Source organism: Coffea arabica, chromosome 3e (assembly GCF_036785885.1).
Source record: "Coffea arabica cultivar ET-39 chromosome 3e, Coffea Arabica ET-39 HiFi, whole genome shotgun sequence".
Classification (NCBI taxonomy): domain Eukaryota; kingdom Viridiplantae; phylum Streptophyta; class Magnoliopsida; order Gentianales; family Rubiaceae; genus Coffea; species Coffea arabica.
Window position 1 is genome coordinate 11,898,921 of NC_092315.1, and position 144,179 is coordinate 12,043,099.

Below are 144,179 nucleotides of genomic sequence, written 5' to 3' on the forward strand. Positions count from 1 at the left end.
AGTTTGTTTCCCTCCGGATATAAATAAGCTTGGAAAATCTAAATGCATTAAATGTGGTAAATTTATAGTAACAGCAACTTACATTGAATAAGGGTATTTTAGAAAAATTAAAATACAACTACATTCTTCAATTGGAAAGTGGATTACAATTTGGGACAAATGAAAAAGGAAAACAAGACTATCAAAGTGGGACGGACGGAGTAGGTTTTTTCTTTTGTCTTTTGAAAAAAAAATATAATTGTAAGATAAAAAAAAATAGTTGAAAAACTAATTTAGAGTTTTATTAGAAATTTATCAGGAGAGCAGTAATCCCTCATGAGCCATCCCCTCATTCTTCCATGTATATTTTTCATGAATTGGGTTGATCTATTTGGCGTTCTGAGAGCACATTTAAAAAGTTTTTTTGCGAAAGCATTATAATTCAGAATATGGATGTAATTTTAAAACTTTAGTAATGCACCTACCTTCCATATTTTCGTATGACTATTGAGTGCTCTTGGAGTATTAATGGGAAAAAAAACCTTGTAAATTTTATATTCGAGCGTACCCCCTTTTTGAAGAGCAGAAAAAAAACACCACATAACTTCAAGTCCAAAATTTTATTTTTTTGAACAAACTTCAAGCCCAATTTTTTTTTTTTTTTTGCTACTAAAAAGTTTAGATAGATTTGACTCCAGTCATCATTAAGGGTTAAAAAATGCCCTCTAAATTATAAGTTACTTACAAAGGTTCTTACATATTGCACAATAGCATAATGTTAAACAAAGGGTATAACAATCCTTTCCTTGTAGCTCCTTTTTTTTTTTTTTTTTTTTTTCTGTTCTTGATAGGATAACATACTCAGGAGAGTCTATTTAGTCTTATTTCTATACTCTTTATAGCCTTCCTTTGGTCGTATATTCCCAATGCCTTGTGGTTGTATGCTAATGTAGGGCTCCTGCTCACTCACTGAGGGGTTGCTTGATTAAAGGGTTTGGGAATCACGGAAAAGAATGTACTCCGTATTTATTGCTTGAGTTAAGTCTATTGGAATGCAAATTTTAGAATTATTTCTAAAAATTCGGAGTTATCCCATTCGCAAGTAAATTGGGAGGTTTTGGACAAAACTCTCAATTTATTTCCTCAGACAACATTTATGACGGACCTATCCTCTCTTTCTCTCTATCACACGCCGCACCTTCTGTTCTTCTTCTTCGTCAAATTTCCTATCTCTTCTTCTTCATCACATAATCTTCATCTGTAATCCAAAATGTCTTGAAACAAAAAGATTTAAAGTAGATCTAAATGGATTAATAGTGGGCAAATATCTTCAGTGGGCAAATTGTTCAACAAGATCTCCACCAGAAAGATCTCTAAAAAAAATTGAAGAAAACTCACAACCCAAATCCAAGGGATTTGTGATTTTCGCTTCAGGGGTCTTGTTCAGTGCAAGAAGGATGACTTGCTGTGAATTAATTGTGAGATTTTAGTACGAATTGTTCTTTGTATATTAAGAACCTGCTCAGTATATTAAGAACCTCAACCCAAAGATCTTCGCTTCAGGAGTCTTGTTCAGTGCAGGAAGGATGACTTGCTGCAAATTAATTGTGAGATTTTAGTACGAATTGTTTTTTTGTATATTAAGAACCTACTCAGTATAGCATTTGAACATAGTTGCGGTTGGCATATTAATAAAGCTTTATAGTTGATCATTTCATGCAAGATTTGATCTTTTGTGAAATCTTTTTCGTTCTGGTGTTGGGTGGGATGGAAGAAGTAGGGAATCAAAAGTTGATAGTGATAGAGACAGCGACATTGTAACCCTTCATTCTAAAGCCATAAAGAGCTGGTGTTTTATTTGAGAACGAGTTTATTTTTATTTTATCCGATAAATAAATTTGTTTATGGGAAAATGAGTACTCTGTTCTTATAATGGAGGAAAGCTATAAAAAACTAGTGTTTTATTGGAAAACGGGTTTATTTTTATTTTATCCTATAAATAAATTTATTTATGGAAAAATGAGTACTCTGTTCTTATAATGGAGGAAAGCCATAAAGAGCTGGTCTTATATGGGAAAATATGACTTTTGTGAAAGTGACCGCGATTTGGTTTATGAAATTATCCCAAAAAAAAAATTTAGAATGAATTTGTTTGTTTTGAAAGTTGTATAACGGTCATTAAACTTCAAATATCCCTTCCTTAAACTTCAAAATCTACAAAGCCTCATATTTTTGTTAAATACAAAACCTATCAGTTTCTGCAATTATCCCTTTGTTTTATAAGAATTGTTATATCAGGGGTAATTTTGGAATTTAATTGCATTTAATTCCGAAACACTCATCAAACCAAACATCAGGAATTAGAATGATGCTAATTCCAATGTGTGAACCAAGTTAGATATTGGAATGAAAAGTTTAATCCCAAAACCAGAGTCTATGATTCCATTTCCATTTTTTATTCTAATATGTGAAACAAACACCCCCTAAGTATACTTCCAATTCCAGCTTTTAAAGGGCACGAGGGCCAAATCTCTATTTTGTCCCACCACTAAACATGTCCATGAATCGAATTTTATTTAGATCCAACCTAGATCCAATGTACTTAGATTAGGTTTGAATTTAATTCTCAAATTTAGACCCTATCCATACCAAAACTCTGTAAAAGAGTTGCGGGTTTAGATAGGGTCTAATTTTCTATAATCCATATTGAAATCCAAATTTATACAAAACCCTACTCAAACCTCTATATATATATAATATTAAATTATATATATTAGTAAATTTATAAAATATTCTAATATTCTATGGTTATTGGATTGAATACAACAAAACTTCGTGATTGTTTTCTTTTTTCATTCTAATCCTAATTATCATTGTAATTAGTACAAACTTTTTAGAAAAAGGAGAAAAAGTAAAGGCAAATAAATAAAAGATTGGATGTAAATATAGTTGAAATTTTAAAAATAAATCAAAGCAGTCAATAATAGTTATTGTATAATATTGCATTCAACTTCTTAAATATTAATTTTATTATTTGAAAATAAAAATTGAATGGTGTTTATACTTTTTGAAATTTATATATTTTTAATATATTTTTACTTTATGGTATTTAGAAAAATACAGAATGGATAAACAAATTCGAGAGTATTTGGGTTTGGACTTATTTTTTCAGATTCATAAAGGTCTGAGTTTGGGTCCAACTGAATTTAATAGGTCTAGATCAAAGGGATCCAACCCAAATTATATCCATTGACATGCCTACTCAGCACCTAAAGAGGCTTATTTTATCGAAATTGTTAAATAAAGCAAGTATTATCGAAATTGCTAAATAAAGCAAGTAAGACCTTAGTAGAAGCTTCTCATGTGATGTTAATTCTCTATAATCCCTCTAGTGAGTGAAGCCCTTTAGAGGAATAGAGAATAACAGAGTATCTTATAGGTTGCACATCAACACGGTCTTTACATTAGTAGCGAATTTGAACATATGATCTTTTGTAAGTAAATAGTCCGTTTTAATCAATTCAGTGAACTTGTATTCAAAAAATTGTATGCAATTTTGTCCAATAAATAGAAATTCATAAATCATAATTTCATATCACACGTCAAAATATATTGATATCTGAAATGTGCACCGTTTCCCACAAAGATATACTTATTTATCACACTATTATAACTTTTTTTAATATAATCCAATATTTCATGAAGTACGTAATCAATGACATAACATTAGACAAATTTAGTCCTCACTGACAAATCTTTTCATGACTTCTTGAGTGTTCTAATCTAATTGGGTGTGTGTATTTATTTCTGTCTATGGAAAAAAAAAAGACAAATCTTTTCATGAAAAAAAAAAAGACAAATCTTTTTTTGAGTCATCTTTGACAAACCTTTCCGCGAGTCTTCTTTTCAAAGCTTCGATTATGGCATACACTTTTGACCAGAGGCGGAGCCGAAAATAAGTATCAGTAGGGACAAAAATAATATCAAAACTTCTTCATTATCTTTCTTAAAAGTAGTACATAATAACTATGGCTCATTTGATAAATGAGTTTTATAGGTGTTTGTTTAAAATATTACTGTAACTTACCGTAGAATTTGTTAAAAAACTTTTTGAGATTGTATCTATTTATTGGAGGTTCTTGTATATTCACTTCGAACTTTTTCATTGGTCTCGGAGCAACTACTAAGCTTCTCAAGCAGTTGCTCCAAAACCAATATAAAATTTTCTTTGAATGAGCGATATAATACAAAATCACATAATAACACAATAATTTTCTTTGAAAAAAAATATAAGAAACATTTTAAAATAACCATAGACCTATAGTTTGGTAAGGCACAAGGATATAAAATTTATTGTTTTATTAAAAAAAGTCACGTTCACCATAGTAGAAGAAACTTATGTTTACTTTATTGCAACTAAGCCAACATGATGACTCTATATTTTTACTTTTGTTGCAAAAATTCACAAAATTCATTTTACTGATGTAGAAGGCGATTGTTTTGAATCTTGTAATATTTCATTTCCATTAAGTTACAAAACTAATTATATTTACATTTACTTCCAAACAACAGAATGGGAGCACAATCGAAAATTTCTCAGAATTGCAAGAGTCACAATAGGGGCATAATTGAAAAATTCACAAAATTACTTGAGTAACAACAGAATTTTTTGTGGGGGCAGTAGGGGCCCGTGCCTACAGTTCCCCCATCGTTGATCCACTTCTGCTTTTGAGAATATGCCCCCTTTCTGAACCCCTTGTGGTGAAGCTATGGATCAATTATTCCCATTTGTGAATGTCAATGGGAATAAAATAGATTTCTAAATGTGCCAATAATGTAGCACATGCATTAGCTTTTCATACTAAAACTTGGAATTCCTATGAAATTCTCCACCTAACTTTGTTAGAAAAATTCATGCTGGACCAATTCCAACAATTTAGTTAACAATATTTGCTCTTTTTATCAAACAAAAAAAAAAAAAAAACTCATAGGCATCAATTGCTTTTTCAATACAGCTTGCTTTAACAGTCGTACTACCACAATCTTTTGTCAAAGGAGGAAATAAGGATGAAAATATTTTTTTGCATCATCATCGTGATACAATGAAGTACAGAAATTGCTCAGGAGAAAATTTAAGATAGTTTTACACTCAACTTTAAAAACCTTAAGAAGGTTTGATTGTTAAATTGACTTCTTCTGATGCCGCCATTTTCAGACAAAAACACAAGACACAGAGGAAAGAGTTGAGCGGAGCAGAGTTCATTGTTAAGTAGCTGAGGCCTGAAGAAGAAGTATGGACTGGACTGATGAGGGATTATTGTAGTCTTGGTCTATGCTTTTAGGGATAATTGCAGAAACCGTCCCTGAGGTTTCTGACAATTGCACTTACTTCCCCTAAGATTTGAAAAATAGCACTAATCTTTTTTGAACTTAAGATTTTGATAATAACTTCAGCCCATGTTAGAGAAAGTACCACTAAAAAGGTCTTTTGGAAAGTGAGAGAATAATTTTGTTTCATTTATACCCGTTTGCCATTTGTGAGGTAGTATGAGTAAAAGAATAAAAAACATTAAGATATGAAAATAATTAGTGAAACTAAGAAGATATATATATTTTTTATATAAAAAAAAAAACACAAGATACAGAGGAAAGAATTGAGTGGAGCGGAGCTTTGTTGTTTGTAGGTGTGGTCCCGAAGATGAAGAAGAAATTTATTTTTCATTATACCTTTATATATATGTGTGTATATAGTGGTAGAATGAATTATATATTTTCATTATATAAATATAAATATAAACATTTGGATTGGCCATTTTTTATAATTTATATGTTTTTATAATTATTTTTCATTATATATATTTTATATGTTTTCATAAAAAATTTACATTTCATTATATATTATATGTGCGTGGGGTAGAATGAAAAAAGTTTTACGAGTGTACAAGAAATGAAAACCAAAATAAAAATGGAAAATGCTGACCTTTGTGCTTACCTCATCCAAGTCATAGTCAAATGTTGATCCCTCCGAGTCTACGCAGAGTTGCAGGTCAATTACGCATCCTCATTCAATTTGTCCACTTGTTTCAATAATAACATCTTTTGACGGATTTGTAATGCAGACAATAAAATGTTAATGTCTCGTGCAATAAATAGCGGACATTTGCTTCCTCATTACGAACCACATAACATAAGGGCTACGATTCTAAGTGTTGGCCATCTAGAAGCTTGTTGTTGTAAGGATGGCAACCTCCCTTTTAATAAAATTGGAGTTTAAAAATTAAAATTAAAATTTATTAAATTATTAAATATTTAATTTAATATATTTAAATGTGTATCACGTTAAATAATAAGTTAACAGGTTATTATTATTTTTAATTAAATTTTATCTAAAAAATTCTTTATCATTTAATTAATTCAAATATTCTATTTTTCGTTATTATATACATCTGAATATATTAAATCTAAACTCATTAAATTTGAGTAATATTAAGATCTATAATTACAATAATATGTTTGCTATGATAAAGAAAAGAGTTGTTATGGTCCATCAATTAAATTAAATTAAAGTACAGACAACACATCATCCATCCAAGTGAGATAAATGGAGCGCGAATTATTCTTCCCCGTTTTGATTTGTCCACTAGTTTCAATTGACAATGACTTTATAAGATGCTTTGCAATAGAAAAATCCACCTGAAGCCATTGGGGTCTGCAATTAGCAGCAGTATTAATATCCTTTTTTTTTTTTTTAATATTCCTTGTGCACCTAATTGGTCCCGTTTCTAGAAAAGAAAACAAAAAGATATGAGAGTCACACGAAACACATGTCTAGGGATGGCAATGGGGGCGGGTGCCCGCGGGGGGCTCTCGGGGCGGGGGTTGGGGCGGGGGGTGGGGCGGGGGCGGGGGGGAATTTTTCCCCCCCGCTTAGAAACGGGGCGGGGGGCGGGGAAGTATACCCCCGCCCCATCCCCCGCCCCGCCCCCCGCAACACAAAAAAAAAAAAAAAAAAATATATATATATATATATATATATATATATATATATAAATATATATATAATTATATATAATATGTAAGTTAATTAGTTATAAACTTATGATAATGATATTATTAGTTAGATGTATTATATAATGTATATTAGTTTATGTAATATAATTGATATTATCAATTATATGAATAATTCTACATGTCTACTAATAGAATTTATTAATTAGTTATACTAAATTTACTAATACATTTATACTAAATTTCTAATTACACTTAATAGAATAACACTTTTTTCTCAAAAAAAAGCACAAACACAATAATGAATTAGTGATTGCATTTGTACTAAAAGTGAAAACTTGACTATTTTAGTTATATTTATTTCATCATATTGGATTGTATTCAAATAACTTATGTTTGATTGTTTTTATGAGTTTCAATTGTAAAATTACAATGAATAATAATTTGGTGATGTGTTGATATTTTAGTACTTGATTATTTATTAAAATTTAATTATAATAAAATTTTATTAACCCCGCGGGGGCACCCGCGGGGGAAGCGGGGCAAGGCGGGGCGGGGGCGGGGCGGGCGCGGGGGGAGCGGGAGGCGGGGGACGGGGCGGGGGACGGGGGGAACTAATAGGCAACGGGGCGGGGGACGGGGGAGGGGTCCCCCGCCCCAACCCCGCCCCGTTGCCATCCCTACACATGTCTGGTTCAGAATTTTGCGGTGACCGATTATTTTGCAGGGTTAGCAGGATAAAATAGTTAAAAGATTCTACACTTCCTTATTGTAATCATACTTTAATCTTAAATTCATATTTGAATAGTCAAGTAAGGGTTTGTTTGGATAGAGTTTTATTTTAAATATTATTTGAAATAATTACTGTAGTACTTTTTATGATGTGATGTATATGAGATAAAAAAGTGATTGAAAATATAAAATGATGAGTTGAAAAATATGCTTATGATACAAATGAAATATTATTTGAAATAATATGGTATCCAAATTATTATTTTTGATATTTAGATCGTTACAATTTCAATCGTTTGAAGTACAGGTTACTATCATCACTGAAAGATACACATTAAGTAAATGGTACCCTAAAATAGGGGTGCAAACGAATCGAGCCGCTCGCGAGCGGTTCGATTCAAGCTCGACTCGAGCTCGAGATCGAGTTCAAAACATTAAATTCGTTAACTTGCGAGCCGGCTCGCGAGTTCGAATATATATATATATATATTTTTTATTTTTTTAATAGTAAAATTAAATAAATATTCTTAATATTTATTAAGAAAAAAATATTATTTTATTTATTTTTTTAAATAAAATAATTATTTTTATTTTTTTCAAGCTCGAACTTGAAAATTATCAGCTCGTCGAGCTCCAACTCGAGTTCGAGTTCGATGAAATTAAGTCAAGACTCGACTCGATAAGGCCAAAACTTGACTCAACTCGACTCGTTTGCAGCCCTATCCTAAAATGACTATAGAATTTTCCTAATTGACTATGTAACATATTAATATTTGAAAAAAAAAATACTACACTCACAATTGTATTTGATCTCAACAAATCTTCAGTATTTTAAATCGTTTTGGATCGCAATTCATGTCATAACTTTGCATGGATATCAAATAGGGGTATATGATGTTTGGATATTAGATTATTTGGGATATTTCTCTAATTTTATGCTTACATTATTGCATGAAAAGCATGATATGAGAAAAATACATGCTTGCATTATATAAGTACTAGTTTTCAATTTCTTTATGTAGAGTATTTTGTTGAATATCAAATTTTGACATGTATTATAATATGTACCCTTCTGTAATTTATATAGCTATAGATATCAGAAAACACATATAATACATGTAGAAACCAGAGTGAATGCTGGAGATAAAGAAAAAAGAGTTTACATTTGTAATTTTAGGTTTGGATAATACAAAAATACATGTGTATCAGAAAAATCTTTTTTTCCTCTCTAATGTTAAAGTTGTGTATTATCATCAAATTGTTGGATTTGAAATAATTGATGAGCATATAGTTGACAATCAAGATTTTGAAATCAACTTATTACATTTTAAGAATTACAATAAATAGAAAATATACGAAAAAGGAATTAAGTGTTTGGAGGTCTAGGAAGGCTTCCAACTAAAAACCCTTATGCAATATATAAATAAATAAATAAATATATATATATATATATATAAAATACATTTAGAAACTAAAGCGGATCTTGGAAATAAAGAAAAAAGAATTTTCAATAGTAATCTTTGATTAGGATAATACATAACCAAAAATACATATGGACCAGAAAATTCTTTTTTCCTCTCAAATGTTAAAGTTGCATATATCATCAAGTTGATAGGATTTGAAATAATTTAAATTTTGAAATGATGAGAAGAGAGTCTACAATCAAGATTTTGAAATTAGCTCATTGCATTTTAGGAATTAAAATAAATTAAAAAATCTATGAAAAAGGAATTGACAGTACATTTTAGGAATTGAAATAAATAAAAAATCTCTGAAAAAGGGAATTGACATTGCATTTTAGGAATTAAAATAAATAGGAAGAAATTAAAATAAATAAAAAATCTATTGAGAATTTGGAAGCTTCTATCCGAAAAACCCTTATGCAATTCACATAGACAGACTATATATGCAATTTGGAAGCTTCTGTTATCGTTTGGAAAAAAATAAATTCATATAGACACCGACTAGTTTTCAATTTCTTTACGTAGAATATTTGTTGAAAATTAACTTTTGACATGTCTTAGTCAAGGCCAGCAATCAACCGGGGCCTACGCCACACCAACCAAGCTGTCCTCCTTCGGCGCTACTATATATTTGCTCATCCCTGCCTCCTTCCTCCTCTGTCCTCACTCACCAAGCAGTAAACCCTGATCCATTCCACTCTTTCCCTCCTCTGTGTTTTTCTATCTGAAAATGGCAGCACGAGTTAAAGTGCCAAGAATCAAGCTGGGATCGCAAGGTCTCGAAGTTTCAGCTCAAGGGCTGGGCTGCATGGGCATGTCAGCCTTCTACGGCCCACCAAAGCCCGAGCCCGACATGATCAAACTCATTCACTATGCTATTAGCAGAGGCATCACCCATCTTGATACCTCTGATGCTTATGGACCCCACACCAACGAAATCCTCATCGGCAAGGTAACTTTAATCACATTTGCATTTTTCTGCAGTTGTGCGGTGTGCATGAACTCTTGTACTTTTAGTTTTGACTCTGTTCTTGGTTGCTTCAGATTTTGCATAATTTGATTATGGTAAGTGGTTACAGAAAATAATTAGAATCAGTAAGATCTGCTCTTTGGCCACTTATGAATTATAGCTTTTTTGGTTATTAAAAAATTTATAATCTGAAACATCACAAAAATTGATTATTTAAAATCAGAATCTATGATCGGTAAAAAAAAAATCAACCAAGAAGAATTATAAGCAGATAAATTATACTTAACCTCCTGTAATACCTGTAATTAAAAGCTTGAACGGATCTTATACTTTGAGTTTGAAAAGTAGTCAGGGAGATTTGCAAATTTATATTCAGGTAAATCACACTTAGTCCCCGATAATTAAAAGCTTGTATCATTTTGTCCCCCTTCATTTTTTTTTGTTGGCTCTTAAAGTCCATTTGTCAATCCAAAAAGCTTGTATCTTTATTCTAATGGAATGTTAACCAAGAGAAAGTGTGTTTGGATTGACATTTTAAGGAGGGAAAGAAAAGGAAGGAGCAAGGTTGGTTGTTTTCCTTGAGTTTTATTTCCATCCAAACGTGGACAGAGTTACATTTCCATTCAAAAGTGGACTGAAAGGGAAAGAAAGGAATTTTGCTTTTTAATGATTTTCTATTTAAATGCCTCAAATACCCAAATTTTGGACTTTGGATTTGATTCCTTTCTTTTCTGTCATTTAACCAAACATCTTTAAGTTTTGTTTCGCATCCATATCTAATCCAAATGAGTAAATTCTCAAAAAGAGGGATTTTCTAAAATCACTTCCCAAAAGGTGGTGTTCTTTAAACTTCTTCTCAAAGGGTGAAAAATGAACTTAATAAATGAGTTGTTTCCTCAAAAGACATATTCACAAAATGCATTCTTTTATTTGTCTAGGCATTTTTCCTTAAAAAATGCATTCACTAAATGCATTGTCTAAAAGACACATTTAGTTGTTTCAAAACTCTCACTATTTGGGAACTCTTTCTGAAATGTACCCCTGTTTGAGAATTTTCTTTCCGAAAAGGCAATAGGCGAACTGTACTCCTCTATCTCCTTTCCTTTCCTTTTTTCACTAGGATGTTTTCATTTCTTTTCCTTCCCTTGAATCCAAATGGATCCTAATAGGGCACTATTTACTGCACCTTAATAATTTGATTAAGTATGAGGTTCCTATTTTTGTATTATTGTTCATGTATACGAATCTGTCTATGTTCATGTTTTCCATCTAATCTTATCAGTGATAAAGGTAGACTGTGAATTTGTATTCGAAGAAACAGAAAGAAGAACAGAAAAAAGGAAAGGGATTGGCTTCCTTAACTGAATCAAGCTTCTAAAGTCCGTGGTTTACATAATTTTCATTCTGCATGTTACCATATTCAATAGGAAGAAGCAGCATAGTCTTAAAAATGAAAAGGATGGAAAATCTCAGACAGATTGTGCCATGCATGGATCACAAATCAACTTCCTATAACATGCAATAATGTTCATGTCCTCGATGATTGATGTTATGAAAGTGTGGTTTTAGGCCTTGAAGGAAGGAAAGAGAGAGACAGTGCAGCTAGCAACCAAATTTGCATTCACTTATGAGGGTGGGCAGTTTGGTATACGTGGTGATCCAGACTATGTGAGAGCTGCATGTGAAGGCAGCTTGAAGCGGCTTGGTTTGGATTGCATTGATCTCTATTATCAGCATCGCATTGATACAAATGTGCCCATTGAAGCCACGGTTTGTTCCATTTTACCTTTCTTGTTTTAAATCTCCATCTCATTCTTAATAAAATGAACGTTTGATCAACTTCAAATTTAGGCATACAACTGCTTTTCATGTCCTTTGCAATTGCTTAAAAAATACCAAAAAAAAAAAAATCTTAAAAAATGCAATTGGTGTGCTATACATGTTGATCTATCATTAAGGTAAAGCTTATTTAGCACCAGCATCTCAAAAATAAAAAGAACCAAACTATTAGTCTTGTAAGCATAAAAATTGTAGCTTGACAGCCCTGCAGAGGGAGTTACCAATGGATATGACATGCTATAGATTGCTATAGATTCTATGGCTTTCCTTTAGAGCCAGAAGACCTGTGCATTCTCTTTCATTTGAAATTTGTAATCCGGTTGAGTAATCATATGCAAATTTATACACCTTGTCAGTTGTCAGTTGCCACATCTTTTAATTCAGTGCATAAAGCAGCAGATTGGTACTCAGTTTTTATCAAATTGAAGTTTCTATGGAATGATTTATAGAAGTTCTTTTCCTAGTGTAGCTAGCAAAACATATTTTGCTGTTCTTGAGTAGTAGGAAGAAATTTTCTTATCATACAATCACTCAAAATACAGGTAAGTTTGAATGAGATCAAGCAAAATTGACGATTGGCAATTGATATGTGCAGCCATTAGTCTGTTTAGAAGAAGTCAAGAAAATTGTATAATGTTGTATAATGTGGTATAACGATATCAGAGCTAAGTCAACCAGTGAGTTAATAACATCATCATCTAGAGAAGTATATTCGCTGCTTGTTGCCACTTTTGTCAAGTAGTGCTTTGAGCTTCATGTATACTTTGTCAAAATTGTGCTGCTGCACTGAACTAGTGCTACTTTTCGTATATGGATGTATAATTTTGATTCTCTACCTTCGTATGGAATTTAATAAATCAGCTTGGAATTTTCTCGTCCATTAAAAATTCTATTTTGCCCAGGTAGGAGAACTTAAGAAATTGGTTGAAGAGGGTAAAATAAAGTATATAGGTCTGTCTGAGGCCTCAGCTTCAACAATTCGAAGAGCACATGCTGTTCATCCAATAACAGCTGTACAGTTGGAGTGGTCATTGTGGACCAGAGATGTCGAGGAAGAGATTATTCCCACTTGCAGGTAGTGCATTTATTCTGCTTCATTTTCTACATGGTCTGGAAAAAATATGAAGTTCTAAGTTCATTTTGGTGTAATCTTGTAGAGAGCTTGGAATAGGGATTGTTGCATACAGTCCACTTGGAAGAGGATTCTTCTCTTCAGGTCCAAAGCTGGTTGAGAATTTGACTGACGATGACTACCGAAAGGTTTGTGATTATCCAAAAAGATTAGTAGTTCCTAGTGTAGTATAGTCAGTTGCAATCTTTCTCAATATCCATATTCTTATCTATCTGTTACATGTTGCTGCACTATTTGATGTCCAATAATTTGGTGGAACTTCTCTAAAACTATATAATATAATTAACTTCTATCCAACAGAGCGACTAAACAAGCTTTTTTCTATTTGACAAGTCTTGTAGTCTTGGATTCCAATAAATGCAGTTTTTGGGATTGTTAGAAACTGAACCTTTTGTAGAGACAGGATAGAAATTGTGTGCTCTGTTTTTTGTTCGAATTTAAAGATAGCACTAGCATTATCAACTATCATGAGCAGTGGCTGTGTTCTATTTTATGGTGCAAAAATATCCTGGACATGAAAAAGGCAAAAGGTAAGACACTATAGCATTTTTTAATAATAGTCTCTGCAATTTTGAGGAGAAATGGACTTTCATTTCAATGTCATCGTCTGGTCTAGGGCACAGAAGTTATACATTGTCCTTTCAAATTGCTATTTTCCCTTTTCCATACATCCTTTAAATGAGTTTCGTTGGTCCCAAGTTCACTTGATAATATTGTCCTGATAGCTCAAAAATGTATTCGTTTTCTATTTTGAGTTCCCTCGTTAATGGGCAATGTGTTGCAGGATCTACCTTCTACAATTGATGTTTCTTAGAGTACTCAGTCCACCTTACAGGACTGTTCTTCCCCTGAACTTTGTACACCTCAAACAATATTATCGATCATCTTGAAGTTATTCGTAATACCATCATTTATAAACGGCACATGCTTTACGCCCTTTTGAATTTCTGGCGTTACAGTTGCTTAAATTTTGAAATTCATACAATGCAGTATATGCCAAGGTTTCAAGCAGAGAATTTGGAGCACAACAAGAACTTGTACGAGCGGGTCAATGCTATTGCTTCAAGGAAGGGTTGTACTCCATCACAGCTAGCGTTGGCCTGGGTCCATCACCAAGGCAATGATGTTTGCCCCATACCTGGCACTACCAAGATTGAGAACCTCGATCAGAATATAGGAGCTTTGTGTGTAAAACTGTCTGCAGAGGAAATGGCAGAACTTGAATCTATTGCTTCATCTATCAAGGGTGAGAGATATGCGTCTGACGCTGGCACTTGGAAAACTTCTGAAACTCCACCTTTGTCAACCTGGAAGTGCACATGAAGAAGAGCAAGTTCACTTTGATATTAAGTGGACTTACTGTTCTGGTTTTGGCTTGGAAGAGCACATGAAGTGCAAGTTTGGTTTGGTACTTCGTTGGAAGACCACAAAGTGCACAAGTTTGGTTTGATACTTTGTGGACTTTTGTTTTAGTTTAGCTTTTCTTGTGGAATAATCATCAGGTACAACATGTTATGTCCTGAGTTCCGGAGCAATCATGAGGTACAACAGTATTATGTCCTGGTTTCTGAATGTAATAAAATCCTAGCGCGTAGAGTTGGCACAAATTAACTTTTGTGCAAAATTGCTTATTAGGTTTCGGCTGTGCAGCTATTTGAACTTATCGGGGATGATTTCACCATAGAGATGTAATGCAGTTGTATTTTGAACATATAATTTAATTTGACGTTTGTATGTTGATTTCCTATTTTCTACTTTTATTATGATACTTGCTGTTTGAGAGAGGTCATTTCAGTCGGGCTTCACTGAGCCGAGCTCCCCCTTCTCTGAATAAAACTCTGTTAATCCTCACCTTGGCCTCCTTGTACCGAGATGAGGATTACACACCTAAGGTTGAACCACCCGTTCCTATTACTCCGGCTACCGCGGTCACCACCCTAAAGTTTCATTGTGTCTGATGGAACGGGCGAAGTCAGGTCACAGACTGACACCTACAGGGACAGGACGTCTGATAAGACCTGTCCTCGACACCGACCTGTCAGGATAGACTGACATGCTCAGTTTGTTAGGTTCTAGGAAGTTGAATCCTACTGTCATTCCCTTCCAATTGTCTCTTATAAATACAGAGATTTCACTCAAAAAAGCACGCGAGAAAAAAATACACTCTGTAAGAACTACTTTAAAGAAAAATTTCACTACTTTCCATTCCAAAAAGAAGACTAACTAGATCGTTGGAGGAAAATTGGGGGATTCAGCCCCATCTCTAATAATTTGAGCATGTGACTTCCGCAAGACAGTACCCACTTCAGGAGGTCACTCCCGCACTTGGATACAACTTGTCAACTCCAAAAATTATCTCTTCAATTGGCGCCGTCTGTGGAAACCGCAAAGACATCCAAGAATGAAACCTACACGTTCTAGGAGCAGGAAGGTTCTCACCATTGAGGCTGAGCCAAGTGCTGCAGCCCAACCGGAAAATGTTTCCGAAGAACAGGAGTCTCATGAGGCTCGGCCCACGAATGGAGAAGCCATGGCCCGAATGGCAAAGTTTGTGGCTGAGAATCCTAATATTTTCAAAGAGTTAAGAAGATATTTCAAAAGACAAGGTAAACAAAAATCCGAATTTTCTAAGAGAAAGCCAGATGAATCTTCCGAGGTCCCATCCGAGGAAGAATCGGATGGAAGACATTCTAACAGGAGCACCCCGAACGGGCCTCATCCAAGGCTATTTCGAGAATTGCCTCCATTTCTAGGGCAATCTTACGGGGTTTCCTGGGGAAACAAGTCGAAGACGAACCTCGCGATCGAAAAGGTTGGAGGTGGATTACATGAGAGCTCCGCCTTTCACGGATAGCATTAATGAAGAGAGGGTCCCTCCCAAACTTTAAACTCCCAACGTTGCTACCTTATGATGGCCGAGGTGATCCTGAGAATCATCTCCATGCTTTTATCTCAGCTTTTCGATTATACTGTGTCTCTGACTCAGTTATTTGTCGAATTTTTCCGGTCTTCCTTCAAGAGACTGCTCGAAAATGGTTCTGCGGTCTAGAATCTAGGAGCATATTCTCCCTAGGAGAGCTGGTGAATAAATTTATCCATCGGTTTATATCTTCCAGGCCAACGACAAAGACCTCGGCCTATCTGCTAAATATACAGCAGAATTTGGGGCAGTCTCTCCGTTCTTATGTACAAAGATTTCAAGATAAGAGCGTGCAGATACCTGATCCTAATGAAAAGGTAATCATAGCCGTCTTTACAAATGGGTTTATTGTCGGAGAGTTGAACACCGAAGTGCACAAAAAATACCTTCGAACACTTCGGGAATTGTGGCAAAAGGTCGAGAAAGGCATACAGTCTGAGGACTTGAACCGCATAAACAGAGAAGCCCAAATAGCTCGATCAGGGCCTGATTCCCGAAAGAAGAAGGAATCAAGTCGAGGTGACCCTGGCACTACTGGCGGTTTTCAGAGTCTCAACCAAGATCGCTGAAGCGTCTTTGACAGAATTGCCAAGGGAAAGTCGTTTGTCCCTGATTCCGACCTAACACCCTTAAATACCAATCGATCTTATATCCTTGCTCTCATGAAGCAGAATCACCTCGGACGTGCTCCCCCAAGAATGGCCGGAAAAAGAGAAAAGAGAAACTCCAACCTCTATTGTGCTTATCATCGAGGTATTGGACACGAAACCGAGGATTGTAGCGATTTGAAGAAAGACATTGAGAATTTAATAAAGCAAGGGTATCTGAAACAGTTTGTTCGCAGAGATGGAGACCACAACAGAAGTGACTCCCGCCGCGACAACCGAGGTGAGCAACGCCTGGAGGATAGGCAGAGACCACGTAGTAGTTGCCGATCCCTGAGGATCCTAGGAAGACGAGAAGGCCTCTCCAAGGTGGGTCCTCCGATTATGGGCCGAATATAGTCGGGATTGTCAACACCATAGCTAGAGGCCCTATGGGAAGGGATAGTTAAAACTCCCGAAAAAGAACCTATAAACAGGCTAATCCAGAACAGGTCGAGAGCAGCTCCCGTCTTACTGAGACAATCACGTATGGCCCAAGTGACCCCGTCCCAACTGCTTCCAGTAGTCACGAGGCCTTGGTGATAGAGTTGCTCACCAACAATTATATAGTGAAGAAAGTGTATGTCAACCCCAGTAGTTCGATAGATGTCATGTATTACCGAACCTTCAAAATCTTGATATTAACCAGGGATCAGCTCATATCTGTAAAGACCCCTTTAGTAGGGTTCAGGAGACACGTGGTCCACCCGCAAGGAATGGTTACGTTTATGGTGACCATTGGGTGCCACCCTCGATGCCGAACCATTTCTGTCAATTTTGTTGCAGTCAAAGCTGATTCCCCATATAATTTACTTATGGGTCGACCCACCTTGAATGCGCTACAGGCTGCGTATTCAACCTACCACTTAAGTTTTAAATTTTCAACTCTCACAGGCATCGTCGAGGTAAGCAGCGATGTCTGTGTAGCAAGAGAATGCTATTTTGCTACCCTGCAGGCCGCCTTTTCTTCAACGGCCGAGCCGAAAATTGAGGGTAGGAGGTCTAATATTCTCTCGATAGACTGTATAGATCCTCAACAGTTCGGGAAGCCTAAAAAGCTAGAGACCAAATATGAGGTAGAAAAAATTCCTCTGAATCCTTCGAACCCGGATCAAACCATCCGCGTTGGCACCAGCCTATCTGAGCCTCTCAAAGGCGAGCTAACCTTCTCAAAGAATACCAGAACGTCTTCGCCTGGATTGCTGAACAAGTTGTGGGGGTACCCCATCAACTTATGCTGTATGAACTGAACGTCGACCCGCGTGCACGACCAGTTAAGCAGAAGAGGAGGCACTTCGGCCTGGAACGCAATAAAACCGTAGCCGAGGAGACGAACAAGCTCTTACCGGCGCGGATGATTAAAGAGGTGCAATGTTCCATCTGGCTGTCCAACCCTGTTATGGTCAAGAATGACACCGGGGGTGGAGGATGTGCTTAGATTTTACTAATTTGAACAAGGCCTGCCCTAAGGATTGCTACCTACTGTCGAGAATTGACGCTTTGGTCAACTGGATATTGGGTTACGAGATCCTCTACTTCCTTGATGCCTTTAAAGACTATCATCAGATAGGAATGAATGAAGAGTACCAAGAAAAAGCGGCCTTCTTCACAGATCAGGAAATCTACTGTTACACCACCATGCCCTTCGGCTTGAAGAACACCCGGGCGACGTATCAGCGACTGGTTAACTGGATTTTTAAATCTCAAATAGGTAGGAATGTTGAAGCGTATGTGGACGATATCCTCCTGAAAAGCAAGGAGACCTCGGCTTTCTTATCCGACGTGAGGGAGGTCCTTAGGGTCCTCCGCAACACTCGAATGATGTTCAATCCCAAGAAGTGCGTGTTTGGCGCGATTTCGAGAAATTCTTGGGATACCTTGCATCACGCCGAGGTATAGAAGCTAATCCTGATAAAGTGAAGGCCATTCAAAAAATGTCTTCACCTCGAAATTCCCGAGATGTACAAAGACTAACAGGTCGGCTGGCAGCTCTGAACCGGTTCTTGTCCCTGTTTGCTACAAGGCATTGCCCTTCTTCAAAGCATTGAAGAAGACTGACAAGTTCTCTTAGACCGAGAAGTGCCAGTAGGCCTTTGAGCAAATGAAGGAGCACCTGCACCACCTTCCCACTCTTAATTCACCACGCCCAGGAGAGAGTTATATCTTTACCTGTCTGCTGCTGAGGAGGCTGTGAGCACGGTGCTAATACAAGATAATAGTGCCCAAGTGCCGGTTTACTATGTTAGCTGAGTTCTCCGCGGGCCGAAGACTCGATACATCCGTGTAGAGAAACTCATATTAGGTTTGGTTCATATAGCTCACAGGTTAAAACCTAATTTCTTAACTCACCCCATACGTTTGAGAACAGATCAGCCCATTAGGCAAATCCTGTCGCGTCCCGAGACTTTCGGACGTCTCACCAAGTGGGCCATAGAGCGAGGGGAATACGATCTAACCTATGAACCTCGGACTGCCATCAAGGCTCAAGCTCTGGTAGATTTCTTGGCCGAACTCACATTTCCCGTGAGCCAAGAAGCCACTCCGGATGACGCCGAATCGCAAAAGTGGACTTGTACGTGAACGAGTCATCTAACAGTGATGGTAGTGGAGATGGACTGCTCCTCGAAGACCCTCACGGGGAGGCATGCTCATATGCCATCTGATTCGATTTCACCGCCTCTAACAATGAAGCTGAGTACGAGACTGTCATCGCGGACTTACAATTAGTTCGCAGACTTGGTGCTCAACGTATTTCAGTCTATAGCGACTCCCAACTCGTCATATGTCAAGTACTAGGGGAGTATGAAACTAGAGAGGAAACCATGCAATGGTATCTCTCCAAAATTCACCAGTTAGCGGCCTACTTCAAATCCTTTGAAATCCAAAGGATACCTCGGTTCTAGAATAGGCGAGCAGATGCCCTATCCAGGTTGGCCCCCACCTTGTTATCTGCGCTCAACCAGACTGTTCTCGTGGAGGTCTTAACCGAACCGGATTACCTAGAGGATAAGGTCTACCCTATAAGTTCAGAAGACACCTGGATGAGTCCTCTAATCAGATTCTTAGGTCAGGGTGTCCTTCCGAACGATAAGGCAGAAACGAGAAAAATTCAGCGCAAGGTGGTCCGATATGCACTCCGCGACGGCAACCTGTACAAACGATCCTATCTCGACCCATGGGTGCGGTGTGTTACCGTAGAGCAAGGGCAAAATGCCTTCCAGGATATACATGAAGGATTGTGTGACGCTCACGTCGACTATCGGATGTTGGTTAAGAAGACTTTGCTCCTTGGATATTTTTAGCCAACCATTCGGCGATATGCCCAATTTAGTCCTTTGCTGTCCCTCCTGCCAGCACCATGCCTAGGAGCACCACCAGCCAACTAGTCTCATGGTCCCCATCACATCATTATGGCCTTTTGAGCAATGAGAGACAGATATTATTGGACGCTTCTCGAGCCGTTGACAATTATGCTTATGTGGTGGCGGCTGTTGATTATTTCACGAAATGGGTTATGGCCTGACCATCCAGAAATTCTTTTGGAAGTGTGTAGTTTGTCGCTTTGGTTTGCCTCGGATAATCATCTCTGACAACGGGAAGCAGTTTGCGGATAACCCTTTCAAGGCATGGTACGAAAATCTTGGGATCAAACAACACTTTACCTCGGTGGGCCACCCCCAAGCCAACGGTTGGGTCGAGAATTTTAATCGAACACTTCTCCACAACCTCAAAACTAGGCTACATCAGCTCGGATCTTTCTGGGTTGACGAACTCCTGAGCATGCTGTGGTCTTATCGAACCACGCCAAGATCCGCTATTTAGGAAACTCCATTTTCCTTAACTTATGGGTCCAAGGCAGTGGTTCCTGCCGAATTTCTCACTCCAAGTTCTCGAATGGCGGCTTTCACTGTCGTGGCTAATGGAGAAGAGCGAAAAATGAATCTCGACCTCGCTAAGGAGAAGCGAGATGCCGCAGCAGCTCGAGTTGCCTTGTACAAGAATATACTGACTAGCTACTATAATGTCCGTGTTAGATATCTTCGGTTCAGCCCAAGAGACCTTGTCCTGCGAAAGAACTTAGTCAGCCAATCTGAATCCCAAGGCAAGTTGTCTCCGAGGTGAGAGGAGCCGTATCGCATAATTGAGGTTAGTCAGAATGGGTATTGTAAGTTGACTTACCGAGATGGTACTTTAGTATTCAGAACTTGGCATGCTGAGAATTTCAAATTGTATTATCCATAAATCATTTACATTCCACTCAAGATTACTTGTAGTATGTCTTTTATTTATTTAATTACTTTTCTAGCATCACTATCTCGTGTTGTTAAAGAAAATAAGGGGACAAGACAAGTAGAAATGGAATAAGTGACTGACAATGAAGTAAAACAAGTCATTGATATTAAATGAGATAGTTACAAAAATTGTGAAGTACAAAATGCCGAGACCAAAGGCTCTTCTAAGAGCCCCTGCCTCGGCTGAGCCCTCACCCTCCCCCGCACTGGCCTCTTCTTCAGCAACCTTGTCGGGCCCATCACCCTCAGGTGTCAGCTCGAACTCTGCCATTTCATAATTGAGCTCCTCTCGGACCTCAGTTAGGTTTTTCTCCGCCTGGATGCCCTCAGCCATGCGATCGCAAAGCTCTTTAGCATCATCATTGTAGCTGGCCTTGTTTTTGAAGGAGTCCATCTATTCTAAGGTGAGAAAGGGGGCTACGTCTTGGATAGCCGATGTATAACCAAACATGAAACTCAGCAGAGTCAACTCGCCGAACTCATGAGTGAAGGCCTTGGAAGAGCAAAAGGCCTCTACTACCGAGCTGCCAGTCTTCTTAATGGCCTCCCTTGAAGACTGCTCCTTTTCAAGTCATCGCTTCTTCTCCTTTTCTAAAGCAGTCTTCAAGGAGTTCATGGTGGTCTCGGACTGCTCCATCTCGGCCACCATGGTATCACGCTGCTTGAGGAATTGGGCGACGCCATACTGGGGGAAACTAGGATTGTTAAGAAGGGACTTGTAGGCTTAAACTTTCGGGCGCGGCTTACAAGCGCTTGGGCCTCTCACCCTTCTCTTCCTCAGCCAACTTCAGTTTCTTCTCCAGGAGGGAGATCTTATCCAGGAGCTCGGCTGAGAGCTGATTTTCGACCATGTTGATGTGTCTTTGCATCAACTCGGAGAGAAAGGCCGAGGTAGAGGCCCACGCCACTGAAGTGCTTTGCATTTCGTCAGTAGTGAGCTTATTGGCGTAGGAGTGGTCTCTTGGCAAGTTGGAGTGGACCAAAAGATGGTGGGCCACTCTAGGGTCCTTGCAGCGGTCGTTGATGCTCACATCCCACTCTGGACATCAGTGCTAGTCGGGGTGCTTCTTGTCCTCTCCGACAGATTGCGACTGCACGTAGTGTCGGTTCTAAAGAGATGACCTCGTGATCGGAGTCTCGGTCGTTTGAAGTTGCTTGCCCCGGCCGAAGGTGGAGCAGTCACGGTCACACCTCGGGTGGCCACTCCTTCTGAAATGGCCGAAACTCGGGAGGTGTTCTCGAGGACGACCGTTAGCAGGGTGCTGGCCGAGGCACTAGGAGTGTCCTTCTTCTTCTTCTGTATTCTTGAGGTCTCACTAAGAGCCTTTCATTTTTATTGCTTCTTGGCTACTACGGCTGTGCCTGAGGTGATCAGATCTGACACTCTCACAACTGTATAAGAAGAAGATATTACTACTTAGAATCAATGGAAAAAAGAACAAAACAAGACAATGAATTGAAAAATATAATATTTTTCAAGCCGAGTAAAGAAGTAAGGAGGGCGATCCGGGCTGATTAAAACTTGACTTATCCCGCCGTTTACAAAGACCACCTCAGGATAATTCTAACTGTTGATCTTGAGACCCGACCCGAGGAGTTTACAAAAGTTCTCCTCTTTATGTTGACCCAGGAAAGGATCTTTAGCCGAAGTAGAGGCCTTCACCAAAATCCCCGGGGGAACTTCTCGGCAGGGACGAAAATGAAATTGCGCTTCCACTCTTTTATTGATGAAGGAGCGTCCACCATTAATTTTCAGACGTTCTTGTTTCGGTTCTCGAAATAGAACCATCCTTTCTCGTTTCCATTATTCTTGATGGTGTAGTAACGGCGAAAAAGGTTCACTATGGGATTCAGGCCTTGCTCTCGGTAGAGCATCTCGAATCCGATGAGTATCCGAACTACGTTCGGGACCAATTGAGCGTTCTTGATGCCCCAGTACCTTAGGCTATTTCAGAAGAATCTTGTTGTGGGCATTCTCAACCCTACTTTCAGTTGGTCAACGTAGATGGCCACCGTATCATCTGGGGGCATCTCGGCTGTTTTGGTCGCCCGGGGTGGATAGATGTTATAGTGTTGACGGAAAGGCTACTTTTGAATCACCTCGTTCGCTGCGGTCTGACCAATGACGTTGCTGAAGAAGGGAGTTGGCCAAAATCTACGATCAAGAGATCTGGAGGGGTGGCTGGCTCCTGCACTCCCTCGTCTTGGGGCATCTCGGATCCGAGTTTATTGTTGTACAACACCTCAGATCCTTCTTGGCTCTGGTCTTGTGATGCTTCATTCCCAACGGATGCCTCGGCTGCTTCTTTCCCCGGGGTCGATGAAGCATTTTCTTCTTCTTCAATCAGGTCGGGCCTTTCCGTTGTATCATAGTTCGGCCTGACCATCTCCTTGTGTGTACGGGCTATCCGAATCATATTGCAGAAAGTAAAAGGGGTGGTGAACTTACTGTTTATAGAAGAAAAGGGTTGGGGTGAGCAGTTGAAACACTTCGAGTATTCTCCCTGACCTCGGATATTCAGACGTTCACGTAGGGGATTGCTGTAAATTTTTGAGGTAAAAGGTTAATAGCGAGGAAGGACCCCCTATTTATACTGGTATTGCGGGAGATGAAAGGGCCGCGTCTGTTGAGTTCCCCCAGGACGCACCCTCTCTTCTCATTTATGACCAGCCGTCGTTCTGACTGCCTGTCACGTGTCCTTTCATGCCCTGTCATAATGACTGACGGCCGTCTCATCTCCCCTTGCTTTATCCCATTTGCTGATGATTGATGTGTTATCACCCAGACACGTTGATGACCTGTTGTACCCTCACGAAAGCCCCAGAAGGCAACAAATAACCTGTTCCTTCTCGAGGCTTGGGAGGCCTATTGAGGGTGGTCATTTCAGCCCAATTTCGCTGAGTCGAGCTCCCCCTTCCCTGAATAAAGATCTGTTAATCCTCACCTCGGCCTCCTTGTACCGAGGTGAGGATTACACACTTGAGGTTCAACCACCCGTCCCGATTACTCCGGCTGTCGCGGTCACTACCCTGAAGTTTCACTGTGCCTGATGGGACGGGCGAAGTTAGGTCACAGACTGACACCTGCAGGGACAGGATGTCTGATAAGACCTGTCCCCGACACCGACCTGTCAAGATAGACTGACATGCTCAGTCTGTCAGGTTCTAGGAAGTTGAATCCTACCGTCATTTTCTCCCAATTGTCCCCTATAAATACAGAGATCTCACTCAAAAGGGGACCCGAGAAAAAAATACACTCTGTAAGAACTACTCTCTAAAGAAAACTTCACTACTTTCCATTCCAAAAAGAAGACTAACTAGATCATCGAAGGAAAATCGGGGGATTCAGCCCCACCTTTGATAATTTGAGCAGGTGACTTCCGCAAGGCAGTACCCACTTCAGGAGATCACTCCCGCACTTTGGTACAGCCTGTCAACTCCGAAAATCACCTCTTGATTGCTCAAGTTGGCAATTCTTTGACTACATGACTAACGCTTGTGGTAAATCCAAGTTTTTGTAGCTTCTTGTCATGCTTCTCTGTCGAGGCTGGAACAGTGGCTTTGTTATATTGTAATCTGTTAAGAAAAAAACAAAATAAAATAGCGTGTGTGCTTTTTATGAGAAGAGGGTGTGGGGCGGGGGAATCCTCTTCAGTGGCAAAATTGTTTCATTGCCATCTCTATTTTTGTTTGAGCCCTCACGTCCTTAGATTAAGATGTGGTTTTGAATCTTGGAACTAGTTCAAATAACTTCTTACATAAGTTATTTAATGACTCGTAGGGCAAAACTTGTAAACCTTTCTTGTCCTTTCTTTCATCTAATGTGGGATTTTTTTTTTGTCGGGATTTAGGTCTCTCATTTATCAACATAATAATCAAATCAAACGCGGGCAATATTTTAAACTCAATGTGGAGTCAAATCAAAATTAAATAATATAACGTTCGACTCTTTTGAACTCATGTACAACTATATTTTTCAAAATTTTGTACTATTCAGGGTTTGTTTTAGTTTCTTTAGGAAAATTAGACATCCAATAAAATGAGTGCTTGAAAAATGAAACCAAAGGACAAAGAAAATTGCTTACTTTGCACTTGCATTATCCAAGTTCGTGTCTCATGATAGAGACTTAGCTGTCAATTATCATCCAAAATTACATGGTTGCTTGTAATGGAGTTATTTTTGATTGATGGATCGTTGTCAATCATGATACCTCAGCAGGTATTGGATGGGTGCTCCAAGATCCACTTCATAATATAATCCATAAACTAAGCAAGAAGGTCTATTCTCTCTCTTTTTTTTTTTTTTGGGCTTGACATAATAGATCTACACTACTCTCTACTAAGAGAAGGGGGATCTGAAGAATTTTAAGGACAATTTGGAGAGGACTGAACGATCACCAGTCCAAACGGGTGCCTACACACCCACTGACAACATTTCTAGAAAACCTAGATTTTTAGAATATAGGTCAAGGATTTAATCTCTTGATTTACATTCAAGTAAAGTTTTAAAACTCTCTTGATGGCCGATTAGCAAGAAGGTCTATTCGTCATCTCCAATTTGCATCGAAGCTCTGGCTTGTTTGGATGCTTTAATATGGGTTAAACAACTAAATAATGCCACTATTCTGGTCAAGACAGATTCCCTTCTGCCCCTAAAATACATTATGGATCCATGAATTTCGGAAGTGTATGTTAGGTCCATTTCCGAGATATAATTTGTATGTCTCAATCGTTTGATAGAATTATATTTATCAAGGTTAGCAGGTCATCTGTCAATTTAGCCCATAACTTTACTATTAAAGCTAGACCTCTGTAATTATGTGTAAATATTATTAAATGCTTTCATTTTCAAGAAAAAAAAAAGATGCCAATTACTTCTCTTTATTGAATTTGTCCACTTGTTTCCATTAATAAATATATGTTTGGATAGAGTATTATTTAAAATAATTGCTGTAGCACTTTTGTGATAAATATGAGATAAAAAGATGGTCGGGAATATAAAACATGAATTAAAAAATATATTTATAATGCAAGCGAAATATTATTTGCAACAATATGGTATCAAAACAAACTTCTAGTTCGAAAATCGGTAGCATGTTGAATCAATCAAAGACATTTGTATCTTGTTTATGAATTGGATTGGTATACTTGGTACTCTAAGGTTATTAAATAACAAGTGGGCTTGGTATTATTATTCTTTTCACAAGAAGCTAATTTCATCGTGAAAGTGTTGTAACTCAGGACTTGGATAGTAATTTTAAAACTTTAATAGTGCACCTAACTTTCAACTTTTCATGTGCTTTCAGGGTACCAAATGGAAAAAAAAAAAACCCATATAACTTCAAGTCTAAGATGGTATGCAATTCATTAAGTTAATAAGTATTCATAATTTCATATGTAGATGTTAATATACATTAATATATAAAAAGTGCATGATTGATCACAAACATATTTATCCTAATATTAGAGTTTTTTTTTTTTTGAGAATTCAACTTTTCATGCAAACATGTAATCAACATGCATAAATGAGATAACATTAGATGAGTTAAACAAGTAGCCTTCAAATATAAAATTTTGATTTCATAAATGTGCATTGGCAATTTAGAAGAGGTACTTTTCAAATGACAAATCTAGAGAGCAACAACTGCTCCTACTTTATTTTGATTTCTAATCTTCTTTTGACGTATCAAAAAGGTGAAAACATGAAATTAATAATGGATCAGATAGAGAAGAGTACACTGTGAGTAAAAATAAAATGAATAATTTATTTTCAATTTCTTCGTGTATAAATTTTTCCTTAACATTAATCGTTGACGTATCATTTATTATAGACTCTTTCAAGGCACCAATCAAAAGTTCTAAGTGCTGGAAACAATATAAAACCTAACACTGAATATGAACAATAGAACATGTAATTACCCAAATGCAAAATCATATTATACATGCACTATTCACCCACGACGTAAAGCACAATTTTAAAGTTTATTCAAATTTCGAGCTTTGTTTGGTTAGGTGTTTTAGAAAAATTATATTATAGGTTTTTTTCTTTTGTCTTTTCAAAAAAAAAAATACTTGTAAGATAAAAAAATAGTTGAAAAACTAGTTTAGAGTTTTATTAGAAATTTATCAGGAGAGCGGTAATCCCTCATCAGCCATCCCCTCATTCTTCCATGTATCTTTTTCATGAATTGGGTTGATCTATTTGGCGTTCAAAGATCACATTTAAAAAGTTTTTTTTTTTTTTTGCGAAAGTATTATAATTCAGAATATGGATGTAATTTTAAAACTTTAGTAATGCACCTACCTTCCATATTTTCGTATGACTATTGAGTGCTCTTAGAGTATTAATGGGAAAAAAAAAACCTTGTAAATTTTACATTCGAGCATATCCACTTTCTGAAGAGCAGGAAAAAAAAACACCACATAATTTCAATTCCAAAATTTTATTTTTTTTTGAACAAACTTCAAGCCCAAAATTGTTTTCTTTTTTTGCTAATTAAAAGTTTGAATAAATTCGACTCCAATCATCATTAAAAATTAAAAAATGTCCTCTAAACCATAAGTTACTTACAGAGGTTCTTACATATTACATACTAGCACAAAGTTAAACAAAGAGTATAACGATCTTTTCCTTGTAGCTCTTTTCTTCTTTTTCTATTCTTGATAGGATAATATACGTAGGAGAGTCTATTTTGTCTTATTTCTATGCTCTTTATAGCCTTCCTTTGGTCGTATATTCCCAATGCCTCGTGGCTGCATGGTAATATAGGGCTCCTGCTCACTAAGTATACTTCCAATTCGAGCTTTCAAGGGACGAGGGCCAAATCTCTATTTTGTCTCACCACTAAACATGTCCATGAATCGAGTTTTATCTAGATCCAACCCAGATCCAATGTAATTAAATTAGATTTGAATTTAATTCTCAAATTCGGACCTTATCCAGACCAAAACCCTGTAAAAGAGTTGTGGGTTTAGAGAGGGTTTGATTTTCTATAATCCATATTGAAATCCAAATTTATACAAAACCCTACTCAAACCCATATATATATATATATATATATATATATATTAGTAAATTTATAAAATATTCAAATATTCTATGGTCATTGGATTGAACATAGTAAGACTTCGTGATTGTTTTCTTTTTTCAATCTAATCCTAATTATCATTGTAATTAGTACAAACTTTTTCAGAAAAAAGTAAAGGCAAATAAATAAAAGATTAGACGTAAATATAGTTGAAATTTTAAAAATAAATCAAAGTAGTCAATAATAGTTTTTTTTTTGAGTTTATAATATTGCATTCAACTTCTTGAATATTAATTTTATTATTTGAAAATAAAAATTGGATGGTGTTTATACTTTTTGAAATTTACATATTTTTAATAGATTTTTACTTTAGGGTATTTAGAAAAATACAGCGGGTACCCATTGGGTATCCCAAATTCGAGAGTGTCTGGGTTTGAACTTATTTTTTAAAAATCATAAAGATTTGAGTTTGGGAATTTAATGGATCTAGATCAAAGGGACATACCTACAAAGATATACTTATTTGTCTCACTATTATAACCTTTTTTTTAATATAATCGAATATTTCATGAAGTACGTAATCAATGACATAACATTAGACAAATTTAGTCCTCCCTGACAAATCTTTTCAAGAAAAAAAAGACAAATCTTTTTATGAGTAATCTTTGACAAACCTTTCCACGAGTCTTCTTTTCAAAACTTCAATTACGGCATACACTTTTGACCAGAGGCGGAGCCGACAATAATTATCAGTAGGGACAAAAATAATATCAAAAATTCTTCATTGTCTTTCTTAAAAGTAGTACATAATAACAACGGCCCACTTGATAAATGAGTTTTTCATGTGTTTGTTCAAAATTTTACTGTAACTTATCGTAGAATTTGTAAAATTTTTTTTTGAGATTGTATCTATTTATTGGAGGTTCTTGTATATTCACTTCGAACTTTTTCATTGGTCTTGGAGCAACTACTAAGCTTCTCAAGTAGTTGTTCCAAAACCAATATAAAATTTTCTTTGAATGAGCGATATAACACAAAATCACATAATAACACAATAATTTTCTTTGAAAAAAATATAAGAAACATTTTAAAATAACCATAGACCTATAGTTTTGTAAGGCACAAGGACATAATATTTATTGTTTTATTAAAAAAAATGACGTTCACCATAGTAGAAGAAAATTATGTTTAACTAAGCCAACATAATTACTCTATATTTTTACTTTTGTTGCAAAAATTCACAAAATTCATTTTACTGATGTAGAAGGCTATTGTTTTGAATTTTGTAATATTTCATTTCCATTAAGTTACAAAACTAATTATATTTACATTTACTTCTAAACAACAAAATGGGAGCACAATCGAAAATTTCTCAGAATTGCAGGAGTCACAATAGGGGCATAATTGAAAAATTCACAAAATTACTTGAGTAACAACAGAATTCTGTGCGGGGCAGTAGGGGCCCGTGCCTACAGTTCCCCCATTGTCGATCCACTTCTGCTTTTGACAATATGCCCCCTTTCTGATCCCCTTGCGAAGCTATGGATCAATTATTCCCATTTGTGAATGTCAATATCATGAAATTGAACTTGGAAGGATGTATTTCTGTATTAAAAAACTTCTTCAATCTCCTGTTTCTTTCAAGCCAGAACTATTAATGATTTTGAAGCTATATAATTGCTCTTGCATGATGATGAGGAAGCTATGATTGAGAACACTAGCGGATTTAAGGTGGGGTGACTGGGGGCACGCCCCATTGCTCCCCTTAAATTCCTACAATATGCATAGAATTTTGATATTATTTTAAGTGTGCCTTCAAAGTTTTTTTTATGAAATAAGTGAAATAATTACGTGATCTTTTAAATTGATCCATGAACTAATATTCTAAAAGGATATGTGGGTCACAAAATTTCATTTGAAATAAGTTCAAAAAATCTTTTTCATTTTAACTTGTTGGTGAATATTTTTTTACTTAAAAAACTAACAAAATAGTAGGAAAAAAAATTTTAATGCTGCTTTTGCCCCCACTGAAAATTTTTTCAGGCTCCGCCACTGATTGAGAATATCTGACTGTCCATGATAGAAGCAAATATTGTTGATGTAAAATACATTACTAAATGTGCCAATAATGTAGCACATGAATTAGGTTTTCATACTAACACTTCTAACATTATGGAATTCCTATGAAATTCTCCACCTAACTTTGTTAAAAAATTCATGCTGGACCAATTCCAACGATTTAGTTAATAATATTTTCTCTTTTTATCAAAAAAAAAAAAAAAAAAAAAAAGCTCATAGGCATCAATTGCTTTTTCAATACAGCTTGCTTTTACAGTCCTACGACCACAATCTTTTGTCAGAGGAAATAAGGCTGAAAAAATATATATATAATTTTTTGCATCATCATTGTGATACAATGAAGTACAGAAACTGCTTATGAGAAAATTTAAGATATTTTTACACTCAACTTTTTTTTTTTTGTTTCTTTCTCCTTTGTATACAGGTTAAGTATATGGGATAAAAAAGATAAGTATGTACCACATAATTACTAGCTGCTCTCATTGAAACCTGTTGCTGCGTGAATACTTCACAAGATTATGTCAAATTATCACTTCAAAATAAAAATAAAAGGAATTCAAAAGAAAAATTACTAACAATTAAGAGCTAATTCCTCAAAATATTTCCCCAAAAAAATCCAGCTAATGTGGTTCTGATAGAGTCCATTTCAAAAACTATGGTTTTTTTTTTTTTTATTCTTGGTAGCCGCTTTTAAAGGAAAAAAAAATTCAAGGGCTGCCATCTCTTTTTAAAGGCAACAATGTTTTTTTTTTTTTTAATTCCTGGCGGCCACTTTGAAATAAAAAAAAAATTGAAGGGATGCTGTATTGAATCAGCATGACAGCCCTCTTCTTTTTTTTTTTTTCTTTTTTTTTTTTTTTTTGAAAAAGATGCTGAGCCTGCATGTTATCTTACAAATAGGCAGTTGCTTTATTTTTTGTGTTTCACGGCAGCCCGGTGACTTCTACAATTGTTTATGTTTCACACAAAACATATTGAATACTTGATGGGGTATTATTCATAGAACCTAAAAAATCCTGTGAATGATACTCCATCAAATATTCAATGTTTTGTGTGAAAGATAAACAAATATAGAAGTCAATGGGCTGCCGTGAAACACAAAAAACAAAGCAACTGGCTATTTGTAAGACAACATGCAGGCTCAGGCATCCTTTTTTTTTTTTTTTTTTTTAAACATGGCAGCCCTTGAATTTTTATTTAAAAAAAAATTGGCGGCTAGGATTTTTAAAAAAAGAAAATTGTTTCCTGCCATGCTAACACAGCGAATTTTTATTTTAAAAAAAAAAGTGGCTGCCAGGAATATTTAAAAAAAAAAAAAATCTCATGGCAGGCATATTTTTGGAAATGGACTCTATCAAAGTCACATTTGCCAGTTTTTTTTTGGGCAATATTCTGAGGAATTATGCAGAATTAGCGGTATATTTCTTTCTTTCTTTTTTGACTACTTTTATAAGAACAAAATGTATAACAGGAAATTCTCAATAGACTCCCTTATTTGACAAGTGAAAAATAGGACTCAGGTACTACGAGCACTAAATTTTAGGGGGTGGAATATAATTACATTTTAGAATTGATTAAACATGAGAAAAACTGGAATGTGCTCTTTGTCTGTCACATTAGTGGCCGTTTTGGAGATGTAATGATTTATTAAAAAATATTTCACCCATTAGAGCTTTTGATGATAACACTTGAAAGTGTGTTATTTGGACGCATACATTGATAAGTGATTGTTATGTATGGATTGTTTACCCACGGATTTTATCAAAATTTTAAAGATTATTCGATTTTTAGGCTATGTTTGGTTAGGTGTTTTCCAAGGTGATTTAGGGGTAAATTGACTATAAAGGTGTGACGAAGTTATATTTTGAACCTAAAGTTCAAGTTGTGATTAGTACGTTAATTTCCTATTTTCTACTCTTTTTATGATGCTATTCAGGTTAGCAAATCTTTGATTAAATGACTGAAGCTTGTGGTGAATCAAGTTTTTGCAACTTCTTGTCATGCTTCTTTATCGAGGTTGGAACATTAGCTTAGTTATGTTGTAATCTGTTAAGGGGAAACAATTTAAGGTCCCCTGTGGCGGTAGCAGGGCAGGAAAGCTACATGACAACGGCGTTGAGATAGGAGTTGCTATCTCTATATTTTGCTTCCTCACGCTTTTTGATTGAAGTAAGGATATTTAGCCTAAAGTTTTGAGTTTTAGAACTGATCCAAATGACTATTAAGTGAAATCACAAAATCAAATTGATCAACGCAATTTATTTAATAGCCCATGAGGCAAAATTTATAAACTTCTCCTGTCTTTTCTTTCCTACTATTGTATGACTTGGGGCTCTCATCTGCCAACATAATAATCAGACCAAACTCAAGGAATATTTTAAACTCTACGTTGATGACTATTGGCGTTTGTAAATCGAGCTTCATGCTTTCAAGTAGAATTGAATCTCAAAGTCTAGGCAAAACTCACAACACATAACGTTTAAAATGCAAATAGTATAAAATGTAATTCACCAACAAATAAAATCCAAATGTTTGGAAAAATTTGAATTTGTTTGAGGGTAAAAGATTTATTTTTTATTATATATATTCCTAGAATGGAAAAATTTTACAAGTATACGAGAAATGAAAACCAAAATGAAAATGGAAAATGCTTACCTTTGTGCTTTTACCTCATCCAAGTCAGGGTCGAACGTTGCATCTCTCTATAGGTGATAAATAAATTCATTTAGCTAAATTTACTCATATCCGTTCATAAATAGATGGATATGGATATCTTAAGTTTTTGCATATGGATATAAATGAGTTACCTAATAATTCTCATTTATTAAATAGGTATTATTAGATAATCTATCAAACTCAATTAACCTATTTAAAATTATCTTCTCCCAAGCCTCCTCTCTTCCTCCACACATTTTTTTTTTTCAAATTTTTCATTTTGTCATGATGTTAACTACTTTTGTTTCATTATTATTATTATTTGTTGATTTTATCTTATTATTTTATTTTTCCTTAATTTGTTAACTTGCTCATTTTTCAGCATTATTAATTTATGACGAATTTTAGTCTCTTTTCCTACTTTCTCAAAATGAAATTTTAAATTTACATATAAAAAAAATGCTAGGGGTTCAAAATTTTTGGATTAAGTTTTTATGTTAACTTTTATAGTACTTAATTCAAATTTTCATATTCTTATTGTTTAATTATTAAATAATATGTAATTTTGTGACATAAAGTACTGATAGAAAAAAAATTGGTAATTAGATTTATTGATCATTATAAATAAATATTTAAATTTAATAATGGATGCAAATTATGGTATAAATGGATAATTTAGTTTGCAAAAATGAATTTAAATAAGTTCACAAAAAATTAAAATAAATAGATTATAAATAGATAATTGGATTACCCAATTCATTTTTTAACTTATTCATTAGATGGATATAAATGAGTTGACTCACTTATACCTATTATCCATTTTAATCAATTTAAATCCATTTTAATCAATTTAAATCCGTGACACTTCCACTTCCTTCCAAAGTCTACCTCAGACTTTAAGGTTCCCATTTTGTCCTGCCTTGGGAAGCGGGATAGAAGAGGACATGTGTGAGTGTGATAGTCATAGATGGATGCATGGCACACGCTCGTTAATTCGGAGAGGGAAGGCCGACGCGCATGTACATTGAAGCAAAATGCTACGCGTCGGGTTAGAAGGAAACATGAATAAAAAAGAAAATGTGTTAAGTGAGGGACCAGAGGGGCAAATACCAACGAATACCGTATGTGATCAGTTAGATATATGTATATAAAGGGATAATTGCATATTCCCACCCTGAGGTATGTACCATTAAAAATAAAGACTAAAGCCAGAGAGCGTCGATGTAAGTCTCGCAAATTGTAACATTAGCATGAGCGTATTAGAATTTAGTAACATCAGCAACCATCCATAAAACTGCAGAAAATGCAAAAATCAATAAAGTAGAGAGAAAATTTTTTTAATTTGGAATCGATATTTACATGTAAAGTTGTTATAGTGTTGGTAATGGAATTTCAAAAACTTTGAACAGGAATTGGACAAGAGGTGAAAAAAACACACATATACACAATAATTCCCAAGGTGAAAAAATAAAATAAAATGCACTGCAAAAGTTAATAATATGTTTGGAATCGTTTTGTTCACTCATGGAGTCCATCCTTTTACATGATTAACAAGAGATGTTCATCTTTGTAAAGAAAAAGTAACAATTTTGAGGTGATGTTGTAATTAAATTTTAAAGGAAAAACAAGTAAAGCAAAGTAGAGAAAATCTTTCTAACCATCTTGTTCAGATTACGTATACCAAAAAAAAAAAAAAAAAGAAAAAAAAAACACTAAACATCATTGAAAAGAGCGAAAATAATAGATTATTTGCAATTACATTTTATCTACCTAATGAAATCTAACTGTATTAAGTCCCTCACAAATACATTAACTTACTAAGACCATGTAAAAGATTTGATTGTTCTATATTAATAGTAAAACTTATATTAATTTGATCGTGCTGAGTGTGCAATAATAGTTGGACTCACAGAAAAGACCAAAAATAAAATACGAAATTGAAACATCCGCTCACATGAATGATTTGGTAAAACATCATACTTGCAAATATAGGTAAACATAACGCCTTCTTCAGAGGACTAAGAGTGGAGTGACAAAAAAAAGGGGTATAATACTCCTCTACATTTTGGTGATCTAGGAACAAAATATTTAATGAACAGTATCAACTAGAATAGTGACAAATAAAAATTGTTGCGAAGGTGTAAAAAATAAAATCCTTCTTCAATATATTGCCATATTCCCCTCCATTTATTATTTCTTATGCTTCCCGCATTCTCTTTGCCAGGCGCGTTTTGAGTGCTTGCTCGGCCAATTCATTTCGGACCACGGACAAGTGGCACTTTATTGCTTCGTTCCTGCCAGAAAGGGGTCCGGTAATTTTTTTTGCATCTTTTGACTGATATGTAGCACAAAAAATATCTCGCCTATGAGTACAAAATTGGCGTTACAAAAAATCGTTCCTGCCAAACTCGTGGGGTTATTTGCCTAAATAACTCCCTTCACAAAAAATATTCCTAAAATGATTCAATTTCATACTTTATTCTCATAACTGACTTTTCTATTATCCATCTGATCAAATTCAAATGGAAATGAGAAAAAGGGTAAATCCCTTCGTTAGCCATTAATATATCTCAAAAATCCCTTACATAAATATAATACTCTACTATGAATTTATCTTTCCTTTTCTAACTATAATACTCAACTTTACCTTTGTTAGTCGCTTTACTATACAAAAAGTTTTGAATACTTAATATAAATCTGACGATATTTTCAAATATGAAAGCAAAATTCTCGAATACTTAACATAAACTTGACAATATTTCTAAACATGAGAGCAAAATCTATAATTTGACTATTCATTTTCGTTTCAGTTACGATAATTTTCTCTTTATGATGCTTTCTTTCTTATTAAAAAAAGGAAAAAAATAAAAGAAAAACTCACTACAAATCCAGGGAAACTGGAATTATCATCAAATACGAAAGCAAAATCTAAAATTTTGATTGTTTATCTCTGTTCTAGTTGTGGTTATTTTTCCTTTCTGATGCTATCTTTCCTATTAAAAAGAAAAAAGAAAAACTCAATACAAATCTAGTAAATTTGGAATTATTAGTATATTTGTACAAAACTCTCGTTCATATGATTTTAGTTTTTATTTTGTTATGGTGCATTGAACGAGAACTCATGGTGCATGTGGCTATATGGGAAGAATAGCATGTAGAGGAGTCTTATGCTTTTATTTTGAATGGATACCTCCTCTGTTAATAATGGTGGTAACGAGAATTTGATTGAGAAAACGTGCAGGAGGCTGCTTCTTATTAGGAGATAAGGTCAGAAGATTAGTAATAAAATTTGAAGTCGAATCATTGTAGGAATATTTTTTGAAAAAAATATTATTTTGGTAGAAGACTCTAATGTGTTTGATAGTATATTATTTGGGAATATTTTTTGAAAAAAAATTATAAAATATTTTTAATATAATGTATATAAAATAAAAAATAATTAAAAAATATATTAATGATACAAATAAATTTTGACAGATAATCTACCATCCAAACACACTCAACAGGCAATGCCAGAAACAAAGGTTAACCACCCAAAACCTTCTAGGCATGCCATAAAGAAAGGTCATTGCTCTACGTGTTAACCAGCTAGAACCTTCTAGGCAGTGCCAGAAAGAAAGCTCCACAACTCTACGTGTCAACCGCTTAAAACCCTGGAAGAATGGTAAAGATGCTTTTAATAAAATTAAAGTTTAAAAATTAAAATCTGAACTCTGAATTCATCAAATTACTAAATTGTTAAATATTATATACCATACATTTGAATGTATGTCACATTAAGTGCTAAATAAATAATTTATCCTTTATTTATTGAAATAAATTTTGTGTAAAAAAATTAATATTATTTAATTAATTCAAATATTTTATTTTTTATTATTAAATACGTCTGAATATATTAAAATCTGAATCTATTAAATTTAAGTGATATTAAGATCTATAATTACCAAGTTAATCATGATAAAGAAAAGAGTTGTTAGGGACAAATATAAATAATTAAGGACTGCTTTGTGACAAAGTCCCGTGAGTCTGGTCCATCAATTAAATTACTTCATCCATCCAATCGAGATGAACTTGAGTGTTTTTTTTTTTTTTTTTTTTTGGAGATGAACTTGAGTGTGAATTGCTCTTCCACGTTTTATTTGTCCACTTGTCTCAATTGACAATGACTCTTTAAGATAACAAAAAAAAATCAACTGAAATCAGTGGGATCTCCGCAATTAATGGCAGAATATACTAGTGTTTTTATATATTCCTTCTACGTCTAATTAGTCCCGTTTCAGGAAAGGAAAAATATACACACAAAACACAAGTCTAGCTCAGAACTTAGCGGTGACCGATTCTACCTTCCTTTTTGGTATCATACCTCGATCCTAAATTCACCGTTGAATGGTCAAATATTACTATTTTTGACACTTAGATGGTTACAGTTTCAATCGTTTAAATTATGGGTTACTATCATCGTTGAAAGATACGCATTGAGGGAACGGTATCCTAAGAAGACTATAGAATTTTCCTAATGGATTATACAACATATTATATTTGAAAAAAAAAATACTTCTCACACAGTTGTGTTTGATCTCAACGAATCTTCACTATTTTAAGTTGGTGTGGATCACAATTAATGTCATGACTTTACATGAATATCAAATAAGGGTGCACGAATATTATAATATGAAAAGTACATGATATGAAAAAAAAAAATAATTGTGTTTGGTTAGAAAATTATTTGAAATAATTATTATAATACTTTTTATGATTTGATATGTGTAAGATAAAAAAATAATTAAAAAATATATTTATGATGTAATTAAATAAATTTGTTTGACAAATAATGCCCATCCAACCGCACTTGTATGTACTCCTTTTCAATTTCTTTATGTAGAATATTTTTTTTGGTTAATCGTCAATTATATCTATATAATACTTTATTCTAATTTAATTAAAAGAGGGTCAACTGGACCTACAAAAAGTTGATGGGAACAGAATTACCATCAGATCGGACAGGTGCATCAAGCATCCATTTGAATTTTTTTGAAGAAATAATTAATGTGGCAATTAGTGGATGGTAAAATTTGCTACTTTAATAGAATATTTTCTTGAATATTGATTTTTGACATGTCTTTTGTCAAGGCCATAAATCAACCCGGGCCTACTCCACAGTTCACAGCGATTCCCGCCGACGATGGATATCTTATCCACAAAAGCATGTTCCTACCGCACTATTATATATTATTCCGTCATCCCCACCTCCTTCCTCCTCACTCCTCCCTCGCAAAACAGTAAACTCTGATCCATTCCACTCTTTCCTCTGTGCTTTTTTGTCTGAAAATGGCAGCACCAGTGACAGTGCCAAGAATCAAGCTGGGGTCGCAAGGTCTTGAAGTTTCAGCTCAAGGGCTGGGCTGCATGGGCATGTCAGCCTTCTACGGGCCACCAAAGCCCGAGCCCGACATGATCAAACTTATTCACCATGCTATTAGCAGAGGCATCACCCTGCTTGATACCTCTGATGCTTATGGACCCCATACCAACGAAATCCTCATCGGCAAGGTGACTTTAATCATATTTATTTGCATTTTTCTGCAGTTGTGCGGTATGCATGAGCTCTTGTACTTTTAGTTTTGACTTTGTTCTTGGTTGCTTTAGATTTTGCAAAATTTGATTATGGGAAGTGTTTATAAAAAATAATTAGAATCAGCAAAAATTGTGCTTTGGCCAATTATGAATTTCAGATTTTTTGGTTATTAAAAAATTTGTAATCTGAAGCGTCATAAAAATTGATTATTCAAAATTAGAATATATAATCAATTAAAATAACAAACCTGTAGTTAGTGAATGCGTAGGAACTCTCACTATCTGGGAAGTCTTTCTGAAAACTACCAGTATTAGATAATTTACTTTCCAAACAGGGCAATAGGAAAACTGTACTCCTCTAGTCTCCTATTCTTTCTTTTTCACTTGGATGTTTTCATTTGGATCCTAATAGGGCACTATTTACTGCACCTTAATAATTTGATTTGAGTTTCCTTTTTTTTTTTTTCTTTTTTATTCAGGTTCATGTGTACGACTCTCTGTCTATGTTCATGTTTTGCATCAAATCTTATCAATGGTAAAGATAGACTGAAAGAAACAGAAAGAAGAACAGAAAAAAGAAAAGGGATTGGCTCCTTTAACTGAATCAAACTTCTAAAGTCCATGGTTTACATAATCTTCATTCTGCATGCTACCATATTCAATGGGAAGAAGTAGAATAGTCTTAAAAATGAAAAGGATGGAAAATCTCTGACAGTTTGTGCCATGCATGGATCACAAATCAACTTGCTATAACATGCAATAATATGTATGTCCTCGGTGATTGATGTTATGAAAGCATGGTTGTAGGCCTTGAAGGGAGGAAACAGAGAGAAAGTGGAGCTAGCAACAAAATTTGCATTCACTTATGAGGGTGGGCAGTTTGGTATACGTGGTGATCCAGACTATGTGAGAGCTGCATGTGAAGGCAGCTTGAAGCGGCTTGGTTTGGATTGCATTGATCTCTATTATCAGCATCGCATTGATACAAATGTGCCCATTGAAGTCACGGTTTGTTCTATTTTTCCTTTCTTGTTTTTAAGTTCCACATTCTTAATTAAATAAAAGTTTGATCAACTTCAAATATAGGCATACAACTGAGTTTCGTGTCCTTTGCAATTGCTTCAAAAATACAAAAATAAAAAAAAAATTCTTAAAAAATGCAATTGGTGTACTATGCATGTTAGTCTGCATTAATGTAAAGCTCATTTAGCACCAGCATCTCAAAATTAAAAAGAACCATAGTGTTAGTCTTGTAGGCACAAAAATTGTAGCTTGACGGCCCTGCTGAGGGAGTTACCAATGGATATGACATGCTATAGATTCTATGGCTTTCCTTTAGGACGAGAAGGCCTGTGTATTCTCTTTCATTTGAAATATGTAATCTGGTTGAGTATTCATATGCTAATTTATCCACCTTGTCAGTTGTCAGTTGCCACTTCTTTTAATTCAGTGCATAAAGCAGCAGATTGGTACTCAGTTTTTATCAAATTGAAGTTTTTATGGAACGATTTATGTAAGTTCTTTTCCTGGTGTAGCCAGCAAAATATATTTTGCTTTTCCTGAGTAGTAGGAAGAAATTTTCATATCGTACAATCACTCAAAATACAGGTAAGTTTGAATGAGATCAAGCAAAATTGATGACTGACAATTGATGTGTGCAGCCATTAGTCTGTTTAAAAGAAGTCAAGAAAGTTGTATAATGTTGTATAATGTGGTATAATGATATCAGAGCTAAGTCAACCTGTGAGTTAACATCATCATCATCTAGAGAAGTATATTGGCTGCTTGTTGCCATTTTTGTCAAGTAGTGCTTTCAGTTTGATGTATACTTTGTCAAAGTTGTGCCACTGCACTGAACTAGTTCTTCTTTTCGTTTATGCATGTATAATTTCAATTATCTACCTTAGTATGGAAAAAATCAGCTGGGAAATTTCTCGTCCATTACAAAAATTCTATTTTGCCCAGGTAGGAGAACTTAAGAAATTGGTTGAAGAGGGTAAAATAAAGTATATAGGTCTATCCGAGGCCTCAGCTTCAACAATTAGAAGAGCACATGCTGTTCATCCAATAACAGCTGTACAGTTGGAGTGGTCATTGTGGACCAGAGATATCGAGGAAGAGATTATTCCCACTTGCAGGTAGTGCATTTATCCTGCTTCATTTTCTACATGGTCTGGAAGAAATATGAAGTTCTAAGTTCATTTTGGTGTAATCTTGTAGAGAGCTTGGAATAGGGATTGTTGCATACAGTCCACTTGGAAGAGGATTCTTCTCTTCAGGTCCAAAGCTGGTTGAGAATTTGACTGATGATGACTACCGAAAGGTTTGTGAATATCCAAAAAGATTAGTAGTTTCTAGTGTAGCATAGTCAGTAGCAATCTTGCTCAATATCCCTTTGATGTCCAATAATTTGGTGGAGCTTTTCTGAAACTATCTAATTTAATTAACTTCTGTCCAACAAAGCGGCACAACAAGCTTTTTTCTATCCACCAAGTCTTCTAGCGTTGGATTCCAATAAATGCAGTTTTTGGCATTGTTAGAAACTGAACCTTTTGTACAGACAGGATTGAAATTGTGTGCTCTGTATTTAGTTTGAATTTGAAGATAGCAATAGCATTGTCAAATATCACAAGCAGTGGGAGTGTTCTATTTTATGGTGGAAGAACATCCTAGACATGAGAAAAGGAAGAAACTATGGCATTTTTTAGTAATATTCTCTTCACAATTTTGAGGGGAAATGGACTTACATTGCAATGGCATCATCTGGTGTTAGGCACAAAAGTTATACATTGTCCTCTGAAATTGTTTTTTTCCCTTTTCATATACATCCTCTACAGTTTGGTTGGTCACAAGTTCACTTGATAATACTGTCCAGATGGTATGAAACTGTATTGGATTTCTATTTCGAGTTTCCTCTCTGATGGGATATGTTTCTCAGGATCTACCTTCTACAATTGATGTTTCTTAGAGTACTCAGTCCACCTTACTGGATTGTTCTTTCCCCTGAACTTTGTACGCCTCAAGCAATAGTATCGATCATCTTGAAGTTATTCGTAATGTTTTCATTTGTAGACAACACGTGTTGCTCCCTTTTGAATTTCTGGCATTACAGTTGCTTAAATTTCGAAATTCGTACAATGCAGTATATGCCAAGGTTTCAAGCAGAGAATTTGGAGCACAACAAGAACTTGTACGAGCAGGTCAATGCCATTGCTTCAAGGAAGGGTTGTACCCCATCACAGCTAGCTTTGGCCTGGGTCCATCACCAAGGCAAAGATGTTTGCCCCATACCTGGCACTACCAAGATTGAGAACCTCGATCAGAATATAGGAGCTTTGTCTGTGAAACTGTCGGCAGAGGAAATGGCGGAACTTGAATCTATTGCTTCGGCTATCAAGGGTGAGAGATACGAGTCTGACGCTGGCACTTGGAAAACTTCTGAAACTCCACCTTTGTCAACCTGGAAGAGGACATGAAGGCGTACCTTTGTGATGGCAATAATCCCTTCTAGCTGTGTGCCTGTTGGTGGATTTCACTATATTGGGAGTTGAGTAACATGTATTTGTTCCAAGAAATTTCGTCATATTATTGTCTCGGGGGTTTAAGGCATGTAAAGTTATAATAAGAAGAATGGAGTTTTAAGAGTGATTGTAATGAATAAAGATTTGGTCATGTAAAAGCATATAGTAATTTTCCTTGCAGTATGCATTAAAGATTATCTATTGTACTTCTGAATATTATAGTTTGGAAAAAAAAAAAAGGAATACTTGTTATCATTTGGGGGGGGGGGAAATACTGTAGCTGTCACGCCTCATTGCTCGCACGTGCCACGTGCTAGTAACGAGACATCTGTTATATTTCTCGCACGTGTTAGTAACGAGACATCTGTTATATTTTTCAAGGACAAGACAATATTAAACTAGAAATACTTACTTAAAAAATAATAGCATTAATGGAACTAATTATAGTGCGGTATAACTTTGTATTCGAAATAACCTATAAATATTTGAGGATTTCATATGCTAAACATCAAGTAGAGATAACATGTGCGAGTATCAACTATTATAGTATAGCGAAGTACAACTATACTACTAATTCTTATCTCCTAAAGATTTAGTAGAAATAATTTTTTGGGTTTTGGACATAGACTAACTCATAATATCCAAAATCTACAAAAGTAATAAAAATGGGTTGAGCGATGATTGCTCGGTAGGTAGCAGCTACTGTGATGTCTCGCAAAAATTTATTATTTTTAAAATCCATTCCGAGCATATTTAAATATTTAATTGTCCATTTACTCTGATTATTATTTTCTAACTTTTTTGAATCTAATTACATGGATTTATAGTTTCATTATATTTTTTTTAAACTGTCTCGTTTCAAAATTTAATTTTTGAAAGCTCATTAAGTGAAAATGGTGAATACGCGATTAGGGATTTTAGCTGATTTGAAAATACCATAAGTTGGGAAAATTGGAGACTTGTACAATGGTCCTAAAATAAGTATTTCTATGTTTAAGTATTCAAGTGATAGTTATTAGTACTATCGTTATAAGAATTTCTTGGAAATTTCGCTTTATCACGCTAAAGTTGGAGATACGCGTTTTTACACGCGCGATTTAATTGAGGGACTTTAGACCCTTATTCTGGGACAATTAAGAGTAAATAATATTAATATGATTATAAGTATATTGGAGGTTTAGGGCACTAGTGAAATGAACGCGAGAGAAATCGAGCACAAAACGCGCGCGTACGCGCACTATTGAAGAGTTGACTTTTGCACCAATTCTAGCCACACATATAAAGCTTTCTTAGGAAGCTAAATCCGATCAAAACACTCTCTCTCTTCCTCACAAAGTGGCCGGCCATCAGCTGCAAAAATAACCCAAGGAGTTCATTATTTTTCATCTCAAAATCTTGCACAAATCATTTCCAATTCCTTACAAATTTCACACACACTTAGCTTAATACTTGGAGATCATATTAAGCTGCAAAAAGGGGGAGCTTTTCACGGTTTTCTTGAGCTAAGAGAGGGCCGAAATTCTGCCTTGTTCACCAACACAAGTAAGTGACGATCAATCCTCAAATTCTTGGCCTATGGAAGTTGATTTACACTTATGAGCTTAGATATTCATGTGGGTGGGTTGTTATTGTTGGAAAATTTTGAATGTGGGCTCTATGAACTCCCATTCTTGGGTTGATGGCTGATATGATGCTTGAAGATGGATTTAATGTTGGTTTAGTGCTCAAATTGGTAGATTAATGGTGCATACCTAGTATAAACTTCAAGGAGTGCATGGATGTAAAGTTTCCAATTCTGCCCCTGTTATGATCGTGCCTCTTTTTGTTGAATTTTGAGGTTTTAATGGTTTGTATATGATGTTTATCTGTTGTATAGATGTTGTATAAAGTTTCATCGAAAAATATTGAGGTTTGGTTGGTCAAATGGATTAATCTCGCACAGCTAGCAAAACTGGAAAAAATTTTCCATAATGCTCAAACAGCCTTCTTGTTTCATCCATAACTCTGTGCTTCGATGTCAAAATCAAGTGCCGTCAGTGGCATTTGAAACTAGACATTCCCAACTTTCCAACGGTATAAAATGCAACTCCTAATTGCACCCGAGTATTCCGTATCAACCGTTTAAAGATGACTGTCCTGTTTCTCTGTTTTCCTGGAACGAAGTTCAAAATCTACAACTTGAGGCTCGAATTTGAGCTAGTTGTGTGCTGAATTTCAAAACGATTTCTTCTGTGAAATTATAGTTTTATGAATGTATTTTGCAACGCCACCAATCATACTCAATTCCGAGTTGAATTGAGTGATTTGTGATCAAAATACGAAACCTGCCCTGTTCTTGAAAACCCTAAATTTTGGGCAGAATTGATGCTAGACTTGGTGTGGACTTGCCAATTGAATTTCTTGGAGTTGAAACACTAACCAAATGTACCATGAATGTTCCTTAGGCTTTTACCACACAAATGAACCATGTTTGAAGGATTTTCCTTGGTCAAATGTTTTGGAATGGAAAACAAAAAAAAAAGCTCAAGGCAGTTTTGCCTTAGGATTTTTCGAAACTTTGGATGTTTGGTTGACTACCTTTCCGAAGGTATTTTTCCATGAAATTTGATAGAGGGATACCCTTTATATCCCTTTATATAGGAGTATTATATTGCCGAACTTAGTGTCAATCCAAGTCCATTTCGCTGCTCGACTAAATTACCAAGATTCATGACTCGAGTTTGGAAAACCCTTGTTTCACAAGGGAATTTTGGTAATTTTGAGTTGCCATATCTTAGTACTCAAAACTCCGTTTCTCATTCCGCTTGTTTTGTTGTAAACTTGGATTGTGACTCTAATAGAGTTCCTAATTTCAAAGGCTAGTTCCAATCAAGTGAATTTTGCCGAATTTTCAAATTTGGCCAAAAATCAACTTAAATCTGCCTTATGAAACAAAACAGCGACTTTGAGCTTATTTTTGAATGTTTTCCATTTAGAATCTTAGAAAAGTGTATTCTAGGAACTTTTAGTACCTTGGAAGAGGTTTCCAACGGTACCAAGTTTTCCAATTTTTGACTTGTAAAGCGTGAGATACGATTTTTCTAATGTATCGTATCAAAACTGAAACTTTCCGAATTCCAAGAAAATGGAGTTTTTTCAAGTACTCCTTATTCCTTCGATATTATTTGAACGTTTTATACTTGATTTCCAAAATGAAAACTAAATTTCTCCTGTACTTTGAAACCCCACTTGAGAGCCTCGATTTAGGATAATTTGGGCTCGTTTCACGAGACTTTCTAAGATTGTACTATGGTATGATCTTCTTTAATAGTAGGGGGTTTGTGAATGATAGTCTATTATTATTTGCTCAAGCGCACACGAGAACCTTCAGGAGGATCCCACAGTGAACGCCTAAAGCTCCGAGGGACATTTCTTCCTCATTACTTATATTGGTGAGTGTCAAGTGTATGAATACTTGATACATGCTTGATTGTTATGATTGTTTGGAGATTTTGAAAATAGAGGCGAGTGTGTATTTTACCGCACTCGTTCTTATTTGAAATAAATGACTCATGATTCAAATGTACTAAATGAATTATGAATGGCTTAATTGAATGAAATGAGATGATTGAATGATTGAATGAAATGAAATGATATGCTATGGCTGCATACGTCGTTTGAGTGAATCTCCTCGACCCTCAAATGAAAATGGGGGACGCCCAAACTCATAGGCCGACCTTGGACTCGAGCCGGTATGGGTTTGGTCGGAAACCTTGGCGAGCCATGAGATAAATAAGCTCGACCTAATGAGAGGTCTTGCTTGGCATACTCGTGGAGTATCGCCTTATAAATGTCTTGCGAGCCCGGGAGGTGCACGGTGGACGGAGGGAAGTAAGTGGTGATCTACGAAATGGAAATACCGACCCGGTTGCCGGAGTGTCATCGCGGGAAGGTATACGAATGACATTGGCAAAGCAAGTGGAAATTAGCTCCTGAGAGCTCCAATATCCTTGAATTGTTTCTATTTACTTTTCCGCTCAGATTGTTATTTATTGCAATATTGTCGCTTTACTTGTTAAATTGAGGTTGTTACTTGAACAATGTGCTTGCATGTGTGTTCTTGGCCTCACGAGCGTTTTGCTCACCCTGTAGATTTGTTTTCCTTAACAGGATTTGGGTTTGGAGTGAGATTCGGAGAAATTTCTCTTTTGTGTACTCTTGTAATAGGGTTCCAACTCTTTTGTCTAGACTTTTGGGATATTATATATTTTGGGTTGTATTATGGAAGCCCGATATAAGGATTGGATGATTGTTATATCTCATTAAGCTTGAACGCTTCCGCGTTAATTGTATTTATCTTTTCTGGTTGTTGATTTCTAGCACCGCTATAAGCTTGAATGGTGATTGCTTGAGTCCTGACGAGAGTTGGGCAGGCGTTCCGCGGATACCCTTTGGTTCGCCTTAGGGAGAAGTGGGGGCGTCACAGCTACTCTACTGTTGTACCATGTAATTGTAGTATTACATATATCAAAGCATTTTCACACACTTTACATGCACTAGGAGGATTCGCACGGTGTAATTTTCAACCTTGCCCAAAAATGACCAATTATTCAAATTTAGATATTAAGTATGAAAAATTATATAAAAATGAACTTAAATCTTTGTGGTTATATTTTTGTAGTTTTATTAAACAATGAAAATAAGTAATTTGTTAAGGTAATGCATGATAATATAATCAATAGATTACTGAGATTATTAAGATGTCCCTTGTTTTGGATACAATGAAAAGAAAATAAAAAAAAGAAAGATATATTTGAGGAGAAACTGATAGTTTTGTTCGTAAACTTTTGCATGATTGAGTTGGATAATCATTTACTTGTCCTAGAAATAAAAGAAATTAGAGGAGAAAAAATGAAGATAGATGATCATGCACTTTAGCTTGACAAAGTCCTCATATTGGCTCCTATAACATGGAATAGCAAATTTATAACATAATTGAAGGGAAAAAAAAAAAAGAAAAGAAAAGTCGAGAAATTTTCATTGTTTGCTCCGACCTCAACAAAAAGCAACCAGTACTCAAGTTTCGCTTAATCTGCAAAACAAATAAGATGGAACATGTAAACTTAAACATTTATTTAATTTTAATTTTATTTTATTGTGTAAGGTAAGCTAAATTTATAATAAAAAGGAAACAAAAATTACATTTCTTTGTACATGCGGAAAGAAATAGGATAAGTGTAAGGAAGAATCATTCTCAATCTAGAAAAATTGGTGACTTTTGAGCAAATAAAAAAAATCATGGCCAAAGTTTCTTACCAATATGAGAGTAACTATCACAAATTCGGTGAGTTCAAAGCAAAAGCCCAAATAAGAAAATGAAAAGAAAAGAAAGTCAATGTCAAAAACCAGAATTTGAGGGGAGATCTCTTCGTGATGGCAATAGTTTCTTTTGTTCCTTTTTAATAAGAGGAAAAGAGCAAATTAGCAATGCAAACAAAGCAAATATTAAAATAACTAATCTCTAAAGCAGAAAATGGAGAGAAAAACGTCAAAATTATGGAAACTTAGTAAATACTAAAACTTCTGGGCACTTAAGCGCTATGGAGATAAACAAACATTTAGATTTTTTAGATTCCTAAATTTCTATCACATAAAACATTAGACATCAAAGAAGTAAACAAAATTTAGCCCAGGCAATCATCAACAAACAAAAACCTCTACATTATATCTGTAAATCAGAATTCGACCATATTAAACTGTATCAAAAAAAAAAAGAGAAATTCCACCCGGCATGATATGAAAACAACATATTTAAAAAACTCTTATTATTGCACATTAAATTTTTTCCCAAAAATAATTTAAAAAATGCCTACAAATGTCCTACATCATGCAACAAAGCACAAACCACATATATATGTATGTGTGTATGGAAAAAGCTAAAAAATTAAAGGTCAGTAATATAAAAAAGAATAGTCGAAGCAACTCATGACAGGATCCAAACAGAACAAACAGCTACGAACAAATACAAAAAAGGTATAGTGATGCAAATTTGGTATAAATTTATCTTTAATATCTGCATTATCCCTTTAATCAATTCAAATGTCCATTTGTATTGTAAGTAAGAAAATCACATAAAAGCAAGATACCAAGTGTCGGACAAAATCTATGTTAAGGCTAGAAGAACCACCTATTGATAACACCTTCGAGGGCTGCTGGAATAAGAATATCACAGTCTTCAAGCAAAATAGAATTGGGATCAACACTGTCAGCACCCCTCCATGGTTTTCCCTGACATGCTTCCATAGGTTTGGTACGTCAATTCCCTTACCGTGCTGCTTTATGGCTCCTGTTATATCACTTGCGCGAATTACCTTTTCCCCTTGTTCACTGATAAGTTGAGCAGCCCAGGATCCGACATTACCAAATCCCTGAAATCAAGAAGAAAATTCTATGATCATATGACATTCGATAATTTTTGACTTTTTAACTCGCTCTCTCTTCTCACGAGTCATGAGACATTTTGTGATGTAACTTCTAAGTCCTCAAGGAAGGCTCTTTGAATGAGCTTGTAGTTTCAACAAAATGCATCCCACAGTATTTGAGCATATCAGAAACTAAAGGTACACTTGAAACTACAAATGCATCCCACAGTATTCGAACATATTATAAACTGAAGGTACACTTCCCAGTAGTGCTACTTGTACAACAAATCATTGCCTAGCGATACTCTTTCCATATTCATTAAGCAGCGCTTTAGTTGCAAAGAGTACTCCCCTCCCTGTTGGTGCATCTCTGCCGAGGGATCCACCAAGATCATGTCACCCAAGAATTTGAATATCTTGCGATAAATAAAAGTTGAAATTTTTTGAGGTTCAAAATCTTAGAAATCAAAGAAGCACATTGATCCTTATACATTTGGAATTGGATAATTTACTACAGGTTTTCCAGTTACTATTGCAGGTGAATAGCCATGAAATTTATAGTACTCATCCAAGCCATTGTCCGCTCAAATGCGAGACATTTCCAATCCAGTTAATTGGATGAGCTTCATAGACAATGTTGTGTTTATCACTATATTTTTCTCCAAAAACAAAAATGTCACCTAGATATGTACTCCAATCATATCATACTGTTGAAAACCAGTTTTGCACTGACCTGTGCATTTGTTCCCATATCAGGCGCAGGAACATCAGTGTGAACTCTAATCAAATTATTCTTAGTGCTGCTAGTGTAACTCAAAATTTTGGTCAATGACTAACTTGGCATGGAAGTTCTAGATTCCCAGAGGAGAAATGTATTAATTCATCAAGTGCTGAAAACCAATGAAGAAAAGGGAACTGGAAGAACTAAAGCAAATAGAAAGACATTTTAAAGATGAAAAAATCTATTTTAAACAACTGATCTTTTTAGTTAGCATATGGATTGCTTTTTCTGAGCAGGAGATCAACAAAACACCTGCATGAAAGACACCAAAAAAATGACTAAAACGAAAACTCGAAAAGAGAAAATGCCAAAGAAAATGGCTAAAAAGAAAAGCATAACATAATAAAGATAACATAATAATAATTAATACAGCTAGAGCATAGCATAAGCAATTATTACAATAAATAAAAAATAATAATTAATAATTGTGATTTATTTGGCAACCAAAAAAAGCATTGATAATTGTGAATAATTGGGATACCAATTTTTTGTTAACACAATTTATTGTTGGGAAAGGGAAAAAAAAGGCTAAATTTTAGCACAATCCTACATGCAATTAGAAAACTACCACCTCCCATCCAATCAAAACTCGCCACATCACCATCTTCATAAACAATTGGGAGGACTACCACCAATGAACGAATCAGAGGGCAACAACTCATCAAATTAGAATCAATTGGAGGACTACCACCAATCAGCCAATGAGAGAATGCCAAGTCAGCAATTGAGTTCAATTAGAGACAATTGCATTCACACATAGACTATGTATGTTAATAACTATTCAATATAACATTTAACCGGTAACATATAATATTAATGTGTGGCAATGGCAACTTGTAGTTCATGACATTTATTATCATACATAAGGAGTTGCAAGAATATAAATCATTTCATAGATATTCATAATTCATAATTTCATATACAATCACAATCCAATTATATTGATCTGTTCAAACCCGTTTACTAATAACCCGTTCAAATTCACCCATTAAAATTTAAACGGGTCTAAGTGAGTACGTAATTAAATTCATTTGATTGGTGGATAGTTGATTGATTGGACTGACCCATTTATACTCATTTAAAAATAAATATACATTTAAACTCCATTTTTACTAAATGTTAAAAAGATAAATTTGAATTTTCTATTAATCTAATAATAATAATAAAATATTATTTTTTTCTTGTTAAACGACATGCGAAAAATTAAAAAAATAAGTAGAATTTCAAATCAATGATAAATGGGAATATTAACTATTCCCGAAATCATTTCCTCCCTACGCTTAATTCATGCGCGTGTGGCCTCCAGTGTCCATTTTCCCTTACGGTTCACTACATTAATCATCAGTGTACGTGCACGTGCCTATTTCTGAGCACGTTCCTATGGTAGGCACGGTCAAACCGTGCCTGCCATAGAATGATCCCCACACGCATCCCTCATCAGTCCCGTCCATACTTCTTCTTCAGGTCTCAGCTACTAAACAATAAACTCTGCTCCACTCAACTCTTTCCTCTGTCTTGTGTTTTTGTCGGAAAATGGCGGCGTCAGATGAAGTGAAAGTGCCAAGAATCAAGCTGGGCTCGCAAGGTCTTGAAGTTTCAGCTCAAGGGCTGGGCTGCATGGGCATGTCAGGCTCCTACGGGCCGTCAAAGCCCGAGCCTGATATGATCAAACTCATCCACCATGCTATTAGCAGAGGTATCACCCATCTTGACACCTCCGATATCTATGGACCTCACACCAACGAAATACTCATTGGCAAGGTACCATATTTGCAAATTTTCTGCTGTTGTGCGCTATGCATAAACTCTTGTACTTTTAATTTCTTAAAGAGCATATTTGTAAATATTTTATTTATACTTAACCCCCTGCACTTCAAAACTTGTCTCCCTTTGTGCCCCCTTAATTTTGCTTGTCAGCACTTAAACTCCATTTGTTTAAATTGTAAGTATTATTAGTCAAATAGGACATTGTTCTTCTTTTCTGCTTCTTCATTTTTTCATGTTACTGCTTTTTCAGTTTGTCCTCCTTTATAAACATGGAATGAATTACTTTGACTTTGATTTTGGTGCAATTTTGTATCAAATGATTTTTGCTATGAAGTTATTGATTTATTATGAACTATGCGTTGTATATTTACACAAATTCTGCTAGTTAAACATTCATTTGAGCAGGCAACATGAGTAATATAATTCTCTATGGGTGCATTTGGTAAATTTGAAGTTTGAAAACTGAAATTTAATCTAAAGTTTGAATCCATAAAGTTATTAAATTGTTAAATACTAAATCTGATACGTTTGAGTGCATGTCACACTAAATGATAAGTGAACAACTCTATCACTTATTTTTGGAGTAAGTGTTGCTTAAGAAATTCAGTGTCATTTAATTAATTCAAATATTCAAATTTGATTTTAAATGCTTCTGAACATATTAAGATCTGAATTCATTAACTTTAAGTGCTAAATTAGTTGTCAAGCAGGGCCTATAATTATTAGGTAACCAAGCAAACGTGTTTAGGGTATAATAGTAATTAACTTTCAATTCGTCTCGTTGTTCTTTGGTAAGGAATTCTTTGATTCATTTAATAATATTTTTCTCGTACACAGGAATCAAAATAATTGAAGTTTTATCTCTACCATTGAGATATGTTACCTTCTAAAAGAAAGGAAAGGGAAGCAAACAAGGGCGGAAAATAGGAAAGGGCAAAGTGATGATAAATAAAATTGGAAGTAGCAAAATGAGACAAGTGAATTATTACAAGGGGTTAAGTGTAAATTATATTTATTTTATTAGACTATTTAACCAAAAAGACTAGACTCTTTTAAGGCACCAATCAAAAGTCCCAACTGCTGGAAATAACATAAAAACGACTTTGTTTGGTTTGGCGTTTTTGGAGGTGGTTCATGAAAATTTTATTGTAGTTTTTTTTTCTTTCTTGAAAAAATATACTTGTAAGAGAAAAAAAAAGTGGTTGAAAAATATTGAGAGTTTTTTTTTATAAATAGTTTTCTATATAGCTCAGTCACCCAAATTTTTCAATATTCCGACAATGGCATCCATGTGGTGTCAATTGTCAAACGTGCAACAAAGTTGAGAAGAGAAGGATTTCAAAATCTTGTAGCTACACGCGTATATGTTGAATAGCTCTATCCCATTAGAAGTAGCCACGTGACATGAAGGATTTAGAACTTTTCTACCATCTCTTTATTTTCTCTTTTTTTTCCCTTCAAAATTCGACGTCATAATGAAATTGGTATTTTTGTCCTTGAAGTTAAAACTTTCATCAATTAATGGAAAGTTTACTATTTCTCTGATAAGAGAGAGTAAGTTTTAAAGATTATGAAAAGAGAATTGTATGAAGGAATAGAAGGGAAAAGAAAGGTAAGAAAATGGACGGATTGTGTTTGGATTGATTTTGAGAGGGGAAAGGAGATGAAACGGAAAGAAAAGGAAATGGATGGATTTTGTTTTGCTCAGACATCATTTCCATACAAAAGTAGACGGAAACAGAGGGAAAGAAAATCTATTGACAGGTGCCGAACCTGTACAATAATAAATACCTACTCGAGAAAAATACAGATTTTGTATATAGCGGTGAGTAGGGTCGAATCCACGGGGACTGGGGATAATTCGTTTCTTCTAGAGTCCAAAGTATGGGGGGTTTTGGATTGAATGCTAACTAAATAAATTAACTGCAGAAAATAATTGATTAAGAGAAATAATTAAGGGAAAACTCTAGCCAAGGGTACACTTCAGACATGGTTCAGACACTGATCATTGATTCACACATAATTCCACATTTATTAATAGACCAGTTATAGTTGTCATGCACGCGATAAACAACCAACCTTTCCTTAATTTCTCGATAGTTAAGGTACGACCGTTAACTATTTCTCTAACCCAAAAACAACCCTAGGTACGACCGTAGGATTTAATTTCTAGATTGCATTAATAATTAGAAAGGCCCAATCCTAACTAACAAACACGCTACGGGGGTTTGTTTAAGTTAGATCGTATGCTCCCCTGACATAAACCCAATTACGCCAGTTGCTACTGAGATAAAGATAACGAACAATTACGGATTCAATTATCCCTATTTAGCAAAATAGCCTATGTGAATAATTAAATATTGCGCATCTATTCAATCACTCACACGAGCTATAGCAATTAAAAGCAGGAAACATATAAATATAAATAAATTAAGGAAGCAATTAAAATAAATTAGATCTCACAGTAATTGTTGAACCAAATCTTCAGTTGTCCCCTTGACTTGAATTAAGAGGTTAGTTCTCCATTAATGGAGAACAACCATGCGAAAGAGCTAAGAAAAGAAAACTCAAAACTCAACTAAAAACCTCAAACTAGTGATTCATTCCTCCCCGTTCTCTTGTACGTTTCTCCCTTTTTAAAGCCAAAAGGAAGTCTAATGCTATCTCTAGTGGTCCCCACACCAAATTCAAAGTCTTGTACGTTTCTTTTCCTAGAGTCCAAATGATTCATGCTTCTTATCCGTGGTCCCCGCACATGTGGACAAAGCCTTCCAAGTACTTCTTGTTCCAAGTCTCTTTCCGTAGCTTTCTTTGAAGAGCCCAAATGACTTATTAGCTTTTCACTAGCTTGTGGTCCCCACCACTCCAAGGGCCCAAGAATTGAAGTCCTTAGAAGTCTCCCTATTTTCCATAAAGTCCTTCCTTTTTGGTAGTTTCCTGCATCATTCCTGAAATTAAGTCCAGATACCAAATATGAGTAAATATTAGCAATTAACACAATATTTATCAGGGATGAAAGGGGAAATTAATAATAAAATTACTAACAAATTATACCCTATCAATTCCCCCCACACCTGAATCATGCTTGCCCTCAAGCATGGGAAAAATTCAACTCAACAATGGCTAGCTTTCACATTATCATAGCCAGCTGTGCTTATACCCAAAATCAAGATCTAGTAACAAAGTGTCAAGACATGTCTCTCCCGGTTAGCTCCTAAGTTCATAGACTTGTCCAATTCATGGCTAATTCGCTTAGGAAATCCAAATACTAACTAGCAACAGTCAATAACTAAGTCAACTGGCAACCAAAATCTCAACAATACGAACCAAGGATCGGCAGGCTAACATGATCATAAACTCACATATTCTCCACATCTGATTTTCTCTTCTTTTTTTTTTCTTCTTTTTTGTTTGATTTCCCTTTTTTTTCTTTTCTTTTTTTTTTTTTTCCTTTTTCTTCCCTTTTTTTTTTTTGGATTGCTTAGTCCCGAGCTGTTTAAATCTTTTGACGTGAACTCTAACATTTTTAGATGAAAGAGCCCAGTTACTTAACTTTTCACTGCTCCAGGACCACTTACTCATAGATATCGCCACTTTTTGACGCGAGAGCCGACACTTGTGGTGAAGACTCCCGGTTACTGGGTGGCGACACTAGCGGAGTATAGCCATACGTTATTCACCAATAAACACCAAAATATCAAGTAATTAAAGATCATAGCCTGCGTCATGTCCTAAATATGGAGAACTAAGGTAGACAGGAGACCAATCCACACAACAATGCCAGCCAAATATTTACATTGCCTAAACAAGTTAGCCATAAATTGCACCAAGTCGTTAAACTCAAAAAAAAATTCACCAAGACAGCATGCTCTTACTTGCCATCGAAACTCAATTCATAGTGTAAACTACAACTAGCAATAAATAAATGAGCTGCCAAAATATTCACCAAGATAACAGCAAGGGAAAAATACCCAAAAGGGATAAAGGAACAACACCTAAACAGAAAACAAGAGGAAAACAATAATAAAAAAATGAAAAACTGAAAATATCCAGCACCCAAACTGACCCCCCCACACCTAAAATGACGCATTGACCTCAATGCGAAAAGATAATAGCAGAAAAAGGGAAGGGGCAACGGTACTTCCCTGAAGTCGTCCAGACAAGGGAGGGTTAGGCGGAAACGGCGGAGGGAAACCGGCTTGCTGCATAAATGCCGCTATACTCTGTGCCATGCCGGCGACATTAGTGTCAACAGTGACCATCCGAGCCTTCAAAGCCTACGTTTCTGAAGCCTTTATTGGGCCACATAAAACGCGATTGAAAACGCGCCTTCAACTCGCGTTTTCTAAGTCGCGTTTCCTTCACAAAACTTGCAGGACTTAAAACGCGATTGAAAACGCGCCTCTAACTCGCGTTTTCTGAGTCGCGTTTCCTGCACAAAACTTGCAGAAATGAAAACGTGACTGCAAAAAGCGCCTCCCACTCGCGTTTTCTGAGTCGCGTTTCCTGCACAAAACTTGCAGAAATGGAAACGCGACTGTGCAGGTAAACGCGACTTCAAGTCGCGTTTTTGAATCTTGACCCCTTCCTGCACTTTATCACGCGGGCGCGTCAAGAGGAAATGCCACCTACATATTAGCAACAACGAAAACTGAAACCCAAAATCAGTCGAATTCAAGGGAAATATATTTAAACTATCACACGAAATCAAACAAACAATTAAAAGAAACAATTGGGTTGCCTCCCAAGTAGCGCCTTTCTTTAATGTCTTTGGCTAGACATGCTATGCTTGTTCACGGGGGATAAAATCTTGTGGCTCGTTTCAATGCTTCATCTTCAATATGATCCTGGTAACCCTCATAGATGGAGTAATCTTTGAGCACACGAGTTACGGGCTTCCATGGACTAGTAAATGGCGTTAAACAAGTCAACAATGATCTGCATTCTCCACTCACTCCTCCACCACACGCATTCATCGGTTCAAGATATTTTTTCATTGCCACTCTTAACTTATTCCTGTCATGAAATTTCAGATTTTCTGGTATAATAAAATCAATTTCAGTAACAGGAATTGAAGAGGAGGAATTAGGAAAATATTGATTAAGGAGTGGAGAAGATGTCACCGCATTTGGAAATTGTTCACTGGATTCATTCACTTGAATAATTTGATGTTGGAGTCTCATGTCTTCCGCTTCAACTTCCTTTTCAACTGTATCTTTGGATCCTCCTTCTTGAGACTCTTGCAGTTCCATATCACTTGTCAGGATAATTGCACTCTCACCTTTCTTAGAGTCATTGATGGTCTGTGAGGGCAAGTCTGACATGAATGACGATTGTTGAGACTCTTGCAGCTGAAAACTCATTGGCCCCTCTTCATAATTAACGTTGGAGTTATCCCACCATCCTTGATCATACCGGTTTGAATAAGGGTCATACCACGTTTGAGATCGAGGTGAAGAATCTCCAAATTTTTTTTTGAGATAGTCACTCAGGTAGTCTTGATATTCGGGGCACATACCGGTTGAATGATCCCTGGCATAACAAATTTCACAGGTTGCAGCAGCCATTCTTTCTCTAACAGAGTTTAGTGCCTCTGCATATGCAGACCTCACAAAAAAACTAGCCTCATTACCTTCCCCGGAAATAAAATCCAGTATATCACCAAAATACGGAGTGTAAGAAACCATAAACTAAATAAAAAAAAAGAATGTAAACAAGATGAATTGAAAAAGAAACAAATAACTAGCGCCAGTCCCCGGCAACGGCGCCAAAAATTGACAGGTGCCGAACCTGTACAATAATAAATACCTACTCGAGAAAAATACAGATTTTGTATATAGCGGTGAGTAGGGTCGAATCCACGGGGATTGGGGATAATTCGTTTCTTCTAGAGTCCAAAGTATGGGGGGTTTTGGATTGAATGCTAACTAAATAAATTAACTGCAGAAAATAATTGATTAAGAGAAATAATTAAGGGAAAACTCTAGCCAAGGGTACACTTCAGACATGGTTCAGACACTGATCATTGATTCACACATAATTCCACATTTATTAATAGACCAGTTATAGTTGTCATGCACGCGATAAACAACCAACCTTTCCTTAATTTCTCGATAGTTAAGGTACGACCGTTAACTATTTCTCTAACCCAAAAACAACCCTAGGTACGACCGTAGGATTTAATTTCTAGATTGCATTAATAATTAGAAAGGCCCAATCCTAACTAACAAACACGCTACGGGGGTTTGTTTAAGTTAGATCGTATGCTCCCCTGACATAAACTCAATTACGCCAGTTGCTACTGAGATAAAGATAACGAACAATTACGGATTCAATTATCCCTATTTAGCAAAATAGCCTATGTGAATAATTAAATATTGCGCATCTATTCAATCACTCACACGAGCTATAGCAATTAAAAGCAGGAAACATATAAATATAAATAAATTAAGGAAGCAATTAAAATAAATTAGATCTCACAGTAATTGTTGAACCAAATCTTCAGTTGTCCCCTTGACTTGAATTAAGAGGTTAGTTCTCCATTAATGGAGAACAACCATGCGAAAGAGCTAAGAAAAGAAAACTCAAAACTCAACTAAAAACCTCAAACTAGTGATTCATTCCTCCCCGTTCTCTTGTACGTTTCTCCCTTTTTAAAGCCAAAAGGAAGTCTAATGCTATCTCTAGTGGTCCCCACACCAAATTCAAAGTCTTGTACGTTTCTTTTCCTAGAGTCCAAATGATTCATGCTTCTTATCCGTGGTCCCCGCACATGTGGACAAAGCTTTCCAAGTACTTCTTGTTCCAAGTCTCTTTCCGTAGCTTTCTTTGAAGAGCCCAAATGACTTATTAGCTTTTCACTAGCTTGTGGTCCCCACCACTCCAAGGGCCCAAGAATTGAAGTCCTTAGAAGTCTCCCTATTTTCCATAAAGTCCTTCCTTTTTGGTAGTTTCCTGCTTCATTCCTGAAATTAAGTCCAGATACCAAATATGAGTAAATATTAGCAATTAACACAATATTTATCAGGGATGAAAGAGGAAATTAATAATAAAATTACTAACAAATTATACCCTATCAATCTAGTTCATGATTTTCTAGTAAAATGCCTCAAGCACCCAAAATTTTACGTAAACTTGAGTAAGCATGTATTTCATATCTGTAGAACTTGCCATTTGTGAAACCTGCTTTAGATATGAATTGTGGTATGCAACAGCACGCTAGGAATGTTTGGCTAAGCAACTTATGTAAATATTTTATCGTTAAGCAAAGTTCCTCCTTTCATGTCTGTCATTCTATGCAAACCTCCTTTTATCGTTAAGCAACTTATGTAAATATTTTATGTAAATATTTTGGTTTTCTTACTTTCCCATCCATATCTAATCCAAATATGACAAATGAGAACTATTTTCCTCTACTCTCCTTTCCTTTCTTTTTTACTAGGATGTTTTATTTATTTATTTATCCTTTCCTTTGATCCAAATGGTTCCTAAAAGGGCACTAATTAATCTACATTGATCAGTTCCCTATATTTGTATTAATGTGCATGTACACGATTCTGTGAATGACAATTAGGCTAGATTGCTTCAAATCTTGTGAATGACAGAGCTAGATTGTAAATTTAAGTTGAAGAAATATAAAACAAAAAGAAAAAGAAAATGGATTGGCTCCTTTAAGAGTATCAGACTTCTAAACCCCAAGGATTACATAATTTTCATATCCTTTGCCACACAAAGAAGTGGCATAGCCTTAACAATGAAGTGTTGGAAAAACTCCAGAAGGACTGTGCAATCCATGAAATCACAAAATCCGCTTGCTATACCATGCATTAATGTGTATGTCCTTGATGATTAACATAATGAAATCATGGTTCTAGGCCTTGAAGGAAGGAATAAGAGCGAAAGTGGAGCTAGCAACAAAATTTGCAATCAGTTATCAGGATGGGAAATTTGATGTATGTGGTGATCCAGCCTATGTGAGGGCTTGTTGTGAAGCGAGTTTGAAGCGGCTTGATGTGGACTGCATTGATCTCTATTATCAACATCGCATCGATACACGTGTGCCCATTGAAGTCACGGTTTGCTCCATTTTGCCTTTCTTGTTTTTTAGCTCCACCTCATTCTTGATGAAACAAAAGTTTGATCAACTCCAAATTTAGAATAATTCAGTTTCATGTCCGTTTCAATTCTTCAAAAATTGCACAGAAAAGTTAGTCAACCTTATGGTCTAGGCTAATCTGCAGTATGGTATTGCTGAATTAGCACAAGGCATCCTGAAAAGTGAAAACAATGAAAATGTCTTATATTAGCTTGACAGTCCTGCTGAGGGATATACAGGTTGATATCATGCTATACATTATACAGCTTTCGTTTAGAACCAAGAGACCTGAGCATTCTTTTTCATTTGAGATAGGCTATCCAGTTGAGATATACTATTTACTTACCTTGTCAATCGTTTTCAGTCGGTGCCAAAAGCACTGCAGATAGACGTTTTTTAGTCAATATCTAAAAACATGGTACTCATTTTGTTCAGAGTATAGCTTTTTGTCTAATTGTGAAAGCCAACTGCAACTGCCTCATTGACCTCTCCAAGCAATTCAAAGATTTCAGCAGCTTGCTTACATTAAGCTTTTATGAAACGATTTCTCTGTCTTCTTTTTCTCATGTAGTCAGCAAAGAATTGTCTTGTTTTCCCTGAGTATTAGGAAGAAACTTTCTTGCAGTTTAATCACTCAAAATACAGGCAAGTATAAAGGAAATCAAGCAAAATTGGCAACTGATAATTGCTGCGTACAGCCATTATTATATATATAAGTCAACAATGTCATGTAATCATATTGGAGGAGCATTATGTTGGCATGGTCCAGTAGAACTAAGTCATCCGTTGGGCTGTACATAGAGAACTATCACTGGATGCTTATTGCCATTTTCATCAACTAGGGATTTCAGTTTGACGTATACTTTGTCCAAGACTTCGTTGAACTAGTGCAACTTTTACTTGTTCCACGTAATATTTCGATTATCTGCCTAAGTATTGAATGTAATAAATCAGCTTCGCATCTTCTTGTCCATTGAAATTCTCTAGATTGGAGAGCTCAAGAAACTGGTTGAAGAGGGTAAAATAAAGTATATAGGTCTGTCTGAGGCCTCAGCTTCAACAATTCGAAGAGCACATGCTGTTCATCCAATAACAGCTGTACAGTTGGAGTGGTCATTGTGGACCAGAGATGTCGAGGAAGAGATTATTCCCGCTTGCAGGTAGTGCGTATATTCTGCTGCATTTTCTACATGGTCTAGAAGAAATATGAAGTTCTCAATTCAGTTTTTGGTATAATCTTTCAGAGATCTTGGCATAGGGATTGTTGCATATAGTCCACTTGGACGAGGTTTCTTCTCATCAGGTCCAAAGCTGATCGAGAATTTGGCTGAAGGTGACTTCCGAAAGGTTTGTGCATAGCCAAAAAGATTGTTTATAGTTCGAATAAGTTTCTCACTCAGTGGCAATCTTGCTTGATCACATTTAATCAAATTTCTATTAAGCATAGCAATTCAACGGGTTTTTTTTTTGTTTTCTTCTTGAACAAGTCTTGAACTCTTTAGTTTGATTCAATGAATGCAGATTTTGGTGTCCTCGGTACTTAGTTCAAATTAAAAGATATAGCACTAGCTTTGTCAAATTTTAGATCTTATATGAATTGAAGGTTGTTATTGCATGCTGGAAATTTATATAGAGGACAACAATCGCAAGCAATGGATGGTATTGAATTTTAAAGTGCAAAGACGTCCTAAGATGTCAAAACAGGAAGAAACTATGCCAGTTTTTAAGTAAAAGTCTCTTTACTGTTTTGAGGGGAAATGGGCCTTAGACTTCAATTTCATCATTTAGTCTCAGGCACAGAACTTATGTTGTCTTGTGAAACTATCATTTTTCTTTTACCATTAATCCTAAAACTGAGTTTCATTGGTCAGAACTCAGAAGTATACTTCATAGTTGATTTGTATTTTAAGTTTCCTCTTTGATGGGAAATATATCTCAGAACTTAACTCCAACAGTTGATGATTCCTACTTGGGAGTATTCAGTCCACCTTGATGCATTGTTCTTTCCCCTGAACTTGTGCCCTTCAAACAATATTTCTGATCATCTTGAAGTAATTAGTACCGTCTGTTCATTACTCCCTTCTGATTTCTTGCATTATAGTTTCCTCTTTAATGGGAAATGTATCGCAGGATCTACCTTCTACAATTGATGTTTCTTTCCCCTGAAGTTATTCGTAACGTCTTCTGGCATTATAGTTGCTTAAATTTTGAAATTCATACAATGCAGTATATGCCAAGGTTTCAAGCAGAGAATTTGGAGCACAACAAGAACTTGTACGAGCAGGTCAATGCCATTGCTTCAAGGAAGGGTTGTACTCCATCACAGCTAGCACTGGCCTGGGTCCATCACCAAGGCAATGATGTTTGCCCCATACCGGGCACTACCAAGATTGAGAACCTCAATCAGAATATAGGAGCTTTGTCTGTAAAACTGTCTGCAGAGGAAATGGCGGAACTTGAATCCATCGCTTCTGCAGGAGTCAAGGGTGATAGGTATGGGCCTGGCCTTGTTACTTGGCAAACTTCTGAAACTCCACCTTTGTCAACCTGGAAGAGGACATGAAGACATATCTTTGTTATGGCAATAATTCCTTCTAGCTATGTGCCTGAGGGTGGATTTCAGTATATTGACAGTTGAGTGACGTATTTGTTCCAATAAATTTCGTCATACTATTGTCTCGAGGTTTTAGGCAAGTAAAGTTATAAGAAGAATGCGTTAAAGGTTTCTTCAGAGGTTGTACTGAATAAAAATCTGATCATGTAAAAATAGAACATAATTTTCCTTGCAGTTGAATGCGTTAAAGGTTAGCTATTCTAGTTTTGAATGCTATAGCAGTCCATTTCTTATATGCTACACTGTTACAAGAGATATAGACTGTCGAACAGCATTTTATGGTCGGAATGTTTACATCAAAAGCATCTCCAAGGACATGTCATTCTAAAGTGTATAAACTACATCATACCAACAAAAAGCAGAAAAAGGCCTAAGGTATGGGATATTTCTAAAATTTCATGGGAGGCTTGTGATAGCAAAAACTTCTGAAATTGTCCCTTGAACTAAACTGAAAGACAGACAATGGTAAGATTTTAAGCATGTCTTGTTAAGTTAAAAGGTTAAAACTTTACATACAAATAAATGGTCAAATTCACTTTAAAATTGTGGTGTCATCTTCCACCTTAAACTTTTGTACTATCCAAGTTTGTTTTAATTCCTTTGGGAAAATGAAACATCGAATGCATTCAAAAAAATGGAAAGGAAATGGCTTACCTTTGCACTTACGTATCCAATTCCAATTTGAACATTACATCATCCATCCAATTGAAAACAAACTCCTATGGAGATTTTTTTTTTTCCTTTATTTTGTTATTAGATCTGAATTTATTTCACATTTGGTTGTCAGATCTAAAATTTTTTTCAAAGTTTGAATCTATTTCAATATATTTCATTATCATTATTGAAACTTAAAACAGTTTATTAACAAATCTGGCGATTGCCATATGTACGAAAGGGAGACACTTTTAAAATTCTTTATATTTTTTTAGATCTGTTTGTAATTTTCAATTCTACTGTATCTGTTAAATTATGATCTGTAATTTTTAATGCATGTTTGACCTACCATTAGGGGAGTTATGTAAATCAAATCATGTTAGATGATTTCCAAAAAAAACTTAACCGTTAATTTCTCTTCCCCGTTTTATTTGTCCACTCTTCAATTGTCAATAACTCTTTTAAGATACTTTGTAATACAAAATCAACTAAAACCGGTAGAATCTGTAATTAATAGCAGTATTCATATCATGTTTTTGTATATTACTCGTACATCTAATTAGTCACATTTGGAGAAAGAAAAAAAAAAGATGAAAATAAAATTCCCCGAATTTTGTGGTTTTTTTTGGTGCCTTGTTTAATCTCTAATTTTGTTTTTTGGGTTTTTATTTTAATCGATTTTGGTTATAGAGATTAAGTTTCTCAGCCCGATTAATCGGTTAATTAATTAAACATGGTTTGAGTTGGGTTGGTTTAGAGATTTGGTTTATAAAAGAACACTTGGCAAGTTTAGAAGGGGTGGGATAGGGAATGAGACAGGGTGTGATACAGAGATCCGTTGCGCATGGCGAGCCACATTTAAAAATTGGTTCCTACCATAAAGCCTATCATGTCCTGACACAAGATGGACTGTTTTTTTTAAATTTTTTTTGAAAGCAAGTGAAAAGTGTTGCAACTCAGGACTTGGATAGTAATTTTAAAATTTAATAGTGCACCTACCTTTTAACTTTTTTCGTGTGCTTTTAAGGTATCAAATGGGGAAAAAAACCAATACCATATAACTTCAAATGCAAGATGGTACGAAATTTGTTAATATGGAGATGTTAATATACATTGACATGTAAAAAGTGCACTTTTATCAAAAAGATATTTATACTAATATTACAGTCATTTTTTTTTCGAAAATTCAACTTTTCATGCAAATATGTAATCAATATGCATAAATAGATAGCATTAGATGAATTTAAACAAGTAGCCTTCAAATTTAAAAATATTTGATTTCGTAAATGTGCATTCGCGATTTAGAAAAAGTACTTTTCAAATGGCAAATCTAGAGAGCAATAAATACTCCTAGTTTATTTTGATTTTAAATCTTCTTTTGACTTGTCAAAAAAGTGAAAACATGAAACTAATAATGGGTCAGATGCAGATGAGTATTAGAAATTTGTTTTCTAGACTCTTTGGTCTCGCAATTTTTTCAACAATCAACTCCGACCATTATCACGGTCATGTGATTGTAGGTCTACCAGGTTTCGTAGTCCACGACATGGATTGGATATGTTGATTAGCTGCCACCTTTTGGCGGAGGTGAGGTTCAAACCTCACCTGTAGTAAAAAAAAAAAATTTAAGGGTTGTGTCATAGTACTTTCTTGATTTAGTTGAATATGTATATCCACTAACACCTAACACAAGTCTCCTTATGCTCCCCTAGATTAGGATAGAATAGGATATACAATTGTATCGTTGCCGAAAAAAAATATTAGTTGCCACCCTATTGTCATTATTTTTCTTTTGTCAATCAGCAACGTCTATTCTATTCATAGTTATTAAACCCGGCCCGGGAAGGAGTCCGGTGAAAGAGCTGAGTCAACGGGTTACTGGTTTAACCGGTGGGTGAGTGGTCCAACCGTTAGGTCACTACATATATTTAAATATTATGTTTTATAATTTTTTACGCCATAATAAATATTCAGTTAGTTTAATTTATTATAGATTCATTAATTTTTATAAGAATTAACAACCTAAATTTAATTAGTAATCCACCAACTTTCAAGTATAAAATTTTATCTCAGTGTAATTATCTAGTTTATTTATGAATTTTAAGTGCAAAAGTTTATTAAGAATAATATTGGCCTTTAAAATGATTTGTGTAATATGTTATTTTTAAGTCAATTTCATAATTTATAGAGTTCAGGGAATAATAAAAATATTATTAAAAGATTCCAAATAACTAATACTCTAATATATAGTATAAGAACAAAATAATTAATATATGGTTGGCTGGTCTAGTGGTAATGGTAGTCTACTTTTTTGCATGAGATCACGTGTTCGAATCTCCATTCTAGCAATATTTATACATTTTTTTCTTTTTCGTAGAACGGGTTCAATGTTGAAACGATCTTATCAAGAACTCGGCTCGGTTTCATGGCCGGTTTACCGGATTGATCGATTGAACTGCCGGGCCGGGTCGGATTTAATAACTATGATTCTACTTCTATTTTGATTTCTATTTTAGGGGAAGGGGAGGTCCAATTGAAAAATTGATAGCTATTGAACCATCATCGGATAAAATGAGTGCACTATGCACGTATGCGAATCTAGGAGAAGCCGGCGCAATGATGGGAGGCAATGTTTGAATTTTTACCTGCCATTCCACTAAGATTTATAGTCTTTGGTGGTGGCTAATCACCCAAAGAGCTGTTGGTTAGCTCCCACCCTATTAGAAACTAAAGGTTTTCAACCTTCTAAAAAAAATGTTTTTGACTTTAAAAAAAAATATTTTTGTTTTTGTTTTTTCAAAAATTATTTTCATCTATCACCAACGGCAGTCATGGGTTATTTATCCAAACATAGATCCGAACAACACTAATCTCTCAGCAGCCATCCCCTCATTCCTTCTTGTATCCTTTTTATGAATAGGATTCATCTTTTTGGTGTTCTAAAATCACATTTAAAAAGTTTTTTTCCCGAAAGTGTTATTATTTAGGATGTGAATGTTAATTTTAAAATTTTAATAGTGGACCTAAAAAAAACTTGTAAATTTTACATATGAGCACAAAGGGAAAAAAAACACCACATAACTTCAAGTCCAAGATTGTATGCAGTTTGTCCAATAAATAGATATTCATAATTCATAATTTCATATATACATGTTAACTAAAAGCGTTAATCACAATCCAATTATATTGATCTGTTCAAACCCGTTCACTAATAATCCGTCCAAATTGGTCCATTAACTTTAAATGGGTTAAAGTGAGTATATAAGTAAACCCATTTAATTGGTGGATAGTTGATTGATTCGTCTTACCCATTTATACCTATTTAAAAATAAATATACATTTAAACTCAAATTTTACTAAATGTTAAGAAGATAAATTTGAATTTCCTACGAATCTAATAATAATAAAATATCATTTTTCTTGTCAAACAACATGTGAAATATTAAAAAAAAAGTAGAATTTCAAATTAATCATAAATGAGTAATTGAGTATTCTCATATCTATTTGTTAAATGGATATAAATGAATTGATTCAATTATAACTATTACTCAACTAGAATCCGCTCAAACCCGTCTAAGTTAATCATTTGACACCCCTAATGTTAATATATATTGACAAGTGAAAAGTGCAGCATTTATCACGAAGATATACTTATTTATCTCAATATTAAAGTCATTTTTTCATTACAAAAATATTGATAATTTCATAATTTCATGGAAGTATGTAACCAGTGACATAACATAGTCGCCAGTGGCGAATCTTGTCACGAGTCCTCTTTTCAACACTTTGATTATGGGATACACTTTTAACAATATGCCCCCACGTTGTTTTTCGATCACTTTTTTTTTTTAAACCTCACATTCGTTCGTTATGTATGTATAATTTCTTTTCAAAAAACTCCAAAAAAGTGGCAGCCCAAACGGGGCCAACAATCTACTATGTTCGGCTGTTCTCCCGCCGGACCCACCGCCGGCGGCCAATAGCCGCCGGACCCACCGGCCGCCGGCGGCTGATGGCCGGCGGCGGCCATGGGTCATCTATAAAAGCATAGATCAAGACTACACTAATCCCTCATCAGTCCAGTCCATCCATACTTCTTCTTCAGGCCTCAGCTACTAAACAATAAACTCTGCTCCACTCAATTCTTTCCTCTGTTTCTTGTGGTTTTTGTCTGAAAATGGCGGCATCAGAAGAAGTGAAAGTGCCAAGAATCAAGCTGGGGTCGCAAGGTTTTGAAGTTTCAGCTCAAGGGCTGGGCTGCATGGGCATGTCAGCCTTCTACGGGCCGCCAAAGCCCGAGCCTGATATGATCAAACTCATCCACCATGCTATTAGCAGAGGCATCACCCATCTTGACACCTCCGATATCTATGGACCTCACACCAACGAAATACTCATTGGCAAGGTACCGTATTTGCAAATTTTCTGCTGTTGTGTGCCATGCATAAACTCTTGTACTTCTAATTTCTAAAAGAGCATATTTGTAAGTATTTTAGTTGGGTATATTATATTTAAACCCCTGCACTTGAAATCTTGTCGCCCTTTATATTATATACGACAACTGGTCACATCAAAGTGAAAGAGGAGGGCACTGTAATTTTTTATATTGAAAGGTATTTATGTGTAATTATCAGAAACTTCAGGGGAGGTTTCTGAAATTATCCCTAATATTTATACTATATATAAAGGGAGCCTTAAATTTGGTGTAAACCTTTTTTTGTCATCTTTTAGATTTCCAGCTTCACCCTCTCGATCACTTAATCATACCACCATATTGCTAATCAGCTTAACCACAAATTAACTTTCACCCCAATTATCTAAATATATATTGCCTACATAACTACCTACAAACATTGTAACCAACAAGTTAATTAAAATTCTATTAAAGAACTATTTTTTTGACAAATATTCAAAAAACTAGTAAAAGAACTATATTGTCTCCCTTAATTTTGTTTGTCAGCACTTAAACTCCATCTGTTTAAATTGTAAGTATTATTAGTCAAATAAGACAATAATATTCTTCATTTTTTCAGATGTTTGTCCTCAATTGTAAGAGAAGGTCGTAGGTCTAGCACATACGTTGAATAGCTGTATCCGATTAGAAGGATTTAGAACTCTTCTACCATCTCTTTTTTTTTTCTTTTGTTTTTTCCTTCAAAATTCTACATCATAATGGAGTTGGTAAAATAGTACTATTTTCGTCTTTGAAGTTAAAATTGTCATCAATTTATGGAAAGTTTACTATTACTCTGATAAGAGATGTTAAAATTTACTTTTTACGAGCACTAAAGTTTTAAAGATTATGAAAAGAGAATTGTATGAAGGAATAGAAGGGAAAAGAAAGGTAAGAAAATGGATGGATTGTGTTTGGATTGATTTTGGGTGGGGAAAGGAGAGGAAACGGAAAGAAAAGGAAATGGATGGATTGTGTTTTGCTCAGACATCATTTCCATACAAAAATAGACGGAAACAGAGGGAAAGAAAATCTAGTTGATGATTTTCTTATAAAATGCCTCAAGCACCCAAATTTTACATAAACTTGAGTAACCATGTGTTTCATATCTGTAGAACTTGCCATTTGTGAAACCTGCTTTAGATATGAATTGTGGGATGCAACAGCAGGCTAGGAATGTTTGACTAAGCAACTTATGTAAATATTTTATCGTTAAGTGAAGTTCCTCTTTTGCTGTTCAAAAAAAAAAAAAAAAAGAGAGAGAGAAAAACCATTCCTTTAATGTCTGTCATTCTACCAAACAGCAGATTTAGGTTTTCTTTCTTTCCCATCCATATCTAATCCAAATAAGGCAAATGAGAACTATTTTCCACTACTCTCCTTTCCTTTCTTTTTCACTAGGATGTTTTATTTATTTATTTATCCTTTCCTTTGATCCAAATGGTTCCTAAAAGGGCCCTAAATAATTATTCTACATTGATCAGTTCCCTATTTTTGTATTAATTTGCATGTGCACGATTCTGTGTATGTTCATGTTGTGCATCAAATCTTGTGAATGACAAAGCTAGAGTGTAAATTTAAGTTGAAGAAATATAAACCAAAAAAGAAAATGGATTGGCTCCTTTAAGAGTATCAGACTTCTAAACCCCAAGGATTACATAATTTTCATATCCTTTGCTATACAAAGAAGTGGCATAGCCTTAACAATGAAGTGCTGGAAAAACTCCAGAAGGACTGTGCCATCCATGAAATCACAATTCCGCTTGCTATACCATGCATTAATGTGTATGCCCTTGATGATTAATATAATGAAATCATGGTTCTAGGCCTTGAAGGAAGGAATAAGAGCGAAAGTGGAGCTAGCAACAAAATTTGCAATCAGTTATCAGGATGGGAAAGTTGATGTACGTGGTGATCCAGCCTATGTGAGGGCTTGTTGTGAAGCGAGTTTGAAGCGGCTTGATGTGGACTGCATTGATCTCTATTATCAACATCGCATCGATACACGTGTGCCCATTGAAGTCACGGTTTGCTCCATCTTGCCATCCACCTCATTCTTGATGAAACAAAAGTTTGATCAACTCCAAATTTCGAATAATTCAGTTTCATGTGCGTTTCAATTCTTCAAAAATTGCACAGAAAAGTTAGTCAACCTTATGGTCTAGGCTAATCTGCAGTATGCTAAATCTTATTTAGCACCAGGCACCCTGAAAAGTGAAAACAATGAAAATGTCTTATATTAGCTTGGCAGTCCTGCTGAGGGATATACAGGTGGATATCATGCTATACATTGTACAGCTTTCCTTTAGAAGCAAGAGACCTGAGCATTCTCTTTCATTTGAGATAGGCTATCCAGTTGAGTAATGATATGCTATTTACTTACCTTGTCATTCGTTTTCAGTCGGTGCCAAAAGCACTGCAGATAGAAGTTTTTTAGTCGATATCTAAAAAACGTGGTACTCATTTTGTTCAGAGTATAGCTTTTTGTCTAATTGTGAAAGCCAGCTGCGACTACCCCATTGACCTCTCTAAGCAATTCAAAGATTGCAGCTGCTTGCTTACATTCAGCTTTTATGAAAACAATTTCTGTCTTCTTTTTCTAATATAGTCAGCAAAGAATTGTCTTGTTTTTCCTGAGTATTAGGAAGAAACTTTCTTGCAGTTTAATCACTTAAAATACAGGCAAGTATAAAGGAAATCAAGGAAATTGACAACTGATAATTGATATGTACAGCCATTATTATATCTAGACGAAGTCAACAATGTCGTGTAATCATATTGGAGGAGCATTATGTTGGCATGGTCCGGTGGGCTGTACATAGAGAAGTATCACTGGATGCTTATTGCCATTTTTGTCAATTATTGATTTCAGTTTGACGTATACTTTGTCCACGACTTCATTGAACTAGTGCAACTTTTACTTTTTTGCACGTAATATTTCGATTATCTGCCTAAGTATTGAATGTAATAAATCAGCTTTGCATTTTCTTGTCCATTGAAATTCTCTAGATAGGAGAGCTCAAGAAACTGGTTGAAGAGGGTAAAATAAAGTATATAGGTCTGTCTGAGTCCTCAGCTTCAACAATTCGAAGAGCACATGCTGTTCACCCAATAACAGCTGTGTAGTTGGAGTGGTCATTGTGGAGCAGAGATGTCGAGGAGGAGATTATTCCCACTTGCAGGTAGTGCATATATTCTGCTGCATTTTCTACGTGGTCTAGAAGAAATATGAAGTTCTTAATTCAGTTTTTGGTATAATCTTTCAGAGAGCTTGGAATAGGGATTGTTGCATACAGTCCACTTGGAAGAGGATTCTTCTCTTCAGGTCCAAAGCTGGTCGAGAATTTTACTGAAGGTGACCGCCGAAAGGTTTGTGCATATCCAAAACTATGGAGTTTTTGAGTATAGATTGTTTATAGTTCGAATAAGTTTCTCACTCATCTAGTTTTACCACATTCAGTGACAATCTTGCTTGATATCCCTATTCTTGTCTATCTGTCATATGTTGCTGCACTTTTTGATGTCCAATAATTTGATTAAGCCTTATAATATGATCACATTTAATCAAATTTCTATTAAGCAGAGCAAATCAACAGGCTTTTTTTTTTTTCCTGTCGAACAAGTCTTGAGGTCTTTAGTTGATTGAATGAATTCAGATTTTGGTGTCCTCTGTATTTAGTTCAAATTAAAAGATATGGCGCTAGCTTTGTCAGATTTTAGATCTTATATTAATTGAAGGTTGTTATTGCATGCTGGACAACAATCACAAGCAATCGATAGTATCGAATTTTAAAGTGCAAAGATGTCCTAAGACGTCAAAACAGGAAGAAACTATGTCACTTTTTATGTAAAAGTCTCTTTTCAGTTTTGAGGGGAAGTGGACCTTGGACTTCAATTTCATCATTTAGTCTCAGGCACAGAATTTCATCATTTTGTCCTGTGAAACTATCATTTTTCCTTTACCATTAATCCTAAAACTGAGTTTCATTGGTCAGAAGTGTACTTCTTAGTACAAACAATAGTTGATATGCATTTTAAGGTTCCCCTTTGATGGGAAATGTATCTCAGAACTTAACTCCAACAGTTGATGTTTCCTACTTGGATTATTCAGTCCACCTTGATGCATTGTTCTTTGCCCTGAACTTGTGTCCTTCAAACAATATTGCTGATCATCTTGAAGTAATGTACCGTCTGTTCATTTCTCCCTTCTGATTTCTTGCATTATAGTTTGCTCTTTAATGGGAAATGTATCTCATGATCTACCTTCTACAATTAATGTTTCTTAAGAGTACTCAGTCCAGCTTACTGGATTGTTCTTTCCCCTGAACTTTGTACACCTCAAACAATACTATTGATCATCTTGAAGTTATTCATATTGTCTTCATTTGTAGACGACACATGCTTCACTTCCTTTTGCATTTCTGGCGTTACAGTAGCATAAAATTTTGAAATTCATACAATGTAGGGTATGCCAAGGTTTCAAGCAGAGAATTTGGAGCACAACAAGAACTTGTACGAGCAGGTCAATGCCATTGCTTCAAGGAAGGGTTGTACCCCATCACAGCTAGCTTTGGCCTGGGTCCATCACCAAGGCAAAGATGTTTGCCCCATACCTGGCACTACCAAGATTGAGAACCTCGATCAGAATATAGGAGCTTTGTCTGTGAAACTGTCGGCAGAGGAAATGGCGGAACTTGAATCTATTGCTTCGGCTATCAAGGGTGAGAGATACGAGTCTGACGCTGGGCTTGGTACTTGGAAAACTTCTGAAACTCCGCCTTTGTCAACCTGGAAGCGGACATGAAGACATACCTTTGTTATGGCAATAATTCCTTCTAGCTATGTGCCTGATGGTGGATTTCACTATATTGAGAGTTGAGTGATATGTAATTGTTCCAATAAATTTTGACATACTATTGTCTCTAGGGCTATGTCAAGTAAAGTTATAAGAAGAATGGAGTATCTTCAGAGAGGTTGTAATAAATAAAGATCTGGTCATGTAAAAGCAGAATATAATTTTCCTTGCAGTTGAATGCATTAAGAGTTATATATTGTACTTTTGAATGCTAAAGTGGTCCATTTTTTATGTGCTACTGCTACGAGAGTTATAGATTGTTGAACAGCATTCAATTCAGGACTTATTAAACATAAGCATATAAACATTTTATTCTCGGAATATTTACATCAAAAGAAACTCCAAGGTCACATCATTGTAAAGTGTAAACTATATCATATTAATAAAAAGCAAAAAAAAAATGTCTAAATGAGGAAAAAAATGTACTATAGAAGAAGTCAACAATGTCATGTAATCATTTTTTCCTAAAATTGAGATTCAAATTTAGTTGATTTGTATTTTGAGTTTCCTCTTTGATGGGAAATGTATCTCAGAACTTTAACTCCAGCAGTTGATGTTTCCTACTTGGAGTACTCAGTCCACCTTGATGCATTGATCTTTCCCCTGAACTTGTGCCCGTCAAACAATATTTCTGATCATCTTGAAGTAATTAGTACCATCTGTTCATTACTCCCTTCTGATTTCTTGCATTATAGTTTCCTCTTTAATGGGAAATGTATATCAAGATCTACCTTCTACAATTGAGATTTCTTAGAGTACTCAGTCCACCTTACAAGACTGTTCTTTTCCCTGAACTTTGTTCACTTCAAACAATACTATGATCATCTTGAAGTTATTCGTATTGTTGTCTTTTGTAGACGACACATGCTTTACGGCCTTTTGAATTTCTGCATTGCAGTTGCTTAAATTTTGAAATTCCTACAATGTAGAATATGCAAGTAGAGAATTTGGCAAAAATTCAACGAATACTAGTTGTGGGCATCTGAAAATGGTTATAGATGACAAGGGACGATGATTTTACTTGGAAACTTGGGTTTTTACATTCTTGTGGTATGTATTACTATACAAAAATGGTAAAATTAAAACATAACCAAGTTTTGGGGTTAAATAAGAAATTTGAGATAACAGGTTAGCTAAATTTTTAAAGTGAGCCAAAGCACAAGGACTTAATACTACATGTTTTACTAAAATGGGACCCACATCTCTAAATTCAGGCCTGTCAAGTTCATCGAGGCGCTTCGTTTGCAAACGGACCCATTTGTCAGCCCAAATCATCAAACGCTTCCTTCCTCCCCTTTTTATTTAATACTAGTGCGGTGTGATTTTCAATATTGCCCATAAATGCCCAATCATTCAAATTTAGATATTAAATATGAAAAGTTACATAAAAATGCATTACTATCTTTGCAGTTATGTTTTTGTAATTTTATTAAATAGTAAAAATAAGCTACAGTCTTAGCTTTTCATAGTTTTAGAAGTTTTTTTTCATAAAAGGAACTTTAAAATAATATACAATCATACAAAATGAAAATAAAATCCCCAAACAGTCATCTTGCAACTAAAAGATGGTGGGACATAACATCATAATAAAAGATATCTTGTTGTTAGCATCCTATACATTAGCTAAACAATCTACCATCTGATTTGCTTCACTGCTTACATGCTTTGATCAAGACTTGCTGCCAAAATACGATAAGACACCTACAATCAGATATAACCATAGCACATTGTAAATAGCAGTATCATATTGGTTTAAAAGATTAAAAATATTAATAGCATAAACTTCTAATTCCAGTTTGTAGCAATAATGATCTATGAAGATTGGAAGCTATTCCTGATCGTTTACTGATCCGATGGTCCAAAATCCATATTAATTCCTTACAACTACAGCAACTCCAAGATTGCCTTTTGAAACCCTACCAGTGATAAGTTTTCAAAAGCCATCCTTAGGACGAGTCTCTATAGAATCATAACTTCATATTTTTCCCTAGCCATGGTCTGTTTGGGTTCTGAGGAGTAATTAGAGGTATTCAAAAGAGGAAAGGATTGCGGTTTGCCAACATAGAAAGATTAGATTCGTTTTGATAATTCAATGAGGACCAACCAGTGAAAGAAATCACAATGCCCCAAAGAACTTGAAAAATGGTGAAGGGTTTTTTGCTAGGTATGCTTTTTTTTTTTTTCATTCATTCCTCACAGCTTAAATGATGATCAATACCAATCTCCCAAGACAAGCGTCCATGTAATAAAATCAGTAAACAGAATAACTTTTCAATTTAACTTGAGAGAAGAAAATGTACAACCGAAGCAAATCTCACGAGGAATAGAAAAAACCACTGTTTGGATATATAACTGAAGCTCATTTCTCAGCACATCTTTATCAATAATACAATCAAGATATGCCAAATTAGGTGAGAGAAACTATTAGGTGAGAGATGTTACAAATCTAAGAGAACATCATGTTTTGTAAATACATATTTAAATCAACTAAAACTGAATTTTCTAACAAGAATTTCTAAGCTACCAAACATCATAGTCTATGATTAAAGAGGCAAAACTACAGTTATGCAGTAAGTTAATTCTTTTTTCGGCAAATGAATAGAACATTTAAGGTGTTAAAACAATAACTTACTATTTCAAGCAGGTGCTTAGAATCTAATATTTGAGAATCCTTGTGTTGGGCAAAACTTTAACCACCTACAAACAGGAAAACTATTTATAAGATCCAGTGAATCAGAAACAATTAATCAAAAAAAGATTGCTGAAAATACTTGGTTTAATATCCACTTAAGGCTCATAAAACAAATATTCAAAAGGTTTTAACAAAGACAATTTTCTTTGCTAAAAAACAAAAAAATTGAACACAAAGCATTCAAAAGAGTAGCATCCCAAGATCTTTTGTAACTCAAAATTTTGGCCAATGACCAACTTGGCAGAGAAGTTCCTGATTCCTAGAGAAGAAATTCATTAGTTCTACAAGTGTTGGAAACCCAATGAAGGAAAAAAAAACAGAAGAACTGAAGCAAAAAGAAATACATTTTGAAGATGAAGAAATATATTTTAAACAAGTGTATCTTTTAGTTACCATAGGGAATGTTTTTTTTGAGCAGATCAACAAAATACCTACGTGAAAGACGCCAAAAAATGATTAAAAAGAAAATTTGAATGAGTTTGAAAAGAGCAAAGGCCATTGAAAATGACCAAAGAGAAAAGCATACCAGGTCTCAAAAGAGCAATTTAAAGGAAAAAATTAAATCAGAATGACACAACAAAACTTACGTTTTGTCTCACCAGTTGTTCTTCACAGGTGGCCATTTTTGCTTCCAACTCCAGAAGAAATCCAAGAAAGGCAAAAGCTTAGGTTGAGCTAAATAAACAAAAGGTCATTTTCTTTAGCAAATTATAGGCACATAAGTAGGTGAGATAATTTAAGAGAGTACTCAAGTTTTGAGACTTCAATCTTACCAGTCTCAAATGCAAGTAAGAATAACATAAATCATCTACAACCAGACAACACCATGGAAAAGAAAATTTCCTAAACAATCCAACTTGTAAAATTACTTAAGAGGTAATCTATAAGCTTAAGCAGCAGTCCATCGGAGGGGAAGAGCTTATATTGTCCTCTAGGCAATGCAATAAATGAAGGAAAATATAGGCTGCAAAACCATGTAAAACTCATAGTTGGCAAGGGTAGCCTCAGCACAAGTTAGGACACTACTGAGTCATGAGAAATTTTGTGATTACATCTTTAACAGACATTATTCATGAAGCAACAATATACATTGGCAAGTAGAACACAAAAATGAAAATCCTTTCCCTTACAATGCTTGGTAATGAACAAAACGGAAAGATGATTACCAACTATCACTAAGAAGCTCTATTTTGTTTGGCTATGAGCTCAAAACTATCACTAAAAGATTATCGTTAAGCACCTGATGATCCAAATGTCCAAATAGTGGAAAATATACAGGAATACAAGATTTATTATTCAATCCTTTATCGCTATGTAATAGTTGTACCCTGAGCTGATTCGCCTATATAATGGAATAGAGAATCATAGAGGTTAAGCCAATACCTTAAAATTCAATAACCACAAAAAATTGCACAAGAAAGTAATACCTTAAGGACCACTACGAGCTAAAAGATTGCAACGACTATGGCAGTTTTTTTCCTTCATGATTAGTATATCAATCTAATAAAATTCCCCACAAATTAGAGATCAAAACAAAGTAAACATTGAATTTGCTAGATCCATAAACCTAATTACCACTTCCATACACAATATAGCAAGGTCAATGAAAATAACACCATTTAAACAAACAAAAATTTACACTATAATTAACTATCCAAAATATCAACATTTCAATTTCTACCTAATGAAAACAACCTCTGATGAGATGTTTCTGCACATGTGAGAAGTGCCATTTTGTTAACATAGTTCTGCAATTGAGTTTCTTAATCTGAGAAGTCACCATGAAAGAAAAGAAAAGCTTGAGTTTAGTCAGATTTACCAATCCAATATCATCATTCCTGATGATGGAGTGCTTTATTATGCGCTTGCAGCTATCAAAGTAGTCATAGCAGAATGAAATAGAGTAGCTCACATAAAGGCCAATCGGGACTTATGTACTGCACTTGGAATTGATTTTTCTATCTTCCAACCAAATAGTGTTTGCTTATTAGTGTATTTCAGGTAATATCTTGATGTATTGTTGTGGGTATTCCCTTTGATGCTGATCAATTGTTGTGGGTATTCCCTTTGATGCTGATCAATCGAAAGGAAGCTCATTAGAAAAAAAGGGATAATAAGTATAGATATGTTTATGACCCTGTGAGGTGAATCGTGCACCACTCCAAAGAAAACAAAAAAAAAAGGATAAAAACCATCCGTTGATTGTATATCTCAATTCCTCATCTTGTAACCAGGAAAAATGGATATGTAGAAACCAAAAAAAAGGGTTCCGAAGAAGGAAAAAATACAGTACTATATATAGTTTATAGACATCACCAAACCAGTAACTTTGAGTGTGGAATTTCTAGGAGATCATGAGAGAGTGAAGCACAAAAATATAAAGAGAAAGTGGAGTTATACAGTACCCATACCACATGGCCAAATCTAGTTAATATTTTCTTTTCTTGACTGCAGCAAACTGAGAAAAATTCTCAAGGGAAAAAATTTTCAGAACATAACGTGAACTTTATAAATACCAGATTTCTGAGAAACAAAACAACAGACCTGGAAAAGTAAAAATCATGCTGAAAGATAAAATTGACTCCAAATTTCCGACTGCTATCACCCAAGAATCGAAAAAATAATTAGCCAGTACTTCTAAAAAATAATTATTGGCTGATTATAATTAGCCAAGAGAAAACCACCAAAAAAAGGCCAAAATCCTAAACTTACAATTAGCAAGCACCGATTGTTTATGCTTGATCCCCCCCCACCAAAAAAAAAAAAAGGATTGAGACAGGCTAATGCATTTCAAACATTAGCAGTCATGCATTAGAAAAGCAACAAGTTAACCACAGTATGTGACATTAAATGTTGGCAAATTCATCTGCTAAATACATTTTCTCACGTCATCCTAAAATTTCTAATTCCCATCCTGCTTAGTAAAATAAAATAAAAATACTACAATAAAACATCACCAGAATGAGAAAAGCATCAATTGTGTGACTGCAAAATTATGTGCAAGTAGATGGAAAGTAATAAAAACTTTAAGAATTGTGTACTACCAAATAACTACCTTTACCAAGCATCCACCTCATTGTAAGAATTGTGTACTTCCATCCATAAACCATTCACAATTTGAAGAAATGTAAGCTCATTTAAGTATCTTGTTCAAATCTACAAGAAATTTTAGCACCATCAACCTGCAAATTACATACAAACAAGCTCAAATTTGGATGGAATCAACCATAATTAATGCAAACTAAGTACTACATTTCATCACGAACCAAATTTAACAAAAAAATAATTACTACTATCACCTTTTTGGACGAAAACATTATGCATTATTATCATTTTCATATCCAAATAACTACCTTTACCAAGCATCCACCTCATTGTAAGAATTGTGTACTTCCATCCATAAACCATTCACAATTTGAAGAAATGTAAGCTCATTTAAGTATCTTGTTCAAATCTACAAGAAATTTTAGCACCATCAACCTGCAAATTACATACAAACAAGCTCAAATTTGGATGGAATCAACCATAATTAATGCAAACTAAGTACTACATTTCATCACGAACCAAATTTAACAAAAAAATAATTACTACTATCACCTTTTTGGACGAAAACATTATGCATTATTATCATTTTCATATCCAAATAACTACCTTTACCAAGCATCCACCTCATTGTAATATAACTCCTTTCCCCTTTACTCAACCCCTATAGCATTATGTAACTCACTTTTTACATTATCATCAAGTAAATAAAAACAGATCATTAATTGAAGCCGTCCCGCTCAAGGAATAAACACTTGCATTACAGCTCCCTACCCATCCTAAACTTGGCATCAGACCACATCAATTTGCATAAATGATTATTCTAAGCAATTATTTCATGTGAACAGATACGGGCCATAAATGTACATACATAACAAAACAAAAAATTGCATTTTCCATGTAAAAATGTGAATATGGCATTTTTCCCAAGGACTAAATTTTCTCATACTCAACCTTACCATAACTTAATAGAAAACTCATTATTCTTGCCTAAAATCTAATAAAAAAACCTTTTGCAGGTAGTGTAGGTAAATGATCTAGTGTATTGCTGGCATAATAAAGCTCTAATAACTTGACAAAATTGTAAACCCACTAATAAGTATTCATTAGCTAAAATGAGTCTTATTTTGAAAATACTCCAGAATATTCATGTTTTTGCACGAATATACCTTGGCTCTGCATTTTTCAGTAATTATTGCAATAGCAAAATGAAAAGAAATGCTTGCAAAAGATCCCCTCATCTGATTTAAATAAATAAAAAAAAAAAGCAATCTGTTCCAATACAAATCTAGATTTGGTCACAATGAACGAGAACCAATCTGTCATGCCATCGACATAAAACATATACGATCCAAAATATTCAGTTCAAGAGAATTAACCAACTAATTAAAAACATTGCCTGCAATTCATCAATTTGTTATAATAAAAATAAAAAATTCACCATAATTGCATTCACAAAATAGTCACACCAAGGACAACCTCAAGAAAATATGTGATACCCTATATTAAAGAACAGCATATGGTAGAATTTGTTGATTCACATACCAATTCAAGTTCAATGGTAAATTAGAACAGCCAAAATTGTTCAAAATACAAAGAAAATAACAACTTGGGATCCATTTATCTCTAATGGCAGCTTGCTCAACAAAATCCGCTAGCAAGGAGGCACCGGCCTTTTCGTTCACTGATATTGCAATGACAAATGCAAGAAAAATCAGAATGATTTAGTAATTTATTCAAGACGGCACAAAAATGGAAAAACAAGACCCATAACTCAGTATCATAGAGTGCCAACAACCAACTATAAAATTCTTAAATTGGCATATACTCGTATCTAGAACCACAGGTACAAGAAAATTTAAATGCAAAATCATATCCTAACATGAATATGAATATTAACATGACAATGAAAACAACAACCACATCATAGTAGCTCTATTAGTTTTTTTTTTTTTAAGAAGGTAATAATATGATCATTCCTTTCTTAAAACTTTGAATCCATTACCTTAATTAATCCAATCTCCTTAGTGTTGCTGCGGAAGCATTGTCTGCACCACATCAAGTCATACTTTCTGATAATACCATGGGAGTTTCCACACACAAGGCTGTCAAAACAAACCAACGTATAACCATAAGCAACAAGTCAAATCATCAAATAATTCAATCAAGTATTTAAAAAAGAAAAAGCACCAAACCACCAGGAGGAGAAAATATCCACGTGGTTAGGTACAATTCTTAAAATGCCATAGTGAATAATACCGTTATCACTACAAAATACTACTTACAACAGCTTACTAAACTCCCAAAATTCAGTCGAGCCATCAACGACACAAGACTTTTTTAGCATGAAAATCACATTGACCCGTCATTAGGACCAATTTAACTTGAAAACAAGATTATATACCATATGATCTAGTATACAAGGCAGTACACCATGAACCTACAATTTCTTGAAATCCAATCAAGGACTCCAGCATCACTGATACAAACACCAGATTATACTGGTAGACAAAACCACAATAAATGGGACTAAGAATGATAAAATAAAAAAAGATTCAAGAACCCCACATGATAAATATTCAGACAGAATTAGACAACTGAAAAAAGATGAAAAGCAAGTACTTTATTTCAGGAACATTGATCTGCTTTTTCTATTTTCTTCCTTAAACTGAGAAGGTTCAAGAAGCATGGGAAACAATGTTAAAGAATACACTTTTTTGAGAAAATAACCTTATAGAATCTACCTTCAAAAGGGATAAACAAAACTTACAAAACCGCATGAAGATGGTGGAGGAAATTTCCAGATTATGTACCTGCAACATCACAACATCATAAAAGGGAAAAAATTAGACAACTAATCTGGTAAATAATAGGAGATAAAAAATACCAAAGGGCCAAATATCTGAGGAAAGGACACGAGGTGTCAGAAAACACAGCAATCATGATACTTATGCAATAGCAATGAAATGGAGGCTACATTTCCAAAAGAGGGCAGTAAATGCAACAGCACAAGTATGATCAGTCTGGAACAAAATTTTCATTATATGCTAATTCAGAGCCAATTACAATGTCACAGAGTAACAGGCAATAGACATGAAACTTCCAATACAAGCCCTTACACATAAACTCCCAATTACAAGGCTAATTTGTAAGAAATTCCTGGGGAAGTGTCACCATAGCAAAAATAAAAGAACGTTAACTGATTTAATCCAGTTCTTTGGATTATAGGGATAACAGCACATTTTCTGTGTCCTAGTTGGTCCAAACAGAGACAAAAGAAATCTGGCAAAATTAAAACAGAGAGGACGAAGCTACAATCTTTGCAATTTCAAGGCCTATACATTTAAAATAACGTTAACGACTACTGATGATGGTCTTTTTTCATTTAAATAGGTTTTGGGAACATTTTCAGTTCAAATATGTCTGAAATTTTCTATATTTTTGTCTAATTTCTTTCCATAACTTTCCACAGAAAAAAAGTGCATATAATAAGTAGAAAACACAAAACAACATTTCACCAAAAAAGAGAAATGCATTCTTATAGAATCCCATCAATAATACAAAGAATCCCATCAATAATTTCAATTTCATAACTCTCATTAAAAAGAAACAAACAAAATTCGAATCAGTGATCAAAACTTGAACTTCATAAACGTCCATGCACTAGTCTAATGTTGGCGAATTCTGGGACTTGTGCATAATATTTACTATAGTTTCTTGACCTAATATAAGTTTGCCAGTGTCAAGTGAAAAAGGCGAATAATCTGCAACTCTAACCATCAAATGCTACCACCACGAGATGGGTTAAAAATTCTTCCGAGTGCAGTTCAAGAACTCAGTAGAGGCGAACAGAGGGACTTACGTGAAAGGAACTGCTTAGAATCAGAGGGAGAAGAGGGACTTACGAGAGCAGCACTAATCAGCGGGGACAACACTGGCAAGTGGCACGAGATGTCAGAAATAATAGGAGAAAAAGAACTAAAAGACTAATAAACATAGTTCGGAGAAAATGAAGCAATAAGAGAATTTGAAGCAAAAAAATTCCAGCCAACTTTTCAATTTTGTTGTTGTCTATCAGAAAGAAATTGGAGAGAAAAAGTGCAGCTTTCTTCGCGATGATGAGGAAGAAGACGAGAAGAAAGAGAGCATGGGTCAGAGAAAGGGAGTCGGATGGCTAATTCTTCCTTTCATAAAAAATAATTGATGGCTAATTGATGGGTTAAATTAAAATAAAAAATAAACTTACAGACCCGATTAGGCTGAAAATCCATTCTCTTCTCTTCATCTGCTTATTCTTCTTCTCATCTTCTTCCTCTGATCAGGGAAAAAATTAAACAAAAAAAGACTCACAGAACCAGCTTAAATTTCACGAAAAAAATGTAAAACAAAAGCATACATGTTCTGATGAAGATCCATTTTTCCCCTTTCTACTTCTTCTTTTCATGGCTTACGTTTTTCTTTGTCCCATTTCTCTTGCTGTAATATAAATCCAACAGATAGACATGATATCTGGGAAAAAAAAATTGAACTCAAACAGGTGGGCATTCGACAGTTGGACTGTTGTTGGCTTGTTCCAGTGGAAGAAAAGCAAAGAGGGGAAGAAGAGAGGAAGAAATGAAAAGAGGAAAGAGAAAGATGGAACCTTTCCTGGTCTCGAGCTCATCGGCCAAAAGAGAAATCGTGTGGCTTGGAAAAGGAAACAAAAATTGAATGACAAAGAATACAAACGGCAGCGGTGGTTTACCAAGGCACAGCTATCCCAAAAAGAAGATAAATGAACATGGCAACCAGGGCAAATGAGTAAGACATGACCCGTCACATTGAGCTCAGTAACTACTCCAATTTTTATCACAATTTATTAGTCCAATCGGTGTCACCAAAAGGCTGCAAATAGGTACGGTGGGAAGAGAAATGACCCAAATGTTTGAAGAAAAAGGACAGCTATTAATTATTGCTCTTTTGGTGGGTTCCATACAGCAAAACACTCAGGCTTACAAACGCACGACCCAATTTGCAGCCTCTGCATTTAAAAAAAAACAAACACACACACACACATGGACGAACCCACTCTAGCCAATAATAATTGGCCACATCAGCAAAACAACCATCCCTTTTGAGCCATGGCATTCGCTCTTTTATACATATGTTAATAAACCCGATACGACTTCCTGATTATTCCAGGATCCAACAATTAAAACTTTACACACAAATAAATGGTCAAATTCACTTAAAAATTGTGGGGTCATCTTCCACATTAAACTTTTGTACTATCCAATCGCCACTACTTCAAATTAATTTGGACCGTAAGTAATGTCATTACTTTCTGTGAATATCAAATATGAAAAGTGCATTATATATATGAGGAAAAAAAATAAAATGTACTAGTTTTCAATTTCTTTATGTAGAATATTTTCTTGAATATTAATTTTTGATATATCTTAGTCAAGGTCATTAATCAACCCGGACCTAATCAACTCCAAACCCAGGGCAAATTTCTTTAAAATATTGCCAAAAAGAAGTTCGAAAAATATTGTTGAAAAGTTGAGTATTTTTCTATCCAGGCTCGTAGTATCTCTGACATGCAGTGGACTAGTTCACTAGTTCCATTTTCTTTTTATAAAAGCAGTCTGTTTGCCAGACACATGGTGAGCCACATTTAAAAATTGATTTCTATCATAAAGCCTATCATGTCCGGACAGAAGATGGACTGTTTTTTAAATTTTTTATTGAAAGCAAGTGAAAAGTGTTGCAACTCAGGACTTGGATAGTAATTCTAAAATTTATTAGTGCACCTAGCTTTTAACTTTTCGTGTGCTTTTTAGGTATCAAATGGGGGAAAAAAAACCAACACCATATAACTTCAAATGCAAGATGGTACGAAATTTGTATACAATGACATGTAAAAAGTGGACCGTTCATCACAAAGATATTTATCCTAATATTAGATTCATTTTTTCAAAAATTCAACTTTGCATGCAAACATGTAATCAATATGCATAAATAGATAGCATTAGATGAATTTAAACAAGTAGCCTTCAAATTTAAAAATATTTGATTTCATAAAGGTGCATTCGCAATTTAAAAAAAGTACTTTTCAAATGGCAACTCTAGAGAACAAGAAATACTCCTACTTTATTTTGATTTCAAATCTTCTTTTGACTTGTCAAAAAAGTGAAAACACGAAACCAATAATGGGTCAGATAGAGAGAAGTATTAGAAAGAGAAATTTGTCAAATTGATCCCTAATATTTATACAAAAATTTTTTTTAGTCCCTAACATTTAAAATCAGTCAGAATAGTTATTAACATATAAATTATGATTCATTTTGGTTCTAATGCTCGTATTTGCTCATTTCTTTTACTAAAAATAGCACGCCTCTCTCACGTGGACATATTTTCAAGGGCAAAATTGAAAAACACAAGCTTTTCTCCCCTTTTCAAGGATAACATTTTCGCATATTTTTCTTTCCATGTTCTGAAATTAGGGCTTTTCTCCCCTTTTGCTTCTGGTCATGGACTCTTTGCTATCGAGCTACGTCTCTTCCGATGAAGAACAAGAAGATAAACCACAGCTCTCAAATCCCAGTTCCGCTGGATTCCTCTCCTCACTGCCACCCCCAAAATCTTCATCATCATCTTCTTCCTCATCCATCTTCTTTCCATTTCCCCCACCCCCAATCCCACCCCCCAAAGCCCCCCATCTCATCGCCTTCCTCAACCCTGAATCCACATAAATCTAATGAACTTCAAGAAGAGAGGGATGGGCAGCAATTGCTAAAAAATTGGGAAAGTTCGAGATTTTTTATATCACTTCCAAAACCATTGTCATCTTTGTTCGCTTGGTTTCCTCAACCCAAATCATCTTCCACGTCATCTCTTTTCTCTTCTCTTCCGTAGCCCACCAAAACCCACAATCTTGATGCCCGGGTTTCGCCTCCTGTGCAATTTGCTAGAAAGAAGGTGGTGGTGGTTCCTTGGCAGTTGGATCACACAGCTTTAATGGAAAGGTGATGGAATCAAGCTCGCCGGGTTTAATGGTGGTGGTTCCTTGGGGGATCAACAGCAGCAGCCACACCGCTAAAGGGATCAAGCCTCAAATTGACGCGGGTGCTTTTCAGTTTGAGGAGAATATACTGAAGTAGCAGCAGCAGAAGCTTCAATTCCACATTTACACTGAAAATAATAGTGTTTTCTAGTTTTGTCCTTGAAAATATGCCCACATGAGAGAGACGTGCTATTTTTAGTCGGAGAAATGAGCAAATACGAGTATTAGGATAAAAATGGATCATAATTTATATGTTAAGAACTATTTTGGCTGATTTTAAATGTTAGAGACTAAAAAAATTTTTTGTGTAAATATTAGGGACTAATTTGACAAATTTTTCTATTAGAAATTTGTTTTCTAGATTCTTTGGTTTCCCAATTTTTTCAACGGGTCAACTCGACCATTATCACATTCATGTGATTGTAGGTCTACCACGCTTCATAGTCCATAACGTGGATTGGCACCACAAAAGATGGTGTCAAAACACTTTTTTAGTTTAGTAAGATCTGTGTATGTATTAGTTCCTAACACAAGTCTCTTTAGATTTTCCCTCCTTTGTAATTTAGAATAAAATAGGTTATACAATTGTTATCGTCTCCAGAAAAAAAAGGATAAGTCCCACCCTATTATTATTTTTCTTTTATCAATCAACAACGCCTATTCTACACCTATTTGACTTCTATTCTAGGGGAAAGGGAGGTCCAACTGGAAAATTAATGGTGATTGAACCACAATTAGACCAAAAACTTTCTAGATAAAATTTGATCTAAAAAATAAATAATAATATATTAACTTATTATTTAATGCGATACATATTCAAATAGATTAAATTTAATAATTTTAAATTTTAAATTTTACATTTTAAATTTTAATTTTCAAACTTCAATGTTGCCATACTTACAACAACAACCTCTAGATGGTCAACACTTAGAGTCGTAGCCCTTGCTTTTGGCATTCCCTGGTCCATATGCTATGTTGTTATCAATGAGGAAGCAAATGTCCGCTATTAATTACACGAGACATCAGTCAAATCAGTCAAAAGATGTTATTGATTGAACCAAGTGGGCAAATTGAATGAACCACCAGCTCCACCAAGCCCTTAAGGCTTCGGTAACCTTGCCTCCCATTAAAATGTCATTCTTGTGGCTTTTCTTCAAATTTAGATCGGTGTATTGTGCACCCGTCTGATCCAGTGGTGATTCTGTTCTCATCGATCTTTCATAAGCTCAATTGAGCCTTCCTGTAATTAGAATAGGTGTAGGAGTAAGGATGACAATTGATTAAAAAAAAAAAAAAAGTGAGCAAATTGAGCGAGGATGCGTAATTGACCTGGAAGTCTTGGCAGACTTGGAGGAATCAATCAACATTCTCTAACTTGAATGAGGTAAGCACAAAGGTAAGCATTTTCCATTTTTATTTTGGTTTTCATTTCTTGTATACTCTAAAACTTTTTTCATTCTACCCCACGCACATATAATATATAATGAAATGTAAATTTTTTTATGAAAACATATAAAATATATAAAATGAAAAATAAATTTTTTATAAAAACATATGTTTATATTTATCTTTGTATAATGAAAATATATAATTCATTCTACCAATATATACGCATATATATATATATATATGTATAATGAAAAATTAAATTTCTCCTTCATCTTCAAGGCTGCACCTACAAACAACAAAACTCCGCTCCACTCAACTCTTTCCTTCGTGTTTTGTGTTTTTTTATAAAAAACATATATATATATATATATATATATATATATATATATATCTTTTAAGTTTCACTAATTGTTTTGTTTTTTACTAATATTACCTCATGAGAGGTAAAAAGGGTATAAATGGAACAACATTATTATCTCAATTTCCAAAAGACTTTTTTAATGGTACTTTTTCTAACATGGGTTGAAGCTATTATCAAAATCTAGTTTAGGAAAAATTAGTGCTATTTTTCAAAATTTAGGAAAGCTGAGTACAACTGTTAGAAATCTCAGGGACGGTTTTTGCAATTATCCCTCAAAGCATAGACCAAGACTACACTAATCCCTAAAAATTTGACACCTATTTCTTATAACTATACTAGATAATTTCATAATTGTATAGAAAAATAAATTAAAATTTATTATACAAAGGTATTTTTGGATATTTATTTAAAAATTTGATCAAATTAATATTATTTTAAAACTTTATTACAAAAACTATCAAATCAAAGGAAGTAAGCGTAATATTTCAAACCTTACAGTAAAATTGTTAGAAACCTCATAGAGGTTCCTGAAATTATCCCTAATATTTTTTTTTGTACAAAAAACTCCAAAAAAAGTGGCAGCTCAAACGGGGCCAACAATCTACTATGTTTGCCTGTTCTCCCGCCGGACCCACCAGCCGCCGGCGGCCATGGGTCATCTATAAAAGCATAGATCAAGACTACACTAATCCCTCATCAGTCCAGTCCATCCATAATTGCAGAAACTGGTAGGTTTTGTATTTAACAAAAATATGAGACTTTGTAGATTTTGAAGTTTAAGGAATGGATATTTGAAGTTTAACGATCGTTATACAACTTTCAAAACAAATAAATCCATTCTAATTTTTTTTTGGATAATTTCATAAATCAAATCGTGGTCACTTTCGCAAAAGTCATATTTTTCCATAAAAGACCAGCTCTTTATGGCTTTCCTCCATTATAAAAACATAGTACCCATTTTTCCATAAACAAATTTATTTATCGAATAAAATAAAAATAAATCCGTTTTCCAATAAAACACCAGCTCTTTATGGCTTTCTTCCATTATAAGAATAGAGTAACCATTTTTTCATAAACAAATTTATTTATCGGATAAAATAAAAATAAACCCGTTCTCCAATAAAACATGAGCTCTTTATGGCTTTAGAATGAAGGGTTACTCCCTCTTGTTTGATATATCTGAACCTCTTGTTTAATTTAAAAATCACCACCATCATTCTTGTTTGATATATCTGAACCTTTCACATTTTTACCAGTTTTTTTCCCTTTTTTTTTCTCTCTTTCAATTTCCTAAAGATTGATGAAATCTTTGCAGGTCCGAATAAACCAAAGAACGAAAATCCAATCAAAAAGTTCGAAATTAAAGTTTAAAGGAATGGCAACCTCAGAAGTCGTTCTCCGGTGCCTCCCTCGTCCCTCACGTCGCAGTAGTCACCAAGTCTTCAGCAGTCAACAAGTCTTCAGCAGTCAACATCCAAAGCTTATAAAGTAGCACGAATACTATTGTATATAAGAACTTAAATTTTGCATCCGCGAGGGCGGCAGAAGTCAATACTCCAGGAGGGACTAGGGGCAGAGGGCGGCCGCCGCCGAGGGAAGTGGGAACTGGCTATAGAAGGTCATCGGGTGGTGGACTATGAGGAGAGCAAAGGAATATCAATTGAGAGTGCAGCGTATGATGGAGAGAAAGAGAGGGTATGTCCGTCATAAATGTTGTCTGAGGGAATAAGTTGAGAGTTTTGTCCAAAACTTCCCAATTTGCTCGAGAATGGGATAAGTCAGATTTTTTAGAAATGATTCCAAAAATTACATTCCAATAGGCTTAACCCAAGCAACAAATAAAGGGTTTATTCCATTCTGTGATTCCCAAACCCTTTAACCCAATAGCCCCTTAATATTTTTTTACTAATATTACCTCATGAGAGGTAAAAATGATATAAATGGAACAAAATTATTATCTCACTTTCCAAAAGACTTTTTTAATGGTACTTTTTCTAACATGGGTTGAAGTTACTATCAAAATCTAGTTTAGGAAAATTTAGTGCTATTTTTCAAATTTTAGGAGAGGTGAGTACAACTGTTAGAAATCTCAGGGACGATATTTGCAATTATCCCTAAAAGCATAGACCAAGACTACACTAATCCCTAAAAATTTGACACCTATTTCTTATAACTATACTAGAAAATTTCATAATTGTATAGAAAAATAAATCAAAATTCATTATCCAAAGATATTTTTAGATATTTATTTAAAATTGATCAAATTAATTATTTTAAATTTTTATTACAAAATCTATCAAATCAAAGGAGGTAGGCGTAATATTTCAAACCTTACAGTAAAATTGTTAGAAACCTCAGAGAGGTTCCTGAAATTTTCCCTAATTTTTTTTTGGTACAAAACCCTCCAAAAAAGTGGCAGTTCAAACGGGGCCAACATTCTCCTATCTTCACAAGTCCTCCCGCTGACCCACCAGCCGCCGGTGGCCCCGGGTCATCTATAAAAGCATAGACCAAGACTACAGAAATCGTCCAGTCCATCCATACTGTAAGGCCCGGTGCAACCCAATGAGTACAAACAATTTCACAATGATGCACAAAGATATATCAAATTTAAGCACAATAAAGAAAACTTAATTAAAGAGAAAAGATAAGAAATGCAAACCAAATATCAATCCAATAGCCTCTTCAATTGATGGCGATGCTAACCAAGATGTACAAGTGAAGGCTCACTCCTTCCTCACCCCAAACACTCTTTGGTTGAGCCAAGGAGTTTTACAACTATTCTAGTTAACCCTCAACAACTTACACTTGAAAGATCACTCACCCAATTAAGAACTATTTTATACAAATGAGGCAACATTCACCAAGATTTTACCACTCCAAGTGATAGGTTCACCTTCACCAAGGTTTTACTCCTGCTAGAGAGTAACCTTCACTTGAGCAACCTCACAACCCAACTTTCCCAACCCCTTATACAACCAACAAAGAATCTTTCTACTCAAAAATCTCACTTGTAAGCTTGTATTTTGTGTTGGCAAAAGTCTGGTGTCTTCTTGTGCTTTGGGGTGTTTATAGAAGGTGAGAAATGGCTCCAAAAGGCTCTCCAACGCTCAAATATTAAATGCTGTCAAAACTAGCCGTTGGCTTGTCGGACGTCCGAACCACCTGTCGGACGTCCGAACCCTGCGTCCAAACCACCTGTCGGACGTCCGAACCCTGCGTCCGAACGTCGTCAGAGAGTCATCAAATCTTTGCGAAATTTCTCGGACGTCCGATGCTTTCTCACGAGCGTCCGACAAAGTTTCCTTCTGGATGTTCTTCATCCTTTCGGACGTCCGATAGCTTCCTTTCGGACGACCGACATGAGTGCCCTGTTTTTGCTTCTTCTTTTGTGCCACAAGAATCTGTTCTAACAAATTGCTCACATAAAAACATTAGCCCAAATCTACATTTTGGTTTGTTAATCATCAAAACCAAGGTCAACACATACTTCTTCTTCAGGCCTCAGCTACTAAACAATAAACTCTGCTCCACTCAACTTGTGCTCAAAATATGACAGTGACCAATTGTTCTACAAAATTAGTAGGATAAGCAGTTGACAGATTCTATAATCCCTTTTGGTCAAATATTATTTAAATTCATACTTTAATCTTAAATTTATAGTTGGATGGTCCAGGATGTGGTAAAATTTTTCATTCAAACTAACGATAGTATGAAAAAAAGACTAATTAATAAAAATACGATCTCGAAAAATTTTTAATTCACAGTCACAATATGTGAATTCGTGATAAATACAAAAAAGTATGGTACTTTGATAATACAATGAAGGAAAGCCATAAAGAGCAGGCCATTTACGGGAAAAGTTTTCATTAATAAAAATACCAACTCTTCACGGCTTTTTTACCAGTCCTTCAACGTATGAGCAAAGTGCCAATAATTAAATTAGTAATTTTTTCGATTTATACATAATTAATTTTTTTTTGCATTTCCACAAAAAACAAATGAAAATTTTTTATCAGAAAGCACAAAAGTCAAAATGATTGGTTTAAAAGGGAAAGGAATAGCAGATATGTACAGTACTTATATTTCACGTTCGAAATGCTACAGTGCTATTTTTGAAAAACACCCCCAACAAAATCTAATCCAAACGGAACCAATTTTCAGTATTTAAAATACCAAATTTGTGAATGTGTTTTAACTGTTATTCATTGGTATCCTAAAATATCATTTTTTCCATCAAATATCAGCTCTTTAACACCTATTTTCCCATAAACAAATTTATTTATCGGATAAAATAAAAATAAATAGCTATTTCCAATAAATAGCTGGTGTTTTATTGGAAAAACCCGTTTTCCAATAAATAGCTATTTCCAATAAATGGTTGGTGTTTTATTGGAAAACGGATTTATTTTTATTTTATCCGATAAATAAATTTATTTATGAAAAAATAGGTTCTCTGTTATAATGGGAAACAGAGTACCTATTTTAAACATTTCCCATTGAATTTGTTTTGGATATTTATTTAAAAATTTGATCAAATTAATATTATTTTAAAACTTTATTACAAAAACTATCAAATCAAAGAAAGTAAGCGTACAGTAAAATTGTTAGAAACCTCATAGAGGTTCCTGAAATTATCCCTAACTTTTTTTTTTGTACTAAAAGCTCCAAAAAAGTGGCAGCTCAAACGGGACCAACAATCTACTATGTTCGCCTGTTCTCCCGCCGGACCCACCAGCCGCCGGCGGCCATGGGTCATCTATAAAAGCATAGATCAAGACTACACTAATCCCTCATCAGTCCAGTCCATCCATAATTCTCCTATCTCCACAAGTCCTCCCGCTGACCACCAGCCGGCGGCGGCCCTGGGTCATCTATAAAAGCATAGACCAAGACTACAGAAATCGCTCAGTCCAGTCCATCCATACTTCCTCTTCAGGCCTCAGCTACTAAACAATAAATGATAGGTTGCATTTTAGTGGGTATTTTGGGCATTATTGCATAATTAATTGACTAAATATTTTCGTTAATTGGGTGGATTCTACTGATATTTTGTTTTGGTGCTAATTGCAGGAATGGTTGCTGAAAAGCGCTTAAATTCAACTTTTAGAAGATTCATCGGAGTGGGGCCCGTTTGAGAAGCGGAAAAAACCTAATTGTAATAGATTTTATTTTAATATATATTTCTAGGGAGTCTTGCTGCAATTTTGGAGAAGTAACAATTTGTAATTTATCTCTGGCGCGGCTTAGGTTAGAGGAGAGTCTTCGTTTTTGGTTTTTGAATGAGAGGAGAGAGCCGCAGCCTGGAGGGGAAAAAGGCAACGGACAGAAGCCATCATTGTTGACTTGTGAGAAACGAATTCTTCATGTTTTGACTTGACAACTTGAGAAATCAAGCAATTGAGAAACTTTCACTCTCGTGTATCTTGACTTCAATTGGAAAAAGGAAGAAAGCTTAAAGGAGCCGCCATTGTTGACTTTGCTCTTGGGCTGTCCTACCTTGTGCGAATCGAATTGGAGAACAAAAGCAATCTCTCGTATGTTTCCACTTAACAATCGAGAGCAATACAAATTTGAGCTTTCTCCTCCTGTGGTGGACCGAAGCGGGATAATCGAAGTGCAAACCTTTCTCAGTTTTCCACGCGCGGTTTGTCCTCCATTAATGGAGGGCTAATTCTCTAATTCTAGTCAAGGGACAGCTGATGAATTGGTTCAATTAATGCTGTGAGATCTAAACCGCTTTTAATTATTTCCTCCGTTTATTGGTATTTATATGTTCTTTGCTTTTAACTGTTATAGCTCTTGTGTATGATTGATTAGTGCGCAATAATTGATTATTCATATAGGCTATTTTGCTAAATAGAGGTAATTGAATCCGTAATTGTTCGTTACCTCTATCCCAGTAGCAACTGGTATAATTGGGTTTATGTCAGGGGAATATATGATCTAGCTTAAATAAACCCTCGTAGCGTGTTTATTGGTTAGGATTGGGCCTTTCTAATTATTAATGCAATCTGGAAATTGAATCCTACGGTCGTACCTAGGGTTGTTTTTGGGTTAGAGAAATAGCTAACGGTCGTACCTTGGCTATCGATAAATTAAGGAAGGGTTGGTTGTTTAGCGCGTGCGAGACAACTAGAACCAATCTATTAGTAAATGTTGGAATTACCTTTGAATCAATTATCAGTGCATGAACCATTTCTGAAGTATACCCTTGGCTAGAGTTTCTCTCATTTATTTCTTTTAATTAATTATTTTCTGCAGTTAATTTGTTTAGTTGGCATTTGATACCAAAACCCCCCATTAATCTTGATTTGAAAAGAAACAAATATCTCTCCAGTCCCTGAGGAGACGACCCTGCTTACCACTATCTACTAGTTAGAGAACTCAGTTAAATAATTGATTCAGGTATATCGGATTAAGCAAACTCTTCGGGAACAGGGTGAATCAAGTAACCCATTGCACACCTAGAGTCCCTGTTCCAGTACTCGAATTGATTACTAGCTGTTGCAGGTGGTAGTTAGGATTTATTTATTATTATTGCACAGGTTCGGCACCTGTCAATAAACTCTGCTCCACTCAACTCTTTCCTCTGTGTCTTGTGCTCTTGTCCGAAAATGGCGGCGTCAGAAGAAGTGAAAGTGCCAAGAATCAAGCTGGGCTCGCAAGGTCTTGAAGTTTCAGCTCAAGGGCTGGGCTGCATGGGCATGTCAGAAGCCTACGGGCCGCCGAAGCCCGAGCCTGATATGATCAAACTCATCCACCATGCTATTTGCAGAGGTATCACCCATCTTGACACCGCCGATATGTATGGACCTCACACCAACGAAATACTCATTGGCAAGGTACCGTATTTACAAATTTTCTGCTGTTGTGTGCTGTGCATAAAATCTTGTACTTTTAATTTCTGAAAGAGCATATTTGTAATATTTTATTTGGGTATATTATACTTGACCCCCTGCACTTCAAAACTTGTCTCCCTTTGGGCCCCCTTAATTTTGTTTGTGAGCACTTGAACTCCATTTGTTTAAATTGTAAGTATTATTAGTCAAATAGGACATTGTTCTTCTTTTCTTTTGCTTCATTTCTTCATGTTACTGCCTTTTCAGTTTGTCCTCCTTTATAGACATGGGATGAATTACTTTGATTTTGATTTTGGCGCAATTTTGTATAAAATGATTTTTGCTATGAAGTTATTGATTTATTATGAGCTATGCGTTGTATATTTACACAAATTCTGCTAGCTAAACTTTTACTTGAGCAAGCCTTCCATACATGAGCAATATAATTCTCTATGGGTGCATTTCGTAAAATTGAAGTTTGAAAATTAAAATCTAATTTAAGTCTAAATTCATAAAGTTATTAAATTGTTAAGTATTAAATTTGATACGTTTGAGTGCATGTCACATCAAACGATCAGTGAATAATTTATCACTTATTTTTTGGAGCAAATTTTGTTTAAGAAATTCAATGCCATTTAATTAATTCCGATATTCAATTTTTTATTATCAAACATGTTTGAATATGTTAAGATTTGAACCTATTAATTTTAAGTGTTGAATTGGATTATCAAATAAGACTTATAATCATTAGGTAACCAAGCAGACAACATGTTTAGTGTATAATAGTAATTAACTTTCAATTGTCTCATTATTCTTTGGTAAAGAACTCTTTGAATATTAATAATAATTTTCTCATACACGGGAATCAAAATAATTGAAGTTTTATCTCTACCATTGAGATATGTTACCTTCTAAAAGAAAGGAAAGGGAAGGAAACATGGGGGAAAAATAGGGAAAGGGCAAAGTGATGATAAATAAAGTTGGAAGTAGCAAAACGAGACAAGTGAATTATTGCAAGGCGTTAAGTGTAAATTATGTTTATTTTATTAGACTATTTAACCAGAAAGACTGGACTCTTTTAAGGCACCAATCAAAAGTTCCAATTGCTGGAAATAACATAAAAACCTAGACTTTGGTTTGGCGTTTTTGGAGGTGGTTCATGAAAATTTTATTGTAGTTTTTTTTTCTTCTTGAAAAATATATTTGTAAGAGAAAAAAAGTGGTTGAAAAAAAATTGAGAGTTTTTTTTAATAAATTGTTTTCTAAATAGTTCAGTCACCCAAAATTTTCAGTATTCCGACAACGGCATCCATGTGGTGTCAATTGTCAAACGTGCAACAAAGTTGAGAAGAGAAGGTCGCAGGTCTAGCGCATACGTTGAATAGCTATCATCTCTACATCATAATGGAGTTGGTAAAATAGTAGTATTTTCGTCTTTGATGTTAAACTTTTCATCAATTTATGGAAAGTTTGCTATTTCTCTGATAAGAGATAGTAAAATTTACTTTTTATGAGCAGTAAAGTTTTAAAGATTATGAAAAGAGAATTGTATGAAGGAATAGAAGGGAAAGAAAGGTAAGAAATGGATGGATTGTATTTGGATTGATTTTGAGAGAGGAAAGGAGAGGAAACGGAAAGAAAAAGGAAATGGATGTATTGTGTTTTGCTCAGACATCATTTCCATACAAAAGTAGACGGAAACAGAGGGAAAGAAAATCTTGTTGATGATTTTCTAGTAAAATGCCTCAAGCACCCCAATAAATTGTGGGATGCAACAGCAGGCTACGAATGTTTGACGAAGCAACTTATGTAAATATTTTATCGTTAAGTAAAGTTCCTCTTTTGCTGTTAAAAAAAAAAGAAGAAGAGGAAAACAGTATATTTAGGTTTTCTTTCTTTCCCAACCATATCTGATCCAAATAAGACAAATGAGAACTATTTTCCTCTACTCTCCTTTCCTCTCTTTTTCACCAGGATGTTTTATTTATATATTTATCCTTTCCTTTGATCCAAATGGTTCCTAAAAGGGCAATTATTCTACATTGATCAGTTCCCTATTTTCGTATTAATTTGCATGTGCACGATTCTGTGTATGTTCATGTTGTGCATCAAATCTTGTGAATGATAAAGCTAGAGTGTAAATTTAAGTTGAAGAAACATAAACCAAAAAAAAAAAGAAAATGGATTGGCTCCTTTAAAGTATCAGACTTCTAAACCCCAAGGATTACATACTTTTCATATCCTTTGCCATACAAAGAAGTGGCATAGCCTTAACAATGAAGTGTTGGAAAAACTCCAGAAGGACTGTGCCATCCATGAAATCACAAATCCACTTGTTATACCATGCAATAATGTGTATGTCCTTGATGATTAATATAATGAAACCATGGTTCTAGGCCTTGAAGGAAGGAATAAGAGCGAAAGTGGAGCTAGCAACCAAATTTGCAATCAGTTTTCAGGATGGGAAGTTTGATGTACGTGGTGATCCAGCCTATGTGAGGGCTTGTTGTGAAGCAAGTTTGAAGCGGCTTGATGTGGACTGCATTGATCTCTATTATCAACATCGCATCGATACAAGTGTGCCCATTGAAGTCACGGTTTGCTCCATCTTGCCTTTCTTTTATTTTAGCTCCACCTCATTCTTGATGAAACAAAAGTTTGATCAACTCCAAATTTAGAATAATTCAGTTTCATGTCCGTTTCAATTCTTCAAAAATTGCACAGAAAAGTTAGTCAACCTTATGGTCTCGGCTAATCTGCAGTATGGTATAGCTGATTTTGCACAAGGCATCCTGAAAAGTGAAAACAATGAAAATGTCTTGTATTAGCTTGACAGTCCTGCTGAGGGATATACAGATGGATATCATGCTATACATTGTACAGCTTTCCTTTAGAACCAAGAGACCTGAGCATTCTCTTTCATTTGAGATAGGCTATTTACTTACATTGTCATTCGTTTTCAGTCGGTGCCAAAAGCACTGCGGATAGACATTTATTATTGATATCTAAAAAACATGGTACTCATTTTGTTCAGAGCACAGCTTTTTGTCTAATTGTGAAAGCCAGCTGCAACTGCCCCATTGACCTCTCCAAGCAATTCAAAGATTTCAGCAGCTTGCTTACATTAAGCTTTTATGAAACGATTTCTCTGTCTTCTTTTTCTCATGTAATCAGCAAAGAATTGTCTTGTTTTCCCTGAGTATTAGGTAGAAACTTTCTTGCAGTTTAATCACTCAAAATACAGGCAAGTATAACGGAAATCAAGCAAAATTGGCAACTGATAATTGATATGTACGGCCATTATTCTATATAGAAGTCAACAATGCCATGTAATCATATTGGAGGAGCATTATGTTGGCATGGTCCAGTAGAACTAAGTCCTCCGGTTGGCTGTACATAGAGAACTATCACTGGATGCTTATTGCCATTTTCATCAATTAGTGATTTCAGTTTGATGTATACTTTGTCCACAACTTCGTTGAACTAGTGCAACTTTTACTTTTTGCACGTAATATTTCGATTATCTGCCTAAGTGTTGAATGTAATAAATCAGCTTAGCATCTTCTTGTCCATTGAAATTCTCTAGATAGGAGAGCTCAAGAAACTGGTTGAAGAGGGTAAAATAAAGTATATAGGTCTGTCTGAGGCCTCAGCTTCAACAATTCGAAGAGCACATGCTGTTCATCCAATAACAGCTGTACAGTTGGAGTGGTCATTGTGGACCAGAGATGTCGAGGAAGAGATTATTCCCACTTGCAGGTAGTGCATATATTCTGCTGAATTTTCTAAATGGTCTAGAAGAAATATGAAGTTCTCAATTCAGTTTTTGGTATAATCTTTCAGAGAGCTTGGCATAGGGATTGTTGCATACAGTCCACTTGGACGAGGTTTCTTCTCATCAGGTCCAAAGCTGATGGAGAATTTGGCTGAAGGTGACTTTCGAAAGGTTTGTACATATGTTTTTGAGTATAGATTGTTTATAGTTCGAATAAGTTTCTCACTCATCTACTTTTACCAGATTCAGTGGCAATCTGCAAGTGTCCTGATAGCTCAAAAATGTACCCGTTTTCTATTTTGAGTTCCCTCGTTAATGGGAAATGTGTTGCAGGATCTACCTTCTACAATTGATGTTTCTTAGAGTACTCAGTCCACCTTACTTGATTGTTCCTTCCCCTGAACTTTGTACACCTCAAACAATACTATCCATCATCTTGAAGTTATTCATATTGTCTTCATTTGTAGACGACACATGCTTCACTCCCTTTTGCATTTCTGGCGTTACAGTTGCTTGAAATTTTGAAATTCATACAATGTAGGGTTTGCCAAGGTTTCAAGCAGAGAATTTGGAGCACAACAAGAAGTTGTATGAGCGGGCCACTGCCATTGCTTCAAGGAAGGGTTGTACTCCATCACAGCTAGCATTGGCCTGGGTCCATCACCAAGGCAATGATGTTTGTCCCATACCTGGCACTACCAAGATTGAGAACCTCAATCAGAATATAGGAGCTTTGTCTGTAAAACTGTCGGCAGAAGATATGGCGGAACTTGAATCTATTGCTTCTGCAGGAGTCAAGGGTGAGAGATACGGGCCTGAAATCAGCACTTGGCAAAATTCTGAAACTCCACCATTGTCAACCTGGAAGAGGACATGAAGACATAGCTTTGTTGTGGCAATAATTCCTTCTAGCTATGTGCCTGATGGTGGATTTCACTATATTAAGAGTTGAGTGATATGTATTTGTTCCAATAAATTTCGTCATACTATTGTCTCCAGGGTTAAGGCAAGTAAAGTTTCTTCAGAAAGGTTGTAATGAATAAAGATATGGTCATGTAAAAGCAGAACATAATTTTCCTTGCAGTTGAATGCATTAAAGGTTATGTATTGTAAAGTGGTCCATTTTTCATGTGCTACTGCTACGAGAGTTATAGTGCTAATGCTAAAGTGGTCCATTTTTCATGTGCTACTGCTACGAGAGTTATAGATTGTCGGACAGCATTTTTTGGTTGGAATGTTTACATCAAAAGCGTCTCCAAGGACATGTCATTCTAAAGTGTAAACTACATCATACCAGCAAAATGCAGAAAAAGGTCTAAAGTATGGGATATTTGTAAATTTTCATGGGAGGCTTGTGATAGCAAAAACTTCAGGAGGCTTCTGAAATTATCCCTTAAACTAAACTAAAGGAGGTAAGATTTTAAGCACGTCTCGGTAAGTTAAAAGGTTAAAACTTTACATACAAATAAATGGTCAAATTCACTTTAAATTTGTGGTGTCATCCTCCACCTTAAACTTTTGTACTATCCAAGTTCGTTTTAATTCCTTTCGGAAATCAAACATCAAATGCATTCCAAAAAAAGAAAAAAAAGAAAAGGAAATGGCTTACCTTTGCACTTACGTATCCAATTCCAATTTGAACATTACATCATCCATCCAATTGAAACAAACTCCTATGGAGTTTTTTTTTTTTTTTTTGCTTTATTTTGTTGTTAGATATGAATTTATTTCACATTTGGTTGTCAGATCTAAATTTTTTTTCAAATTTTAAATCTATTTCAACATATCTCATTATCATTATTGAAACTTAAAACCGTTTATTGGCAAATCTGGTGATTGCCATAAGCACGGAAGATAGACACTTTTAAAATTCTTTATATTTTTTTTAGATTTGTTTGTAATTTTCAAATCTATTGTATCTGTTAAATTATGATCTGTAATTTTTAATGGATGTTTGGCCTGCCATTAGGGGAGTTATGCAAATCAAATCATGTTAGATGATTTCCAAAAAAAACTTAACCGTCAATTACTCTTCCCCTTTTTATTTGTCCACTTTTCAATTGTCAATAACTCTTTTAAGAAACTTTGTAATACAAAAATCAACTGAAACCAGTAGAATATTACTTTGTAATATTTTTTTGACAAAAAAAGTAGAATATATAATTAATAGCAGTATTCATATTATGTTTTTGTATATTACTTGTACATCTAATTAGTCCCATTTGGAGAAAAAAAAGGATGAAAACAAAAACAAAAACACATAATAGTCACAAAAAACACAGATCTAGCTCAAAATATGGCAGTGACCAATTGTTCTGCAAAATTAGTAGGATAAGCAGTTGACAGATTCTATAATAGCTTTTGGTCAAATATTATTTAAATTAGCTGGATGGTCAAATATTACTTTTAATTTTAATCATTTAAATTACCAGTTACTATCATCATTGGAAGAAGCACATTGAAGGAATGATACTCTAAGATGACTACAGAAATTTTCTAGTTGGTTATACAACATATTAATAGTTGAATGTTGACCTCCTTTTTTTTTTTTGTTTTTGCTGACACGGTGGGTATCCGGGATTCGACGGGTTATATTCTAGGCCCGACTATTTCCACTACGCTTGTGTCCCCGCCCCCCGAAAGACACAAGACGATAACAGGGTTCGAACCGCGACCACGCGGTGCTAGGACCTAAGGAGGTACCCCCAGCACCAGTCGAGCCAAACCCGAGGGGCGAATGTTGACCTCCCATTCCACTAAAATTTATAGTCTTTGGTAGTGGGCAATCATCCAAAGAGCTATTGGTTTGTTCCCACCCTGTTAGGAACTAAAGGTTTTCGACCTTCTAAAAAAAATGTTTGTGTTTTTTGTTTTTTCAAAAATTATTTTCGTCTATCACCAACAGCCGGCGGTCATGGGTTATTCATCGAAGCATAGATCCGAGCAACACTAATCCCTCACCAGCCATCCCTCATTCCTTGTCGCATCCTTTTTATGAATTGGATTCATCTATTTGGTGTTCTAAAATCACATTTAAAAGTTTTTGTTTGCAAAAGTGTTATTATTCAGGATGTGTATGATAATTTAAAATTTTAATAGTGGACCTAAAAATAAAACTTGTAAATTTTACATATGAGCCTACCTACTTTTAAAATAGAGGGAAAAAACACCACATAACTTCAAGTCCAAGATTGTATGCAGTTTGTCCAATAAATAGATATTCATAATTCATAATTTCATATATACATGTTAACTAGAGATGTCAATCACAATCCAATTATATTGATCCGTTCAAAACTGTTCACTAATAACCCATCCAAATTCACTCATTAAAATTTAAATGGGTCTAAGTGAGTATCTAATTAAATCCATTTAATTGGTGGATAGTTGATTGATTCGACTCACCCATTTATAACCATTTAAAAAAATATATTTTTAAACTCAATTTTTACTAAGTGTTAAGAAGATAAATTTGAATTTCCTACGAATCTAATAACAATCAAATATCATTTTTCTTGTTAAACGACATGCGAAAAATTAAAAAAAAATAGAATTTCAAATCAGTGTAAATGGATAATTAAGTATTTTCATATCCATTTATTAAATAAATATAAATAGATTGATTCAATTATATCTATTACCCAATTATAATTTGTTGAAACTCGTACAAGTCACTCATTGTAATGCTTCTAATGTTAATATATACTCACAAGTGAAGAGTGCAACATTGGTTAGGAAGATATACTTATTTATCTCAATATTATAGTCGTTTTTTTCATTACAAAAGTATTGATAATTTCATAATTTCATCGAAGTATGTAATCAGTGACATAACATTACATGAATTTCAACGAAGTATGTAATCAGTGACATGACATAACATATCATTAGTCTTCAGTGGTGAATCTTTTCACGAGGCTTCTTTTCAAAGCTTTGATTATGGCATACACTTCTGACAATATGCCCCTTTTAGAATAGGGATAATTTCAGAAACCTCCCTAGGGTTTGTAACAATTTCATCGAGATTTCTTGAGATTTTTCAATATTACACTTACCTCCCTTGATGATAGACAATGACTATAATAACCTTCATAATTTTTTCAAAGACAAGCCATTGATAAAAAAGATAACAAAAAAAAAATGAAAACAATTCTTCTTGGCTAAGCTACATATTGTGACTAAATTGTTTCACCCATGACCACTAAATTGTAATTTTCTATTACTCAGAAAAGGAAGCATTTTGATAATTGAGGGGCTTGATTGTTTGAGTGGGAAAAAGGTAAGAATTGTGAATTTTATGATTGACGATTTGGTAGACAACATATGGAAGAAACTTATAGAGAGGTAAAAATTATAAAGGTAAAAATTATGATGGTGGATTTTGACATCTAAAATAACGAGCTTGTTCGAAAAAAGGAAGAAATGATAAGAGTTTGAAAACTTGGGCCAGATGTAGAAAATTATGAGATGGAAAATATTAGAACATTGGCTAAGTAATAAAACTCATAGGTTTATAGTATACAAGTGTATTCTTGATTTTTGAAAAATTTTAATCACTATTCATATTTTGAAAATTAGATAAGGGCAATTTCGGGCTTTCATATATTTTTTTGGTCTTACATCATCAAGGTGAAACTCAAACCTATGTTTTAGTAAATGTATGTGTAATTTTCAAAACGTGAGGAAAGCTGTATGAAATTATCAGAAACCTCAGGGTGGTTTATGAAATTATCCCTAATTTTTTATTTTTTATTTTTTATTTTTTGGTACAAAAAACTCCAAAAAAGTGGCAGTTCAAACGGGGCCAACAATCTCCTATCTTCGCAAGTCCTCCCGCCGGCGGCCCTGGGTCATCTATAAAAGCATAGACCAAGACAACACTAATCCCTCATCAGTCCACTCCATACTTCTTCTTCAGGCCTCAGCTACGAAACAATAAACTCTGCTCCACTCAACTCTTTCCTCTGTGTCTTGTGCTCTTGTCTGAAAATGGCGGCGTCAGAAGAAGTGAAAGTGCCAAGAATCAAGCTGGGGTCGCAAGGTTTTGAAGTTTCAGCTCAAGGGCTGGGCTGCATGGGCATGTCAGCCTTCTACGGGCCGCCAAAGCCCGAACCTGATATGATCAAACTCATCCACCATGCTATTTGCAGAGGAATCACCCATCTTGACACCTCCGATATCTATGGACCTCACACCAACGAAATACTCATTGGCAAGGTACCATATTTGCAAATTTTCTGCTGTTGTCTGCTATGCATAAACTCTTGTAATTTTAATTTCTAAAAGAGCATATTTGTAAATATTTTATTTAGGTAAATTATACTTAATCCCATGCACTTCAAAATTTGTCTCCATTTGTGCCCCCTTAATTTTGTTTGTCAGCACTTAAACTCCATGCACTTCAAATATGACATTGTTCTTCTTCATTTTTTCATGTTACTGCCTTTTCAGTTTGTCCTCCTTTATAAATATGGGATGAATTACTTTGATTTTGATTTTGGTGCAATTTTGTATAAAATGATTTTTGCTATGAAGTTATTGATTTATTATGAGCTATGCGTTGTATATTTACACAAATTCTGCTAGTTAAACATTCACTTGAGCAAGCCTTCCAAACATGAGCAATATAATTCTCTATGGGTGCATTTGGTAAAATTGATGATTGAAAATTGAAATCTAATTTAAAGTCTGAATCCATAAAATTATTAATTTGTTAAGTACTAAATTTGATACGTTTGAGTCCAGGTCACATCAAACTATCAGTGAATAATTTATCACTTATTTTTTGGAGTAAGTTTTGTTTAAGAAATTCAATGCCATTTAATTAATTCAGATATTCAATTTTTGATTATCAAACATGTTTGAATATGTTAAGATTTGAACCTATTAATTTTAAGTGTTGAATTGGATTATTAAATAGGACCTATAATTATTAGGTAACCAAGCAGACAACATGTTTAGTGTATAATAGTAATTAACTTTCAATTTGTCTCGTTATTCTTTGGTAAAGAACTCTTAGAATTATTAATAATAATTTTCTCATACATGGGAATCAAAATAATTGAAGTTTTATCTCTACCATTGAGATATGTTACCATCTAAAAGAAAGGAAAGGGAAGGAAACATGGGGAAAAATAGGGAAAGGGCAAAGTGATGATAAATAAAATTGGAAGTAGCAAAATGAGACAAGTGAATTATTGCAAGGGGTTAAGTGTAAATTATGTTTATTTTATGAGACCATTTAGGCAGAAAGACTGGACTCTTTTAACGCGCCAATCAAAAGTTCCAATTGCTGAAAATAACAGAAAAACTTGACTTTGTTTGGTTTGGCGTTTTTGGAGGTGGTTCATGAAAATTTTATTGTAGTTTTTTTTTCATCTTGAAAAATATACTTGTAAGAGAAAAAAATGGTTTAAAAAAATTGAGAGTTTTTTTTAATAAATTGTTTTCTAAATAGCTCAGTCACCCAATATTTTCAGTATTCCGACAATGGCATCCATGTGGTGTCAATTGTCAAACTTGCAACAAAGTTGAGAAGAGAAGGTTGTAGGTCTAGCGCATACGTTGAATAGCTCTATCCCATTAGAAGTAACACGAAGGATTAGAACTCTTCTACCATCTCTTTATTTTCTTTTGTTTTTTCCTTCAAAATTTTATATCATAATGGAGTTGGTAAAATAGTACTACATCAATTTATGGAAAGTTTACTATTTCTCTGATAAGGGATAGTAAAATTTACTTGTTATGAGCGGTAAAGTTTTAAAGATTATGAAAAGAGAATTGTATGAAGGAATAGAAGGGAAAAGAAAGGTAAGAAAATGGATGGATTGTGTTTGGATTGATTTTGGGTGGGGAAAGGAGAGGAAACGGAAAGAAAAGGAAATGGATGGATTGTGTTTTGCTCAGACATCATTTCCATACAAAAATAGACGGAAACAGAGGGAAAGAAAATCTCGTTGATGATTTTCTTATAAAATGCCTCAAGCACCCAAATTTAAACTTGAGTAACCATGTATTTCATAGCTGTAGAACTTGCCATTTGTGAAACCTGCTTTAGATATGAATTGTGGGATGCAACAGCAGGCTAGGAATGTTTGACTAAGCAACTTATGTAAATATTTTATCGATAAGTAAAGTTCCTCTTTTGCTGTTAAAAAAGAAGAGAGAAAAACCATTCCTTTAAACAGCATATTTAGGTTTTCTTTCTTTCCCATCCATATCTAATCCAAATAAGACAAATGAGAACTATTTTCCTCTACTCTCCTTAGTCCTTTCCTTTCTTTTTCACTAGGATGTTTTATTTATTTATCTTTCCTTTCCTTTGATCCAAATGGTTCCAAAAAGGGCACTAATTAATCTACATTGATCAGTTCCCTATTTTTGTATTAATGTGCATGTGCACGATTCTGTGTACGTTCATGTTGTGCACCAAATCTTGTGAATGAAAAAGCTAGATTGTAAATTTAAGTTGAAGAAACATAAAACAAAAAGAGAAAATGGATTGGGTCCTTTAAGAGTATCAGACTTCTAAACTCCAAGGATTACATAATTTTCATATCCTTTGCTACATAAAGAAGTGGCATAGCCTTAACAATGAAGTGTTGGAAAAACTCCAGAGGGACTGTGCCATCCATGAAATCACAAATCCACTTGCTATACCATGCAATAATGTGTATGTCCTTGATGATTAATATAATGAAACCATGGTTCTAGGCCTTGAAGGAAGGAATAAGAGCGAAAGTGGAGCTAGCAACAAAATTTGCAGTCAGTTTGCAGGATGGGAAGTTTGATGTGCGTGGTGATCCAGCCTATGTGAGGGCTTCTTGTGAAGCGAGTTTGAAGCGGCTTGATGCGGACTGCATTGATCTCTATTATCAACATCGCATCGATACACGTGTGCCCATTGAAGTCACGGTTTGCTCGTCTTGCCTTTCTTGTTTTTTAGCTCCACTTATTCTTGATGAAACAAAAGTTTGATCAACTCCAAATTTTGAATAATTCAGTTTCATGTCCGTTTCAATTCTTCAAAAGTTGCACAGAAAAGTTAGTCAACCTTATGGTCTCGGATAATCTGCAGTATGGTATAGCTGATTTTGCACAAGGCATCCTGAAAAGTGAAAACAATGAAAATGTTTTGTATTAGCTTGACGGTCCTATATACAGGTGGATATCATGCTATACATTGTACAGTTTTCTTTAGAACGAAGAGACCTGAGCATTCTCTTTCGTTTGAGATAGGCTATCTGGTTGAGTAATGATCTGCTATTTACTTACCTTGTCAACCATTTTCAGTTGGTGCCTAAAGCACTGCAGATAGACATTTATTATTGATATCTAAAAAACATGGTACTCATTTTGTTCAGAACACATCTTTTTGTCTAATTGTCAAAGCCAGCTGCAACTGCCCCATTGACCTCTCCAAACAATTCAAAGATTTCAGCAGCTTGCTTACATTCAGCTTTTATGAAACAATTTCTGTCTTCTTTTTCTCATGTAATCAGCAAAGAATTGTCTTGGTTTCCCTGAGTATTAGGTAGAAACTTTCTTGCAGTTTAATCACTCAAAATACAAGCAAGTATAAAGGAAATCAAGCAAAATTGGCAACTGATAATTGATATGTACAGCCATTATTATATATAGAAGTCAACAATGCCATGTAATCATATTGGAGGAGCATTATGTTGGCATGGTCCAGTAGAACTAAGTCCTCTGGTGGGCTGTACATAGAGAAGTATCACCAGATGCTTATTGCCATTTTCATCAATTAGTGATTTCAGTTTGACGTGTACTTTGTCCATGACTTCGATGAACTAGTGCAACTTTTACTTTTTGTACGTAATATTTTGATTATCTGCCTGAGTGTTGAATGTAATAAATCAGCTTAGCATCTTCTTGTCCATTGAAATTCTCTAGATAGGAGAGCTCAAGAAACTGGTTGAAGAGGGTAAAATAAAGTATATAGGTCTGTCTGAGGCCTCAGCTTCAACAATTCGAAGAGCACATGCTGTTCATCCAATAACAGCTGTACAGTTGGAGTGGTCATTGTGGACCAGAGATGTCGAGGAAGAGATTATTCCCACTTGCAGGTAGTGCATATATTCTGCTGCATTTTCTACATGGTCTAGAAGAAATATTAAGTTCTAAATTCAGTTTTTGGTATAATCTTTCAGAGAGCTTGGCATAGGGATTGTTGCATATAGTCCACTTGGACGAGGTTTCTTCTCATCAGGTCCAAAGCTGATCGAGAATTTGGCTGAAGGTGACTACCGAAAGGTTTGTGCATATCGAAAAAGATGGAGTTTTTGAGTATACATTGTTTATAGTTCGAATAAGTTTCTCACTCATCTACTTTTACCACATTCAGTGGCAATCATGCTTGATATCCCTATTGTTGTCTATCACAAGCAATGGGTAGTATCAAATTTTAAAGTGCAAAGATGTCAAAAGAGGAAGAAACTATGTCACTTTTTAAGTAAAAGTCTCTTTACAGTTTTGAGGGGAAACTATCATTTTACCTTAGACTTCAATTTCATCATTTAATCTCAGGCACAGAACTCATGCTGTCCTGTGAAACTATCATTTTTCCTTTACCATTAATCCTAAAACTGAGTTTCATTGGTCAGAAATATACTTCATAGTAGTACCTCCTCTATCATTCATAGTAGTACCTCCATCGTTCAAACAAACAAAAATTAGTTGATTTGTATTTTAAGTTTCCTCTTTGATGGGAAATGTATCTCAGAACTTAACTCCAACAGTTGATGTTTCCTACGTGGAATATTCAGTCGAACTTGATGCATTGTTCTTTCCCCTGAACTTGTGCCCTTCAAACAGTATTTCTGATCATCTTGAAGTAATTAGTACCGTCTGTTCATTACTCCCTCCCGATTTCTTGCATTATAGTTTCCTCTTTAATGGGAAATGTATCTCAGGATCTACCTTCTACAATTGAGGTTTCTTAGAGTACTCAGTCCACCTTACTGGATTGTTCCTTCCCCTGAACTTTGTACACCTTAAACAATACTATCGATCATCTTGAAGTTATTCATATTGTCTTCATTTGTAGACGACACATGCTTTGCTCCCTTTTGAATTTCTGGCATTACAGTTGCTTAAATTTTGAAATTCATACAATGTAGGATATGCCAAGGTTTCAAGCTGAGAATTTGGAGCACAACAAGAACTTGTATGAGCGGGTCAATGCCATTGCTTCAAGGAAGGGTTGTACTCCATCACAGCTAGCATTGGCCTGGCTCCATCACCAAGGCAATGATGTTTGCCCCATACCTGGCACTACCAAGATTGAGAACCTCAATCAGAATATAGGAGCTTTGTCTGTAAAACTGTCGGCCGAGGAAATGGCGGAACTTGAATCTATTGCTTCTGCGGGAGTCAAGGGTGATAGGTATGGGCCTGGCCATGGTACTTGGCAAACTTCTGAAACTCCACCTTTGTCAACCTGGAAGAGAACATGAAGACATACTTTGTTATGTCAATAATTCCTTCTAGCTATGTGCCTGATGGTGGATTCCACTATATTAAGAGAAGTGATATGTATTTGTTCCAATAAATTTTGACATACTATTGTCTCTAGGGTTAAGGCAAGTAAAGTTATAAGAAGAATGAAGTTTCTTCAGAGAGATTGTAATGAATAAATATCTGGTCATGTAAAAGCAGAATATAATTTTCCTTGCAGTTGAATGCATTAAAGGTTATATATTGTACTTTTGAATGCTAAAGTGGTCCATTTTTTATGTGCTACTGCTACGAGAGTTATAGATTGTCGAACAGCATTCAATTCAGGACTTATTAAACATAAGCATATAAACATTTTATGCTCGGAATGTTTACATCAAAAGAAACTCCAAGGTCACATCATTGTAAAGTGTAAACTACATCATATTAACAAAAAGCAAAAAAAAAGGTCTAAATGAGGAAAAAAATGTACTATAGAAGAAGTCAACAATGTCATGTAATCATTTTATCCTAAAACTGAGATTAAAATTTAGTTGATTTGTATTTTGAGTTTCATCTTTGATGGGAAATGTATCTCAGAACTTAACTCCAACATTTGATGTTTCCTACTTGGAGTACTCAGTCCACCTTGATGCATTGATCTTTCCCCTGAACTTGTGCCCGTCAAACAATATTTCTGATCATCTTGAAGTAATTAGTACCATCTGCTCATTACTCCCTTCTGATTTCTTGCATTATAGTTTCCTCTTTAATGGGAAATGTATATCAAGATCTACCTTCTACAATTGAGATTTCTTAGAGTACTCAGTCCACCTTACAAGACTGTTCTTTTCCCTGAACTTTGTTCACTTCAAACAATACTATGATCATCTTGAAGTTATTCGTATTGTTGTCTTTTGTAGACGACACATGCTTTACTGCCTTTTGAATTTCTGCATTGCAGTTGCTTAAATTTTGAAATTCATACAATTTAGAATATGCCAAGGTTTCAAGCAGAGAATTTGGAGCACAACAAGAAGTTGTATGAGCGGGCCACTGCCATTGCTTCAAGGAAGGGTTGTACTCCATCACAGCTAGCATTGGCCTGGGTCCATCACCAAGGCAATGATGTTTGCCCCATACCTGGCACTACCAAGATTGAGAACCTCAATCAGAATATAGGAGCTTTGTCTGTAAAACTGTCAGCAGAAGATATGGATGAACTTGAATCTATTGCATCAGCTGGAGTCAAGGGTGATAGATATGATCCTGGCCGTGGTACTTGGCGAACTCCTGAAACTAAACCTTTGTCAACTTAGAAGACTACATGAAGACATACCTTTGTTGAGGTATTAATTCCTTCTAGCATTCTACCTGTTGGTGATTTCACTGTATTGAGAGTTGAGCGAGTTGTATTTGATCCAAAAACTTCGTCATACTATTGTCTCGAGGGTTAAGATATGTAAAGTTTTAAGAAGAATGGTGTTTCTTTAGAGTGCTTATAATGAATAAAGATCTGGTCATGTAAAAGTAGAACACAACATACCAACAATGTCATTGTAAACTACATCATACCAACAAAAAAGTAGAAAATGGTCTAAAGTGAATAAGAAATCAACAAAAACTATGTAAGCACCAATGGAAAGCAGAAAAGTTCTTGATACCATAGTAAACACCAATGGAAAGCTAAAAGTTCTCGACGCCATAGAAATTAGGGATTCGTTGGGCAAAAAAGTTCTTAACACCATACTCCATAGACGTAGGGGGTCCAGGTTTGGGCATCTAGCTAAGTGGAACAGGTAAAGGAAAGCTGCATCACAGATGTAGCAAGTAGTTCCAATGCCCTTGCCAATGGTATAGGCTTTCTTGCTTCCAACATGGTCTTGAAAGTGCAGATTAGAGAAGGATATCAAAGCCGGCCAGCTGCGAATCCTGTGGGGTGAAAACCATACATTTGAGAACATAAACAAAACAGAGCTGCCTGGTCCTCAATTTAAGCATTATACTTGAGAAGGACAATACAAGCATTCAGGGATATTTGCAGCCCCATCCTCAATGTTTGAGAAACTAAACTTTACATGCAGAAAGCAAATAAATGCTTGAAATTACACAATGGATGGATGTTGAAAAGAATCACTAACGAATATGTCTAGAAGATCGATCTGTTAAGCATGGGAAGTTCAAAGAGTAGCATTTTTTTTGAGTCTCAGAAAAATGAAGAGTAAGGTACAGTCCAACAATTTAGGGAATTCAAACTCTATTTGTGAATAAACTGCTTGTATTTTTCCTTTTTCTAGTGTAAGATTTAAGGAAAAGTTAAAATCACTTGACCCCTGATCAGTTCTTTACCAATACATTGATTTTGACTTCAATCATGAACAAATAATTCAGATTAAGACTGAATAGTTAATAAATTGAAAAAAAAAGGGGAAGACATCAGAACTTAGATGTAACACACTAATCCATAACATCCAGTCCTTCTTACTTTTCGTGCCTTTGGCCCAGTGTTGCAAAAGGCCTTGCCTGAGGTGAGGCATTTGTCTCTACTCCAGCAGCACGAAAGCCTTGGAGCATGGGTTGTAATTCTCATGAATTTTAAAATTTTTGAATATTTAAAAATTTTAAAAATATTGTAATAGTTATGCAAAATATTATTAAAACACATATAACTATAATAAAATATGTAAAATTTGAAAATTATAGAAAAATATATTATCATGATATGCGGTAGTAATGACAGTATAGAAAAAAAAAATATGGCAAAAATTCGACGAATACTAGTCGTGGGCATCTGAAAATGGTTATAGATGACAAGGGACGATGATTTTACTTGGAAACTTGGGTTTTTACATTCTTGTGGTATGTATTACTATACAAAAATGGTAAAATTAAAATATAACCAAGTTTTGGGGTTAAATAAGAAATTTGAGATAACAGGTTAGCTAAATTTTTAAAGTGAGCCAAAGCACAAGGACTTAATACTACATGTTTTACTAAAATGGGACCCACATCTCTAAATTCAGGCCTGTGTGCTTTGTTCGCAAGCCCAATTTCTCAGCCCAAATCATCAAACGCTTCCTTCCTCCCCTTTTTATTTAATAAACCCGATACGACTTCCTGATTATTCCAGGATCCAACAATTAAAACTTTACATACAAATAAATGGTCAAATTCACTTAAAAATTGTGGGGTCATCTTCCACATTAAACTTTTGTACTATCCAAGTTTGTTTTAATTCCTTTGGGAAAATCAAACATCGAATGCATTCCCCAAAAAAAACAAAAAAGGGAAAAGGAAATGGCTTACCTTTGCCCTTACGTATCCAATCCCAATTTGAACATTACATCATCCATCCAATTGAAACAAACTCCTATGGAGACTTTTTTTTTTTTTGCTTTATTTTGTTGTTATTTTTTTTCCAAACGATAACATTGCATTAAATCATAACCGGATACAAAATCAGAGCAACTGCTCCTGTAGATCAGCCTGAGCTAACTCAAGCAACCACGCTGGGAAGCTAAGCTTCCATTCAGCTACATCAATCAGTGTTATAGCAAACTTTGCTAAATAGTGACTTACATAGTTGTTGCTCCTTCTAGTATAGGAACAACAACATTTATCAAAATCTTTCATCAGTCTCCAAATATCCAACTGAATTGTGGCTATGCTGACTTCCTCCTCCCTTGCATTGATCTTGTCCACTACTAACTTACAGTCCGATTCCAGCTCCACTTTCCTCCATCCCATTCGTTTGGCTAATACCATAGCTTCTCTTATTGCCAGAGCTTCCTCCACCTGTGCCTCAGCACAGCCTTCAGTTGGCCTCGCCTATGATCCTACCAATTCCCCTAAGCTGTTCCTGGCCACTACACTCCACCCTGCCTTGTTACGCTTTTGGTCCAAAGCTGCATCAGTATTGAGCTTGATCCAGCCAGCTTGCGGTGCAACCCATCTCCTGCCCTTCTCCTGCTCTCCCACTGCCAAATTGTCATGTTTTGCTCCCCCCCTTGTGCCAGCTGAAACTCATTCCATGCCATTAGTGCCTTATTCACCACCACTATAGGCTCACTGCTCCTGTTGTTGAATTGCTTATTATTCCTGGATTTCCAAATCTGCCACAAGATGTTTACCGTAAGAGTTATGTGCTCCCTTTCTCTCTCTCGAGTCACAGCCCCCCTAACTTCTTCCCACCAATGCCAAAAATTGTTCCTAAACTCCTCCAATCCATCCCACCTCAATGGTGCCACCTTCCAGATTGCCCTAGCATTACAGCACAGAAAAAACATATGCTCTAATGTCTCAGGGCTATCGCCACAACACTTGCACACATGATCCCCCTTACCACACTTTCCCTTCACCACTGCATTTGTTGGTAATATTCCTTGCAAACATTTCCAAATGAAGTGTTTGAGTTTATTTGGCATGCTCAAGCCCCACAGAAAACTCCAGTTTTGAGACTTGATCATCCTACTGCTACTTGGTTCTAAAGTTCCTCCATGCTGACACTGTCTCCTCTTCATTTCCTTGACTAGTTTGTATCCAGTCTTGACGGAATACACACCATAACTTGATTTTGCCCAATAGGTCCTATCCATTACCTTCCCCAAACTCAGTGGTATCTTTAGTATTTGCAACCTGTCCTTCTCCTCAAATTCCTGCCTTAGCAATTCTCTATCCCACTTACCATCCTTGATCAACTCACTAACCCTCTGAACCTTGCTATCAACCTTCCTCTGAGACCTTATCTTCCCATCCTCTATCCTTGGCAGCCACCTATCTTCCCAGATTTTAATAGATTCCCTATCTCCCACCCTCCTTCTTAGTCCATCCTCCAGCACTCCTCTGGCACTCAGTAAACTCTTCCAGCACCATGAATCTGAGCCTTTTGGTTGTGCATCCCATATGGATTTCCCACCAAAATACCTCGCTTTCATAACTCTACTCATCAGCAAATTAGGCTGCATCAAAATTCTCCATAACTGTTTCCCCAATAATGCCAAGTTGAAGTCCTGTAAATCTCTAAATCCCAGGCCCCCTTCAGCTTTGATATCTGTCATTCTACTCCATTTTATCCAGTGAATTTTCTTCTCATCCTCCCTCTGCCCCCACCAGAATTTAGCCATTTCTGAACACACATTCTGACACAATGCCTTTGGCAGCCTACAGCAAGACATCACATATGCCGGGAGAGCTAGAATGACAGACTTCAATAAAGTCTCCTTTCCTGCTTGGCTTAGAAGTTTTTCCTTCCAACCCCCAAGTCTTTTTATTGCTTTCTGTCTAATGAACTCAAATACTTGTCTCTTTGACCTTCCTATAACCATAGGAAGCCCAAGATATTTGCTCTGATGGACTTCTCTCATGCCTTCCAGCTCCTTAAGCACCTCTTCCTTTCTCCTTCCTTTGACATTTTTGCTGAAAAAGATAGAGGATTTTTCTTTGTTGATCAACTGGCCAGATGCTCGTCCATATTCTTCCAACACCTGCATAAGCTGCACAGCCTCCCCAACCTTGGCTTTACAGAAGATTAATGAATCATCTGCAAAGAAGAGATGAGACAAGCTAGGAGCTCCATTAGCAATCTTCATTCCAGACATTCTGCCTTGCCTATTAGCTCTTCTGAGCAGGGCAAAGAAACCTTCTACACATATCAGAAATAAGTAGGGGGATAGGGGATCTCCTTGCCTTAGGCCTCTAGAAGGCTTGATAAATCCCCTTTTTTCCCCATTAACATTCACAGAGTAGGTGACACTAGTAATACACTCTAAGATCCACTGAATCCAAACTGGACAGAACCCCATTTTTTGTATCATCTATGCCAAAAACACCCATTCGACCCTATCATAAGCCTTAGACATATCAAGTTTGATAGCCATATAACCATCTTTTCCAGTTCTCTTATTATTAAGAAAATGAATACTCTCATGTGCCACTAGTACATTGTCCAGAATCTGCCTGCCAGGTACAAAAGCAGACTGCGAGGAACTAATGCAACAATCTAGCACAGTTTTAAATTTGTTAACTAGAACTTTTGAGATGATCTTGTAAGTGACATTACACAAACTGATAGGTCTAAACTCAGTAATCAGATTAGGTGAATCAGTTTTAGGGATAAGGCTGATCAAGGTCTCATTTATGGATTTTAGAATGTGACCAGAATGAAAAAAACTTTGAACTGCACTAATAACATCACACTTGACAATATGCCAAAATTTTTGAAAAAAGATAGGGGACATACCATCTGGTCCAGGAGACTTGTTTGGGTGCATGGAATTTACAGCATGACTGATTTCTTGATCAGAGACTGGCCTTGTCAACTTTCTGTTCATGTCAGCAGTTATAGACTGTGGAATCTCCTCCAAAATAGCACTGAAATCAGTTGGATCATCAGACGTGAACAAATGCTGAAAATAATCCCCAATTTCCTCCTTAATCTCCTCCTCATTCCTACACCACTCCCCACTTCTCCTTTTCAGCCCATTAATCCTATTCTGCTTCCTCCTACTCATTACACTAGCATGGAAGAAGCTAGTGTTTTTGTCACCCTCCTGGAGCCATTTAATTCTTGCCTTCTGGCTCCAGTATATCTCCTCTCTCTTGTAAGCCTCCACCAGCTTCCTCTTCAGTCCTATAATTTTTGTTCTGTCCTCTCTGCCCTGACTATCCCTCACCTCTTTAATTTCCTTTTTAATCTGTTCTATCTGCTTTTTTGAGTTCAGATTCAATTTTTTGCTCCAACGCAGCAGATTCATACAAACTTGTTTAATTTTGCTCTGCACTCTATACAACCTTGACCCCTGTTGCTCCTTTCCCCATGCCTCCTTGATCACCTCCCCAACCCCCTCCTGCATAATCCACCTCTTATCAAAGGCAAATCTCCTCTTCCTTGGTATTTCTACAGGGGTCAGATCTAGTACCAAGGCACAGTGATCAGAGGCTTCTGTTTCAGTATGAATAACTTTAGCTTTTCCAAAGTTTCCACACCACTGCTTAGTACCCATCACTCTATCAATCCTTTTCTTAATCACTCCTTCATTGTCCCTGTTATTACACCAGGTCCAAGGCACTCTCTCAAAACCAACGTCTATCAGGCCTGTCCTATTAATGAAACCAGTGAAACTTTCAAAACTGCTAGCAGGCCTGATTCTACCCCCCACTTCTCCCCATTAGACGTGATATCATTCAAGTCTCCCATTAAAGCCCAACAATCACCCCAAATCTGTGTTCTCCTCTCTAGCACCCTCCATTGCTGCTCCCTAATCTTATCATCTGAACTGGTATAAGCACACACACACCACCAATCTCTACTACCTCCCTGATCCCCAATAAGTAACTCTATAGTAAAACTAGTGAACAAGATGCTTTTCACCTGCATATCCCTTTTCCAGATCACAGCTAAACCACCTGCAATCCCCACGGGATCTACTACAAACAGCTCATCAAACCTTACCCATTGCTTAACACTATTTATGAAGGTCTTTTTCTTTTTTGTCTCTGATAAGAATATCAGAGATGGAGAGTGGACTTGTACAAGTTCCTTAAGTTGGGGAACTATCAAGGGGCTCCCCACACCTCGACAGTTCCACACCAGAGCTCTCATTGAGGGGTGTGAGCCCCATTAAGGGAGGGCTCCACCACCTCAGTCAGCATCACCACATCCTCAACCCCTTCAATCAGCCTAACTTTCTTCTTACCATCAACCTCCCTCAGGTTCCTTTCCAGCTCATCACCACCTGCTCCCTGTCTTCTCTTTCCTATTTTCGTGCCATTCTGTACAGTTTCAATCTCAGACAGAGGCTTCCTCTTACTCACCTCCTGCACCAGTCTTTTCCAAGTCTTACTGATCCTATACTTTCCCGTGCTAGTTTTATTACCCTGGTCTTCCTGCTGATCTTCCCTCCCTCCCTTTTCCCTCTCCTTCATACTCTTACCCTTGTGCAAACAGTGGTTGTTCTCATCATCAACCCACATCTTATCCTTATCACTCCCTCCCCCCACTGCACTCCCCACATCCACTACCTTGAGAATCAGTGAATCCCCTCCCATATCTACTTCTGCTACCTCCTTTATCTCCTCTAAAACCTGCCCTCTATGCATACTCTCTTGCTCCCCCCCACCACATTCTTACCAATTCCCTCACCCTCCTGCCTCCCTTTCCACTCCTCTCCTTGGCCCCCCTAGTTGCTGTTCCCCAGTTCTCCTTCTCATTGGATTGAGTATCTGTCTTCCCATTTCCCCTATGGAATTCTTTAGTGTAGGTAAGCAAAGGATACAGCTGCCTCCCAGTTTCCCCATCTGAGCTTTGATCCCTATACCCCCCTTTTCCTGATGTTTCCTGTTCCCCATCATTCCTGCCTTTCTTCCTTGGGTTCCTAGGGAAACTGGCTCGAAACCAGTTACCATACTGGTTTTCCCTATCCACATTTACCCCTTTCCTATTGCAAATTCGCTCATTATGTCCTATCAGTCCACAACAGAAGCAAAAATCCGAACATTTTTCATACTTAAACTCAATCCATCTAGTTCCTCAATTACTTTTCACCATAGTACCTCTAGGCAGAGGCTCTTTAAGGTTCACTTCAGCTAAGATTTTAAGGTGTTTACCTTCCTTGCCCCCTCCCTGAGGAATAATGACATCTCTTACCCCTGCAAAAATTCCACCTATTTTCCGCCCAGCCTCCTTAGTTACCTAATGAAGAGGTAAATTCCAGATCTGAACCCACACTAAAGTCCTACTAAACGCCTGCTCCTTCTCCTCTAGATCTGCCTGCCATTCCAGCAAAACCAGAGGCTGGCCATCATAGATCCAAGGCCTTTTGCTAAGCACTAACTCAATATCCTTTCTAGACTCAAAAACAAATTGAAACATATTAACCTTAATCTCAGTAATTTTTACGTTTCTCAACTGAGGCCACACATTAGTAGCAAAACTCCTCATACCAGTTATGTTAGTTGTTTTTCCCCCCCAAACTCTCCCTATTAGACTCAATCTGCACTCCTTCACACCTTTTTCCAAGTCCTCATTCCCTAAACAAACTCCTTCCCTCTCATTCTCAGATAAAGTGAATTTCCTCATTACCTCTTCGATGTGCTCCATCTTCGAAGATCCCACAGTCCAAACTGCCGCCAATTCCAGATTGTTGCAGAGCCAATTCAGCTCCAGAAATCGTCACCGTTTTCCAGTCTTCCAATCTTCGTCTCCTTGACCACACTGCTACGCCCCTAGATCAGCGATCTAGCTGAGCAACCTGAAAGGCAACAGACAAACAAAAGACACAAAACAACAGAAAAAAAACTCCACGGCGATCACGACGCAAACCACCCACGAACTGACTGATGAACTATATGGCTATCAACTGTAAATGTTAAGGCTAATCTAAAGAAGATGATGTACTTAGCTGAAACGACTAATTTGGAAAGGATGCTAAAATAGGAAGGAAAATTTGATGAAGAGAATCTGTTATTTTGGGATTCAAATTTTTTTGAAAGGTTGTTAGAGAAAGCACGACTCCCATAGGAGGGAGATTTCTCTCTCTAGGATAGAGAGAAAGGGGCTCTCATAGTGAGAGAAGTTTTTTTCCAACTTTATTTTGTTGTTAGATCTGAAATTTTTTTCAAAATTTGAATCTATTTTAACATATCTCATTATCATTATTGAAACTTAAAACCATTTATTGACAAATCTGGCAATTGCCATATGCACAAAAGGGAGAAACTTTAAAATTCTTTATATTTTATTAGATGTGTTTGTAATTTTCAAATCTATTGTATTAGTTAAATTATAATCTGTAATTTTTAATGCATGCTTGACCTGCCATTAGGGGAGTTATGTAAATCAAATCATGTTGGACGATTTTCAAAAAAAAAAAAAAAACTTAACCATCAATTACTCTTCCTCGTTTTATTTGTCCACTTTTCAATTGTCAATAACTCTTTTAAAATATTTTGCAATACAAAAATCAACTGAAACCAGTAGACATTGCAATTAATAGCAGTATTCAATTCATGTTTTTGTATATTACTCGTACATCTAATTAGTCCAATTTGGAGGAAAAAAAAGATGAAAACAAAAAAATATAATAGTCACAAAAAACACAGATCTAGCTCAAAATATGGCAGTGACCAATTGTTCTGCAAAATTAGTGGGATAAGCAGTTGACAGATTCTATAATCCCTTTTGGTCAAATATTATTTTTAATATTTAGGTCGTTACAATTTCAATCATTTAAATTACCAGTTACTATCATCATTGGAAGAAGCACATTGAAGGAATGATACTCTAAGATGACTACAGAATTTTTCTAGTCGGTGATACAACATATTAATATTTGAAAAAAATTCTAATCACACAATTTGTTATGAAACAACTAAAATGTGGATGTTCCTTTGTATTCCCAAGAGGATTAATTCATGATTTATGGCTATATTATGTATAGAAGTTACAATCCATAAATCTATTCATGTAGTGGAGAAACCGTTTCATAGGTTTCTTCATATTCTTGTAGTAGTGGGTGTTTAATAGAATTGATGCACTTTAATCTTGTAGTACCTATATATAGAGGTACATTGATACTCTTTGGGAGGACTTTTGTATCTTATTGGAATATAAGAATATCACTCTCCATTTCTCTACTTCTTTCTCCAATATTTCACTTGATATTATAGTAGTTTATTTTATTAGTTTTATAACACGTTATCAGCACGAAATCTCTACTTTTGAGCAAAAGGTGAAAACGGGGGCTCTACCTTGAACAAAGGTGAAGTACAAGATTTTGTCGAAATTCTGTCCATATTTCTTCAAGAAAATTTTGAGGTAAATTTCTAACTCAAAAACTTATTTCAATTTCTTATGGCTAATATTTGAATTATCGCAAAATACAAGTACCTACTGTTGAACAACCACTAAACACAAACATATATTGTTTGATATCTTTGAGGTAATATTTCTCCTTTTAATTCTACTTATTTATCTTTATAATTATTTGTTATAAATAATTATATTCTGATGCATTGAGTTTTGGAGATGTTATTATAAAAAATCAATTATATTTGAGGATCTACTTGTCCTTTGAAATATTTAAAGAAAAAGAATCGACCACTTGAAGATGGTCGTTCTTTAACGAAAATATTTGACCACCAGAAGATGGTCATTATTTCAAAGCCTGGTATGATAAATTTACTTATGGCTGCAAGTACATAATTCTGCTATGTTTAGAATTATTTCTTAGTTGAAAATAATATTCTCTACATATTTCTCAAATATGCTCTTGTAGTAGCAATATTAAGAGAAAATTTGAGAAGTATTTTGTACTTATTGCATACTAGTCCTAGTCCATTCCCAGAAGTGAATGCGACTAAATTTCAATTTACTAGTTATGGTTGATGCCATGACTATGATTTTGGTAAATATATATTTTACCATGACAAGAGAAAAAATTACCACTTGAAGTGGGATAATAATGATAAGGACAAGAAAATAAAGGTCCTAAAGATAAATGTCCCGAAGTACATTTGACAAATCAAAATTATAATCGCATCCGCACATGGCCAATTTCTTTAAACACCCTGAAGGTGTATGATGTTTGATTTAATTTATGATAGTAATTAGCTTTTCTTCCTGAAGAAGAAATGAATGTTAAATATTTGGGATCAAAAAAATTATGGTGATGATATTTGTCCCATAAGAATTATGGTGACAATGATATGTGTCTCATTAATAAATGCTACTATTTTCCAACAAAAGAGACAAACACAATTAGTGGTAGTGCTTAAGTGATTGAAAGCTCCGGTAGAGCCACTGCTATATTTCTCCCTGTAGGAGAAAAGTTTATCATAAATAAAGCACTACTTTTTACCATATCTCGAAAAATTTATTGAATTTGAATATCCGTTGAAATGGATATCAAATTGAGATATTAAATGAGACAACAATAGAGATCATGTTTAGAAATCAAATGAGATAAAGGTTAATTATATCATAATAATCATTCGAGAGAGAAATGGTTATCAATATAGTTGTCTTCATTCTCATTTGATTTATAATTATCACCTGCAGTAAACCAGAAGTTTACTGATCCCAATGAATACATGATTTAACGAAAGTGAAAATATTTGAGAGCCGACAAATGTTTATACATACCCCCGTTATATTATATATGGCTCCAAAAAAAAATTTAATATTTATGTCGGGTATGAATCACCTTTTACGATTAAATATCGTAAAATATTGATGGGTGATCTATTGAATGATTTATTTATTCTGATGAACTACGATTCCCGACATTAGGGGGAGGAAAAGATCAACCGAAAGGAAATCATTTAAAAAAAAAATTAGATTTCCTCGATCCTCATACAAAATAACGTGAACTGGAAGTTCAAGAAATTATTCATTTGCTGAAAACTGCAAATCAATTGTCAGATATATTTATCGACTCCAAAAGAGCCATTAAATCAACTATTTCTGCGGGAAATGCCTTGATTAAAATTGATGTCCCTGAAGGACATGCACAAGTGCTACAAATAAATTTAAGGCCGGCCTACCTAAATAAGGTATAAATTGATTTCGAATAACTCCGGAGATTAAATAAATGTCATGACAAAATTCAACCTCTTGAAGAGGTCGCTCCTGAAGAGCCAACTCCTGAAGAAAATGAAATCATAGAAAATTTAATTGGAGCCTAATAAAATGTAGCACTTGATATTATAGAAGTTGATGAGGATCATGAATCTAAATCGGTTGATGAATGTCGGTATAGAAATAATTGTTCAAAGTGAAAAGATACAATCCAATCTGAATTGGATTTATTGGTTAAAAGAAAAGTTTTTGGACTTGTAGTCCAAACACCTAAAGGTGTAAAGCTAATAGCTTAAGGATTTTCACAAACGCCTAAATTTGATTATGATGAAACGTATTCACGTGTAGTGGATGCTATCATATCTTGTGAGTTTTGCAGTACATGAAAAATTAGATATGCGTCTAATGGACATCGTTATTGCATATTTATATGAAAATCTTGAAAATAATATTTATGTGAGAATCTCCGAAGGATTCAACATGCCTGAAGCATGCAAATCAAATCCTAAAGATATTTATTCTATTAAATTACAAAGGTCTTTGTATGGCCTAAAACAATCTGGACGTATGTGGTATAATCGCCTCAATGAATGTCTGACTAAAGAAGGTTTACCAATGATCCAATATGTCCATATGTTTTTACCAAGAAAAATGGATCAAATTTTGTGATCATTGTTATATATATTGATGATCTAAATTTGATTGGAACTCCTGAAGAGATTCAAAATAATGTTGAATATTTGAAGAAAGATTTGAGATCAAAGATTTTGGAAAAACAAAATTTTACCTTGATTTACAAATTGAGCATTTAAAAAGTGAAATTTTTGTTCACCAAACTGCATATACCCGGAAGGTATTAAAGCGGTTTTATATGGATAAGGCACATATATTAAGTACTCCAATGATCGTCAGATCATTAGATCCTAATAAAGATCCTTTTAGATCTTGAGAGAAAGATGAAGAGATATTTGGTCCTGAAGTACCATATCTCAGTACAATTGGCGAAGAATATTGGAATGCGACGATTAAAAGATCTCAAATGATGTTTGCATCAAGGGGAGAAATTAATACACAGGAATAATGTACTCTTTTTCCTTCACTAGGGTTTTTTCCCAATGGGTTTTTCTCTAATAAGGTTTTAACGAGGCATATTCTTTGTGTAATGGACATCCAAGGGGGAGTGTTATGAAACAACTAAAATGTGGATGTCCCTTTGTATTCCCAAGAGGATTAATTCATGATTTATGGCTATATTATGTATAGAAGTTACAATTCATAAATCTATTCATGTAGTGGAGAAACCATTTCATAGGTTTCTTCATATTCTTGTAGTAGTGGGTGTTTAATAGAATTGATGCACTTTAATCTTGTAGTACCTATATATAGAGGTACATTGATACTCTTTGGGAGGACTTTTGTATCTTATTGGAATATAAGAATATCACTCTCCATTTCTCTACTTCTTTCTCCAATATTTCACTTGATATTATAGTAGTTTATTTTATTAGTTTTATAACACGTTATCAGCACGAAATCTCTACTTTTGAGCAAAAGGTGAAAACGGGGGCTCTACCTTGAACAAAGGTGAAGTACAAGATTTTGTCGAAATTCTGTCCATATTTCTTCAAGAAAATTTTGAGGTAAATTTCTAACTCAAAAACTTATTTCAATTTCTTATGGCTAATATTTGAATTATCGCAAAATACAAGTACCTACTGTTGAACAACCACTAAACACAAACATATATTGTTTGATATCTTTGAGGTAATATTTCTCCTTTTAATTCTACTTATTTATCTTTATAATTATTTGTTATAAATAATTATATTCTGATGCATTGAGTTTTGGAGATGTTATTATAAAAAATCAATTATATTTGAGGATCTACTTGTCCTTTGAAATATTTAAAGAAAAAGAATCGACCACTTGAAGATGGTCGTTCTTTAACGAAAATATTTGACCACCAGAAGATGGTCATTATTTCAAAGCCTGGTATGATAAATTTACTTATGGCTGCAAGTACATAATTCTGCTATGTTTAGAATTATTTCTTAGTTGAAAATAATATTCTCTACATATTTCTCAAATATGCTCTTGTAGTAGCAATATTAAGAGAAAATTTGAGAAGTATTTTGTACTTATTGCATACTAGTCCTAGTCCATTCCCAGAAGTGAATGCGACTAAATTTCAATTTACTAGTTATGGTTGATGCCATGACTATGATTTTGGTAAATATATATTTTACCATGACAAGAGAAAAAATTACCACTTGAAGTGGGATAATAATGATAAGGACAAGAAAATAAAGGTCCTAAAGATAAATGTCCCGAAGTACATTTGACAAATCAAAATTATAATCGCATCCGCACATGGCCAATTTCTTTAAACACCCTGAAGGTGTATGATGTTTGATTTAATTTATGATAGTAATTAGCTTTTCTTCCTGAAGAAGAAATGAATGTTAAATATTTGGGATCAAAAAAATTATGGTGATGATATTTGTCCCATAAGAATTATGGTGACAATGATATGTGTCTCATTAATAAATGCTACTATTTTCCTATCATAGAGCCTATCATGTTCTGACACACGATGAACTGTTTTTTAAAAATTGGTACCTATCATAGAGCCTATCATGTTCTGACACACGATGAACTGTTTTTTAAACTTTTTTTTTTTTAAAAGCAGGTGAAAAGTGTTGCAACTCTGGACTTGGATAGTAATTTTAAAATTTAATAGTGCACCTACCTTTTAACTTTTTTCGTGTGCTTTTACGGTATCAAATGGGGAAAAAAAACCAACACCATCCAACTTCAAATACAAGATGGTACGGAATTTGTCAATATGTAGATATTAATATACATTGACATGTAAAAAGTGCAACATTTATCACAAAGATATTTATACTAATATTACAGTCATTTTTTTTTCCAAAATTCAACTTTTCATGCAAACATGTAATCAATATGCATAAATAGATAACATTAGATGAATTTAAACAAGTAGCCTTCAAATTTAAAAATATTTGATTCCGTAAAGGTGCATTCGCAATTTAGAAAAGGTACTTTTCAAATGGCAAATCTAGAGAGTAACAAATACTCCTACTTTATTTTGATTTCAGATCTTCTTTTGACTTGTCAAAAAAGTGAAAACATGAAACTAATAATGGATCAGATGGAGATGAGTATTAGAAATTTGTTTTCTAGACTCTTTGGTCTCGCAATTTTTTCAACAGTCAACTCCGACCATTATCACGGTCATGTGATTGTAGGTCTACCAGGTTTCGTAGTCCACAAACATGGATTGGATATATTGATTAGCTGCCACCTTTTGGCAGGAGTAGATGGTTCAAACCTCACGTGTAGTAAAAAAAAAAAAAAAATTTAAGGGTTGTGTCACAGTATTTCTTTAATTTAGTTGAATTTGTATATCCACTAACACCTAACAAAAGCCTCTTTATGCTCCCCTAAATTAGGATAGAATAGGCTATATAATTGTATCGTTGTCGAAAAAAAATATTAGTTGCCACCCTATTGTCATTATTTTTCTTTTGTCAATCAGCAACGTCTATTCTACTCATAGTTATTAAACCCGGCCCGGAGAGGAGTCCGGTGAAAGAGGTGGGTCAACGGGTTACTAGTTTAACCGGTGGGTGAGTGGTCCAACCGTTAGGTCACTATATATATTTAAATATTATGTTTTATAATTTTTTACGCCATAATAAATATTCAGTTAGTTTAATTTATTATAGATTCATTAATTTTTATAAGAATTAACAACCTAAATTTAATTAGTAATCCACCAACTTTCAAGTATAAAATTTTATCTCAGTGTAATTATCTAGTTTATTTATGAATTTTAAGTGCAAAAGTTTATTAAGAATAATATTTGCCTTTAAAATGATTTGTGTAATATGTTATTTTTAAGTCAATTTCATAATTTATAGAGTTCAGGGAATAATAAAAATATTATTAAAAGATTCCAAATAACTAATACTCTAATATTTAGTACAAGAACAAAATAATTAATAAATGGTTGGCTGGTCTAGCGGTAATGGTAGTCTACTTCTTTGCATGAGATCACATGTTCGTATCTCCATTCTAGCAATGTTTATACATTTTTTTCGTAGATCGGTTCCTTGTAAAATCGGCCGATTCAATCGCCGGTCCATTGAAAAGTTAACGGGTTCAATGTAGAAACGATCTTATTAAGAACTTGTCTCAGTTTCATGGCCGGTTCACCGGATTGATCGATTGAACTACCGGGCCGGGTCGGGTTTAATAACTATGATTCTACTTCTATTTTGATTTCTATTTTAGGGGAAGGAGAGGTCCAATTGAAAAATTGATGGCTATTGAACCACCATCGGATAAAATGAGTGCACTACGCACGTATGCGAATCTAGGAGAAGCCGGCGCAATGATGGGAGGCAATGTTTGAATTTTTACCTGCCATTCCACTAAGATTTATAGTCTTTGGTGGTGGCTAATCACCCAACGAGCTGTTGGTTAGCTCCCACCCTATTAGAAACTAAAGGTTTTCAACCTTCTAAAAAAAATGTTTTTGACTTTAAAAAAAATGTTTTTGTTTTTTGTTTTTTCAAAAATTATTTTCATCTATCACCAACGGCAGTCATGGGTTATTTATCCAAACATTAGATCTGAACAACACTAATCTCTCACCAGCCATCCCCTCATTCCTTCTCGTATTCTTTTTATGAATAGGATTCATCTTTTTGGTGTTCTAAAATCACATTTAAAAAGTTTTTTTTCCGAAAGTATTATTATTTAGGATGTGAATGTTAATTTTAAAATTTTAATAGTGGACCTAAAAAAAACTTGTAAATTTTACATATGAGCACAAAGGGCAAAAAAACACCACATAACTTCAAGTCCAAGATTGTATGCAGTTTGTCCAATAAATAGATATTCATAATTCATAATTTCATATATACATGTTAACTAGAAGCGTTAATCACAATCCAATTATATTGATATGTTCAAACCCGTTCACTAATAATCCGTCCAAATTGGCCCATTAACTTTAAATGGGTTAAAGTGAGTATATAAGTAAACCCATTTAATTGATGGATAGTTGATTGATTCGTCTTACCCATTTATACCTATTTAAAAATAAATAGACATTTAAACTCAATTTTACTAAATGTTAAGAAGATAAATTTGAATTTCCTACGAATCTAATAATAATAAAATATCATTTTTCTTGTCAAACAATATGTGAAATATAAAAAAAAGTAGAATTTCAAATTAATCATAAATGCGTAATTGAGTATTCTCATATCTATTTGTTAATGAATATAAATGAATTGATTCAATTATAACTATTACTCAACTAGAATCCGCTCAAACCCGTCTAAGTTAATCATTTTGACGCCCCTAATGTTAATATATATTGACAAGTGAAAAGTGCAGCATTTATCACGAAGATATACTTATTTATCTCAATATTAAAGTCATTTTTTCATTACAAAAATATTGATAATTTCATAATTTCATGGAAGTATGTAACCAGTGACATCACATAGTCGCCAGTGGCGAATCTTGTCACGAGTCTTCTTTTCAACGCTTTGATTATGGCATACACTTTTAACAATATGCCCCCACGTTGTTTTTCGATCACTTTTTTTTTTTTTTAACCTCACATTCGTTCGTTATGTATGTATAATTTCTTTACAAAAAACTCCAAAAAAGTAGCAGCTCAAACGGGGCCAACAATCTACTATGTTCGCCTGTTCTCCCGCCGGACCCACCAGCCGCCGGCGGCCATGGGTCATCTATAAAAGCATAGATCAAGACTACACTAATCCCTCATCAGTCCAGTCCATCCATACTTCTTCTTCAGGCCTCAGCTACTAAACAATAAACTCTGCTCCACTCAATTCTTTCCTCTGTTTCTTGTGGTTTTTGTCTGAAAATGGCGGCATCAGAAGAAGTGAAAGTGCCAAGAATCAAGCTGGGGTCGCAAGGTTTTGAAGTTTCAGCTCAAGGGCTGGGCTGCATGGGCATGTCAGCCTTCTACGGGCCGCCAAAGCCCGAGCCTGATATGATCAAACTCATCCACCATGCTATTAGCAGAGGCATCACCCATCTTGACACCTCCGATATGTATGGACCTCACACCAACGAAATACTCATTGGCAAGGTACCGTATTTGCAAATTTTCTGCTGTTGTGTGCTATGCATAAACTCTTGTACTTCTAATTTCTAAAAGAGCATATTTGTAAGTATTTTAGTTGGGTATATTATATTTTAGTTGTGCCCCCTTAATTTTGTTTGTCAGCACTTAAACTCCATCTGTTTAAATTGTAAGTATTATTAGTCAAATAAGACAATAATATTCTTCATTTCTTCTTCTTCTTCTTCATTTTTTCAGATGTTTGTCCTCAATTGTAAGAGAAGGTCGTAGGTCTAGCACATACGTTGAATAGCTGTATCCGATTAGAAGGATTTAGAACTCTTCTACCATCTCTTTTTTTTTTCTTTTGTTTTTTCCTTCAAAATTCTACATCATAATGGAGTTGGTAAAATAGTACTATTTTCGTCTTTGAAGTTAAAATTGTCGTCAATTTATGGAAAGTTTACTATTTCTCTGATAAGAGATGGTAAAATTTACTTTTTACGAGCACTAAAGTTATAAAGATTATGAAAAGAGAATTGTACGAATGAATATAAGGGAAAAGAAAGGTAAGAAAATGGATGGATTGTGTTTGGATTGATTTTGGGAGGGGCAAGGAGAGGAAAGGGAAAGAAAAGGAAATGGATGGATTGTGTTTTGCTCAGACATCATTTCCATACAAAAGTAGACGGAAACAGAGGGAAAGAAAATCTAGTTGATGATTTTCTTATAAAATGCCTCAAGCACCCAAATTTTACATAAACTTGAGTAACCATGTGTTTCATATCTGTCGAACTTGCCATTTGTGAAACCTGCTTTAGATATGAATTGTGGGATGCAACAGCAGGCTAGGAATGTTTGACTAAGCAACTTATGTAAATATTTTATCGTTAAGTGAAGTTTCTCTTTTGCTGTTCAAAAAAAAAAAAAAAAAAGAGAGAGAAAAACCATTCCTTTAATGTCTGTCATTCTACCAAACAGCAGATTTAGGTTTTCTTTCTTTCCCATCCATATCTAATCCAAATAAGGCAAATGAGAACTATTTTCCAGTAGGATGTTTTATTTATTTATTTATTCTTTCCTTTGATCCTAATGGTTCCTAAAAGGGCACTAATTATTCTACATTGATCGTTCCCCATATTTGTATTAATGTGCATGTTCACGATTCTGTGTACGTTCATGTTGTGCATCAAATCTTGTGAATGACAAAGCTAGATTGTAAATTTAAGTTGAAGAAACATAAAAGAAAAAAGAAAATGGATTGGCTCCTTTAAGAGTATCAGACTTCTAAACCCCAAGGATTACATAATTTTCATATCCTTTGCTATACAAAGAAGTGGCATAGCCTTAACAATGAAGTGCTGGAAAAACTCCAGAAGGACTGTGCCATCCATGAAATCACAATTCCGCTTGCTATACCATGCATTAATGTGTATGCCTTTGATGATTAATATAATGAAATCATGGTTCTAGGCCTTGAAGGAAGGAATAAGAGCGAAAGTGGAGCTAGCAACAAAATTTGCAATCAGTTATCAGGATGGGAAATTTGATGTACGTGGTGATCCAGCCTATGTGAGGGCTTGTTGTGAAGCGAGTTTGAAGCGGCTTGATGTGGACTGCATTGATCTCTATTATCAACATCGCATCGATACACGTGTGCCCATTGAAGTCACGGTTTGCTCCATCTTGCCTTTCTTGTATTTTAGCTCCACCTCATTCTTGATGAAACAAAAGCTTGATCAACTCCAAATTTCGAATAATTCAGTTTCATGTGCGTTTCAATTCTTCAAAAATTGCACAGAAAAGTTAGTCAACCTTATGGTCTAGGCTAATCTGCAGTATGCTAAATCTTATTTAGCACCAGGCACCCTGAAAAGTGAAAACAATGAAAATGTCTTATATTAGCTTGGCAGTCCTGCTGAGGGATATACAGGTGGATATCATGCTATACATTGTACAGCTTTCCTTTAGAAGCAAGAGACCTGAGCATTCTCTTTCATTTGAGATAGGCTATCCAGTTGAGTAATGATATGCTATTTACTTACCTTGTCATTCGTTTTCAGTCGGTGCCAAAAGCACTGCAGATAGAAGTTTTTTAGTCGATATCTAAAAAACGTGGTACTCATTTTGTTCAGAGTATAGCTTTTGTCTAATTGTGAAAGCCAGCTGCGACTACCCCATTGACCTCTCTAAGCAATTCAAAGATTGCAGCTGCTTGCTTACATTCAGCTTTTATGAAAACAATTTCTGTCTTCTTTTTCTAATACAGTCAGCAAAGAATTGTCTTGTTTTTCCTGAGTATTATGAAGAAACTTTCTTGCAGTTTAATCACTCAAAATACAGGCAAGTATAAAGGAAATCAAGGAAATTGACAACTGATAATTGATATGTACAGCCATTATTATATCTAGACGAAGTCAACAATGTCGTGTAATCATATTGGAGGAGCATTATGTTGGCATGGTCCAATAGAGCTAAGTCATCCGGTGGGCTGTACATAGAGAAGTATCACTGGATGCTTATTGCCATTTTTGTCAATTATTGATTTCAGTTTGACGTATACTTTGTCCACGACTTCATTGAACTAGTGCAACTTTTACTTTTTTGCACGTAATATTTCGATTATCTGCCGAAGTATTGAATGTAATAAATCAGCTTTGCATTTTCTTGTCCATTGAAATTCTCTAGATAGGAGAGCTCAAGAAACTGGTTGAAGAGGGTAAAATAAAGTATATAGGTCTGTCTGAGGCCTCAGCTTCAACAATTCGAAGAGCACATGCTGTTCATCCAATAACAGCGGTACAGTTGGAGTGGTCATTGTGGGCCAGAGATGTCGAGGAAGAGATTATTTCCACTTGCAGGTAGTGCATATATTCTGCTGCATTTTCTACGTGCTCTAGAAGAAATATGAAGTTCTTAATTCAGTTTTTGGTATAATCTTTCAGAGAGCTTGGAATAGGGATTGTTGCATACAGTCCACTTGGAAGAGGATTCTTCTCTTCAGGTCCAAAGCTGGTCGAGAATTTGGCTGAAGGTGACTGCCGAAAGGTTTGTGCATATCCAAAACTATGGAGTTTTTGAGTATAGATTGTTTATAGTTCGAATAAGTTTCTCACTCATCTAGTTTTACCACATTCAGTGGCAATCTTGCTTGATATCCCTATTCTTGTCTATCTGTCATATGTTGCTGCACTTTTTGATGTCCAATAATTTGATTAAGCCTTATAATATGATCACATTTAATCAAATTTCTATTAAGCAGAGCAAATCAACAGGCTTTTTTTTTTTCCTGTCGAACAAGTCTTGAGGTCTTTAGTTGATTGAATGAATGCAGATTTTGGTGTCCTCTGTATTTAGTTCAAATTAAAAGATATAGCGCTAGCTTTGTCAAATTTTAGATCTTATATTAATTGAAGGTTGTTATTGCATGCTGGAGATTTATATAGTGGACAACAATCACAAGCAATCGATAGTATCGAATTTTAAAGTGCAAAGATGTCCTAAGACGTCAAAACAGGAAGAAACTATGTCACTTTTTATGTAAAAGTCTCTTTTCAGTTTTGAGGGGAAATGGACCTTGGACTTCAATTTCATTATTTAGTCTCAGGCACAGAATTTCATCATTTTGTCCTGTGAAACTATCATTTTTCCTTTACCATTAATCCTAAAACTGAGTTTCATTGGTCAGAAGTGTACTTTTTAGTACAAACATTAGTTGATATGCATTTTAAGGTTCCCCTTTGATGGGAAATGTATCTCAGAACTTAACTCCAACAGTTGATGTTTCCTACTTGGATTATTCAGTCCACCTTGATGCATTGTTCTTTGCCCTGAACTTGTGTCCTTCAAACAATATTGCTGATCATCTTGAAGTAATGTACCGTCTGTTCATTTCTCCCTTCTGATTTCTTGCATTATAGTTTCCTCTTTAATGGGAAATGTATCTCATGATCTACCTTCTACAATTAATGTTTCTTAAGAGTACTCAGTCCAGCTTACTGGATTGTTCCTTCCCCTGAACTTTGTACACCTCAAACAATACTATTGATCATCTTGAAGTTATTCATATTGTCTTCATACCTATCACCCTTCACAGTTGCTTAAATTTTGAAATTCATACAATGTAGGATATGCCAAGGTTTCAAGCAGAGAATTTGGAGCACAACAAGAACTTGTATGAGCGGGTCAATGCCATTGCTTCAAGGAAGGGTTGTACTCCATCACAGCTAGCATTGGCCTGGGTCCATCACCAAGGCAATGATGTTTGCCCCATACCTGGCACTACCAAGATTGAGAACCTCAATCAGAATATAGGAGCTTTGTCTGTAAAACTGTCAGCCGAGGAAATGGCGGAACTTGAATCTATTGCTTCTGCGGGAGTCAAGGGTGATAGGTATGGGCCTGGCCTTGGTACTTGGCAAACTTCTGAAACTCCACCTTTGTCAACCTGGAAGAGAACATGAAGACATACTTTGTTATGGCAATAATTCCTTCTAGCTATGTGCCTGATGGTGGATTCCACTATATTAAGAGTTGAGTGATATGTATTTGTTCCAATAAATTTTGACATACTATTGTCTCTAGGGTTAAGGCAAGTAAAGTTATAAGAAGAATGGAGTTTCTTCAGAGAGGTTGTAATGAATAATATCTGGTCATGTAAAAGCAGAATATAATTTTCCTTGCAGTTGAATGCATTAAAGGTTATATATTGTACTTTTGAATGCTATAGTGGTCCATTTTTGATGTGCTACTGCTACGAGAGTTATAGATTGTCGAACAGCATTCAATTCAGGACTTATTAAACATAAGCATATAAACATTTTATGCTCGGAATATTTACATCAAAAGAAACTCCAAGGTCACATCATTGTAAAGTGTAAACTACATCATATTAACAAAAAGCAAAAAAAAAGGTCTAAATGAGGAAAAAAATGTACTATAGAAGAAGTCAACAATGTCATGTAATCATTTTATCCTAAAACTGAGATTAAAATTTAGTTGATTTGTATTTTGAGTTTCATCTTTGATGGGAAATGTATCTCAGAACTTAACTCCAACATTTGATGTTTCCTACTTGGAGTATTCAGTCCACCTTGATGCATTGATCTTTCCCCTGAACTTGTGCCCGTCAAACAATATTTCTGATCATCTTGAAGTAATTAGTACCATCTGTTCATTACTCCCTTCTGATTTCTTGCATTATAGTTTCCTCTTTAATGGGAAATGTATATCAAGATCTACCTTCTACAATTGAGATTTCTTAGAGTACTCAGTCCACCTTACTAGACTGTTCTTTTCCCTGAACTTTGTTCACTTCAAACAATACTATGATCATCTTGAAGTTATTCGTATTGTTGTCTTTTGTAGACGACACATGCTTTACTGCCTTTTGAATTTCTGCATTGCAGTTGCTTAAATTTTGAAATTCATACAATTTAGAATATGCCAAGGTTTCAAGCAGAGAATTTGGAGCACAACAAGAAGTTGTATGAGCGGGCCACTGCCATTGCTTCAAGGAAGGGTTGTACTCCATCACAGCTAGCATTGGCCTGGGTCCATCACCAAGGCAATGATGTTTGCCCCATACCTGGCACTACCAAGATTGAGAACCTCAATCAGAATATAGGAGCTTTGTCTGTAAAACTGTCAGCAGAAGATATGGATGAACTTGAATCTATTGCATCAGCTGGAGTCAAGGGTGATAGATATGATCCTGGCCGTGGTACTTTGGCGAACTCCTGAAACTCAACCTTTGTCAACTTAGAAGACTACATGAAGACATACCTTTGTTGAGGTATTAATTCCTTCTAGCATTCTACCTGTTGGTGATTTCACTGTATTGAGAGTTGAGCGAGTTGTATTTGATCCAAAAACTTCGTCATACTATTGTCTCGAGGGTTAAGACATGTAAAGTTTTAAGAAGAATGGACCGGTGTTTCTTTAGAGTGCTTGTAATGAATAAAGATCTGGTCATATAAAAGTAGAACACAACATACCAACAATGTCATTGTAAACTACATCATACCAACAAAAAAGTAGAAAATGGTCTAAAGTGAATAAGAAATCAACAAAAACTATGTAAGCACCAATGGAAAGCAGAAAAGTTCTTGATACCATAGTAAACACCAATGGAAAGCTAAAAAGTTCTCGACGCCATAGAAATTAGGGATTCGTTGGGCAAAAAAGTTCTTAACACCATACTCTATAGACGTAGGGGATCTATAGAGCAGGGATCCAGGTTTGGGCATCTAGCTAAGTAGAACAGGTAAAGGAAAGCTGCATCACAGATGTCGCAAGTAGTTCCAATGTCCTTGCCAATGGTATAGGCTTTCTTGCTTCCAACATGGTCTTGAAAGTGCAGATTAGAGAAGGATATCAAAGCCGGCCAGCTGCGAATCCTGTGGGGTGAAAACCATACATTTGAGAACATAAACAAAACAGAGCTGCCTGGTCCTCAATTTAAGCATTATACTTGAGAAGGACAATACAAGCATTCAGGGATATTTGCAGCCCCATCCTCAATGTGTGAGAAACTAAACTTTACATGCAAAAAGCAAATAAATGGTTGAAATTACACAATGGATGGATGTTGAAAAGAATCACTAACGAATATGTCTAGAAGATCGATCTGTTAAGCATGGGAAGTTCAAAGAGTAGCATTCTTTTTGAGTCTCAGAAAAATAAAGAGCAAGGTACAATCCACCAATTTAGGGAATTCAAACTTTATTTGTGAATAAACTGCTTGTATCTTTCCTTTTTCTAGTGTAAGATTTGAAGGAAAAGTTAAAATCACTTGACCCCTGATTAGTTCTTTACCTTTTTTTTTTTCAGAAGCTGAAATTAACACACACACCCTATAATTAGACTAAACACATAGGAGTTAGCAGTTAAATCGGCCTGATTAGTTCTTTACGAATACATTGATTTTGACTTCAATCATGAACAAATAATTCAGATTAAGACTGAATAGTTAATAAATTGAATAAAAAAAAAGGAAAGACATCAGAACTTTCATGCCTTTGGCCCAGTGTTGCAAAAGGCCTTGCCTGAGGTAAGACATTTGTCTCTGCTCCAGCAGCACGAAAGCCTTGGAGCATGGGTTGTAATTGTCATGAATTTTAAAATTTTTGAATATTTTATAATTTTAAAAATATTGTAAATTTTATGAAAAACATTATTTAAACACATATAGCTAAAATAAAATATGTAAAATTTTAAAAATTATAGAAAAATATATTATCATAATATGCGGTAGTAATGATAGTGTAGAAAAAAATACGGCAAAAATTCAATGAATACTAGTTGTGGGCATCTGAAAATGGTTACAGATGACAAGGGACGATGATTTTACTTGGAAACTTGGATTTTTACATTCTTGTGGTATGTATTACTATATAAAAATGGTAAAATTAAAACATAACCAAGTTTTGGGGTTAAATAAGAAATATGAGATAACAGGTTTAAATTTTTAAAGTGAGCCAAAGCACATGGACTTAATACTACATGTTTTACTAAAATGGGACCTACATGGAAGTTCAATATATGTATGTGCGTAGGAATAATTTGTTGAGAATAATTAATAGCATAAACAGGTAATATATACAATTTGTCAATTAAATAAGGGATAATATCAGAAACCTCCTCTAAAGTTACTCTTAAAATCATTTAATATTTCTAAAATTTTAAAACTATCACCCTCCATCCTAGAGGTGTCAAAATGGGTGACTTGGGCGGGTTTGGGTTGGGTAAAATGGGTAATGGGTATAAGTGAGTCAACCCATTTATACCTATTTAATTAGATGGGTATAAATGGGTAAGTCAAAAAATGAATTGGGTAACCCAATTACCCATTTATAACCCATTTATTTTAATTTTTTGTAAATTCATTTAAATTCATTTTTGCAAACTAAGTTATCAATTTATACCGCTCTTTGTACCCATCATTAGTTTTAAATATTTACTTATAATGTTCAATAAGCCTAATTACCAATTTTTTTCATTTATACTCTATTTCACAAAATTACATATTATTAATAATTGAATAATAAGAATATAAAAATTTGAACTAAGTACTATAAAAATTTAATCCAAAAATTTTGAACCCCTAACATTTTTTTCATATATAAATTTAAAATTTCATTTTCGAAAGATAAGAAAAGAGGCTCAAATTTATCATAAATTGGTAATGCCGAAAAATGAGCAAGTTAACAAACTAAGAGAAAATAAAATAATAAAATAAAACCAACAAATAATAATAATAATGAAACAAAAGTAGTTAACATCATGACAAAATGAAAAATTTGAAAAAAAAAATGGGTGGGTGATAGGGTGTTAATTGTTGGTTATTTTATTGTTAATTTTCCCCTTTATCCTTGCCAAATATTGTTTTAATTATTAATATTTACTTATATTTGGTATTGGACTCAATTTCAGGAAGTGAAACAGAAAACTACAAAAATGAGGGACTTTTTGGAGATAATTGGGATTTCAAACAACCGGGCCCACATGGTGCTACAAAGAGATTGCATTTCCTTTGCTGATTAGGAGATTGGAGTCCTACGGGCAATAGGAAACTAAAAGCAAGGAATTCGGTAGTGCTCCACTTTTGGTTTGATTCTCAATTTCAGCAGGGGACCACAGGGATAAGAAGCTTTAGTCATTGTTGGCTTTAAAAAGGAGACAAACGTACAGAGAACTCGAATTAATCAATAGTTTTAGTTTAGACAGCTTTTACCATAGTTTTAGTTTTGCTTTTCTTTCTTGGCTCTTTGGATGGCCTGGACCTCAGTTGAATTACTTGGAGATTTTCTCATGAGGCGTGGCTAAGTTTTCCTAGTCAAGGGGACAATTGACGATTTGGTTCGACAATAACTGTGAGATCGAATCTGTTTTAATTATTTTCTTCATTTATTGGTATTTATATGTTCCTTGATTTTAATTGCTATGGCCTTGTGTATGATTGATTAGTGCGCAATAATTAATTATTCATATAGGCTATTTTTGCTAAATAGGGGTAATTGAATCCGTAATTGTTCGTTATCTCTACCTCAGTAGCAACTGGCGTAATTGGGTTTATGTCAGGGGAGCATATGATCTAGCTTAAACAAACCCTCGTAGCGTGTTTGTTGGTTAGGATTGGGCCTTTCTAATTATTAATGCAATCTAGGAATTAAATCCTACGGTCGTACCTAGGGTTATTTTTGGGTTAGAGAAATAGCTAACGGTCGTACCTTAGCTATCGAGAAATTAAGGAAGGGTTGGTTGTTTATCGCGTGCATAACAACTATAACTAATCTATTACTAAATGTTGGAATTATTTCTGCATCAATGATCAGTGCATGAACCATTTCTGAAGTGTACCCTTGGCTAGAGTTTTCCCTTAATTATTTCTCTTAATCAATTATTTTCTGCAGTTAATTTATTTAGTTAGCATTTAATCCAAAACCCCCCATACCTTGAACTCTAGAAGAAACGAATTATCCCCAGTCCCTGTGGATTCGACCCTACTCACCGCTATATACAAAATCTGTATTTTTCTCGAGTAGGTATTTATTATTGCACAGGTTCGGCACCTGTCAGTGGGGAAAAAGAAGAGATTTAGGGGAAGAGAATTCTAAATGGGTTAATTGGTTTTGATGGGTTACCCAATAATACCCATTTAATAAATGGGTATTATTGGGTAACTCATTTATACCCATATACAAAAATTTAAGATACCCATACCCATCTATTCATGAGCGGGTATGGGTAAATTTAATTAAGTGGATTGATTTGCCACCTCTAAGTCCATCCCTTACTTTTGTTATTTATGTAACAAATGTTTTAAAAACCCTAAACTTAGACATTTCATAACTTTTTTCATACAACTCATGAGATATTTCATTACAGAACAATGTTTTCTGCCACTTTGATATTAGTTTATAGTCAAAATATTGTTTGGGCAGATCTATTGATTGATAAAAATACTATTTAATGTTACACTTTTAATATCAACTAGTTGTTTAAAATTGATAAACAAATAATTCTTTACTTATTGTGCTAATACATTCCAATGGTCATACCTATTGGCCACAAACTCTATTAACCCATATCCCTATATCATGTATCTTTCACGTTAGACCATTCATTGTAAAACAGTGGTTACTCAGTTTTAGTGCCCAAATCAAACATCAGAAGAGGAACTTGTCCCCCATGAAGCATACGCTGTTTAGTCTCGAAATTCCAATATATGAGAAGGTGGTTTTTCACTTGTCTAGAGTTTAATTCAATGCCAAGTTGAAGTTCTAGGTCTTCGGGTGCGGTCACTTTTATAATTTTCCATGGAAATAAATACAAGAGTCATTGGTTATGATCGTTTTTCTCCATAACTTCAAATTCATCAAGGCAAAGGTCAAAACTATTATGTCTATTATTTTCTTTCTCTCGTTCTTTTATTTCCAGGAAATAGTAATAGACACCTTTCCCTATCATTTGAAAATAGATGATGGGAATACTACTATTTTCTTTATTTGGCTGAATTTTGTTTACGGAGGAAAAATCAAAATAAGTATGCTGTGTATTAGGGTGGTGAAGTCCATTAAGAGACTGTGACAACATGACTCTACAATACTACTATGGGTTGAATTTGGTTTAGGGAGAAAAAATCGAAGCAAGCATGATTCTTTTATATTGTACTGTACTAGGATGGTGAAATCCATTTAGAGATTGTGACAATATGAATCTATAATAAATAACCCATTAATTTTGTGTAGGCACAAATGGAATTCCGTGTTGCTTCAATTTCTTTTCCACATAAGCCTGTTATCTTAACAACTATTTGAAAAAAAAAAATCAAAGTCAAAGTCAAAGAAGCATTTATTGTTGAGAACAAGGAGCCTATATGTGTTTAACGGACTAATTTTTGAGTAAGTAGATTTTTAACTTAGAGGAGAGAGATAGATTAGATGATACGAGAGAAAGGAGTATAAATGAGAGGTCCCGTGTTTGAAACATCCCACTTATACTTTAAAAATATATAAAATAAAAGTAGATACTCAAGTTAAACAGAAAGATAGAATTGCAGGTAGTTCATCACTATTATCGCTTTTCTCTGGGGTAAATACAAGTAAATTTCGTAACACGTTATATTGTTTTCTTCAATTCATTTCTTTAGACTTTTAGGTGTAACCATTTTTAAAAGCAACTTAAGTTTACTGTGTCTATAAATATGCCCATTTCACCGCATATGTAGAGCAAAAAATGTAAATTACACGTCAATCTAGCTAAAACATGGATGCTCATTATAACAAGGAGCCTATATGTGTTTAACAGACTAATTTTGGAGTAAGTAGATCTTCAAGTTGGTGGAGAGGGATGGGTTAAGTGGTACGAGAGAAGAGAGTAAAAATGAGAGGTCCCATGCTTGAAACCTCTTGCTTGCATTTTAAAAAATATATAAAAATAAAATGTAGATACCTCCTGCTTACATTTTAAAAAATATATAAAATAAAATGTAGATATTCAAGTTAAACAGAAAGATAGAATTGTAGGTAGTTCATCACTTTTATCACTTTTCTTTGAGGTAAACACAAGAAAATTTCGTAACACTTTATATTGTTTTCTTCAATTCCTTTCTTTAGACTTTTACATGTAACCAATTTTAAATGCAACTTAAGTTTATTGTGTCTATAAATATGCCCATTCACCGTATAAATAGAGCAAAAAATGTAAATTACATGTCAATCTAGATAAAACATAGATGCTTCTTATATCGGGTAGCATAATTGTTAGGATTGTTTAATCCTAATGTTATTCTTTTTGACTTTCTATTCAACTATAATGTCAATTGCTATATTTTCCTATCACTAGTATTAGGTGACATGATTTGCATGTAAATATGATTCCCATATGTAACAACTTTTAGGTATTAAAATTATTTATGAATTGTCAACTTTTTCTTAAAAATAATTTTATTCTTTTCATTTTTTTTAAATTCATTGTATTTGAAAATCAAGTTTGAAGTCAAAGATGGTCCACATGTAAATCTAAATACTTTTTCTGAAGTTTTTTTAAAACTTTTTTCCGAAGTCGTTTGATAGTTAAACACTAACACTAGCTTGTTGCATGCTTGAAAAACTACACATGGCAATGAAACTCAAACTAGAAATTCCAGTTCAATTATATATTTTCCAATTAGCCATGAGTCATCTGGTTATCCCTTCTTTGATTTGCTGGAATATTTGGAAGGTTAGGAACAAAGCGCGGTTCGAAGGGGTCGTTTACGGTCCACATGCTATCTGTGGTTTTATTTTCGACGATGTACGAAATCTTTTCAATCTGAAGTACTCAGGATTCTCCTGGGCCCTCCTGACATGGCAAGCATTCTATGATTCCCTCAGCTCTCGTTGCAGTCAGGAGTCGTTCAGGTTGGTGAAGTGGTTGAGGCCGATGATGGGCGAGCTTAAACTCAACACGGATGGCTGTTCCAGAGGCAATCCGGGACAGGCAGGAGGTGGTGGTGTTTTGCGTGATGGTGAGGGTAAGCTCCTGCTCTCTTTTTCCACATTTTTTGGGAACTATACTAGCATCCAGGCTGAGGCAAGGGCCCTTCTCTTTGGGGTTAACTTGTACATCTCTCGTGGCTATGTGAGAGTGCACGTGGAGGTGGACTCTCTGGTACTCGTTCATATCGTGCAGCTAGCAATTCGATGCCCGTGGAGTATTGATACGGAAGTCCGGCCCCTCCTTCAGCTGTCGCCCCATGTCGCTAGCATCACTCATTGCTTCCGAGAGGGTAATCAAGTGGCTGATAGCTTATCTAATATTGGCTGTCACGAAGGCTGGGGCAGAACCTATCATCATCTTTCAGATCTCCCTACTCAAGCCCGAGGGGCATTTAGGTTAGACAGGCTTGGCCTCCCTTCCCTTTGAAAATGCTAGGTCCATCCTAGTTTTAATACATGTGTTGTCCTCTTGGGAGGTAAGGTCTATGGCCCCCTCCGGCTCTGTCTATCCACTTAAAAGGAATAAAATCTGAACTTTGATTAAAAAAAAAAGAGTCATTTTAAAAAATTGAAGGGTTGATGACATCCTGATACATTCTGGCCATCGTGCATTCTTTTCAATTTCGTCTTGTAACAAATTCTATCGAATTAACATCTTTTCATACATAATATGTTTGAATTTATTGCCCATCATGACTTGGTCATGCTCATGTAGGTATCAATATCATGTATTTGATTGGTATGTAAAAATAAAAAATAACATTTATTACAATTCTTACTCTATACGCTTGAGAATCTAATTGTAAGTATTGTTATAACTCATTTTTTATACGAAAATAAGGTTTGAAATTACTAAACTTATAGAACTTTTTAAATCTCTCATAGGAATAATATTTTTAAATGCTTAGATATATCAAATGTTTTCTCCACCATCTCTAAATTTTAAGTTTGAAGTTGAAGCTCATACTTGTGTTCAACCTCTTCCTCTCTATTTTTGAGAAAATGATAGAAAAATATACCCTCTAGAATAAAACATGTAACAAAATTTCTTAGAAACCCATTTTTTTATATATTAATTTTTTTTTCACAACTACATAGTTAAAGTTGTTTACAAAAGTAATGAGTGACATGTGGACTAATAGGATAATGATAAAATTTGGAGTTAGCAAAAATAAAGAGTTATTTATTGATGGAGAGTTCTAGAGTATCTTTTGGGTACCTTACCTATGAATACTAATTTGCCGTTGGATATGTCAAAAGAGATATTAACCCTTAGATAATTTTAAAAGTTTAAATTGTTGAATATTATGGCAAAAATTTATTGGATTACAATTATGGGTATGGTTCCCAAAAAGGATGGTAGAATTTTCTTTTATTGTATAGTTAACCAAAAAAGTTTGTTACGTTCAAGACTTAGTAAATTGTTTTATAGAGTAGCTCTATAGAGCCTACAATAAAAAGGTTCCAAAGATGGCATAACAGAGTTTTACATTACTATACCTTCAACCCACCTGCTTATTATTGTAATAACATCCACCCACCTGCTTTCACCCAAGCTATAGACATATTAGAGAGACCATAGACATACAGGAGACCATATTGAATATATCTATGATATGAATTTGATTTGTATACAAACTTATTATTGTGGCATATCACAATGATTAAGATTTAAGATACTAAAGACAAATATAACATATTTTATACAAAAAATTCATAAAAATATTATTTTCTAATGATCTACATAGTTATATATTTAACTAACTTTTACTAGGCAATGGCAATGGGGTGCAACCATCTCTTATTAATACCAACATAATTTCTTTCTATTTGGTACCCTAAAAAATAAAATAAAAATAAAACTTATAAATATAATTTATGTTTCAAGTTTCAACCATCTTTGATCGGAGAAATTTTATTTATCATTTTCCTTTTGTCTTTTCTTGCCAAAAATGACTACCAGATTATCACTTCTATGTAAGCGCATCTCCATTTGCATTCACTATTATACTCTTAAGGGTTTTTTTTTGCATAAAAATTTTCCTTATACCCCTACCAGAAGGCACAAAATCACTACTAAAATCTCAAATCCAAAAGGTCAAAATAGACATATCTTAGCCACTTAATCACATATCTTTTAAAATCCTATGTTTTAAGAAAATCACCTCATTTTATCATCTTCTATAATTAAAATTTATCTTATTTTTAACAGAATTGACCTTCTTTGTACGTAAATAGAAACCTCTTTTGATCATGAATAAATAAACATGTTATCTATCATCAAAATTCAAATATAAAATAATCCTTATGGACAAAATCGAAATGTTATTCTCATATCACATTTACCCCAAATTTGCAATTCTATCCCATATTTTAAAATGTATTAGTGAGTAATGTTGTCAATCATTTCATTTCAAGGATTGTTTGGTTCATTTGCTAATTCATCACTATAGGAATTGGGTGGGAGACAGAACTTCTGAGTACAAAATATTTAATGGCTCTCATGCAAAAATCTTTTACATTGCAACTTAATATTCCGAAAATGCATTTGATACTCTGCGACGTAATGTTTTGATGATGCATTTAGTAGTTGTAATATCTCTTTCTTATCTTTCCCTTATTTTTTTCTTATTTAGTTCTATTGTGATAGAAATATAGGTTCTCCCGATAATGTTTATTTTGTTTTTAAATGAAAAGGGCATCATTTATGTAAAAAATATAACAACATACATATTGCTTCAATCATTCTTGTAGAATAACCTGCAATTGTATAAATAATTATAGGCTATATGGCAAAAAAATTTAAACTAAATATTTATATTCAAGACAAAATTATAGTCATTAAAGTATATTTATCTTAATTGGAAAATCGAACATTAGGTTTAATTTTTTTAGTAACATTAGGTTTTTTAGTACATTAAATGATAGGCTAGTATTTTTGTTTTTAGTTTTAGCAAAATAACAAAAGAAGAAAAATTCTACATAAATAGGAGTGGTAAATACTTAAGAAAGGATTTATTTTATGTTTCTTTAAAAAGTTTTGACCCTTTGCATTAAATTAGATGTATATAAGCATTTCTCTTGTTCTTTATTGTATGCATTGATCAACTAGTGAACAACCATGTAGTAATAACAATGGTACTAAAACTCAAATATAATCAAGCCAAACTTGGATAAGTGAGGTATTGGATTTTACGCCTTCCAAATTTCTGGAAACTTGTTTTCATCCAAATCGTTAAAACTTCAAAATTATTCTAGAATGTACTACATTAAGCTTAATCATAAAATCAAGATTAAACTTGACTTTAGGATTTTTTATATTCAATATACATGTAATAAATTAATTAGTTTTAGAAAACTAAAAAATTTAAGTCAAATTAAAAGACAAATAAATACAGTTTAATATGAGTTATTTTAACTAGAATACATGTGGAATACATTCTCTTTTAATTTTGATAAACTACATTTTTTTGAGGTATGGTAAATGAAGAAATCTATCATTTATTTTGTCTATTTTTCTTCTTCATAAAACAAAAATGTTTTTATAGTATTCATCATGTTACTAAAGAATGTGCTATTTTGACTATATATAACTAATTTTTCTGATGGAATATGCTATTTTGACTATATATAAGTAATTGTTCCTCCAGCACAGTTATTATTTCTCTACACACATGATAACTACAGCTTTTTTATGGTTTTATAAGCACTTCTCAACTTGAAAATATTCTGAAATGTTTTAAGTGCGTTCCTTATAAATGCTGATGAAGCCAATAGTTGGACAACTTGAGGAGCTCAACACTTTGGGATATATGTATTTGTTTGTGTACTTGTGAGCAAGACTTTACCTTTGAACTTTTGGATTGTTAGAGATGTTTCGATAAGTAAAAGAAAATATGGAGATCTTTATCTTAGTTGTATTCTAGTAAAATAATAAATCAATGCTAACTCAATATATATATATATATATATATATTTATATTTCTGTAACTAACTTATAGATGATATAAAGAAGTAAATTTATATTACAAAATTTTAAGTGAAAAATTTGATGCACTACCAAAGTAGTAGGTTCTAAACTACAATTATTGTGTAGACAAATATGAAGATATCTTATCTTGCTACTAAATATAATAGAGAAAGGGATTGATTTTATTCTTTTTGTCATTTTTTTGAACTTTCCTTTTTGTCTTTACTAGTTATGACAAGGATTAAAATAATGTCAGGGAATTTGATAAAGAATTAGCATCTAAGAATAGAAATAACTAATTAATATCTGTCACTTTTCATAATTTGCCCTCTTGGTTTTACTTTCATCTTGTCATTTATTTCTTTTCTCATAATTATATATGAGTAAATTTTATATACACTGATAGCGTATATATTATCACCATTTGATTCATGACATGTGTGCAAAGTTGTTGAATTTCAAATTCAAATTTTGCATAGTTATCATTCATCCAACGCTATCAATGTAAGAAAGATTAATCCATTATATATGCTTAATTTGTACATGGATCAAGTCTGCATGTAGCACTAACAGTACTAACAACTTGTTGTGAAAATTGCTAATTGATAAAATCTTAATTTTGCACATTTTAATATGTAAGAACACAATGATTTTTTGTACAATCCAACTGATACTTGGGCTGACCGCTTTGCAATTAAGTTGTATAACCTACATCTAAAATTGTCCTTCATTAGGTATCATCTCCCAATTTGTTCATCAGATAAAGTAGTAACATCAGAACACTTTTTTTTTTGGTAAACAAAATATCAAAATTAATTTGATATCACTAGATGACTATCTCATCTTTACCTGCATACTCTTATGATAATGAAGTCTTTATTCATATAATTTTTTTAGTTCAAGAAACCTCTATGGTGAACAAATTAATTGTCCAAATTTTATTTTTTTTCCAAATTAATTTTGCAAATTTTGCAAATCTCTATGGTGAACCTCTATGGTTTGGAATGCCCAATTAAATACTAACTTACTCAATATGTCATATTACAATTATTCATTGCTTAATTTTTGAAATTATTGCACATTCCAAGTTTAGAATGTTAATGAAGTTTATCGAGTGTCTACAGCCAACAGTTTGTTAAACCTACCACAAGATGATTAAGATCTATAATTATTGCAAGTTTTTTCCTTTTTTTTGGTTAATAAATGTCAGAATAAGACTCTACATCATCAACTTTTTTTCATTAGCAAAGTTTAGAACTGGGATACCTATCTTTTATAAAGTGATAAGAAATTTTGCATCACAGGGTAGATAGTTGATGAAGTAATTAAAGTACGATGAACATAACTCAAACTGCTTGATGTAGCAAATATTGACAATTTATATTAGAGTAGATTAATAAGCTTCCATCACCATAGAGCATATATGATAAGAATATGTGAAGAATCAATAAGCATTCTTTAAACCACAAATTAATAATACTGTTGAGCATGAATAGTGTGATTCAAGCAAATCTATGCCTTTCTAGCTAACATTTACTAGCAGCATTATGACAAATAAATAGATATAGAAATAGGAACTTAGACATTTCATAACTTTTTTCATACAACTAGCTAGATATTTTATTATAGAACAATGTTTCTGTCACTTGGATATTAACTTGGGATAATTATAGAAACCTCCCCCGAGGTTTCTGACATTTTCACTGACCTCCCCTGTGGTTTGAAAAATTACACTGACCTCCCCTGAGGTTACTAATCCTTTGCAAATTTAGTCCAAACGATTAAAATATTATTTTAGGGAGTGAAATTAGAATTTTGTACCAGATTTGCCCTTTGTACTACATGTCCAATGAATGACAAAGTACTATAAATCAATTAATAATTAATAAACTTTAAAGAGTATAATTTATGAGCAAACACGCATTACTCATTTAAAATACCGGCTCTTTACGGGTATTTT

The 144,179-nt window shown here is 34.8% G+C and overlaps 11 protein-coding genes, 1 long non-coding RNA gene and 1 pseudogene across 34 annotated transcripts; 11 read left to right on the forward strand and 2 right to left on the reverse strand.

The window, feature by feature from the left end:
* Window positions 1-9,830: 9,830 nt before the first annotated feature.
* Window positions 9,831-14,870, forward strand: LOC113736488 (auxin-induced protein PCNT115-like). Its single transcript, XM_027263507.2, has 5 exons — window positions 9,831-10,134; window positions 11,722-11,922; window positions 12,894-13,066; window positions 13,149-13,251; window positions 14,114-14,870. The coding sequence occupies exons 1-5, from the start codon at window positions 9,913-9,915 to the stop codon at window positions 14,444-14,446; spliced, it is 1,032 nt and encodes a 343-aa protein (XP_027119308.1). The 5' UTR covers window positions 9,831-9,912; the 3' UTR covers window positions 14,447-14,870.
* Window positions 14,871-16,741: 1,871 nt separating this feature from the next.
* LOC113737361 (uncharacterized) lies at window positions 16,742-17,937 on the forward strand. The gene is made up of 2 exons (XM_027264605.2): window positions 16,742-17,017; window positions 17,125-17,937. The coding sequence occupies exons 1-2, from the start codon at window positions 16,742-16,744 to the stop codon at window positions 17,935-17,937; spliced, it is 1,089 nt and encodes a 362-aa protein (XP_027120406.1).
* Window positions 17,938-20,194: 2,257 nt separating this feature from the next.
* Window positions 20,195-20,809, forward strand: LOC140038381 (uncharacterized). Its single transcript, XM_072083719.1, has 2 exons — window positions 20,195-20,353; window positions 20,510-20,809. The coding sequence occupies exons 1-2, from the start codon at window positions 20,195-20,197 to the stop codon at window positions 20,807-20,809; spliced, it is 459 nt and encodes a 152-aa protein (XP_071939820.1).
* A 17,100-nt stretch (window positions 20,810-37,909) lies between these two features.
* On the forward strand, window positions 37,910-42,091 carry LOC140003956 (probable aldo-keto reductase 2). Its single transcript, XM_027263505.2, has 5 exons — window positions 37,910-38,291; window positions 39,123-39,323; window positions 40,281-40,453; window positions 40,536-40,638; window positions 41,459-42,091. Exons 1-5 carry the CDS (start codon window positions 38,070-38,072, stop codon window positions 41,789-41,791), a joined length of 1,032 nt encoding a protein of 343 aa, XP_027119306.1. The 5' UTR covers window positions 37,910-38,069; the 3' UTR covers window positions 41,792-42,091.
* A 4,811-nt stretch (window positions 42,092-46,902) lies between these two features.
* Window positions 46,903-50,469, reverse strand: LOC140038382 (glutamate dehydrogenase B-like; annotated as a pseudogene).
* LOC113734657 (auxin-induced protein PCNT115-like) lies at window positions 50,407-61,749 on the forward strand. The gene is made up of 5 exons (XM_027261283.2): window positions 50,407-50,779; window positions 58,660-58,860; window positions 59,868-60,040; window positions 60,125-60,227; window positions 61,108-61,749. Exons 1-5 carry the CDS (start codon window positions 50,552-50,554, stop codon window positions 61,441-61,443), a joined length of 1,041 nt encoding a protein of 346 aa, XP_027117084.1. The 5' UTR covers window positions 50,407-50,551; the 3' UTR covers window positions 61,444-61,749.
* A 4,449-nt stretch (window positions 61,750-66,198) lies between these two features.
* LOC113734659 (IN2-2 protein-like) lies at window positions 66,199-71,672 on the forward strand. The gene is made up of 5 exons (XM_027261288.2): window positions 66,199-66,553; window positions 68,428-68,628; window positions 69,611-69,783; window positions 69,868-69,970; window positions 71,067-71,672. Exons 1-3 carry the CDS (start codon window positions 66,326-66,328, stop codon window positions 69,725-69,727), a joined length of 546 nt encoding a protein of 181 aa, XP_027117089.2. The 5' UTR covers window positions 66,199-66,325; the 3' UTR covers window positions 69,728-69,783; window positions 69,868-69,970; window positions 71,067-71,672.
* Window positions 69,753-71,405, forward strand: LOC140038383 (probable aldo-keto reductase 2). The gene is made up of 4 exons (XM_072083720.1): window positions 69,753-69,783; window positions 69,870-69,970; window positions 70,670-70,780; window positions 71,067-71,405. The coding sequence occupies exons 1-4, from the start codon at window positions 69,753-69,755 to the stop codon at window positions 71,403-71,405; spliced, it is 582 nt and encodes a 193-aa protein (XP_071939821.1).
* A 1,244-nt stretch (window positions 71,673-72,916) lies between the features above and the next one.
* Window positions 72,917-82,164, reverse strand: LOC113734663 (uncharacterized). Of its 23 annotated transcripts, none has more exons than XR_011842497.1 (11): window positions 81,587-82,164; window positions 81,441-81,504; window positions 81,053-81,124; window positions 79,961-80,003; window positions 79,196-79,295; window positions 77,204-78,874; window positions 76,061-76,221; window positions 75,844-75,916; window positions 74,736-74,823; window positions 74,089-74,153; window positions 72,917-73,157 (listed from the first exon to the last, which is right to left on the reverse strand). It is a non-coding gene; the product is annotated as an uncharacterized lncRNA (long non-coding RNA). The 23 variants fall into 23 exon arrangements; XR_011842498.1 differs by having other exon boundaries at window positions 75,830-75,916; XR_011842501.1 differs by lacking the exon at window positions 75,844-75,916 and having other exon boundaries at window positions 81,587-82,163.
* A 10,388-nt stretch (window positions 82,165-92,552) lies between these two features.
* Window positions 92,553-97,716, forward strand: LOC113734662 (auxin-induced protein PCNT115-like). The gene is made up of 5 exons (XM_027261292.2): window positions 92,553-92,830; window positions 95,224-95,424; window positions 96,414-96,586; window positions 96,671-96,773; window positions 97,144-97,716. Exons 1-5 carry the CDS (start codon window positions 92,603-92,605, stop codon window positions 97,477-97,479), a joined length of 1,041 nt encoding a protein of 346 aa, XP_027117093.1. The 5' UTR covers window positions 92,553-92,602; the 3' UTR covers window positions 97,480-97,716.
* Window positions 97,717-101,461: 3,745 nt separating this feature from the next.
* LOC113734661 (auxin-induced protein PCNT115-like) lies at window positions 101,462-107,341 on the forward strand. Its single transcript, XM_027261290.2, has 5 exons — window positions 101,462-101,819; window positions 104,316-104,516; window positions 105,516-105,688; window positions 105,773-105,875; window positions 106,742-107,341. The coding sequence occupies exons 1-5, from the start codon at window positions 101,592-101,594 to the stop codon at window positions 107,075-107,077; spliced, it is 1,041 nt and encodes a 346-aa protein (XP_027117091.1). The 5' UTR covers window positions 101,462-101,591; the 3' UTR covers window positions 107,078-107,341.
* Window positions 107,342-108,055: 714 nt separating this feature from the next.
* Window positions 108,056-108,376, forward strand: LOC113735609 (probable aldo-keto reductase 2). Its single transcript, XM_027262602.1, has one exon. The coding sequence runs from the start codon at window positions 108,056-108,058 to the stop codon at window positions 108,374-108,376; it is 321 nt and encodes a 106-aa protein (XP_027118403.1).
* Window positions 108,377-125,350: 16,974 nt separating this feature from the next.
* Window positions 125,351-130,488, forward strand: LOC113734660 (auxin-induced protein PCNT115-like). The gene is made up of 5 exons (XM_027261289.2): window positions 125,351-125,794; window positions 127,241-127,441; window positions 128,456-128,628; window positions 128,713-128,815; window positions 129,895-130,488. Exons 1-5 carry the CDS (start codon window positions 125,567-125,569, stop codon window positions 130,228-130,230), a joined length of 1,041 nt encoding a protein of 346 aa, XP_027117090.1. The 5' UTR covers window positions 125,351-125,566; the 3' UTR covers window positions 130,231-130,488.
* The last annotated feature ends 13,691 nt before the right edge of the window (window positions 130,489-144,179 follow it).

What these genes read in the sequence shown, in the direction of transcription:
- LOC113735609 (XM_027262602.1), top strand. Translation starts at nt 108,056, where the DNA reads ATGCCAAGGTTTCAAGCAGAGAATTTGGAGCACAACAAGAAGTTGTAT.
- LOC113737361 (XM_027264605.2), top strand. Translation starts at nt 16,742, where the DNA reads ATGGCCGGAAAAAGAGAAAAGAGAAACTCCAACCTCTATTGTGCTTAT. An exon ending in GACGAGAAGGCCTCTCCAAG is followed by an intron (nt 17,018 to 17,124) that starts GTGGGTCCTCCG and finishes ACCTATAAACAG; the next exon opens with GCTAATCCAGAACAGGTCGA.
- LOC113734662 (XM_027261292.2), top strand. Translation starts at nt 92,603, where the DNA reads ATGGCGGCGTCAGAAGAAGTGAAAGTGCCAAGAATCAAGCTGGGCTCG. An exon ending in GAGATTATTCCCACTTGCAG is followed by an intron (nt 96,587 to 96,670) that starts GTAGTGCATATA and finishes ATAATCTTTCAG; the next exon opens with AGAGCTTGGCATAGGGATTG. An exon ending in CTGAAGGTGACTTTCGAAAG is followed by an intron (nt 96,774 to 97,143) that starts GTTTGTACATAT and finishes CATACAATGTAG; the next exon opens with GGTTTGCCAAGGTTTCAAGC.
- LOC113734661 (XM_027261290.2), top strand. Translation starts at nt 101,592, where the DNA reads ATGGCGGCGTCAGAAGAAGTGAAAGTGCCAAGAATCAAGCTGGGGTCG. An exon ending in ACGAAATACTCATTGGCAAG is followed by an intron (nt 101,820 to 104,315) that starts GTACCATATTTG and finishes CCATGGTTCTAG; the next exon opens with GCCTTGAAGGAAGGAATAAG. An exon ending in GAGATTATTCCCACTTGCAG is followed by an intron (nt 105,689 to 105,772) that starts GTAGTGCATATA and finishes ATAATCTTTCAG; the next exon opens with AGAGCTTGGCATAGGGATTG.
- LOC113736488 (XM_027263507.2), top strand. Translation starts at nt 9,913, where the DNA reads ATGGCAGCACGAGTTAAAGTGCCAAGAATCAAGCTGGGATCGCAAGGT. An exon ending in ACGAAATCCTCATCGGCAAG is followed by an intron (nt 10,135 to 11,721) that starts GTAACTTTAATC and finishes GTGTGGTTTTAG; the next exon opens with GCCTTGAAGGAAGGAAAGAG. An exon ending in GAGATTATTCCCACTTGCAG is followed by an intron (nt 13,067 to 13,148) that starts GTAGTGCATTTA and finishes GTAATCTTGTAG; the next exon opens with AGAGCTTGGAATAGGGATTG.
- LOC113734660 (XM_027261289.2), top strand. Translation starts at nt 125,567, where the DNA reads ATGGCGGCATCAGAAGAAGTGAAAGTGCCAAGAATCAAGCTGGGGTCG. An exon ending in GTGTGCCCATTGAAGTCACG is followed by an intron (nt 127,442 to 128,455) that starts GTTTGCTCCATC and finishes GAAATTCTCTAG; the next exon opens with ATAGGAGAGCTCAAGAAACT. An exon ending in GAGATTATTTCCACTTGCAG is followed by an intron (nt 128,629 to 128,712) that starts GTAGTGCATATA and finishes ATAATCTTTCAG; the next exon opens with AGAGCTTGGAATAGGGATTG.
- LOC140038381 (XM_072083719.1), top strand. Translation starts at nt 20,195, where the DNA reads ATGGGTTATGGCCTGACCATCCAGAAATTCTTTTGGAAGTGTGTAGTT. An exon ending in TCAAACAACACTTTACCTCG is followed by an intron (nt 20,354 to 20,509) that starts GTGGGCCACCCC and finishes TCCGCTATTTAG; the next exon opens with GAAACTCCATTTTCCTTAAC.
- LOC140038383 (XM_072083720.1), top strand. Translation starts at nt 69,753, where the DNA reads ATGTCGAGGAGGAGATTATTCCCACTTGCAG. An exon ending in GAGATTATTCCCACTTGCAG is followed by an intron (nt 69,784 to 69,869) that starts GTAGTGCATATA and finishes AATCTTTCAGAG; the next exon opens with AGCTTGGAATAGGGATTGTT. An exon ending in CTGAAGGTGACCGCCGAAAG is followed by an intron (nt 69,971 to 70,669) that starts GTTTGTGCATAT and finishes AATGTATCTCAG; the next exon opens with AACTTAACTCCAACAGTTGA.
- LOC140003956 (XM_027263505.2), top strand. Translation starts at nt 38,070, where the DNA reads ATGGCAGCACCAGTGACAGTGCCAAGAATCAAGCTGGGGTCGCAAGGT. An exon ending in ATGTGCCCATTGAAGTCACG is followed by an intron (nt 39,324 to 40,280) that starts GTTTGTTCTATT and finishes TATTTTGCCCAG; the next exon opens with GTAGGAGAACTTAAGAAATT. An exon ending in CTGATGATGACTACCGAAAG is followed by an intron (nt 40,639 to 41,458) that starts GTTTGTGAATAT and finishes CGTACAATGCAG; the next exon opens with TATATGCCAAGGTTTCAAGC.
- LOC113734659 (XM_027261288.2), top strand. Translation starts at nt 66,326, where the DNA reads ATGGCGGCATCAGAAGAAGTGAAAGTGCCAAGAATCAAGCTGGGGTCG. An exon ending in ACGAAATACTCATTGGCAAG is followed by an intron (nt 66,554 to 68,427) that starts GTACCGTATTTG and finishes TCATGGTTCTAG; the next exon opens with GCCTTGAAGGAAGGAATAAG. An exon ending in GTGTGCCCATTGAAGTCACG is followed by an intron (nt 68,629 to 69,610) that starts GTTTGCTCCATC and finishes GAAATTCTCTAG; the next exon opens with ATAGGAGAGCTCAAGAAACT.
- LOC113734657 (XM_027261283.2), top strand. Translation starts at nt 50,552, where the DNA reads ATGGCGGCGTCAGATGAAGTGAAAGTGCCAAGAATCAAGCTGGGCTCG. An exon ending in ACGAAATACTCATTGGCAAG is followed by an intron (nt 50,780 to 58,659) that starts GTACCATATTTG and finishes TCATGGTTCTAG; the next exon opens with GCCTTGAAGGAAGGAATAAG. An exon ending in CTGAAGGTGACTTCCGAAAG is followed by an intron (nt 60,228 to 61,107) that starts GTTTGTGCATAG and finishes CATACAATGCAG; the next exon opens with TATATGCCAAGGTTTCAAGC.